A 144179-nucleotide genomic window follows, 5' to 3' on the forward strand; every position below is an offset into this window, starting at 1 on the left:
TTTTTTGGCCTCGCCGCTTGGCATGCGGGATCTTAGTTCCCGGACCAGGGATCGAACCCATGCCCCCTGCAGTGGAAGCACGGAGTCCTAACCATTGGACCACCAGGGAAGTCCCCCAAATCACATCTTAATATTACCATGAAAATACTTTTAACCTCATGGACCCCCTGAACAGGTCTCTGGGATCTTAGGGGTCCCCAGATCACATTTTGAGAACTACTGCTCTAAGAATTCAATTCAATAAAAATATTGACAATCTACTGGATGCCCACAACAAGATTAATGTAGACGTGTCCCTGCTTCCAGGGAACTCACAGTGTCTCTTTCCACACACACCTCCTCATTTCCAATCCAATCTCACTGAGATTTCAAGACTCATTGTCATTCTACTTCCTCCTTATCATCTCTGATTTCCCCATTAGATGACTAGATCTCTATCTTTTTAAAATGTCTGTAGCAGTTAATTGTCTGTGCAATTCATCTGGGATTTTTAATCATACACTGTGGTATGAGACTTGTTTACTGTAGGTCAAAATGCGACTTAATTATTATGCTGTGGTTGTATTTTGTCCTTGCTACTGATGGTAGGCTCTTTGAAAGCAATGATTTATTTTGCTAATGGTGCCCAACATAGGCAGGCAGCAGGGACTGTGGACCTTAAATACGTATTTAATAATTTGATTTGCAGCTTAATTAAAGAGTGTGGTAGAGATAAGGCGTGTTCACCAATCCTGTTTCCTTTTCCTATTCTTGAGCACTCCAAAAGACTGTATTTTCCAATCTTGTCTTCAGTTGGGTTGAGACCATGTGACTGGGATTTGGTCAAACGGATTCAAGTAGAAATTATGTAAGCCACCATCAAACCTGGCCCTTCAAAACATCCAGGGCAGCCCTCCTGCCCTGCCTTGCTTTGGTAGTGGCTGTGGTGGTCATGTGTTGAGCTGGCAGAACCACAGGATGAAAGCAGCTGGATCCCTGAGTCACCACGTGGAGGACAGCCCTGTAGGGTAGCTCAACCGCACATATGGTCAGCTGATGAGATTTCAGGCATTACTTATTACCACAGCAAAGCCTAGCTTATCCTGATATGTTAGAGGAAAGAGGATGTTCACAGATGAGATAGGAAACAATGTAAGACACAACACCATGTGTTAGAAGTCAAGGAGTGCTATGGAAGGTGAGGGCAGGCAGGAGCCAGTCTGGGCTCATGTGTTGGGAGAGATTCCTGGAGAAGAGGAGGAAGAGGGAATACATAGGATATGAATTGGCAGAAGACTCTTTCCTTTGTGAAGGATAGGAACTTAGCCCAAAACATCTTAGGGCAAAAGGATCATTTGTTGGCTCGTGGAATTAAAGGACAGGTTTACCAACCAAACTGTAGAGAGAGGGATTTAGCTGTACTCAAAACCCACTGAAACCAGGGACTAAATCTGCTCCTCTCATTGCAGACTGGCAGTAAGTCCCATTCTTATCTTTTGGCTTTCAACCATTTGGGCGGGATTGCCTCACCATCATTACGGCTTGAAGTTCAAACATGCTGGGCAAGGACTCTCAATGGCCAAGCTTGCTTCGCTAGCCATCCCTGTACCAAATGCCTACGGCGTGTGTTCCTATAAGATACTTACGCAGGGAAGCCAGATATTCAGGAGGGGCTGTTTCTAGGAGAAATGAAGGCCTTCACCACAGATAGAATTCCCGGTAATAGTTTTGGTTGTCCTTAGGTAAAATATGGGCTCACCATTTCTCTAATTTCCACACCAGCAGTTTAAACAAAGTGCCATCAGAACACAGAGGAGGGGGCATGAATACTGCATGCCAGGTAGCAGGGGGAAATGCTTTCACAGAGGCCTCCTGAGGTGAGTCTTTAGGATTGAGTGTGATTTATCAAGCCAAGAGGGGATTCCAGGGAGACAGACTTCCAGCCTTGAGCAAATGGACATAAATAACTCCCCTTCCACACCTTCCTTTTTATATGTTGAAAAAAAATGTATTTGAAGCCATCAGAAAACAAAGGACAAAAGTATTCTGTTAGTGCAAGCACAGAGGATTAAATGATCTTTACTTGGACTGAAACACAAGCTGTGTGAATAAGCAAGCTACTTAACCCCTCTACAACCTGGCCTTCTCATCTGTTACGTGAAGACGATAAAAGCACCCTCAGAACTCCCAAGTGACGATCAAATTTGAGAATCCCTTAGCCAATGCTTTAGCACATTGTAAACGCTCAATTAAATGCTGGAGAGTGATACCAGTAATTATTTTATATTCATAAATGTAGCTGGATGCTTGAATTAGATGCTGAAGGGTACATTCCATTTTATAACTATTTAAAGTGAGTTACTTATGCAAACCAGCCATCATTAGTGCAAAATACTTTTAAAAAATACGGTTACTGGTCCAGATACGTACTGTGGCATAAAATCGGGAGAAAGCGGGAAGCAGAAATAACGAGTGCGTTGTAGATGCTTATATTCTACGTGAATCAAGATGGGTAGGAAAGAGGAGATCAGACCGGCCAAGGCTCCCCGGGGGCCTGCGGAGCGCAGGAATCCCGCCCGAGGGACGCCCGCGGCAATGGAGGCTCCGCGACAGGTACCGCCGAGGACGCGCGCCTAGCCACGCCAGCTGCTGCCCTCGCCGCCCGCTCCATTGGCCAGCCCCGCCCCCGACCAGACCCGCTCCGCCCAGCAGGGCCAGAGCTTCCTTCCCGGCTTCCCCGGCGGCGGCGCCGTCACCTCACTTCCTGTCGCCGGGTGCACGTGGGAGGAAGTGCCAGTGCCCGCGGCCCGAAGCTGCCTGTCTCTCTGGTTACGTCCGTCCGCGGGCCGGGCAGCCGCCTACAGCTGCGCCGCCGCTATGGGAGTCCCGGCTTTCTTTCGCTGGCTCAGCCGCAAGTACCCGTCCATCATTGTCAACTGCGTGGAAGAGAAGGTGAGGAGGCGACCGGAGGCCGCCACGCCAGCGCTCGGAGCCCCGGCGCGTGCAGGCCGCGGTCCTTGGGGCCCGCCGCCCGCCCGGGGGGCGCCGTGGGGGCGCCCGCGCTGCATTCGCCCCCGGCAGCCCGCGGCCCGCCGGGCGCCGGGCGCGGGCGCTCGGACTCGGGCTCCGGGGGTGGCTTGGGCGGGGCGAGGGCCTAGTGGCGGAGCTTGCGGAGGGATGCTCCTCCCCGACCCGCAGATTCCCCGGTGGAAGGCCCCGCCCACGGCTTTGTTTCTTTCCTGCTCGCCGGGTTTGGGTTTCGGAAGCGGCTCCTCGGCCGTCGGGCAACGCGCGGCTGGTCAGCTGAGTTAGCTGGTTAGGGACGCGCGGGTGCCCCTGCCAGCCTCTAACCACTTTGTGAAGTAATGCTGGCGGGGGGTGGGGGAGGCAGCTTTTTGCCGTTTCCTGTCCCAGCCTGAAAGGTTTTCTGTTAGGGGAGAGGCCATTTGTTGCTGTTGTCAGGTCCTACGGAGAGAGCAGCACCTCGGAAATGTCTAGGACAGGACAGAAGTCCCTTAAGTGCCCCCTTGTCTAGGTGCCCGACTGCCGGGCAGCATGCCTTTGACATTTTCAGAATTCCTGGATGCACTTGGACAAAACACTTTTTGTTGTTGGTTTGTTAGTGTTACGTAGACTGTTGGCCGTTCTTGAGTTTTGTATTTGTCGTTTCCTTGCTTCCGTCCCAGTTCGATTTTGTACTCTTAATGAGAATTTCCGGATTGGGAAGTTCAGGGGCACATTATGCTCCCCACTCCTTCGTTTTTGAAGGAAGTGCCCAGTCGACACTGGGAACTTTTTGCTTAGGCTAGTGAGATTTGTTTGTTCGTTTGTTTGTTTTTTGGACAGGTAGATGGATCTCCAGGGCTCATTCGATGTGAGATCTTGATTTTGCTTAGTTTCTATTCTAGGAGGAACCGAAACTCTTGTTCTGATGAATTTTCAGTATTCCCTGTGTTTTTCTCAAAGAGAAACTGTTAAACTGAATGCTCATGTCCTTTGCTTTTAAAACTCTTATCAAACTTTATTAAGTTTAGTTACCTCTTATCCCATTTCTACTCTCCAGTGATAACTGCTTTAAACTATTTTTGGTTTTATCTCTAAATGTCCTGCTTACGTGTGATTTATTGATTTTGGGTGTATCTGTTGAATTCTAGCTATGATAGAAGAGGATGTAGTCACTTATCAGCGCCCTTCCCCACACGCCCCCATCCTCCTAATCATTATTTTTATTTGTTCTATAGGTAAACTTGATAAATTTAAGTAATATTCCTTTATTGTTTTATTCCATCTCCTCCACAAAGTATCCCATGATTCTTCACATTCTGAGGTTAGGTATTCGCTTTTCTACTGCTGTTTCCTTACTCTTCATCCCAGGCTTCTCAGCTGTGCTCTTGCTTCGTTGGCATCCAGAATTAAATTGTCAGGGCTTTGGCTATACAGGTTTGTTTCAAAACATGAAAAATCAAATAGTATTGGTGATTATTGTCACTGTGTAGATTCAGGTTATGTACTGTGACTCTGTTTCTTCTCTTGTGCTACTTCTGTCTTTTTCTATGTGTTGCCTGTTTTCCATTATACATGGTTCCCCATCTAGACTCTTCCTTCATCAGTTATTCTATCGAGTCCTCTTTCTAGTTGGAGACTGCTTGAAATCTTTATTTCTGTTGCTGTCATACCTGGTTATTTAGACTTGCTGGAAAGCCTCTTCCTTAGATTTTTAAAAATTTCTTCAGTTGGAGATACTGTTTTCTAATCATTATTTCTCTTGGCTTAAACCCTTCCTTGGTTTTTGTTCTTACTTGAGTTCTTAAGAAGTGCTGTGTGGTATGTGAGTTTTCTAAGTCCATTCTACCCTTGTATACGTGAATAATCATTAGCTAGGCAGAGTTTGAAAATTACTTTCCCTCAAAATTTTGAAGGCATTGTTCTTTTGACTTCTGTCATCCAGAATTGTTGATGAGAAGTTGAATGTTAATGTGATTTATTTATTTAGCTAACACTTAGGTAGTGTTTAACATGTACTAGGCACTTCACAGTTGAATTTATTAAATCCTCATAATAACCACATAACTATTTCTCCTTCTCCTCTCCCCCCCTTCTCCTTCTTCTTATTACAGATGAGAAAAGTGAAGCACACAGGGGTTAAGTAAGGTACTCAAGGTCTTGTGGCTAATACATGTCAGAGCCAGCATCAAAACTAGGAAGCCCATGCTCTTGGTTTCTGTGTTCTTTTGCTTTCATTCTTTTGTAGTTGATCTGTTTTTCTTTCTGAATTTTTAAAAGATCTTTATCCTTGGTGGTATAAGCTTTTGTAATTATGTACTTAGGTACAGATTTTTTAAAAAAAATTTCAATTCATTTTGATCAGTGCTTGGCTGACTGAGTCTGGAGGCTTGTGTTCTTTAGTTCTATGGAATGCTCTTTGATTTTTTTCTTGTTTTCCGTTTACTCTGCCTTCTCTGAACTCTGAATACTGGTCCTCCTAGATTGATTTATTTTTCTTTTCTCTGTTCTCTCCTCCCTCCTCCACCGAGGTGTAATTGACCTAGAACAAACTGCACATATTTAAAGTGTACAATTTAATACATTTTGACATATTTGTATGTTCATGAACACATCACCACAATCAAGATAATGCACATCCTCTCTGAAACGTTCCTTCTGCCCCTTTGTTGTACCTCCCCATAACCCCTCCCCACTGCCCATCTTTAGTCAACCACTGATTTATTTCTGACTCTATAGATAAGTTTTCATTTCCTACAATTTTATATAAATAGAATTATACAATATGTACTCTTTTTTTTAACCTGACTTGGTTACTTTCATTCAGAATATTTATTTTGAAAGTCATCCATGTCAGTACTTGTATCAGTAGTTTATTTCTTATTAATTTTGAATAGTATTCAGTGTTGTGCATATATCACGTTTATTCATTCACCTGATTGGTGAACGTTTGGATTGTTTCCAGTATTCAGCTATTAAAAAAAGTCTATGAACATTGGCATACAAATCTTTGTGTGAATGTATGCTTTCATTTCTTTAGAGAAAATACCTAGGAATGAATTGGTTGCATTGTATGGTAGGTGTTTGATTATTTAAAAAGAAAAACTTGCCAGACTGTTTTCCAAAGAGGTTGTACCATTTCATTGCCACCAGCGGTGTGTGATAGGTCTGGTTGTTCCACTTCCTTGTCAACACTTAGTATGGTTAGTTTTTCTAGTTTTAGCCATTCTAGTGTAGTGTTATCTCAGTGTGGTTTTAATTTGCATTTCCCTAATGAGAAATGATGTTGAGCATCTCTTTGGGTGCTTATTTGCTTTCCATATGTCTTCTTGAGTGAGGTGTCTGTTCATATCTTTTGCCCATTTTTAAGTTAGGTTGTTTGTCTTACTGAATTGTAGAGTTTCTTACATATTGATTTTTTTTTTGCAAATATTTTCCCTTAATCTGTGGCTTGTCTTTTTACTTAGTGCAAAGAAGAGGAAAAGTTTTTAATTTTAGTAGTCTGCTTTCTTTCTTTTTCCTCAGTATTCCTGCTTTTTATGTTATATTTAAGAAATCTTTGCCAAGGTCACCAAGATTTTTTCTTGTGTTTTCTTAGAGATATCTTATTATGCTTTTAGTTCATACTGTGCTTTCTGTTTCTTAGGGTTTTTTTCATGGTGAATTACATTGATTTTTAAATGTTAAACATACCTTGCATTTCAGGTGGATAAATCCCACCTGGTCATGGTGTATTATTTTTATATACTGTTGGAGTCAGTCTGCTAACATTTTCTTGAGAATTTTTACATTTATGTTCAAAAAGGATGTTTGTCTATAGTGTTCTTATAATGTTTTTGTCCAGTTTTGGTATCAGAGTAATCTCGGCCTCATATTGAGTTGAGAGGTACATACCCTCTTTAGTTTTCTGGAAGAATCTCTGTAGAATTGGTATTATTTCTTCCTTCAGTATTTGGTAGCATTCATCAGTGAAGCCATCTGGACCTGAAGTTTTTGGGGAAGGTTTAAGATAAAAATATAGTTTTTTTAGTAGACATAGAGGTATTCAGATTATCTATTTTTTTAATGAGCTTTTGTAGTTTGTATCTTACACAGATTTTGTTAGTCTAAGTTGTCCAATTTGTTGCTATAAGGTTTGTTCATAGCTTATTTTTAATATCAATAGAAAATGTAGTGATGTCACTTCTCTCATTCCTGATACTAATTTTGTCCTTTCTCTTTTATTCCATTATCAGTCTGGCTAGAATGATCTCAGAGAACTAGCTTTTGGTTTCATTGATTTCTCTATATTGTTTTTTCTGTTTTCTACTTCATCAATTTCTGTTCTTATTTTTATTGTTTATTTCTTTTGCTCATTTTGAGTTTAGCTTGTGTTTCTTGTCCTCTTAAGGTAGAAGCTGAGGTCATTGTATTGATGCTGCTTCTTTGAGTTGCTTCTGTTGAGTGCCATAAGCTGCCTGCTAGGTGCTGTTCCAGTGGCACACCACAAACATTGACATGTTGTCTTTTCATTTTCATTCAGTAAAAAATACTTTCTCATATCCCCTTGACTTCTTTGGCTCATTGGTTATTCAGAAGAGTGTTCCTTAATTTTCAAATATTTGGGGGATTTTCAAGGCATTCTTTTTCTGTTATTGATTTCTAATTTAGTTCCCTTGTCAGAGAACATAACTTTCCATAATTTGAATTACATATTTTAAAGCTTAACTGATTTGTTTTATGACCCAGAATATGGTCTTGGTAAATGTTTCATTTTGACTTGAAAAAGACACAAGTTTTGCTATTGCTCGATTGAGTGTTCTATAAATGTTATCATGCTGGTTGATAGGATATGGAAGACTTGAACAGCACATTGATTTTCTGTCTCCTGTTCTATCAATACTTAATAGGGGTATGGAAATCTTCTATAATTTTTTTGTATTTGTCTGTTTCTTCTTTCAGTTCTGTTGGTTTTTGCTCCTTGCATTTTAAAACTCTTTTATTAGTGCATAAATGCTTAAGATTGTTAGGTCATCTTGATGAATGTGTTTCTTTTTTTTTTTTGAAGATTTGATACTTTTTAAAAAAATGTATTTATTTTTGGCCGCATTGGGTCTTTGTTGCTGCGCATGGGCTTTCTTCAGTTGCGGTGAGCAGGGGCTACTCTTCATTGCGGTGTGCAGGCTTCTCATGGTGGTGGCTTCTCTTGTTGTGGAGCATGGGCTCTAGGCATGTGGGCTTCATTAGTTGTGACATGCGGGCTGAATAGCTGTGGCATACAGGCTCAGTAGTTGTGGCTCGTGGACCCTAGAGAGCAGGCTCAGTAGTTGTGGCTCGTGGGCTTAGTTGCTCTGCAGCATGTGGGATCCTCCCAGACGAAGGGTCGAACCCATGTCCCCTGCATTGGCAGGTGGATTCCTAACCATTGCACCACCAGGGAAGTACCTGAATGTGCTCCTTTATCATTATAAAATGACCTTTATCCTTGGTAATATTCTTTGCTCTGAAATCTGTTTTGTCCAATATTAATATAACCGGATCTTTTGACTAGTGTTAATATGGTCTATTCCCCCACTAAATTTGCCTATTCTAGGAGCTCATATAAGTGGAATTATATAATATTTGTCATTTTGTGTCTGGTTTATTTCACTTTTTCATTTCACATAGTGTTTTTAATATTCATTCATGTTTAGCATGTATCAATTTCTCTTTATTTTCAGATTTTGGAAACCTTTTAATTGAAGTATATATACACAAATACATATATGCATGTATAGTCACTTAAATGTTTAAACACTTCATATATTGAAGTTATATAACTATGTGTATAGCTTGTTAATTTTCACAAAATAAAAATGTATGACTTGCATCCAGATTATGAAACAGAATATCATAGTAGTATTCGTACCCCAGAAGTTCCCCTTTGCTCCCTTCTAGACAGTGGCCACCTCACAATCCTGTCTTCTAATAGCAAAGAGTAGTTTTGGTAATGCTTATATTATTAAAAATGGTACTGTAACCTCTACTTTCTCTTGTATCTGTGTTTATGAGATTTCATGTTTCTTTGATTTATCTCAGTTTGTTTCGTTACTATGTAGTATTTCACTGTGGAACCTATTGTATGAAAATGCAATTAATTTTATTGGAAAACAGTTTGGGAGCATCTGTAAAACCTGAAGATACATATATTCTATAACTGTTAATTTTTAAGTCTGTATAATGAAATCCCAACACAAGTTATTTTTACTTTTTGACTATTGTGAATAATGCTGCTGTGAACACTGGTGCACAGGTATTTTGTACAATAGATCAATACTTTGGGTATATACCTATGAGTGGTCCCTGCTTTTGACTCTTTCGGGTATATATACCTATGAGTGGAATTGCTGGGTCTTATGGTAATTCCATGTTTACCTTTTTGTGGAATTGCCAAACTGTTTTCCCAATCTCTGCCTTGTAAATCGGGCATTTAGAACACTTACATTTAATGTGATTATTGGTATGGTTGGATTTAAATTTGTAATCTAATTATCTGTTTGCTGTCTGTCTCATCTGTGCTTTGTTTCCATTTTACAATTGTTCTTTTTTATGATTCCATTTTGTTTCTTTTTGGCGTTTTAACTACTCTTAATTCATTCAACCATCAGTTTCTTTACTTTGTGTCCTTGGCTTATACAGTCCTCCACTCATTAGCTTTCTGGTCTTGGGAAAATGACTTAAACTCTCCTAAACAGTGAAGAACTGGAGTTTCTTGCATTTCACCACCCTGTTCCTACAGTCTCTATGCTCTGGTCATCTCTGTATGAGAGCTGAAATAGGGCAGAATGTTGCCTTGTTTAACATCAGTTGGGAATGTGTGTGTCAGTGGACTCAAATTTTTCACCCTTCTGCTTGTGTCTGTGAATGACCTTGAGAGTGCAAAAATATTGATGGGGGGGGGTGACAAAAAATGTTAGTGAGTGGGTGAATTAGCAAATATGGAATTTGTGAATAAAGAAGATCAGCTGTGTATGTGCCACATGGTTGTGTGGATTAAGTCAGTTAATCCAAGTTAAGTGCATGAAACAGTGCCTAGCACTGATATTTCAGAATTTTATTTGGTAAGTTTATTTTTGGTAGTTTATATGTCTAAGTAAAATTGGGGATATTTTTGTGTCTAACTCTTGGTAACATTGCGTAGTATAGAATTGTGCTGTTTGCATGTAGTGAAATCTAGTTTTCCCACCTTGCTTTTTTTGTTTCTTGGTCAGACTTGACAAAGGTCTGTCAGTTTTGTTGATCTTCTTTGGTTTCATGGATTTTTAAAAATTGTTCTTTTTATTCTCTGTCATTAAATTTTTCTCTAAGACTTGTTGTTTTCTTCTTTCTGCTTGCTTTGGGTTCAGGTTGCTCTTCTAGTGTCTTAAAGTGGAAGGTTAGGTTTTGTTTTGTTTTGTTTTTAAAGCTTAAATGATATTATGTGAAAAGATTTATGGGTATATAGGGCTCTTAATTTCATAAAATAATAATTCAAGCCATATCAATACATGTTAAAAAGAAGCTTCTAATTTTCCAAATATTTTGATACAAAAAAATTTTAAACAAATATTTTATAGACCTTTTGTGAGAAGAATATAAGGATAGTTACAAGAAACATGCTGTTCAAGTGATCTTATTCAGTTCACTTGGCCTTCTTCAAATCAGTTATAATCAACATGATTCCAATGAAGGTTAGGTTGTTGATTTGAGATCTTTCTTAGTATAGACACTTACAGCTATAAATTTCCCTCTGAACTCTGCTTTTGGGCTCTACACTGTAAGTTTTCATATGTTGTGTCTTCATTTTTATTCCTCTCAAATTATTTCCTGATTCACTTTTGATATCTTCTTCAATTTATTGGTTATTCATTAGTGTGTTGTTAAATTTCCATGTTTATGAATTTGCCAACTTTTCTCCCATTATTGAGCTCATTGCTTTGTTGTGGTTGAAGAACATACTTGGCATCACTTTTATGCTTTTATTGAGTTTGTTTTGTGGCCCAGCGATTGGTCTTTCCCAGGGAATGTTTCACATGCAGTTGAGAATGTATATTCTGTTGAGTGGAGTGTTCTGTAAAAGTCTGTTAGGTCTGGTTGGTTTATAGTGTTGTTGCAGTTATCTGTTTCCTTGTTGATCTTCTGTCCATTATTGAAAATGGAGTATTGAAGTCTCCAACTATTATTGTTCAATTGTCTGTTTCTTTTTTTTTTGTCATTTATTAAAAGTTGCACGTATTTTGATGCTGTTATAGGTGCATGTGTTTCTAATTGTTATGTCTTCTTGATGGATTGACCTTTTTATCATTATCAAATGTCATTATTTCCAGTAAGTCTTTTTTAAAGTCTAGGTATTTTGTCGGGTACTAGTACAGCCACTACAGTTTTCTTGTGGTTGTTGTTTGAGTCTCTTTCCCCATCCATTTACTTTCACTCTGTATCTTTTTTTTTTTTTTTTTGCGGTACGCGGGCTTCTCACTGTTGTGGTCTCTCCCATTGAGGAGCACAGGCTCCGGACGCGCAGGCTCAGTGGCCATGGCTCACGGGCCTAGCTGCTCCACGGCATGTGGGATCCTCCCAGACCGGGGCACGAACCCATGTCCCCTGCATCAGCAGGCGGACTCTCAACCACTGCGCCACCAGGGAAGCCCCACTCTGTATCTTTGAATCTCAGGTGTGTCTCCTGTAGACAGCATATAATTAGATATATTTTTAAATGCAGTCTGACAACTTTTGTCTTTTGATTGGATTGTTTAATCTATTCACATTTAATGTTACTGATATCACAGAATTTATATTTGCCCTTTTACTTTCTGTTTTCTATATGTATTTTTAATGTAGCATTTAGATTTCATTAGTGATCTTTTTAAAAAATATATCTTAAGGGCTTACTATACACATCTTACCAGCTTTAGTTTTTTTTTTTTTTGTCTTTTGGCCACACCACGCTTACAGATCTTAGTTCCCCGACCAGGGATTGAACCCAGGTCCCCGGCAGAGAAAGCCCAGAGTTAGCTTTAGATTTATACCAGCTGAATTCCAGTAATATATAGAACCTTCACTGCTGTATGGCTTGATTACCATTTTCTTTTTGTTTTTAATTTTATTTTTGGCTGCGTCAGGTCTTTAGTTGCGACATGCAGGATCTTTTGTTGCAGCGTGCAGGCTTCTCTCTAGTTGTGGCACATGGGCTCTGTAGTTTGTGGCACACGGGGCTCTCTAGTTGAGGCACGAGGGCTCAGTAGTCGTCGCATGTGGGCTTAGTTGCCCTGCAGCATGTGGGATCTTAGGTCCCCAACCGGGGTTTTGAACCCACATCCCCTGCTTTTCAGGATGGATTCTTTACCACTGGACCACCAGGGAAGTCCCCCCATTTTCCTTTTTTATATGGTATTGTCATTATATGTATTATATCTATTAATGTTACAAACCCAACAGTGCATTTCTGTAATTATTACTTTACCATCTGTGGTTACTTCCATAGCACATTGCTATTTTGCTTCTACCCACCTCTTTTTGGGCTGTTACTAGGAAATATATTACATTTATATTAAAGTGTGTGTTGTAAGCCATAGCATTTTACAAAATATCATTTCATCCAATTGTTTTTTTGCAATAGCAGTTAAGAAAAGAAAGGATTAAAAAATGTATTATTATCTTTAGTGGGGTCACTTAACTTTCAGTCTGAAGAACTTCCCTTTAGTATTTCTTGTTAAGTCCAGTCAGCTAGCAACAAATGCAATTTTTGTTTATCTGGCAAAGTCTTTATTTCACCTTCATTTTTGAACAGTGGCCTTCCTGGTTATATGATTCTTGGTTAACATTTTTTTTTCTGTTTCGGCACTTTATATATGTTATCCCACTGCTTTCTGGCCTCAATTATTTCTTTTAAAAAAAAAAATTTCCTGTGGAGATTTTATTGAAATCATATCAGATTTATAGATTACTTGAGGGAAGGCTGACAATTTTGCAATACAGTTTAAGGGGTTACTCTTTGTTGCGGTGTGCGGGCTTCTTATTGTGGTGGCTTCTCTTGTTGCAGAGCATGGGCTCTAGGTGCGTGGGCTTCAGTAGGTGCAGTGTGTGGGCTCAGTAGTTGTGGTGCACGGGCTCTAGAGCGCAGGCTCAGCAGATGTGGCACACGGGCTTAGTTGCTCCGTAGCATGTAGGATCTTCCCAGACCAAGGCTTGAACACATGTCCCCTGCATTGGCAGGAAGATTCTTAACTGCTGTGCCACCAGGGAAGTCCCTGGCCTCCATTATTTCTGCTAGAAGCCAGCTGTTAAATTTATTCGGTTTATCTTGTAAGTGACTCGTCATTTTTCCTATGGATTCTTTGAAGGTTTTCTCCTTGTCTTATACCTTCATCATTTTAACTCTGATATATCTGTCTGTGGGTCTCATTGTGCTTATCTTACTTGGAGTTGTTAGAGCTGCCTGCATGTGTAGGTTATTGTTTTTCAATACATTTGGGAACTTTTTTTTATTGTTTCCTTGAATATTTGTTCTGCTCCTTGCTCCCCTCTCCTTCCAGTACTCCAGTTGTATGTTCATGTATTTATTTGTGTCTCATATTTCTCTCAGGCTTTGTTTGTTTTTCTTCATCCTTTTTTCTCTCTGCTCCTCAGCTTGCATAATCTCTATTAACCTAAGTTTAAGAATTATTATTATTATTTTTTTTGCTGCTTGCAGGCTTTCTCTAGTTGTGGTCAGTGGGGGCTACTCTTCATTCCGGTGCACAGGCTTTTCGTTGCGGTGGCTTCTCTTGCTGCGGAGCACAGGCTCTAGGTGTGAGGGCTTCAGTAGTTGCAGTACGCGGACTCAGTGGTTGTGGCACGTGGGCTTAGTTGTTCCGCAGCATGTGGGATCTTCCCAGACCAGGGATCAAACCCATGTCCCCTGCATTGGCAGGTGGATTCTTAACCATTCCACCACCAGGGAAGTCCCAAGGATTCTTTTTTTATTTGGGGGTTTTTTTTGTCTGTGTTCAGTCTTTGTTGCTGCACGCGGGCTTTGTCTAATTGTGGCAAGCAGGGCTACTCTTCTCTGCTGTGTGCAGGCTTCTCACTGCAGTGGCTTCTCGTAGCACGAGCTCTAGAGCTCACGGGCTCTAGGTGTGTGGGCTTCAGTAGTTGTGGCACATGGGCTCAGTAGTTGTGGCTCACGGGCTCTAGAGTGTAGGCTTCAGTAGTTGTGGTGCACGGGCTGAGTTGCTCCGCAGTATGTGGGACCAGGGCTTGAACCTGTGTCTCCTGCATTGGCAGGCAGATCTTAAGCACTGCGCCACCTGGGAAGTCCCAACAATTCCTTTTTTTGCCAGTTCAAATCTATTGTTGAGCCCCTGTAGTGAATTTTTGATCTCAGTTATTGTATTTTTCAATTCTGGAGTATCCATTTGTTTGTTTTTTATAATTCTTATTTTTGGTACTATCTCTATTTGATAAAAGTTGTCATCATACCTTTCTTTAATTCTTTAACCATATGTCTCTTTAATTCTGTGAACATATTTATAATAGCTGCTTTAAACTCTATTCTGTTAAATCTGACATCTGGACAATATCACAGGTAGTTTCTTTTGCCAGACTTTTTTCCAGCATGTGGGTCATACTTCTCTGTTTTTCTGCATGCCTGGAATTTTTTTTTTTTCCTGCGAACAGGATATTTTAGGTGCTGGTCCCCCCAAACCCTTCCCAGATATGTTATTGTTATTTATGTAGCTACTGGCTGGATTATTTTAACGAGGAGAGTGTCTTCCTCAACGTGTTGTTATGCCTCTGATACTGATCCTCAGGGCGGTGCAGTTTGGATGTGCCCACAGTCACCCTGCGATGACAGTGGCACACGTAGGGCTGTCTCCTACTCTCACCCACTTAACTGCTGGGTGTGATCACCCAGCAGTTAAATTCCATGGATTTTTGTGCATTGTGCCATTGTTTTCAACAGTGCTCAGGGAATAAATTCCTCTACAGACTAATGCAGTGAAATTGTGGCACCTTCCAAGGATTAGCTTCTGCGATTAATGTTTGGTATCTGTTCTAACCCCAGGAGGGTTCCTCCCAGCTGTCTTATTCCCCAGTTCTCTCCTGCAGACCAGCTGGTCTGTGGTCTAGGCTGTATCTTCATTAGATCCCCGATTTACCTACTCAGTTCGTTTCACCACACCTTTTGCCATTCTTGAGATTGAATGCCCTTGGGTGTAAACTTCTCCATGCTCTGTTGCAAATGAAGTCATTTCTGACTTTTCAAAGCTTTTCTTGACTAGATTGCTGTTTGCTCCTTGGACTGTTTCCAAAGGCTTTAAATGTTTTGGTTTTTAAAAAAATTTTCTCTAGTTCAGCTGGGGAGCAGGTGGGCAGAAGTCCTCATGCAGTCATGCTGGTAGCCGAGCTCTCCAATATGATCTCTGTCTTGGAGAGTGAAGATCAGATTCACACATCTTGCATTTTATGGGTCCCCCATAGTTCTGGCTGTAGTCCTTGACACACATTATAGGTGTTCAATAAGTTTATGCTGAATCTAGTGAAATTGCAATTAATCAGTCTGACATACCGCTTAAGATTACCAGCTCTGAATTCAGATGACTGGGTTCAATCCTGGTCTCTGAACTTGGCAGAAGTGGGACTTTGGAAAGCCACTTACCCCCTCTAAGCATTTGTGTTCTCATCTGTAAGTGGGATACTCTGTACCTCACAGGGTTGTTGTGAGGAGAGAGGGAAATAATCCATGAGTAAAAACCCTTAGAACAGTTTCTATCCCATTTTAAGTGTTCCGTAAACGTTAGTGATAATTAGTAGTCATTGTTGACGAACACTGTATAAAAATGGAGAGCTGGTATACATGCAACTTAAAAAAACACTAATCACTAAAAATCCTAAGTTTTTTGTTTGAAAACTATATCAAAATTTACGGCCCGAATTTTTAACGTGAATACTGTAATTTAAATTTTTCAGTAGGCTTTTGACCCTTTCTCCCCAAAATGTCACCTGTGTTTTGCAGTTCTTTTCTGGAGTTCTAAGCTGCTTTAAGGGAAGTCTAAAACCAACTTCTACAGTATGTTATCTACCGTCCAACAGTGGGAGCTCTTGTTACAGTGGAACCTCAGACACGAGTCCTGATATTTATAGTGCTGCTGTTAAATACTGTGCAGACTTACACAAAAATGCATTTAGTTAGGTATTACTGATAGTAGTGGTTTCCGCCTTACGTTTGAAGAGCCAGAAAACCGTATAAGGTTGACTGGAACAGTAGGTTGGTGTGAAGTTCGTTCTGGGGGTTTACCTCAAAACCTGTGGAGTGTATTTTTATACAGATTCACTGTTTGTATATGTGTACCATCTTTACTTCTTCAGATACCTTCTTTATCTTGATTCCTTGGCATATTTGTGCACAACCAGGGTAATTTCTCAACTGCTTGTTCGGGATACATATATCCCTTCCTTTTTCCATGCAGTGGGCTTTCTGCAGGGCAGAACTGCCTTGACAGCCAGCCTTTGGGTGGGTGTGCTCCCTGCCCCTGCGGGGAACTGCTGCTCAGCCAGGGTACTGACTGCCCTTCCTCCGCAAGCACTCGTGTTTTCTGGGAATAACTGTCTCAAGTTGACTGGTCCACATGGGGCCTGAGAGGGCCAGGGGAGAGGAGAGTGCAGGGCTTGACCCGCTGGGCTGTTCCTGCTGCTGCTGCGGGGTCATCCAGACGTTGTCCTGTGGGCCCCCTCTGGGCCCAGAGCCCTCTTGTGTTCTCCCACTTCTGCATGTTTGAGGCTGTGTGTTCCATCTGATCAGATCTACTAGTTTTCCACATTTGGGGCATCCCCTGTGATTTATCAGTCACAGAAGGATCTCCTTTTGGTTTTTCAGCACAGTTATGCAATTGTGGTTATTTGTTTGTTTTTAGTCTTTTTTTTTTTTTTTTTTTTGCGGTACGCAGGCCTCTCACTGTTGTGGCCTCTCCTGTTGCACAGCACAGGCTCCCAGGCTCCAGACACGCAGGCTCAGCGGCCATGGCTCACGGGCCTACCCGCTCCATGGCATGTGGGATCTTCCTGGACTGGGGCACGAACCCGCGCCCCCTGCATCGGCAGGCGGACTTGCAACCACTGCACCACCAGGGAAGCCCTGTTTTTAGTCTTTTAAAAAAAAATTTATTTATTTATTTGGTTGCGCTGGGTCTCAGTTGCAGCACGTGGGATCTTTGTTGCTGCGTGCGGCATCTTTAGTTGCGGCAAACGGGCTCTTAGTTGCAGGATGCAGTTAGTTCCCTGACCAGGGATCGAACCCAGGCCCCCTGCATCGGGAGCATGGAGTCTTAATCACTGGACCACCGGGGAAGTCCCTGTTTCTAGTCTTTTATGTGGTCTGGGGATAGAAAAGGAAGGCTGCAATGTGTGCTCAGTTTATCATCTGGAAAACTGGAAAGATAATGAGAAGCTATTTGAAATGAATTGGTTTTAGGGTTCAGAGTAGCTCTCCTTTTATCTACTCTCTAATTAAGAATCTCTCTGGAACCTAGCAGGAGATAACTGGCATTGTATTTAATGGCAAGGCTCTTGAAGAGTGAGTTCCTTTGTTGAGTATCAGAATCTTCTCTTGAAGAAAGAAACTGTAAATTTATATAATTAATGTGTTGAAGATATCCTCAGAACTCTGGAGAGAAAAATATGTTCCATTTTCTTACTGGGAATGCCTGGAGCTCTTTTCTCAAAATTAGGACCCACCTATACCTCCTTCCCCAGGCTATACTTTCTAGGTAGTGGAAGTAGAAATTCTCATGCAGCTGCACTCAGCATTCATTGAAGAGCTGCAATATAGCAAACCAGTGGTTTCCTGTTTTTGTAAAGTTTTATTGGAATGCAGCCATACTCATTCATGTCCATCTTGTTTAGGGCTGCTTTTACTTTATAAAGGCAGATATGAGTCATTGCAACGGAGATCATTCGGTCAACAAGTCTAAAATACTTACCGTCTGGCTTCTTGCGGAGCATAAAGAAAGTGGGTTTGGATTCTCCTGAGTGTGGTGTCTGCTTGGCTCAGGAGAAAGGAAAATGTGGACTTTGAATGTAGAGGTGAGGTGGAGAGGCACAGAGCCTCCTGCCTTCATAGAGCTTGTTTTTGTTTTGGACTCATCAGATTATCTTCTTTGATAGACCTCCTAAATTGACCTGCTTTCCTTCCCACTTATCCCATTCACTGCTTCTGATCAAGCCCCTCTTTCCTGATTTACAGGGTGTCTGCACAGATCACTGATAGCTTCTTCCCTGTTTTGATATCTGTTTCTTCCCATTATAAATACAAACTGAAGCCCAGTCTCATTCCGTCCCTCTCTCGAAGATCACCACTTGTCCTGAAATTGGTGTTCATCATTCCCCTGCTCTTTCCTGTGCTTTCACTGCATCCGTATTCATCCCTGAACAATGCCTAATACTGTTTTGTGTATTTTATAATTTCCTGTAAGTGGTATACTATGTTTATTCTTCTTCACCTTGCTTTTTTGGCTTAAGATATTTATGACCTTCCAGCCCTATTTCTTTGAATCTTACTTTTGTCTGGCGTTCCAGTGTATGGACGCACCACAGTTCATCAGTCCTTTCTACAGGCTCTTTTTTTTCCTAGTTAAGTTGACCTTTTGTTTTTCTTTTTTAAATAGCTTTATTGAGATATAATTTATATACCATAAAATTCACCTGTTAAAACTATGCAGTTCAGTGGTTTTTAGTATATATGCAGTGGTACAGCAACCACTGTTATATAATTTAGGACATTTTCATCATTCCCCAAAGAAATGTTGTAACCGTTTTTAGTCACTTCCTATCTCCCTCACCCTTCCCCCAACCGCAGATTGAAGGTAATCTCTTTCTGTCTAAAGATTTGTCTGTTCTGGATCTTGTAAATGGGATCTTTTGTGGTCTTTTGTGACTGGCTTTTACTTAGCAGAATGTTTTTGAGGTTCATCCATGACGTAGCATGTACCTGATGGGCTTTTAAGTTGTTCACAATTTTTTGTTATTACAAATGATAATTTTTATGTTACTTTTTAAGTGACTTTGCTATTAGTAAGAGTAAAAACCAGTCTCATTGTTATCATTTGCTGAAGCTCTGGCAGAAAAAGAGAAAGATAATGCTTACCACAGAAATACAACTGAGTGCCTCCAGGAGTGAGTATGGCACGGTCCTTGCCTTTGGAAGAACTCACAGTGTAGCTGGGGGTTAGAATGACAAACTAATTATAAGACCACAAAAGTGCTACAAGTGAATAAGCAAAATTGGGAGGAAATGCAGGCGGAGCAGTTAATTTCTTGAGGGATGTGTACAAAGTGTTATAAAGTGAGTGGCATTTGATCTGAGTCTAGACCTTGGAAAGTTAATAAGGTTTCAGGAAGTGGGTGTTGGTTGGGAGGAAGAAGGAGGAGCAGAGGTGTTGAGAGATGGAAGGGCATCTTCCAGGAACTGGGGAGATCTGGCGGCCTGAGCAGTGTTTGGCAGGACAGGGTGGGTAAGGGCTGGTCTCATTGGTCTGTACCTGCTGTATCATTGGAAATATTAGGGAAGATGAAGACACAGCCACATTTGTATTTAAGAAAGAAAACTGACAGCATAGAGTGTGGGCTGGAGACAGGAGAGTCTGGAGGTGGGGCAGCCCATATGAAGGCTGTTCCAATCTTTTGGTGAGAGGTGATGCCTGATGTTGGTAGTGGGAATGAGAGGAGATGGCGTGGAGAGGCATTTTTCAGGTTAAATTGACAGGAGTTACTGGTAATGGGCGGTAAGGGAGAGAATTCTAAGATGACTCCCATGGTCTCTGTCTTTGACAACTGAGTGATTTGGGAATTTGGTAACTATCCCCCACATAGTCAAGAGTAACTTGTTGCGATGGAATCTTTAAGTACTAAAATAGCTTATCTTATAATTTAAAGATTACTAAAAGTATTTTATTTCCAATTCAGAAATGAAGCAGGTTCATACTGAGCCTGCGATGTGTCAATTTCAGACTTGAACGGTCAAACTACTATTAATTATCACTTCCTTATAGCCAAAAGAATGCAGTGGTGTAAAGATTCCTGTCGATGCCAGTAAACCTAATCCAAATGATGTGGAGTTTGATAATCTGTATTTGGATATGAATGGAATCATCCATCCCTGTACTCATCCTGAAGACAAGTACGTAACCCATTTTTATTACTGATGTCACAAATTACAGAGGAGTACTATATGATATTACATTGTTTGCTTGTCATTGTAGACCAGCACCGAAAAATGAGGATGAAATGATGGTTGCAATCTTTGAGTACATTGACAGGCTTTTCAATATTGTAAGACCAAGACGACTTCTCTACATGGCAATAGACGGAGTGGTAAGTGCTAAATGACTTCGAATCCCCCATTTTTGTTTTTGCTGTGTTCCCAGTGTCTAGAATGAAAGTAAGCTAAATTGTGAAAAATGTTGACTGTAGTGAATTTGAGAAAGAAAGCCTCATGTTTCAGTTACTCATTCAAATGTATTTTGTGTATGTGCCTGTTTTGTGCCGCATCCTGTGAGGGGCTAGGGATGTCAGTGACTGCCCTTGCTTTGAAGGGCTCGCCACTCAAGGGACAGAGGCAGAGGTAGATGTGCAAGGTTAGTTACCCAGGGCCTTCCTCAGGCGTTAGACGGCACTTGCGGGGGCCTTGAGGGAGGGGGAGTCAATGCTACAGGGGAGTGAGGAAATAGAGAGGAGGGGGCTTTTGTCCCATTTTTTGAAGAGTTAAGAATAATTGGAGATTGGGAGGGCAGGGGCAGAGGAGGGAGGTGGATGTGACAGATGTGGGGAAGGAGGACCTTCCAGATGTCTCAAATGTGCCAGGTCACACACTTTCTGTGTCTTTGGCCACACTGACATGCTGGGGCAACTGCAGGTGTTTAGAGTGGAAAGAGAAGTAAAGAGAGGGGCTTGAGAAGGCCTTTCCTGTCACACTCAGTTTGGCTTTTATCCTGTAGGCAGTGAGTAGTTATCAAAATAACTTCGGAGGGGACTAGCTTATAATTATACCAAGTGGTTTCAGTTATAAATGACCAGCAAACTATATATCAGGGTTCAAGGAAAATTAGGGTAAATCATAACCCTAAATTTATTTAGCCATATGCACATTGATTCCCTTTCTTTTAGATATAATAATTTTGGTGGCTAATGAAATAATTTTGAAAATCTGGAAAACTTAGGTCCAAGAAGCTTAACTTTTCTGTGAGATACTATTTACTCAAAGAAAAATCTTAGCTACCTGAAAACTTAAGTTGCAGTTAAAGTGTAGTGAGGAATAAAGGGAACAGGAATATGACCTATTTGGAGCAGATTGCAGTTCACATTAGCTAAGTTTCCTGAAGAAGCTCTTTCACTGTACTCCGTTGTGTGCTTCTGCTGAATCAGGTCAAAGTTATGTGCACATTCGTATGTGTATGTACGTGCTCTTGTCTATAACTCATGTTTTGTTGAAATATACATGTAGATCATAGAACCTGAAAGAGTTAGATTAGGTGGTCTCATTTTACAGGAAAGGGAACTGTTTAAAGAGAATATGAAATAACTTATTTCATGTAGGCAGGATACTTGAGAGTTCCTTCCAGCCCCAAACCCAGTTCAGTAACTGCAAAACCTTGCAGTTCAGTTCACTGCATTCAGGCTTACCAAGTGATTGAAGTTACATTTGGCTTGAGTGATTTAAGAGTACTTTTGATTAAAACCTTTTCTACCTGCTGTGCCTTATTATAGACACAGAGTGAAAATTATGAACCTTATTGTGGGAAATACAAAAAGGCTTTTTTAAGGTCTTGTGAAACCCATTTGGAGACCATCCTTCCTTTTAGTCGTGGACAAAGGGAAGGTCTTCCTGATCCTGGTTCTGTAGAAACCACTCACTTGCTGTGTGCTGAGTCTGAGTAAAGTGAGCTTTCCATCTGAGGTGCCTGAAAGCGTCGTAACCCAGTGGAACTGGCCTTGGGGCATGGACCCTGCAGTATTAAGTGCTGTGGCCTCATAGGATGTTTGTCCTTTTGACATGTCACTCACTCACCTAAGTTCAGCGTTCGAGGTTCTTGGTCCAAACTTAAGCTCCCAGGATCTACTGTCTGTCATGAAAGGATTGTTTGGACATATTACTTAACTTTTCCATTTTAGCATACTATTTTTGTAAGACTAACTGATTCAAAATAATGTACAGATTTAGTTACGAATGTTTGGAACAGTATTATGTCACTATGAAATACCTGTTTTCAGGCGCCACGCGCTAAAATGAACCAGCAGCGTTCAAGGAGGTTCCGAGCATCCAAAGAAGGAATGGAAGCAGCAGTAGAGAAGCAGCGAGTCAAGGAAGAAATACTGGCAAAAGGTAAAGAACATGCACCTTGAGGTTGGACTTGTTATCAGATGTATGCAGACGGGGGGTAGGGGTGGAGACTTCCTTACAAATAAGTATGGTTTTAATTTAATCAGGACCCCAGGATAGCCAAGGGAAATTGACATTCACTGTTGAGGAAAAGTAGTAATAGAATCGTTTATTCCATTAATAAGCTTGTTCATTTCCAAACTCTATAGTAAACGGGAAACTTGGGAATAAAAGGAGGGAATTCTGGTAGGGAGAGCAAATTGTCAACTTCTGTCAGGGCGAGTGCAGCCCTTCAGCTCACTTTTACATATCTGTAAACTAGAAACACATGAAGAGTGCTTCTTACTTCCTTTTTCCATGGGGGCTGTTAGGAAGCTACAGTTCTGTAAGCATTTTCCTCAAGTCAGTCTTGGTGGCATGCTTGCTGCTTCTCCCTAGAACTCAGGTCTGGATAAGGAGGCCTGGGACGATGGGACCATGTTTCCAGGCTTTCCCCAAGTCATACACACTCTCACTTTGGGTTGAGGCGGCAGGCACGGAGGTAGTGAGGTGCCCAGGGCTCCCTTAGTTCAGGGAGGGGGTTGTGGGGTGGAAAATGGTCATGTTGGCAGTTCCTCAAAACCCTGATGGGTCCAGAGGTGGGAGTTGGCTGAGTGTCAGAGAGGAGGACGACTAGGGCCCTGACACCCTGGGACCGCTTCTTCCAAGACGTCTGTGGGTGTGGCGCGGTGTAGGGCGGTGCTGGCAGGGTGGCTTGTTTGGTGTTTTGTTACATGAGGCAAAATGATAGACCAGGAAAGCCACGATTTTTGGTTTAGGATGTTGCATTTGGCAAGTGGAAAAAGAGACATAGTGTAGTTGGCTGAGGCTTATAATTACACTGCCTTTAATGTTATTTTAATTTGCTGGAAGTGTGCAAGTATGTGAGTATTTTAGCTGCAGATTGTAATTAATACTCTAAAACCTGTTTATATTTATAACAGGTTGTCTTTGCTTTTAGAGATGTCTTCTTTCTTGAAGATGTTATAAAATATATTTGTGTCTTGAGAAAAAGCTAATCAGTGATAAAGAGGAAAAAATAGGATTTCTAAATCCCTCTAGGTGATATAAAGCTGTGATAAATTCAGCATTTTAACTTTGTTTTTCTAAGGCCCCTTCATTTTAAGAACTGTTAGTAGGATCAGAGCCCCTAACCTCTGTGTGTGTGTGTGTGTGTGTGTGTGTGTGTGTGTGTGTGTGTGTGTGTGTTCGTTCTGCCAGGGGCATTAGGAAGAATGTCATAATGTTACATTTTTATGTAACAATATAGTATCTTTTGTGTACCATGTATTGTTTGACAGTCATGTTAAAACTTACTTTAAATTTGAGGGGAGGAATCTTATTTTCTTCGGAAAGGGGGATCATTGTTCCTCACTTCTCCTTCTTTTGTATTTCAACTTATTGTTTTTGTTGTTCTGGCCTAATATCGAATAGTTAGCTCACTGTTTATGGGGAGAACAAAGCATTGCCCCTTTTTCTCTAGGTGGCTTTCTTCCTCCAGAAGAAATAAAGGAAAGATTTGACAGCAACTGCATTACACCAGTAAGTAGTCTCATACTTTGCTAGTTATTGCTAACTCTTAAATGATAGGTTAATTTATTTCCTTCTGTCATTTTAGGGAACTGAGTTCATGGACAATCTTGCTAAATGCCTTCGCTATTACATAGCTGATCGTTTAAATAATGACCCAGGGTGGAAAAATTTGACAGTAAGTTTCATATTTTCGTACTTCAAAAAGATTAGGGTGACAGTTTGAGGCTGTCCTTTGATACGACTGATATTATTTGTCCTTTTCCCCCCATAAAATACTGGTTGGGTGTTAGAGGAAAGAGAAGCATCCAGGGTTATTAGAGATGGGGTGCCTTGCACGGTCCAGTTAGAGACAGCTGATTTTCTCTCAGTGTCAATTTTATACTCTTACCATCACTGCGAAGCCATAAGATGGAACTCGTGGTTTAAAATACATATATAGGGCTTCCCTGGTGGCGCAGTGGTTGAGAGTCCGCCTGCCAATGCAGGGGACACGGGTTCATGACCCGGTCCGGGAGGATCCCACATGCCGCGGAGCAGCTGGGCCCATGAGCCGTGGCCGGTGGGCCTGCGCGTCCGGAGCCTGTGCTCCGCAACGGGAGAGGCAGCAACAGTGAGAGGCCCGTGTACCGCAAAAAATAAAATAAAGTAAAATACATATATATGAAAGTCATTTCTGTTATTAGAAATCAAAATACAGCAAGATTAAAGTCATGGGACTGCCTCTAAAGAATGGCTGTGTTCTCCTGAGAATTTAAGCATAACTTTTATATAATAAAAATTTATACTAAGCTTGTTTCCCTATTAGATATGGTATATTATATTTAATGTATATCTCTTACTGGTTACTCTCAGGGCTTATATCGTTCGGTGCTGTATACTTGAGTAGCAGTGAGAAGAGTAGAAACTTGTGAACTGAATCTGTTTTTCTAATGGCTAAGTTTGACACAAACATTTCATTTTTTTCTATTCCAAGTAGTAAGTTAACCAATGAAATAATTTTGATGTCTAACACATGCACACCTAATTAAGAAAAATTTCCAATTAGTAACACTATCTTAATAGAATTATCCCAGTTTATTTTAAGACATTCAATTCTGTTGATTTTTGTGCTAGAAAACTGTGGGTGAGCTACAAATGTTAAAAACTGTTTTTTATAGGTTATTTTATCTGATGCTAGTGCTCCTGGTGAAGGGGAACATAAAATCATGGATTACATTAGAAGACAAAGAGGTAAAATTCACTTATAAATATTTGATTATATGTTCCATTTTAAAAAAGACAAGCCATTGTATAGACAATATTTGGTAAAATGAGATATTCCTATAGTATAAAATATATTTATTTAAATATGATATATATGTCCCTTCTCTCTAGCCCAGCCTAACCACGACCCAAACACTCATCATTGCTTATGTGGAGCAGACGGTAAGTTTCTTCTTTGGGATCTGAGTCTCTTGGATTAAACCATAGCAAGTCTATGGGTTGGTGTATAGTAATGGATTATTTGTGGTTGCCTGGAAATTCTAAAATGCCTTGCTTATTTTATGTGAGGGGGAACTAGTATAGAGTTGTTGTTCAATCTGTGATTAACATTCACCTATCTTGAATTTTTGTTGTTGTTACATTTTTTCAGCTTTTTAATATGGCTGCACATATCTTTAAAATGGAATGTTTCCAAGTGTTGACTCCTGACTGTTAGTTAGATTCTAGGCCCACGTTTCTGTAGATCTTGTTGGCCTCTAGGAATTTTTAGGCTTTTTGGCTTTGCTGCCTCTGTGTGCTCATTTGGGCTTTTCTTTGTGTTGGTGTCTTGTGTTATGATAATGTCTTGCCTTTGGTTATGGGGTAAGGGTCTTGTAGAGGGCTCACTGTTTCCTGTTTTGTTGTTGTTGATTGATAGCTGATCTCATTATGCTCGGCCTTGCTACACATGAGCCCAACTTTACCATTATCAGAGAAGAATTCAAACCAAACAAACCCAAACCCTGTGGTCTTTGTAATCAGTTTGGACATGAGGTCAAAGACTGTGAAGGTTTGCCGAGAGAAAAGAAGGGAAAGGTAAGAACTTCGAGATGGTAGTAGCCTCATTTAAAATTTCTTAATTTTATTTTTTATTGTGATAAAATATCGATATATATCAATACAACAGAAAATACACCTTTTTAACCACGTTTAAATATACAATTCGATAGCATTAAGTATATTTAGGTTGCCTCATTTTTTAAATGGATAAAGAGAAGACTGGTTGATTAGATTTTTACCTACTTGCTCCATTACCCCTCATAGAGATGTATCTTTCAAAGCTCTTTAAAGTTAACACAAGTTCACAACCATGCATGAACTCATCCTTTCTACTCCCCACTTTCCTAACACAGCTTATATCTACATGAGGCTGAGGTCATATAGGTAATAATGCCCATTGCACTTGATTTGTTTGTAGAAGTTATTTGTCTCAAATGGTTATTCTTCTTAAAAGGAACTATAAATCAGGTATGTTAAACTTCTTGGTATTTTTTTAACGGCATATGTGTTTTATTTTATTTATTTAGTTTTATAAAATTAAGTTAAATTAATTAATTAATTAATTAATTAATTTTTTGGCTGTGTCGGGTCTTAGTTGCGGCACACGGGATTTTTCTGTTGTGGCGCGGGCTCTTGGTTGCAGCACTTGGGCTTCTCTGTAGTTGTGGCGTGTGGGCTCTGTGGTTTGCAGCATGCAGGCTCTCTAGTTGAGGCGCGCGAGCTCAGTTGCCCTGCGGCATGTGGGATCTTAGTTTCCTGCCGAGGGATTGAACCCGCATTCCCTACATTGGGAGGCAGATTCTTTACCACTGGACCACCAGGGAAGTACCCTTGGTACTTTTTAAGTTACTCCTAGTTTCTACATATTAAGGGTTCCCTTGATTATATCCATTCTCCTTTAAAGGGGTTTCTGTTTTAAGAATATGGTACCTCTTTAAAAGACATGTTGAGTGAAAAAAGCGTGTAAGAAGTATACGTATTCACAGAGAAGGATGAGGCATATACATTAAAATGTTAATATTGGTTGGGTGAAGGTCAGGGTTTGGCAAACTGCAGGTCTCCAGATTTGGCGTATGAGCTAAGAGGGTTTTTTCAGTTTTTCAAGAGTTGTAAAAACAAAACAAAACATGAAAGAATATGCAACAGAGACCATATACGTCCCACTCCCCAGGCTAAAATATTTAGTGTCTGGCCCTTCGCAAAAGACGTTGGCCAATCCCTGTTCTAGGTCTGATTGAGGTTATGGGTAATTTTTATTTTTAAAATGGTTTGGTGAGTTCTTTTTTATTTAATACGTGTAATATTAAAGTAGGTCTTGTTTTAGAAAAAGCCATAATGTTTGTGTGGGTGGAGAAAACTCCAGGGTTCAGAGTAGATGTGTTGAGTCTTCATCCCCTTTCTTGCAGCACGATGAACTGGCAGACAGTCTTCCTTGTGCAGAAGGAGAGTTTATCTTCCTTCGTCTCAGTGTTCTTCGTGAGGTATGTAGCAGTGACCCCTGGCATCGGTCCACTAAACCAGGGTGCCTTTTCATGGCTTTAATGGCAACGTTCCTTCTTGGTTGCAGTATTTGGAAAGGGAGCTCACCATGGCCAGCCTGCCATTCACATTTGATGTTGAGAGGAGCATTGATGACTGGGTCTTCATGTGCTTCTTTGTGGGAAATGACTTCCTTCCTCACCTGCCGTCCTTAGAGATTAGGTATGTGTGTTTGTGTCGGCCTTCAAACTGTTGTTTTAGCCTTCTTGCCTTTACAGTGCACGCTGGTCCTAATACATAATGTTTGTTTCCTGGTGGCAGGGAAGGTGCAATTGACCGTTTGGTTAACATATACAAAAATGTGGTACACAAAACTGGGGTAAGTTCACTCTTGAATAATTTCAAAACAGAAGTATTTGCTTTTATAAGAAGATCATTTTACATGTATTTTATCACTTACAGGGTTACCTTACAGAAAGTGGTTATGTCAATCTGCAGAGAGTACAGATGATCATGTTAGCAGTTGGTGAAGTTGAGGATAGCATTTTTAAAAAGAGAAAGGATGATGAGGTAAAGTGTTTCTATTGCAGTAGCTAAATTGCTCCTGTCTCTAATAGGCTGTGATGATCCTGTGATTGTCCTTTTAACCTCTTTGAGTGCGCTGTTAAATCATTGTAGTGTATCAAACACCAATGTAATCACGAGTGGTCAGTGCTTTGATGATTTTATAAAGGCTGTGATGCTTGCTGTGTGGAACCTGTGTGAGTTGCATTGTAATTTCTTCTCTCTTAATCTTAATTAAGGTATAAATCCAAACACCTGTCTAATCAATAGGACATGAAATGAGGGTTCCAAAGCTAGAAGAATGCTGGAATTGAACTAGTGTGTTTTATAGGCACTATTTATGCTCTGGACCTAGGAACTCTGTACTCTGGTGGCAGAGTATAGGGGGTCTGGGTGGGATTATATCATTCAAGGCAGGTGGTTGCAGCTCTGTGTAATAAATGTAGACGTAAAAAAAGGAAATAAAGTCACAAAGCACTCGGGAATTAGTTACCTGTGATAGGGTGAGTGCTTAGGTGAGAAGTCCAGGTTTCTGGCTGGGGTAGTTGGGAGTTTGCTGGTGCCATTCACCAAGGTAGCAAACCCCAGAGGTAGAGCAGGATGGGGTGGGGATAAGGTAGAAGTGAGTTTCGTCTTGGAGGTACTGAGTTTGAGGGGCCACAGGACACCTGAGAGGAGAAAAGTCCATGAACCAATTGGAGCGCAGGTCATAAGTCTTTTGAAAGGAGATTTGAAAACCATTGGCATGTGGGAGATACCTCCCATCATGAGTGTGAACTTGATGTCCCTGGAAGCTCATATAGAGTGAAAGTGCCTCCATCAGGAACCTTGAGGAGTGTGGATGTTTAAGGAGAAGGCGGGGCCAGGGGAGGAGGTCCCTAGAGAGAGGAGAAGCCGTTGGTACTGCCTGAGGTGTCAGAGAAGGCTGGACAGGCCCCTAGTCTTCAGCCAGGGCTTGAGATGCCCTCGGGAGCTGAGGGCTGGAGGGGCAGCAACCTGGAGGCAGAGTGGGCTGGAGGATGACTGCGGGGGGTTGCCAGGGAGGCCAGCAATAGGTAAAATGAGCAGAGAGAAAGTGGAGGAAATCCCTTAGAAGCTGATTTTCTGAAAGTCATATGGCTCTTGTGAGCAAATAGCAACATAATATCACTACCTTGCTTCACGATTTCCTAACAGATTAAAACATGTCATTGTCTCCGACAAGATTTTATGTTTTCTTCAATTTTGAGTACTGTAGCTAGTGGCCTCTTCTTTAGAACTTTGTGTACCATTTTGTGTAACAGTGAGTGGACTGTAGGCATTCTTTCAAAGCCTTTCGTATTTGATAATCTTCACATGTAAAATTCAGGTAACTAACTGGGATATCAAATGTCTACCAGAACAGCCATTTTTAACTAAGTCTTCCACAATTACAGTGGCTCCACTTGAACTGCTGCCATTTTGTTTAAGAAATAAACTATATATACTGTGTACTACTTGGTATAAAAATCTCATGTTAGACAAGTCCTTTTGTGCGGCTTTAGCAGACTCTGATGGTATTTGGCCTTAGAATGGGATGTATAGGATTTGATAGATTCCGAAGTGCTTCAGATTTAAGTATGTCATGTGGTTTCTAGCTGGCCTGTCAGAGAGGGCATTTTACAGCTTTGGATCTTTTGTGGTGTCCTTGACATCGTAGGATGTCTGTTAGCATGGTTGGGCATTGGGGAAATTAATGAACCCTCAGAAATTCAATATAAAAGTATCTGGCTCACTTGGTGGGGAAGTATCTGGGAAATTCAATATAAAAGTATCTAGGGAAGTGTGTCCACGGCTTTTGACAGATTTCCAAAGGAATTCATAGCACACAAAAAGATTAAAGATCAGTAAGGTCCGTCCAGGTGGACTTGTTCTGCTTACGTAGCCACCTCCCTTAAAAATAGCAAAATAGATAGTAGAATAGGAATACATCAATATTTGTTATTAAAATTGAACAGTTAGGTCAGAAATGTATAGTTTTTATTTAATGAGTTTTGATGTTTGCCTTTCATCTTGCAAATGTTCATTTATTCAGCAAATATTTCTTGTTTACCGTGTGCCAGGTAGTATTCTTAGTGTTACTGATACAACAAAAAATGAAACAAAACAGACGAAATTTCTGACCTCATGGAGCTAACATTCTTCCGGGGGAAATAGACAATCAACACAAAAACAAAGTGTAGTGTGCAGGGTGTTAGAGAGTGCTAAGTGCCATGAAGGAAACTAAAGCAGGGGAGGAAGTGTCTGGGGAGGTTGCAACCCTAGAAAAGGTGGCTGGAGAAGGCCTCGTTGACGGATGGCTTTGAGGAAAGACCTGAAGGATGTGAGGGAGTGAGCCATGCAGATGTGTGCGGAAAGAGCATTTCAGACGGAATAGCCCATGCGAAGGCTCTAGGGCAGGAGCATACACAGGATGTTTAGAACCGCGAGGAGCCAGGGGCCACTGTGGTGGGAGCAGGGGAAGCAAAGGGAAGCGAGTAGGAAAGAGGTCAGAAAGATGATGGGTCTGGTAGAGCCCTCTCTAAGTCATTACCAGGACTTCAGCTTTCAGTCTGCATCATTTAAGCATAAAAGTGACAAAGATCTGACGCATACTGTAAACCATCACTCTAGCTGCTGTATGGAGGTAAAGGCAGAAGCAGTGAGCCCAGTTTAGAGGCTCCTTTGCAATAATTCAGGGGAGCTAGCACGGTGGCAGTGAAGGTGAGAACAGGTGGCTGGATTCTGAACGTATGTTGAAGCAGGAACCAATGGGAGATGAAATCCTAGGTGTGAGAGAAGAAAAGGTGTCAAAAATGACTCTAAGGCATTTTTTCTGAGCAGATGAAAGACGGTCTGGTCTGAGCAGCTGTGATGAAAAGACTGGGAGGTGCAGGGCTGGGGGTGGGGTTCTGTTTTGGACACGTCAAGCTTGAGACGTGAGGGTGGGGGTGTTGAGTTGGGAGAGGCTCTGGATGGAGAGTCATGAGACGAGGGGAATCCTTCTGTGAGCGCAGGGAAGTGGGGAGGTCCAAGTATCGGGCCGGGAGGGGCGCCAGCGTTACAGGGACAGTGTGGGGGCTGAGAGGCTGTTGAGTGAAGGCAGCAGCAGGAGTGAAAGAACCAGGTGAGTGTGGTGTCCTGGCAGCCCAGTGCAGAGGGTACCATTCCAGAAGGAGGAGTCGCGGTCAGATAGGAGACATTTCCTTAACGACAGGGGCAAAGCTTCATCAGAGAAGTGGGTGGTGTTCATGTGTTAGGAGGTTTTCAGGAGTAGGTCCCCGTGTATCCAGCATTCAGCCCCTCCTGCAGAAAGCACAAAGCTCACATCTCCTTAGGTGTCCTGTTGCGGGGGGCAGTACTCCTTGGAGGGGTGGAAGTGCTGCGAGTAGGGTGACAGTCAGTATAGTACCTGCCGTGGTCACCTTAGCTGTCGTTTCAGTGCCTGGACATTCAACAGAAATGCAGGCCTGGGAGGAGTGCTTTCTTGGGAAAAGGGGGCCTTTGAATGGCTCACTTGGTGGGGAGCAAGGTCAACCCTAAATCCTGTCTAGTTGAAACCATGGCTACATTTTGAAAATGAGTGGAGGGAAGAATCAAGGCAGACTGGACACTTTCCTGTGAATTAAACTGGCCCAGAATAAGCAGTGTAGACATTGGAATTTTCTTCCTTCTTTCATTAGGTCGACTTGTTGCAATCTTGGTGGGTAGTGTTTGCATAGAGCCCCACTGCTCTCTTTACCCACTTGTGCCACACATGTGACAGGGTTAGAAACTGTCCAGCCCTTTTTAGGTAATAGAGGCCTGTTATTAAATTCTCGTGTTGATTTTTTAAAATTGTCATCTTCATTATTAACTATCTTCAGCTACAACTTTAAGAATTGTTTTCTTACTTATGTGTATCTTCTCCATTATTGGCAGCCTGTTCACTCCAGGGAAAAACCAAGGGTCCTTCTCATGACTCTTGCATTCTTTCCTGAAATGATGTTAAAAACTACCTGAAAAAAAAAATTGAGGAACATTTTAAATTGTATCTAAACTCAATTTAGAATGCTCTCTATCCATCTGCAGTTCTGATAAGCAGCACTTTGAACATATAGTCCATTGCCTGGTTTAATTATGTACCTAGGTTTCTGGGGTCTTCCTTTAAAACTTTAATTGTTTCCCGAATCATTCCTGGTAATGTTTAACTCTTACATTTTTGTGTAATTATTTGACAGAATATGTGGATTTTATACTTTTAGGACAGTTTTAGAAGACGACAGAAAGAAAAAAGAAAGAGAATGAAGGTGAGTTTTAGCTAATATCATAAGACTGGCAGTGGTATCAGTTTACGATTTGGGAGGAAGATGTTCATTACAATAGCTGTTTATTCCTTACCGGCTGGGAGTTGGTTAGGGATGTGGCGCCCACCCAGCTGCCTTCCTGCCTGGTATTGATTTTAAAGAAGTCCTTTCTAAGCTCTCTGGAGTCTGAAGGGAAACACTTGATGGGCAGGAGGGGGCAGGTTGCATTTAGCTGTTTAAGAGGTTTTTTTTTTTTTTTTACAATAATCAGATACTGTTTTTGTAATAAAAGCAGTCAACCCTTTGTTTCCTCTTACAAGTCACTATACTCTGTCTATATCTTTGTCAGGTTAATCTTCCTAGAACAGGATACCCATAGCTTTGTTGTTTCTGTGCTCGGAAATCACCAGTGACTCCTTAGTCCCCTCAGAATCCAATTCTCTCTCAGTCTGCCTTGCAGAACACACCATGGTCTGGTTGAATTCCAGCCGCCAGCTCTTCCCCTGCTGTCCTCTAAATACACCATGTCGCTCCTGACCCAGAGCCTTGCTCCCCTTTGGCTCCTCCAGAAGGTTCCTACTCCAAGCCCCGCACACCTTGCCTTCTCCACGGCCTCCCTTGCTGCCTCTGCTTGTGGTCGAGGTTGAGCAGTCCTTTCCTTTATCTCTGGTGAATCTTGTCTTCCTTCCTGGATTTTAAATTCATGGAGTTGAGGGACTGCCTCTTATTATCATATTTTATTGGATTTGAGCAATTTCAGGAACCTAGAAAGGAGAAGAGTAATTTATTGTTGCAGGTAGTTGCAAACCACTTAGATTGGGAGGAGCATATTTGGTTTCTACTTTATTTATTTTCCTTTTCTAAAATTAATTTTAAAAAATTGAGGTATATTTGATGTATAATATTATATAATCAGGTAATTAGAGTATATTATGTACCGTATAGTATATATAATAGTGATTCACAGTTTTTAAAGGTTATATTCTATTTACAGTTGTAGTAAAATATTGGCCATATTCCCTGTGTTGTACAATATATCCTTGTAGCTTATTTATTTTATATATAATAGTCTGTACCATATATTATTATTTCCTTTCAGTCAATGTCTGTTTTTAAAACATCTGTTTTATCAGTCAGCCACAACTGTCACCTAGTATAGCTATAGTCATAGCTGTAATTAATTGGCAATAAAGAGTTAAATTCTAGCAAGGTGAAGGGTAAATAAAAGCTGTATTTCCTGAGTAGAAATCCAACTCCTTTGACTTTTTACCATTAAGGTAAATGTTATAGTTATTTATTACTTTTATTTGCCTAAAATTATGTCTTGAATGTATTCAGAAATTGTAAGTAAACGTAGTAGAACAGCCTCATGAGACTTGAATAGTTCCACAGGGCGGAACTGCAAGTGACAGGCATTCTCAAACTCCACGTGTATATACCAGAACAGTGAATTATATGTACTTTTAGAGCAGAGTTACTATTACAAATGGTTGTTTACAGGGTAAGTTACCGTTATATCAAAGTGTAGACGACCCTGTAATGTTAACAGAAATCCATTTCGTCTTTTAAGTGCTTACAGTGGGGACTCTTTCTGTTGCCCTCTTTTCTTCCTGTTATCTTAACTGTGTTGTGAGTTAATTTTAATTTCTACATTCATTTATTTCCATGTATGTTAGAGAGATCAACCATCTTTCTCTCCTGGTGGAATATTAACCCCTCATGCCCTTGGTTCAAGAAACTCAGCAGGATCTCAAGTAGCCCATAATCCGAGACAAGCAGCCTATGAAATGAGGATGCAGAATAACTCTGTAAGTGACTCATTTTTATGTAGCTTTGAAGGGTGGTGACTTATCAGATGCCCCTGTAGTTGTGTGTGAATTTGATCATTTAGCCTGGGGTTGTTTTGTTTTATAGTTTTTCTCAATTTCTTTTGCCTTGAGGGATATTTTTCTATTAAATTCTTTATCGATATGGAAATATCTAAATGATGTGAAAGGAAAGAAAATGCATGTAAATACAGATGGCTAAGTGGCTGCAGTGTCTGTAATGCATATGGGCCACAGTGCTTCCCTCTTCCCCCAGAGGTGCAGTGGTGATGGTGCTAGAAGCATGAGGGGACATCCAAATGTCTCACATCTCCGGCCTGAGAGATGAGGGAGGGTTTTGCTGCCTAATTCCCCTTTCCTTCCAGGGATCAGTTATGGGCATTTTGTAGAATGGTATTCCTCAGTCTGTTAAATACAGGTAACTCCTTACTGCCTAAGCTTCACTCTCCAACTCAGTCATAGAATAGATCCGACTTTGTGTTTTAAGGTAGCTCTCACTACCAAATTCAGAATGGATTTGCCTCATGGTATCCCTCCTTATTTGAACTTTGTAATACAAACTGTGTGAGCACATCATTTCAGCCAGCAAGGCTTTACTCTGTCCATTAGCTTCCTGTTGTATTGACAAAAGACCAAGAGCTCAGAGCACATGGCAAGACAGCAAGCAGGGGTGAGGGAATAGACCATGAACTAACACACACGTACAGCAGATAAAGCTATTGCTTATTTCAGGCTAATAGGCATGAGAGAGAGAGAGTTTTGTAAAGGGAGAAAAGATACTATGTAAACTTTTACTATGATAGATGCAAGGAAATTGCATAAGTTTGGATATTTAAGTTTTATTTTTCTGTTATCCTGTTGATGATAAAATCCCTTATTATAGGGCAGTCCTATATGTGGAATTTTTGCCATATCAAGAGACTGATTGAATTTATATTCCCATAAATTCACAATAAGAAGTTTTAGGACCTTAGATTTGGAATTTGAGAAATGAGGTTTTGCATCTCCCAAGAGAAGAAGCCTGCCTGTCTGTTGTGTTCTTTCTGTTCTGTTTGATTTTTGTTTTCTTTTTCTTTTTTTAATTTTTATTTTATACTGGAGTATAGTTGATTAACAGTGTTCTGGGACTTCCCTGGTGGCACAGTGGTTAAGAATCCGCCTACCGATGCAGTGGACACAGGTTCAAGCCCTGGTCCAGGAAGATCCCATATGCCACGGAGCAGCTAAGCCCGTGTGCCAGAACGGCTGAGCCTGTGCTCTAGAGCCCCCGAGCCACAACTACAGAGCCCACGTGCTGCAACTACTGAAGCCCGCGCACCTAGAGCCCGTGCTCCACAACCAGAGAAGCCACCGCAATGAAAAGCCCGCGCACCGCAACAAAGAGTGGCCCCCGCTCGATGCAACCAGAGAAAACCCGCATGCAGCAACAAATACCCAATGCAGCCAAAATAAATTAATTAAAAAACAAAAAAGAAAACAAAACAAAAATACCAATGTTCTGTTAGTTTCAGGTGTATAGCAAAATGACTCACTTATATATAGTTGGCCAAAAAGTTTCTTTGGTTTTTAAGTAAAAATAAAAGCACATTTTAAATTTTCACCAAGAACTGTATTGAGCGACATATTCACCGTTTCGTTCCACTACTTTCTGCCATTTTTCAGGCAACTTTATAATTCCATCTTCCCAAAACTTTTTATCTTTTTGAGCAAAGAACTGTTTCAGGTGCCTTTTATAGCCTTCTGGGGAATTGAAATTTTTTCCATTAAGAGAATTTTGTAAAGACCAAAATAAATGGAAATCCACAGGTGTAATGTCTGGTGAAGAGAGCGGATGACTCAGAACTTCCCAGCCAAGTTGTAATAGTTTTTGCCTGGTCATCAAAGAAACATGCGGTCTTGCGTTATCCTGATGGAAGATTATGCATTTTCTGTCTGTTTTCTGGACGCTTTTCATTGAGTGCTGCTTTCATTTGGTCTAATTGGGAGCAGTATATGTTGGAATTAATCATTTGATTTTCTGGAAGGAGCTCATAATAGAGGACTCCCTTCCAATCCCACCACATACACAACATCACCTTCTTTGGATGAAGACTGGCCTTTGGTGTGGTTGGTGGTGGTTCATTTCACTTGTGCCACAATCTCTTCTGTTCCACATTATTGTACAGTGTCCACTTTTCATCGCCCATCACGGTTTGTTTTAAAAACGGAACGTTTTCCTCACGTTTGAGTAGAGAATCACATGTGGAAATACAGTCAAGAAGGTTTTCTTCACTTAATTTATGTGGAACCCAAACATCAAAGTGATTCACGTAACCAAGCTGGTGCAAATGATTTTCAATGCTTGATTTGGATATTTTGAGTATGTCGGCTATCTCCCATGTGGGATAACATTGATTGTTCTCAATTAATGTCTCGATTTGATTGCTAACAACTTCAACTGGTCTACCCGACTGTGGGGCATCATCCAGTGAGAAATCTCCAGCATGAAACTTCACAGACCGCTTTGGACACATTCGATCAGTCACGGCACCTTCTCCATACACTGCACAAATCTTTTTTTGCGTTTCAGTTGCGTTTTTACCTTTCTTGAAATAATAAAGCGTAATATGCCAAAAATGTTACTTTTTTCTTCCATCTTCAATATTAAAATGGCTACACAAAAATTCACCGATCTTGATTTTTTAAAAAAATGCACACTGATGTGACAACTGTCACAGTACAATCTAAGAAAATTGTTTCGGAGTTCACTGGTGGTCCAGTGGTTAAGAATCTGCTTGCCAGTGCAGGGGACACGGGTTCGATCCCTGGTCCAGGAAGATCCCACATGCTGCGGGGCAGCTAAGCCTGTGCGCCACAACTACTGATCCCACGCTCTAGAGCCCACAAGGTGCAACTACTGAGCTCACGTGCCACAACTGTTGAAGACCACATGCTCTAGGGCCCGCGTGCTGCAACTACTGAAGCCCGCGTGCCTGGAGCCTGTGCTCCGCAACGAGAAGCCACTGCAATGAGAAGCGCATGCACCACAAAGAAGCGTAGCCCCTGCTCACCTCAACTAGAGAAAGCTGCGTGCAGCAACAAAGACCCAATGTAGCCAAAAACAAGAAAAGAAAATTGTTTCAAATGAAGTTAAAGACAACTAAGCTCTACTAGAGCCATCTTAATGGAAAAAGATCAACAAATGTTTTGGCCAAACGTATACATGTACATGTATCTATTCTTTTTGATATTTTTTTTCTTATACAGAGATGTGGAGGGTCAGTGAAAGGAATTGCAGTGAGACACTTGATTAGAACAGAAAAAGCTGATGCCCATCATTTAAGATCATAGTGACTACAGTCCCCACAGAGTGGAACTGAAAGTGACTGGCATTCCCAAACACCATATTGATGATATGATAGAATGCTTTTTTCTTAATGTCAGGGAGGCAGTAGGTTTAAACTTTGTCACCTGTGATTGCCCTGAGAAGGATTGCAGTATTACAGTCAGGCTCCACAGAACCAGACCCACTGTTGATTAGTAACTCTCCCATGGGAGTGAGAGTGGGGAGGCTGGTGTTTACATTGCTTATTTGATCCTGTATTAATTCCTCTTAACACATTTATTTCTTTTGGAGTCTTTGCCAAGAGGGATTTTCATCTAGAATGTTCTGAATTTAAAGTAATCATGAAGCCATATTACCAGTTCATTTAAAGATGGCCTTTAAAGTTACGGATTTTTGCTCTTTTGGTGTGTTTTTGTTTATTGATTTTTTGAGCTGTTTGGGCATGTTAGTCTGCAGTTACTTGACCAGTGAATGTCTGCTGATGGTCAACATTGTCAGTGTTTTATCAGACGGCTTCTGTTTCTTCATAAATACGCGTTTTTAATCTTTGCATTCTGAAGTATGGTTTCATTGTATCTGCAGCCATTCTCAATTAACAGAATATGATTACAAAACAGCTTTTTAAAAAAAATTTTATGACTTGTTATGAATCTGGTATGTTTAGGAAGGAATCCTTTTGTTGGTAGAGGGAGAAGAGAAAAGAGCAGTGGGGCAGTTAGCATTAAAGAGCAGACACCCACCTTTCGTGTTTTCCTTGAAGGTATATTATTTTTGTTATCTAAAGATGGAATTTATACTTTGTCAATTTGGGAAAGTTTGCTTTTTACCCAACATCGTCTCATAATTTAATCCAAATGTATTAGCATGGGGTTTAAAAATAAAAGTGATGACTTAGTGAGTCAGGTGTGCTGTTGATCTTTCTCATGTGTTTCGTTTAATCCCTCAGTAATCTGTGAAGATAGAGAACAGTAGCATACCCATTTCAAGTTGAGGCTGAGAGGTTAAATAAATTGCCCAAGGCCGTACACCAAGAAAGTCTGGTTTGGTATTTCAGACTCAGGTGTGTCTGACTGAAAATACCCATCTCATTTTCCCAGTGCAACAGTGCCTTCCTGGATTTATTTTTTTACTGGGTTTTGTGAGGGGTTTTGGACAGTATTGGCCATAGAGTATCATGAGTAAAATTGATACTACACATTTTTAAAAGGAAAGTGTTATAAGCTCTATGTGAAATACAGTTTGGTTTGTTGTAACAAACTTTCTTAGCCTGTGGTATGAACTACCTTTATGGTAATTATAGTACAACAAAATAGCCTCCTGAGCTCTCAATTTTAAAAATTCAGTTTACTCAAAATACCTAATATATTATGAATAATAGAACAAAATCTTTACTATGAAAACCTTTTTTGCCACTTATGTTTTTGGTCATTTAACAAAACTAAAGTTGCAGAAGACTTTAATTTTTTAATTAAAATTAAAATACTGTAGGGTGTGCCTATCTTCATTGAGTTAAGTACAAAGGGAAGAGATAATACTGAATTTAAAGTGGTATCCAAGTCTTTGAAATACTAATAAGATGTGCATTTTTCTAAGATGACCAATAGATTTTTATTTGTACATTGAATTTTAAAATAGTGTAGGTAAAAGAATTTAACAGTTATCTGGCAGAGTCTTATTACTAAACTATTGCTTTCCAGAAGTGGTTATACTAGGTTGAACACATACCATTTAACTTCATTTTCACCAGCTTGACTATTTTATGTATTATTAATTCATTTATTTATCTTTTTCCCCCTTTACCATTTTGCTGTTTGATTGGTGGAAAGTGATCGTGAATTAATAAGATCAGCGAATCACCAAAGAAAAGAAATACTTAAGTATTAATTTTTAAAATTTATAAAATTAAATTTTTCTTTTTTCTTCTGAAGAAGTTTTTACCCTAAGAATGTTCTTTTGAGTTTAAGCATAGGAAGCTTGGTACCATATTACTCTTTTTTGGGGAAGTGCAATAGGCCAGGATCAGTCTTTGTGTTTTCTAAATACGTTTACCAGTATCTATTTAACAGCCTTAAAAAATGTATTACCGTGAAGCATGGTGGTAGTAGCAGTTGGATGTAACTTCTTATGTGAAATGAATAATTAAGTCTTTTCTCTCTAATGTCATAATTGTCTGCAGAGTCCTTCAGTGTCTCCTAATGCGAGTTTCACTTCTGATGGCTCCCCATCTCCGAGAGGAGGAATTAAGCGAAAAGTGGAAGACAGTGACAGTGAACCTGAGCCCGAGGATAACGTCAGGTGAAGCCATTTTTTGGTAGCACTTCGTTAGCAAATTGCCAAAATAGAGGCGGTCTAATTAATGCTATTAGCTCAGAGCAGCAGTGCCTTCAGATGCTTGCCTGTGATCTTTTTATCCACCAGTAATTAATGTGGAGGGTTAGAATAGTCAGTAAATTCCAGTGAGATGTGTAAGCTATAGCTGTTAAACCTAAGTATCTAGATTAGTATGCAGGTTTTCGTCCTCCAAGCCACTTTTCCCTCTGAGAGCAGGCGCTAGATGGGCTAGGCATAAGGTGTTTAGCTCTGACTGTGTGATCTGAAGGTCACTGTGTGGAGATTACATTTTCAAGCTGCTTAACCCAGAAAGTTCAGTTACACTTGGATACTTGATATAGTTTGCTTTAATCTTCTTAGTTGAAAAGTTTCTTTCTCAAGATGAAATATGTAGAACTTATTTGGTTAAGAAATAAATATGTATATTTTTTAAAACCACAGACTTGTATATGCATAGTTATATTTCATGACAGAGAAGTTTCCCTGTAGCTGTATACTTAACATTTATTTTATTTTTTTAAATAAATAAATGTATTTACTTATATAATTTTGACTGCATTGGGTCTTCGCTGCTGCACGCGGGCTTTCTCTAGTTGCAGTGAGCCAGGGCTACTCTTCGTTGTGGTGTGCAGGCTTCTCGTTGAAGTGGCTTCTCCTTTTTGCAGAGCACGGGCTGTAGGCCCATGGGCTTCAGTAGTTGTGGCACACGGCCTTCAGTAGTTGTGGCTCGTGGGCTCTAGAGCTCAGGATCAGTAGTTGTGGCACACGGGCTTAGTTGCTCCATGGCGTGTGGGATCTTCCCGGACCAGGGCTCGAACCTGAGTCCCCTGCATTGGCAAGTGGATTCTTAACCACTGTGCCACCAGGGAAGTCCCATACTTAACATTTATAATGGGAAGCTTTGATTCTTTAATTTGTCCAGCAGTTGGAGATCATCATATAATAAGATTAACAGCCTCTCCTGTGATTAAATCTAGGTTTAAATCCTGGGCTCCAAGTGCAAAAGGCCAACAGTCTTAATAAATGTAACTCATTAAGAATTTAGCAAAAATGATATATTTCAAAGTTAAGCAAACAATGGTGGTCCATATCTCGTGCTTCTTATATAGGATGTGGATGGTGTGTTTATATTTATAATTAGAAATGTTCTTTGATGTTAGATTCTAATATCTGTGATAACTGGTCATCGAACATTTACCTGACCTGAGTTTTTATCCTCTGCTTCTATAACAATGGATTTCCTCTTAGAGTATCTTTTGTTTTACTATGAGATTATCATGATCAATACTAGCTTAATAGTAAACTTGATTTATTTAGTACTTTATTATTTAATTCAGATGCTGGGGATAATCAAGGTAGAAATGCTTCTCAAGAAATGCTTGGGGGCTTTCCTGGTGGCACAGTGGTTGGGAGTCCACCTGCTGATGCAGGGGACCACGGGTTCGTGCCCCGGGCCGGGAAGATCCCACATGGCGGCTGGGCCCGTGAGCCATGGCCACTGAGCCTGCGCGCCCGGAGCCTGCGCTTCACAACGGGAGAGGCTGCAACAGTGAGAGGCCCGCGTACCGCAAAAAAAAAAAAAAAAAAAAAAAAATGCTTGGGATTCTTAGCATTTATTTTGTTTATGTTTTCTGTAAAATGGTGATAATCCATATTATGGATAGAGGATGGTTCTCCTGATTGATGTTCTGTGAATCCTTTGTGTATGCGGGAAATTAAAATTGGTAATGTGTGCGGGTTTCCCCCCAGCATCCGAAAGTGGAGGGGGCCTATGAAACCTTTCAGAGCCGAAATGGTGTAAAGAAGCAGTTACCTTAGGTCACATCTTGCTGCACAGAATAAATGGAGATAAAGCCCAGATGCTCACAGACACAGCTCACAGCTCTGGCGGCAGATGCTAAGACGCTTGAGTGTGATTCCTGGGGAAGGGGCTGGCGGGGCCACTCCTGCCCCTGGGGTGCACGCTGAAAACAAAAGTGCTAAATGAGATTTCCACTTTCTGCCTTTTTTTTTTTTTTTAAGCGAAATCTCTGCATTTCTTTCGATTAGAGAAAACAGGTATTAATGGGGGTCTTTTTTAAAAGCAAAGTGGTGTAAAGTGAACTTTTGAAAAGCAGAGCATACCTGTATTCTGAAACATGACTGCAGTTAATTTGTAAGATCTGGCACATGGTAGAAAATGGCCTTACTGTAGAATCATCTTGATGTTCTTGATCTGTCCTGATTAAAAAAAATTTTTTTTGGCTTCTTTGTGTTCCTTCAAGAAAATGTTTTAATCTCTTGGAGAATGAGAAATGAGTACTTTGTGGTTCTTCACATTGTATTTTCAGTGATTAATGATAACTTAGTGAATTAATTGACCTGCTTCTAAGTTTTACCAGAACATACATACATACGTGTGTACATGTGCATGCGTGTCCTTACCTTCAGCTCTTAGCTCAAAGAGGCCCAAACATAGGGAGAGTAGGTTAGGTATACACATAATTTCTGCCTGGTTTCTAGATTATTCTTTTATAAATCACTTTTTACCTTTAAAAGAATTACCCATGCAAATCTTTTTTTTAAGTAATTTAATTGACTTTCTCTGTATAGTTTAAATATATTTTAACAAACTGAGGAACTTGAACTATATAAAAATATCTTCAGCAAATTTTAAAGTATAGTTTTAGGGACTTCCCTGGTGGCGCAGTGGTTAAGAATCCACCTGCCAATGCAGGGGACACGGGTTCAATCCCTGGTTTGGGAAGATCCCACATGCCGCGGAGCAGCTAATCCTGTGCACCACAACTACTGAGCCTGCGCTCTAGAGCCTGTGAGCCACAACTACTGAGCCCACGTGCCACAACTACAGAAGCCTGCGAGCTCTAGAGCCTGTGCTCCGCAACAAGAGAAGCTACCACAATGAGAAGCCTCATGTACCGCAACGAAGAGTAGCCCCCACTCGCCGCAACTAGAGAAAGCTCGCGCGCAGCACCGAAGACCCAATTCAGCCAAAAAGTTAATTAAAAAAAACAACAACATAGTTTTAGAATTATTCCGCAATCAAAAAGCATGTAAAACAGTATGAAAATTTGAGCAAACAAGTGTTCTGTATCTACTTTATTAGCATAAGTGATTATTCTTTTTTTAAATGTAGTTTTATAATGATCTTACTGGAATCATTGTTTGAGTTTTTGATGTTTAACTGTCTTTAAGTTGGTAATAAATCCTGTGAAAGTGGACTTTTTAGAAATAGTTAAATGAAACCGTGTTTGTTACCATTACTGTTTAACTCATTTACATTTCACCTGGACATTAAATATAAATTGATTTGGTGATAAACAGGTAGACAGTTACCATATTAATTCAGCATACACTGGCTTTGCCTGGTTTGTAGGTTATGGGAAGCTGGTTGGAAACAGCGGTACTACAAGAACAAATTTGATGTTGACGCAGCTGATGAGAAATTCCGACGTAAAGTTGTGCAGTCTTACGTTGAAGGACTCTGCTGGGTTCTTCGATATTATTACCAGGTACAGAGAGAATATTTTCCTCTAAACCTTTAGTTAGTCATTTTACGAACATAATTTCTATAATAATGTGTATTATTGAGCTATATTCTGAGTTTAAACCTAGACTTTTTTTAAAGCTTCCTATTTAGAAATTCATTACTTTGAATAATATTTGTTTCTAAAGCTACTTAGGTGTTAATATATAAACAAAGCTATTTTTTTGTTGTGTCAAAAGATTTCAACACCAGGGAGTATGGTTGAGTATACTTTGTCTTTCAAATGACTAAAGTGTAGTGGTTTTTAAATTGGAATTAAAAAAATAACTGAGAAACTGATAGTCACTAAATGACTGAACAAAGGACAAAGCCTGGAAAATACTAGTAAGAATTTGAAAGGAATTTGAATGATACCATTTCCTCTGTATATGGTAGTGACGTTACTTGAAGTGCTTTCTAATTGGAGTCATCTGTATCTGACTTAAAGCCTTTGATAATTGGGATGTCAGATTGATGAGGTTAGGTAGACATGGGGATTGTAACACAGTTAATATCTGGTTTTGTGCTCGGAGAGTGAAGCAAGTTCAATTTGGTGTGATCTGAAATTAGTAAGTAGAAAGTAATTTAATGTGCTGAGTATCAACTACAAAATATTTTAATTTCATGTTTTACTCCTACCAAGATTTTAATTCACCAGGCACAGAATCAAAACACATATCAGGAAGACTTCTTTTTTCTATGAGTATAATTTGTTTCCATTTTGATGGGCTTACTTAAATATTTTTATAATAAAGAGAAAGTTTTCACTGAAAATAGAGGGAATTGTAAGATGAAGCTTTTGCCTGTTTTACTCTCAATCACAGTGATGTCCCTTCCTCACCTGTAGCCTCAGTAAGTGTCAGCTGCAGCTGCTCTTCATTTTATTTGATGATGGCAGCTCTAAAGTTGAAAGAAATGCCACCAAACACATTATAAGGATAAAAATCTTCACCAAATTGTGTTTGTGAATATAAGGTTTGATATTAACTACTGATTATTAAAGGTGTTTTGCAGTATTTTTTAAATCAAGGGGCCATTGATATGAAGTAAAAAGTTCAGATTTAATCAAAATAACTTAGGACTCATGGAAAAACTTAATGCATGGAATATATACTAGAAGTCGTATTTTATAAACAATATATAGGTTAATAGTCTAATTTTTATTTCTTTTTTTCTGTGTATATCATTAACATAGATTTTTGGGTTTGCTGTTTTTAATGATTCCAGGGTTGTGCGTCATGGAAGTGGTATTATCCATTCCATTATGCACCGTTCGCTTCAGACTTTGAAGGTATTGCAGATATGGCTTCTGATTTTGAGAAGGGTACCAAACCGGTAAGCTTAACTATTTAGAGCCATAAAATTTATAGAATTTTGGCTTAGATAAAAATTGTGTGTTGTATGTTAAAGCTTTTTTTTCTTTTTTACAGTTTAAACCACTGGAACAACTTATGGGAGTTTTTCCAGCTGCAAGTGGTAACTTTCTACCTCCATCATGGCGGAAGCTCATGAGTGATCCCGTGAGTCTTTTAGTGTTTTGAGTGTGTGTTGGTAACTGGGTTTTTGTCGTACATTTTACCAACATTAGCCACAATTCGTTTTGCATCTCATAGTTAAAAGCGAAGTGCAGAAAAAAAAAAGTAAAAGTATTTGAGTTCCGTATATTTTTCACCACTTTATTTTTTTTCTGCTTTCCTTGGCCATCAGGACCCAACTTAGTAAAAAAAAAAAAAATCATTTGTGTTTGGAAGAAATTCTTAGACCAGTTTTTTTATTCTCAGCCTACCTGTAAGCCATTAATTTTTGGTTGTTCCAGCCTATGTGGTAGCTGCTAGAGCTAAGGCTGGCCCGCTTGAAATCCCCTCCCAGCTGGTTTTGTGGGCGAGGAGTGAGACCCAGCTGGGAGGTGGGGTTGTCAGTAAGCTCTTCACTCTACACTGGGTCCACAGCTGTCTGCTTTAAAATTCCTCTATAGGGCTTCCCTGGTGGCGCAGTGGTTGAGAGTCCGCCTGCCGATGCAGGGGTCACGGGTTCGTGCCCTGGTCCGGGAGGATCCCACATGCCGCGGAGCAGCTAGGCCCGTGAGCCATGGCCGCTGGGCCTGCGCGTCCGGAGCCTGTGCTCCGCAGCGGGAGAGGCCACAGCAGTGAGAGGCCCGCATACCGCAAAAAAAAAAAAAAATTAAAAAAAATTAAAAAAATAAAAAATAAAATAAAATTCCTCTATAATAATGCTCTTTTTTTTCATCTTTTAAAATATGATTGTTGAGGCTTCCCTGGTGGCACTGTGGTTAAGAATTCGCCTGCCAATGCAGGGGACATAGGTTCGAGCCCTGGTCCGGGAAGATCCCACATGCTGTGGAGCAACTAAGCCCGTGTGCCACAACTACCGAGCCTGTGCTCTAGAGCCCGTGCTCCGCAACACGAGGAGCCACCGCAATGAGTAGCCTGTGCACCGCAATGAAGAGTAGCCCCCGCTAGCCGCAACTAGAGAAAGCCCGTGTGCAGCAACGAAGACCCAACACAGCCAAAAATAAATATATTTTTTAAAAAAATGTATATAATAGTTAATTTTGTTTCACTAGACCTGCAATTTAAAGAATACCATTTTTGAAAGGAAAGGACGCTCATTTTCTTATCAGGCATGATAACGTGATCAAATGTTATATCAAATTCTTTGTAACAGAAATATGTGACTTCACTTTTTGAATCTTTACTTGTCTTCCTGGTATAGGATTCTAGTATAATTGACTTCTACCCAGAAGATTTTGCTGTTGATTTGAATGGGAAGAAGTATGCATGGCAAGGTAAAATTTGACATTATTCCTTTTCGTTAAAATAATTTTCTCTTGGTAAAACTGTGCACAAACATGATTTATGGGATGAAAGAATTTCTATATTTTGCCATCCAAACTGGGATTAGCAATGATTGATATTTTAATAGTCACACTATGGTAAACAATAAATGGGTTGAAATACATTAATCATATTTTTTAATCTCCTTTGTGATTAATTAATGGGACTTGCTCCTTTCAGTCACTGACGCCTTGTGAAGTTGCTGAGCAATGTAGAAACATGGGAGTGTCCATGTGGAGATTTACTTACACTCTGTGGAAACTTTTGAAAAATGAATTAGAAATTCAGTTTACATACTTAACACTAATCATACTTAAAGTTTATTTCTTATTTATCTGTATATTCTCATTCCATTCTGTTCACAGACTTTGTAGAAAGAATGGCAATAAAAATTAGTACTAAATGTAAGGTGATATTTCCCACTCAAAAAATGTTTGATGACGGTAATACACAAGAAAGCCTCTCACACAGTAAGCCAATTGTTGTTTCACACCAAAGTCCCTTTCAGCAAATCATTTTAACCTCTTCTTCCACCATATATTTTTCTAGAATGATAAGCATGTTTGGTAATACCATGCTTTCATTCTTTTTCCCTGATTATTCTCTGGGGTACAGAGACCAATAAAATAACTTCAAGAGAACTGTGGAGGGAAAGGGGAATAAATAATAATTTACCAACTGAAATAATTACTTTATGAGATTTTAGGGTTGACTTTTGATTTATGTAGTAACAGGAATTTCGTATTACTTTAACAGATTGATAGTGGGAAATGCAACCCGTTGATTGGGGCTGTGCAAGTGTTGTACTCTGTAAGCATATTGTGTTATAGGTAAAAAGATTGGGGTCTTAGGTTGCTTTTGAAGATGCTTTGTAGAGTAGTAACATAGAGGGAGAGGAGGCATAGGAGAACAGGAAGTAGTAAAGTAAAAATAAGTAAAGTTATTTATGTAAGTGTTTGTTAAATGAATAAATAAATATATAAACATGCAGATGACTTGCTGACTGTCATTGTAGTATAAATTGTGCAGAGGAAAAGTAAGGCAGTGCACATCAGTTAGTTTCTCCACACCCTTGCCAGTATTTATTTTGTTTTTTGATAATAGCCATCTGGATGGGTGTGAAGTGGTATCTCACTGTGGTTTTGATTTTTCATTTCCCTAATGATTAATTATGTTGATCATTTCTTTTTTCATGTGCTTATTAGCTATTTGTGTATCTTTTTTTGGAAAATTGTCTTTTCAGGTCCTTTGCCCATTTTTGAATTGGGGTTTTGTTGTTTTATTATATAGGTGTACTTTATATATTATTAATTTTGATGAAGTCCAATTTTTGTTGGACTGTTTTTGTTGTTGTTGCTTTTGCTTTTGGTGTCTAAGAAATCACTGCCAAATCCAGTGTCATGAAGCTTGCTCCCTATATTTTCTTCTAAGAGTTTTATAGTTCTGGCTCTTACATTTAGGACATACAGCCATTTTGAGTTAATTTTTGTATATGGTGTAATGTAAGGGTCCAACTTCATTCTTTTGCGTGTGGATATCCATTTTCCCACCACCGGTTGTTGGAGAGACTGCCCTTTCCCCACTGAGTGGTCTTGGCACCCTTGTTGAAAATCATTTGAGTGTGTATGAGGGTTTATTTCTGGGCTGTTTATTCCATTGGTCAGAATGTCTGTCTTATGCCAGCACCGTACTATTTTAATTACTGTAGCTTTGTAGGCAGTTTTGAAATCAGGAGATATGAGTCCTCCAACTTTATTTTTCTTTTTAAAGATTGTTTTGGCTGTCTGGGGTCCCTTAAGATTCCAGATGAATTTTAGCATGGGTTTAAACTCAGACCTTTAATATTTTTATATTTTATATAAATATTTTCATTTATTAGACTCTGTAGCAAAAACACACCTTTCTTGAGGTAAAATTTACTACTGTTAGGAGATGTAGTTTTTTCTCCATACATATCTTTAAATCTTATGGAAACTAATGATAATACTTAGTTAAGTTCTTGCCTAAGTTGAGTACATCTTAAAATGATAGATGATAAAATGTATCTGGGTATTTTTCCAACATTTATTGACTATGTGTACTTACAATTATTATATATAATAATATAGCATAGATATTTTGAATGCTATGTATTTTATATATGAACAGAGAATTTTAGTAATTTGATCAGAGTCACACAGTGTCAGAACTAAGATCTGAACCCAGAGTCTGACCACTGTTGTGTGTTTAACTAAATATTACCACCATTTGGGCTGCCTCTGGGCTGTTGAGAGGTTTAAATGAACCAAAGCATGTAACATAGGAAATAGGTGCTCAGAAAACAGTAGCTGCTGCTGCTGTCATTTTTACTATCAGCTCATTCCTCAAGCACTACCACTGTCACACCTGGGTGTAAGGCGTTCCTTCCTCCCTTGGCCATTAGGGCTCGTTTGTTACTTGTTAACCATATTGCTGTCATTAGCACTGCAAGTTGCTTACTGTTTGGAATTAGCTTCTGGAGTTGATATTGCAGGAAAGTCTTTCTGATAATTTTTTAGATCCTAAATCTAGTAGGTAGAAAACGAAAGCTAGATAATGTTGTAGTTTTTCATGTTATAATTTTTGTTAAGTGAATGACTAATTACCACTTGAACAACTTTCTAGGTTTTTTCCATCTAAGTGTTTACCAGATTTTTAGGCCCCATAAAATTCACACTAGAAGTTAGTATTCCCCTTAACTAGGTATTCTCCTTACTTGTAGTACAATTGAAGATGTTTCCTAACTTTGAAAATATGGTAGCTAAATAATTAATGACAACTTTGGAAACCTTTCATTTCTCATCATTTTAAAGGGAAAAAATCACAAATACAGCAGTTTTGAGTGGCAGTAGTTTCAAAATTATTTAGCTTTATTTAACATTTCTCTTTGCTATTTATCTTAAAATTTTTATTGGCCAAAATACTATTTGTACTGTATACAGCAGCACTTATTATGCTTCAATAACTTCGTATATTTTTCTAGTAATAGATATTGTATTACTGGTGTGTTTCTTTGAAGATTATGCACATGGGTCCAGATAAAGCAATGATCTCAATTCTAGCACACTCCAGGGGACAGTTTTCAGCCTGAAAATAATCATCTATTCTACCCGCCCCTAAAGTTAATTTAAGCAAACAAGTGTCTAAAATTTTTTGTGTATGTAAGTTAATTATTAGGTCTTAAAATATAACAGAATATTATGCAATTTTAGAGCTGCAAGAGTCATTTCAAGTATTCTAGTTAAACAGAACTTCTGAGTATTTTTGTTGAATGATCTCTGTACAAAAGAAGAAACCAAGGTCCTAAAAAGATGAAAGGATGAACCCAAGCCTTTGGGAGATTGACTGGTTTGCCTGAGGGCATCTAGTAAGGAGGGCGAGAACAGAGAGAGGCTGGTGTCTAGGTGGCCACTTGTTCATTTAATTTAAAAACTTTATTATCACAGAGTTTAAGATCAAACATGGTTTTCCATATGAGCCATTTTAAGGGTGGGAAATTTGGAATTTTTTCTCCTACATTTGAATTTTCGCTAAAGATTAGAGTTCAGTTCCCAAATATTTTTATATTAGCAGGGAGATTCTAGTAGAAATGTTCATTTGGACCAGTTGGAATTTAGGTGACCCTAATAGCTGGGCGGTTGGTGTGCGTTTATGTCCCCAGGTGTGGCTCTGTTGCCGTTCGTGGATGAGCGAAGACTGCGAGCTGCCCTGGAAGAGGTGTACCCGGACCTCACCCCCGAAGAGAGTAAGGCCAACACCCCACTCAGGCAGCATTGAGTCTGTGGGACACAGACTTCACGTTTCCTTATAAAATTAGATCTTGTTTTTCATTTGTGAATTTTTCACAAAGGGAGCAGAAATCATTGATTTTACTTCTTTGTAACAAAAGTTAAATTTGTTTCTTAAAATTTATTATCTGTAAATTGAACAGTAATTAAATGAAACTTTTAAGTTATAAGTATTAGATTTCCTCCATCTCCCTTCTTCACTTCCTCCTCCCCTACCCCCCAAATAACAATAACTTTGCTTGAAGGGTAAGTTGAGTCAAAAGCATTTGCTCTCAGAGTGTTAACTTGAAATGTTATTTTTCACAAAAAGTGGGATTTTGTCATTAATACTGACAGTTAAAATATTGGGAGATTGCAAGGCTGGGCTCAATTGGAAAATTTATTTAATGCCAGTGTAACAAACCTATAGAAATAATATCTCCATCAGCCATTCTTAGGATAATTTTTGTTCTCAGATGATACAATTTGTGTTTCCTCAGGGAATGTTTATTTCTTATAATAAGAAATTGAGTTCTGTATAAATAAGAAAACTCTGACCCTTATCTTGCAATCCCATAATAATTCAGGTATATTTTAGTAATTTTTTTTTTGATAGTCATTGATTTTTGAAGCCTTATTGTCGAAAAGGTTTTTTTCTTCTGCAGAGACATATCACCTCTTTAGACCTATTATTGTTAAATTATTTTTCACAAACTTGTTTTTAAAATTTAGATGTATTTTTTTTTTTTTTTTTTTTGCGGTATGCGGGCCTCTCACTGTTGTGGCCTCTCCCGTTGCGGAGCACAGGCTCCGGACGCGCAGGCCCAGCGGCCATGGCTCACGGGCTTAGTCGCTCCGCGGCATGTGGGATCTTCCCGGACCAGGGCACGAACCCGTGTCTCCTGCATCGCCAGGCGGACTCTCAACCACTGCGCCACCAGGGAAGCCCTAGATGTATCTTTTAATTTTGTTGTCATAAAAATTGGTCTTGCAGATATAATTGTTTGATCTTTATTCTTTTCCTACTTTCCCCCCAGCTAGAAGAAACAGTCTTGGAGGCGATGTCTTATTTGTGGGGAAACATCACCCACTGCACGACTTCCTTTTAGAGCTGTACAAGACAGGTTCCACAGAGGTACGGTCTCCCTTCCATCATGAAGTGTTTTTAAACAGTATATTTATTTGGTTAATTAATCAGGAATACCTAGTTAATTAATCAGGAATACCTTTTTTAAATTTGGTAAAATATAAACATGATTTACCATTTTAAGCATTTTTAAGTGTATAATTCTGTGGCATTAAGACCATCTGCAAAGTTGTGCAACTACCACCAACTGTCCGTTTCCAGAACTTCTTCATCTTCCCAGTCAGAAACTCTGTACCCATTAAACAACATGAAACACTGCCTCTCCATCCTCCCCTCCTCCCAGCCTCTGGTAACGTCTCTTCTTTCTGACTCTGTGAATTTGCCTAATCTTGATACCTCACATAAGTCGCATCATATAGTAGTATTTGTCCTCTTGTATCTGGCTCACTTCACTTAGCATTTTTCAAGGTTCAGCCATCTTGTGTCAGAATTTCCTTCCTTTTATGGTTGAATAATATTCCATTGTGTGTATACACTACATTTTGTTTATCCACTCATCTGTTGATGGGAACTTCAGTGGTTTCCACCTTTTAGCTGTTAGGAATGTTATTCCTGTGAACGCTGACGAACAAGCATATGTTTTAGTCCCTGCTTTCCATTCTTTTGGGTGTATAATCAGGGCTGTGTTTTTCCACAGTCAGTGGATGTACCACCTGAACTATGTCATGGGATTCAAGGAAAGTTTTCTTTGGATGAAGAAGCCATTCTTCCAGATCAGTAAGCATTCATTGTATATAATTGAAACGATTGGGAAGATGTATAGTTAGCATTTTTACTTTGTTGCCTAAATGTTTCATTTTCTAGTAATAATGAGAAAGTAGTGAGAAAACAAAACAACAACAGAATACCCCTGGACTAAAAAAAGACTTGGGGTCAAAGCCCAGCTCTTGGGGCAATCTGCAAGATCAGAATTATTTTCATAATAATACTAAGGTGTTATGATGCTGTTTGCCTTTCTCACTCTTTTCCTCCCTTTGAGCGTATGGTGGAGTTTTCCAGAGGCTAAATGTAGTGTGATATCTCAAGAGATTGAATCAGAAGCAGATAACAGAATCCAGCTATTAAGATAGATACTAAGCCATGTATTAAAGAAAGTTAAAACAGTAACATTCCTCTCATTTGTTTTTGTTTTGCTTTGTAAAATATAGTGGTTTTTTTCATAAAAATGTTATATAAATTAATGGTAGGTTTATTACTAAATTATCTTATTAGGTTTTCAATAATAGGTTTATTAGTATTATCTTTAAATTAGTGTTTAAAAATTTTCTTAGTTTTAATTTTTAATAGGTAAATATTGACAGATATAACCAACATAATAAACAAAAGTTATTTGGGGTCCTCAATTGTTGAGAGTATAAAGAAGGGGCTCTGAGATCAGAGTTTGAGAACTGCTGCTCAAGGGTATATAGATCGAGGACTAGAATTGCAGGTCATAAAATATGTGTATCTTCATCTTTTCTAGATAGTATCAGGGGGTTTTCCAAAGTGATTACACTATTTTATAATCTGTATCAGTTTGTGAGAGATCCCATTGCTCTATGTTCTTGTAAACTCTTGGGATTGTCACGACCTTAATTTTTGTCAATTTGGTGTATGCTTGTTCTTAACTATTTGGTTTTCCTCATTTATGAAATACCTGTTCTGTTTTTCTGTTATCTGTCCCCCCACTTCCCCCTTGTTGGTTTGTAGGTATTCTTTACAAATTCTGATAAAAGCCCGTTGCCCATAATTGTTTTCTGTTAGTGAGATTATAAGCAAGGAAGACAAAGCCCTTTTTAAAAGATATATACAATTATATTGTTTTGCTGATGCAGTTTAATGATTCCTCAGAAACATAGCAACATCTTGCTTCCACTATCCAAAAGGTTACAATTCACAAATATATGGTTCTTCTCTTGTTTCTTTTTAGTATAGTGTGTTCTCCTGTTCCCATGTTAAGGGATCTGACACAAAACGCTGCGATCAGGTATGTTTCCCCAAACTGCTGACATTTGCCCAGAATGCAGCTCTGAACTTGCAGATAAGTTTAAGAAGACTGGTTCACTGGGAAATGGTAGCTGTTATTCCAGCAGTGCTTTGAGATCGGAGAGTCCCTGTGTTGCAGACCTCCGAGTAGAGCCTCTTGACTTTAAATTATGTATATTGTTAAGGTTACTGATTTAACAAGCTTGCTTCTCTGCTTTCTGGTTTCCCCTAACAACCTCTAATTCTTCCTGGATTAGAAAAGTGGGAGGTAGAAAGTAGGAGTTTCCAGGAGTAGTTTGCTGTGTATGTGCAAACAGACTTCTTCACCCCAGAGGCCCACACAGCTTCACCATATTGTAAGACTATTTATTACATTTATAGTCGTGGCCCTGCGGAGTTTAAAAACAAAACTGTTAATATACTTTATTTTGGTTAAGATGAGATAGAGTGAATTTGTGGCATTTTTTTATCAACATTTATAAACAAGGGGCTAATTTCTACTATCTGGAAAACTTACACTTCGTTTCTTCAATGGTGATAGCATTTTTTACTGAGTATGTAAAATATAATATAGCTATTTAGATAAAAAATCAACAAACTTACTACTCATTTATGTAACTGTTGTATGTAATTACTAATCTTGATGGCAGGGTTTATGTTGTTGTTTTCTTCAGTCTTTAGATGAGAGTAGGGCAAATATTCTAGTAATTCAAGGATTTTGTAAAAGCTGTTCCTGAATACTCCTTTCCCACACATTATTATTTCTCTCATTCTCAGGGAATATTTTGGATTTTACTTAGATTTCTCATTGTGACATATAAGTATGTTTATTTTCCTGTCTTTCATGGATTTAGATAGCAACTGCCATTCTAGAAAGGCTTTTACTTAAAGAAAACCGTTGTGAATTTGGAAAATCTTCCTAAATTAGTTGCCTTTATTTATCTCTACCCACAATTTTTGTTTATCTTTGCACATAATTTGTCCTGGCTCTTTGTCTGTGGGCTCTTTTGTTAAGGGTGGGATTCAGAACCGTAAGCCAAGCTGCTGTGCCCACCACAAACAGTCTGGCTGAAGCAGAGCCAGTGTGGACTCTGTGTATTAACCCCTGGGGTCTTTGGCTCCCAGCCGAGCTTCAGGCCAGTTACTCCCACCTGTCCTCTCTGTTTGCTGTGCTCCTCAATTTCTCAACATGTTCTCAAGGGTCTTCCTTCACAGCCCTCTAAAAATAGTTATTTCTTCTTAACTATCTAATTAGGATAGAGACTTGCCCAAAGGAAGAGTTACAAACTTGACAGATCCTGGAGTTTTTGTTTGTATGGTGATATGGTGGTGGTGATTTCTGAGTCTGAAATGGCCTTTGATGTTGTTTGGTATCCACTATTTTCACAAGATTTATTAATTTATAAAAGAAATCTCAGATTCAGCTGTATATTCAGGTATATATTGAATATAACTTCATAATAAAATTGACTTAATTGAGTTGATTTCCTAGAGATTCGTGAAAGACCAAAGTGTTAACTCTTACCGTATGAGGTGATTTTCAGTGTTTTCTCTGAGGGGTCATGTTGAGGCTGAGATGCAGTTTACTGTAGTTTTGCGTGTGTTTGTTTCAGGGTTTCTTGTGTATCCTAGTGGGTTTTTTTTGCTTTATAAACAAAAAATCTGAAAAGGTAGCCTCCAGAGTGAACTGCCAGTTATTTTTGTCTGTTTTGACTCTTGATATTTTCCCCCTTCTCTGTTTGCATGCATCTGGTATTGCATTCCATGTTTGAGAAGTTGTTTCCTCACAATGACTTTAGGTAGGTTCTTCCCATCGTGTTAGGTCTGATCTGTAGTATTGAGAAAGTATATTTTAGAAGTTATTGAAGTATCTTAAGTTCATAGAAGGATTCTTAGAGAATACAATCAGCTGTTCGCTAGGATTTTTTTTTTCCAATTCTGATTCCATAAATCGTTCAACATAGTAACAGTTTAACTTTGAACAGGACTGAGCTATCTCCCTGAATTTTCCTCATTCTGCTCTTCCTCCACCATTGTAATTTGCTTAGCATAATTCTTTGTCAAATTTAAATATATAAAACCTGTATGTGATTTTTAAATTACAAAAAGGTTATCTTCCTGGTGTAGCAGCACAATTTTCTATCCATCTGGGGGAGTAGATGCACACACACCCCCTTGGTCTCACCTCGGACTCTGTGTCCACACTGGCTGCTTTGTTCTGCGTCCCTCACACACCTCCTTTCCCATTTCTCCGTTCTGTCCCTTGACCTCCTGTTCCCCCAGATGCCCAGACTTAGGAGCTTTGGCTTCGCACTTTACACGACTCCTTGTACCTATACCTTGTACCTATACCACTGCTCTGGAATATTTTTTTCTTCCCCATTATTTTTCATATCTGGCTTTTCCCAGTGAGCCTGTTCTGTACTCTCTCCTCCTGGATTACCGTAGTGCTCTCCTAGCTGATTTTATTTTATGCCACCTTCCTTCCCACTGAATCTGTTGTCTCATCTCTCTTAAACACTGCCACCCCTCGGCGATCTTTGGTTCCTGCCATAATTTGGTGGAGCCGTGCTCTGTGCCTGAGTCCCCACAGCTCCTCAGGGACGCCTCCTCCTTGCTCTCCAGGCTGGTCCCTTCTGTGTCCCACTCATCTCTGTGCCTTTCTCCCAGTGCTTGGAATGCTCTTCCCTTTGCCTACCCTTCATTGCTTTTCTTCTCTTCTCAAAGGTAATCTGGTTTATGTAATCTTTAGAGATGTTTTCATTAGTAGCATTGTCAGATTTCTGTTTTTCTCTCATGGCACCTGGCATCCTTCTAAACCCATGTAAAAGCTTGGCTGTTCATAGTGTTGGAACCCGTGTTTGCCAGAGTCTTCTAAGAGCCCAGACTTACTTCTTCAGAGGACTGCTTCTCAAACGTTCTGTGTTCACTTTTGGCTGGATCAGGCAAGGGATAGAATGTTTTCTGTCTACAAGGAAATGTTTTTAAAATGTGGATGTACGTGAAGATAGATTTTTAATGTAATGACCAGTACTGCCATGTTTGTAAGACTCATGGTTGGCAAGCAGGTAACTTGAGATCCAAAACCTGAAGAAGTGGAGGACACAAAATCAGTAACAGACTTGATGGTTGGGAACACTTGGGAGGGTTTAACTTTCACTGCCTGTAATACTTCATAGGACACAACTGGTTAACCTCTTCTGATAGGATGTCAGAAAAGACATTGTTATGTCCTATAAACTCTTTAAGTGCTTTAAAATGTCAAGCATATGAATCGTGAACAGTTTGCAGTGGTTTGCTGATTGAGCATTAATAATGGAATGTATCAGGGAAAGGTAAAAATGAAAAGATTTCTGGAGTTTTCTGCTTTCTTTGTGATGTGTGCTAGCACTCTCAAACAATAGTAGTACTTAAATAGCGTTTCTCAGGATAATTCTTAAAGTGAATGGAATTGGAAAGGTGTGCATTCTGTTTTTTTTTTCTATTTAGACTTTGCTGCAATATTTTCTTCTTACATCTAGTGTCTAAAGTGCTACTTGTGATAAAAATAAAAGCACTGTTCAGTTTCCTTACTTTACAACTATGCTTAGGTTTAAAATTTTTAATTTATATTGTCCTTAATGTGTTTATGAAGACAATTAAATGATTAAAATAATAGGGAGGTTACCTACCAAGGAGGGGATCTACTGTACAAGCCCTCGTCGGAGCTGGTCTGGAGGGTAGAAGCTTATGCTGGCTGAGTTGGCACTATTCCACCTTGAGGGAGTGGTTAAACCCCCTCCCCTGTTCACCAGTTAGATGAAACAATATGAATCTATGCACCACTCTCTGACCTTAGCCGCCTGTTGGGTCCAGAGGTTGTTCTGTTAACTCGTCTCCTCCCTGAGGGTGCTTCTGACTTTTATCTCTGTGTTACTGCTTTCCCTCCCCAGTTAACTCTCCACAATTAATGCCTCTTGTTTCTAATGGTGGGAATTTCTCAGTAATCTATATTTTTCCCCATTATTTTTATTCATATATTTTAGTATAATGAAATTTTTTTCCATTATTTTTAATGCTCTACCTATAAAAATTTGAATTACATTAACCTGAAAAATAAAAGGCACTTTGAAAGTTTGGATCCAAATAAAAAGTTACCCTTTGGGCCTTTGCCTAATGGGTCCCTGCCTAAGTCTGTTTTACCTTTAGGAAGTTTAAGTTGTGGCTGATGTTATCACACTGGAAAAAAGTACAGTAGAGTTGTGCTTTAGCTTCTGTTGCTACTTTAATTTCTAGAAACATAATAGTTCTTAGTATATATTTTGGGGAACAAATTAACATACAGAAAAATCTCACAACCAGTAAAAGCTTAACTCTTTCTAGGAGAGAATAAATCTTCAAATTGTTCTCAAAGATCCAAGTGGAAAGAACGCTTTAATCTTTCAGATCATAAGTAGTGTCCCTTGTTCAGTGGGGGACCTCCAAATTTATTTTTAAATACTCCTTTTCTATCTCCCAGTGGCTTGAACCATATTAAGTATAAGATCACGCTGTTGAGTGCGGTTCTGAGGGGAAGTGGGAGAGATCTTGGAGATTGTTTTCTTATCAGCGTGGAAATTTTTTCCCTTTCAGAGCATGAACACGAATAATGGAATTTTTAAGACAGTTTTATTGAGGAATAACTGACATATAATAAACTATACATATTTGATGAATAAATGGATTTGTTTCTTCAAACATTAGCTTCAGCTCTCTTATTAAACCTCTTGTAACCGTTGTCTTTTGAGAGAGATTATCCCTGTGACCTGGGATTCTCTTCTCCGTGGGAGCTTGTTACTTGGCTGTTTCTTTCACTTCTTAGTTTCAGCTCTTTCTGTGCGTGCCTTGCAGGTGTTCCCCTAGAGCTCTCACCTAAGCACGATCTTCCTTCCAGCTCCAGCCCTGCCATTTCTTTAGCTCGCCCAGCATTCCCTAGGCTAGGACTGTGACCTCCTTTTGGTTCTCGCCCCATCTTTCTAATGCAGTGTGGCTGAATTGCATCTTGGATTACTTTTACTCTCTTGACAACTTGAAGTGGCCTTACGTTGTGGTCAGAACAAGCCCTTCATGGCAACATTCCAGTTCAACTAGGCCGCCTTACTGCCCACTTCTGTTCACATACTTTTTCATTCCAGTCCAGCCCTTCTCAACTGGGGTTCCACCTGAGAATTAAGTCTTGAGAATTTAAAGCATTTGCTGCATGTAATGAACCAGTTTGTATCCTGTGCCTTTAGAATGGCACTGGTTATGTATCTTCCTTGGGAGAACTGAGAAGGTATGTAGTCTCTCAAGTCATTTTTTGTAGGGCTTGTTACTTCTCTCCCAGATCCCCATTGAGAAGGCTGCTCCAATTAAACGGAGCTACCCCTTTCCATGTCTGTTCCATCCTGCAGCCAGTCCTGTCCCACCTTCAACCATAGCCTGTTGGGTGCTGTTTTCCTTGGTCCCAGGTGAAAGGCCCCCCTGCCCCATACATACATGCATTTAGCCCACACTCACAAGGGCGTGTGTGTGGAAGGCATGTGCACTCACATGCTTTGATTCAGCATCTTTCCTGTGCCTGTTGTTGCCTTTTCCACTTTCTTCCTTATTAAACTGTTATTAAACCTTTTCTATCTATTTCCCTTGTTAGAAGGGGAGGCAGGCTCCGTGCTTGTGCTCGTGTTTGTGCCCCTGCTCCCACTGTGAGACTGTGTGTGCAGTGGGCACTCTGAAAATTTGTTTGGTAAGCTGCCAAAAAGGCCTGCTGACACTAAGAGAAATATTTTGATATACTTTAGTTGCAAGTCTTGCTTTATCACCAGATTTCTCTCTCTCTCCCCCCCTTTTTTTTTGCCACGCCACGTGGCTTGTGAGATCTTAGTTCCCCGACCAGGGATCGAACCTGTGCCCCCTGCAGTAGAAGCTCGGAGTGCTAACCACTGGATCGCCAGTGAAGTCCCAAGTTTTCTCTCTTTACTATGTATCTGCAAAGCCCTAACAGACCCAGATACCTACCTATCTCTTTCTCTCTCACCCTCTTAAACCTTTCATATTGCCTGTCGTGCCTGGCCCTGCCCTAAGCCATCTGGAATAGAGAACATCTGAGATAAAGACAGTTGTGGTGAAGAGTGAGTCTGTAAGAGGAACAGATTGAATAAATGAAGTGTTGTTCAGCTCTTCTTGAGCTTATAGCATCTTTATTATAAATGAAACTATTTTTGTGTACTTAAAATATACAGTTAAATCCTACTGCAACGAAAATTTCTCTATAACAGATGGGCCCTAATTATTGTAAGTGGCAGTATTTGAAGAGGAAAAAAAAGTTAGCTATCTAAAATGTCAGCCAGTTCAATAAAACCTTTTTTCACTGATTGCAACTGTAATCTGTAATCTTTGGAGGATCTTTGGAGACTATAAAAAAGCACAAAAAAGAAAAGGAAATGGTTGAGTATACAAATAACTTTTTGGTGAATGTGTGTCTAGTCTATTGCATGTGTACTTTTCCCATGTCCTTAAGTATTTTGTTACTACATTTTAAAAAATATCAATTGATGTTTCTGATGTTGTTTGCATCTTTCTTGTAACAAGAGCTGATCTCTAAGATGCCAGAGGGAGGGTCTTTGCCATGGACTGAACAAAATGAAAGGTGTTTTTTATTTTTTGTTGTTGCAAACCTCTTGGACCTGTCTCTTATATTATACTGGAATTTCTCAAGAGTTGGGCAGGCAATATCTGTTATTTCTCTGTGATTACTCACAATTAGCTTGAACATGACTCTTGCACAGAAAGTTACATGAGGGCCATCCTGGAAATTAGTGGCAGTTTGGTGAGGAAGATGTTTAGTCATTTGGCAATTTGGCAAAATCCAGTGACTAAGATCATTTTTGGAGAACACTTTTGAATTTTAGTTATTCTGTTTAAAGGTCAAAAATACCTAGTTCCCTGGTGGCCTAGTGGTTACGATTCCAGGCTTCCATTGCTGGGGCCCAGGTTCAATCCCTGGTGGGGTAACTGAGATCCTGCAAGCCACGCAGCATGGCCAAAAAAAAAAAACCTTAAAAAAAATTAAATAAAATAAAGGTGAAAAGTACCTGAGTTTACATGATAGTAGTTAAGCGAGGCTAATCCAGTATAATCATTAAATTGTGTATTGTTCTCTTCTAGTATTAATTTTAAAGACCCACAGTTTGCTGAAGATTACATTTTTAAAGCCGTAATGCTTCCGGGAGCAAGGTAAACAACAATGCATTTATAAAACTCTCTAGGTTTATTTTGTATAAACGAAGTTCATCCCTATAACTAAATTTTTGTATTTTCAAATGATTAGAAAACCTGCACCAGTACTGAAACCTGGTGACTGGGAGAAATCCAGCAACGGGCGGCAGTGGAAGCCCCAGCTCAGCTTTAACCGGGACCGGCGGCCCGTCCACCTGGATCCAGCGGCCTTCAGGGCTTTGGGGTGAGTGGTAGGTTTTTCTGTGTGTGTATTTAGGTTTTTCTTTGTGTGTATTTTGCTTTTTCTGAGTCTTCCACAAAGCATTAAGTCAGCATTTATGTCACAAATATTTAAGACCATTAAATACAACTATTTTGCAGATATTTTAATGACTTTGATACTTTTCTGCTTTTCTTCATTTTTAAAAATTCACTTCTGTTTCTTTGGTTTATATATTGCTTTACGTGTTGCTTGAGAATTCCGTTATTTTCTCTTAAGAGATTTTGCTGTCTAGAAGACTGTTATTTCAAAAGAATAAAACGTGCTCTTTACCCTCAAGAAAGTTCTGGCCGAGTTCATGTCTGGGTGTCGCCAGTACCTCTGAACAGAGCCATCACCTCTGGGGCTTGTACCCAAGCACTGATGTCTCTGTGCTGCCTTAATGTGTTTCCTGGCCTGTTAGTCAGGTTGAGTCTCTTTTAAGATGTCTGCTGGCCGTTTGTATCTCCTCTGCTGTGAATTTCTGATTTTTATCTTTTGCCCTTATTAGCTATCAAATTGTCTTTTTCCTAGTTATGGAGACAACCGTATATAAAAGAGAGGGCTTTGAAACAGTAACATGTAAAGCTGGGATAAAAAGAGCAATGTGCTGGGGTAAATATTAATGAGTTATCATCTATGAATTAATGATGATAACTCATAAATAGATATTTCCAATTCATAGGAAAACCTTAAGATTCAAAATGGGAGTTAGGCAGTAGGTTACCATCAGCAGCATGTACTTTATACAGTGGCTAGTAAGGGACAGTGGGATCACGGGCTTTGGATCCTAAACGTCTAGATCAGATGCCTTGTCTACCCCTTGATATGTTTGTTCACGTTACTGAACCGCCCTGTGCCTCCATTTCCTGTGTGTAAAATGGGAATCATAATCACACCTACTTAACTCATGAAGTTATTGTGGGGATTAACTGCTTAGGATAGTTTCTATTGTGGTTCTTTGGTCATCTTCATTCTTAATAGTAAAAGAAATGCAAATCTAAAATATTCTTAAAAGATTTCTTTTTTGCTTTATTTCAGCCATTTTGGAAAGCAACATAGAAATACCTCTAAATAGAGTTTTAAGTTCTGAAGGTACTCTGAACTTTTGATCCAGAGTCCTGCTTATTGGAATTTATCCTGAGAAGATATTTTAGAGGAGCCTAGTTATATGCTCAGATCTCTCTATGCATTGTTGTCTATACTACTGGTACTAAATGGTGGACTGGTTTAGTAAAATATGAGATATCAACATGTAAATAAATATTCTATAGGTACAGATGTCAACACCTAGGAAGACTATGAAAGATATAGGGAAATGTTTGATAGATCAATAGTAAACTGAAAATAGTAAGATATAGAGTAGTAGTATATACAGTTGACCCTTGAACATCTCTGGGGTTAGGGGCACTGACCCTCTGAGCAGTCGAAAATCCTCAACCGTGGATTGTATAGGACTCTATTGAAAACAATCCACCTATAAGTCGACCTGCGCAGTTCAAACCCATGTTGTTCAAGGGTCAACTGCATAGTGATAGCAACAGCATGGGTCTTTGAGGATAAAACTAAATATAATGCAAAAAAAGAAATAGACTCAAATTATTTTTTGCATAAAGTAATTAATAAATATTTACATGATGGTTAAAAATCTTTGGTGTGATAAGTGAATATTTGCTGTCACCATTATCAGGTACTGTTTTGAACTTTGTCCATTATAAATCTTTTAAATTTCCATTGTCTTAATCAGATTCAGTAGTAAAAGGACGGCTCCCAGCATTTATTTATTATGTGTTGGATATATGTCTATATAATTGTTTTGCTGGCTGGGGGGTCCTTTTATAGCCATGTTATGCCCAGAGGCTCTGGAACTGGCGTTTACAGCAATGCTGCACCACCACCTGCGACTTACCAGGGAAACTTGTACCGGCCACTGTTGAGAGGACAAGCCCAGATTCCAAAGCTTATGTCAAGTAAGTTTTCAGTAATGGATTATTTTACCTGTTAAATTAAGTACTGCAACAAAGGGTGGCTTCTGATCTTCATTGCTAAAAAGATTTATTATGTCAATGCAGACATAGTGGACTTAAAAACATAATGTTTAGAAGAATTATAAGAGAATACTTCATACAGACTTTCAGATATTTTTATCTTATCTGTATATAGTTAATTGAATAACATGAATTGGATTTCTTATTTTCATTTCTAAATCTGCTTCTGGGTGAACATATGCAGAAAAAGGTATGGGAAGCAAGCTCCTGTTTATTCTGTTAATACAGGTAATGGGGCAATTAAATCAGGTGCAATAGACATGGAATTGGAATTACTTGAAAGACAACAGTATCTGTTTCTTAATTCAAATTGTATCTTAGTAACTGCCTAACATAAAGATAGGTGTTGCCTTAGGTAGAAATATGCCTTTAAGCTTGTGGTTCTGTGAAGACTGTGACCTTTCCTTCACCCCTTATAACTTGTGGACAGAAGTGAATCAGAAATGTTAACTGTGAAAGTGATTATATGGCATTTGGACTGCAGTGGAAATGGGAGAAAATAGTTGAGTGTTGGGCTTCGGATTTTGTATTAATTTTAAACTGTATCCCCAGTAACTGTGGTGTCTGAGCTCTGTGGCCGGGCTCATTTTCAGGGAAGTGTAGGTCACGTGCCAAGTTCTCAGAGCCACTTTCTTTGTGAAGCCTGTGCTTCTGTGTTCCGGGTTGTCTGGTTGCTGCCCCACCAGTCAGCCCCTGCGTGGGGAGGAGGGAGACAATGCGGCAAGTTGCTAACATTTGTTAAATCCAAGTGTCGTAGCATTTAAGTTTTTTTCTGAATGTTTCAAATAGTTCATAAAAATTAAATTTAGAAAAAACAGGAAGGGCTACTCTATTGCGGAGAACCCTTAGAACTCCTTTTAAACCAAAGTTACACCTGTCAAAGAACCAGATTAAAGTGAGGCTTGTTGGGAAATATTTATGCTGTGTACTTAGTATTGTTTTCATGCTGATTTAGTTACAAAACCATTTTTAACCTGAAGCCCTGTAAGAAAGGAGTTCTGATGGTCTCCTTTTCTTAGGGTCCTGTTTTCACTGTGTTCTGTCTGTCTGTGTGTCTCTTTGTGTGGCTTAATGACACTGAATGGCACATTGTTAGACTCCACCATGAAATATGTGGACTTCAGCGGTTTTATTCTGTTTAGTGCAGGAAGCACAGAAGGGGCACAGGGTTTAGTGGGCTTCTTGGAGATCTGCTTGGTACAGTAGTTCCCTCAACTGTTTTCCCCCCAAAATTTAGCAAATAGCGTTTCTGAGTATTTCCATTTGTAATGCATCCGGATTATGTATCAACATGTACCACATACGACAGAAAAGTCTGATCACTTTGAAAGAGTTATCTGTGCCCTGAGATCTCACCAGTGAGCGGTGAGAGCATCTCCAGCTAATTGTTAAAGCCAACTGTTTACTCACACGTTCCTTATCAGTTCCTTTTTCCTTGTGGCTCTTTGCCATTTATTTCTATCTCTACTGGTATCACAGCTTCCAACTACGGGGACAAAATGAGATGCAAGTGCTAGGACCAGGTGTAATCTCTGTGGCTTAGTTTAGCCAGTATTTCTCAAGACCATGGTTATGGGGAATTTCTGAGGTTGTTGCATTGAGTAGACTTTCCGAGGTGTGGCAAGAGGTTTGAGTAGCAGAGGTGAAAGCACGTGCTCTGTGTTAAGTGGCTTCCTTCCACCTCCTGTTTCTTAAGGCCCAGTTGCTGGCCTGCTGCCACCATAGTTTATCCATATGGCACCTGGACATCTTACTTAAAACTTTGAAGTCTTTCTTTTTCACTAACTTAAATTGACTTATTTTTAATTTGTAAAGTGTATCAATACATTATGGGTTTGATGTGCTTGCTGTATTTTTTCAAATATACATCAGAACGAATACAACCACGAAGAGAACAAGCTTGTTCATGGACCCCCGGAAAATCATCTTCTGTACCATCTGTGATATGTCCCACACTTTGGGAAATATTGCCTAGATCAGTGGTGCTTAATCAGGGAATCATAGGCCATATGAGAATCTGTAAAAGTCATGGAGTCCCTTGCCAGAAAATCACTCAGTGTGGGATTCATATAAATCCAAGTACTGCATCCAAGGTCCCCTTCCATCCTGCAGGATCCTGCCCCAACAGTAAGAGAAAGAAGTCAGAAGTTTCTTTTGTTTATCAAGGTCATACCAGAGGTAAAGAATTTCATACCCTTTGGGGCCTGCAATTCTAGAGTTCTTAGTTGCCTTTTTTGGAAACAGACAACTCTTGTCAGCATCTGGGCATGTTTTTTTAAATAGTGGGGTCCCCTCTTCCCTTTGATTACTTTGACTAACTCGTCATTTGCTGTTTTATAGCACTTAATTAGATAAAATCTGTTTATACTTACAAAGAAGCTTTGATTAGAAACTTTGATTAGAATCTGTTCCACTTAGAATCTCTTTAATTACATCATTAAAAAATAGGAAATATGCTTTGTAAAGTAGGGATTCACTTTGAGCAAGAAACAAGTGGCCCTCTGCCTGGTGACTTGTAAACATTGAGTCACCTGAGGCTCAGATCAGTGCTGGGACTCTCATTGTATTTAACATATCTTTTCAAAGGGGGTGGGGATGGGAGGAGTGAAAAAGTTTATGGAAAAAAAATCAACCAGGATGCGACATTTAAATTGAGCCAACAAGGGGGAATTTGGAATACTCCAGGCTGAGAGAAAATGATGAGCTTGAAGTACATTGCAAGTAGTCAGGTGGTATTAAGCTTAGAATATAAAATTAGAGAGTATGCATTGGAACTGATTATGAAGGTAGGGAGGCTGATTTTTTTTTTAACTGATGTTTTAGATGTATGTTAACTGTAATACATGTTAATTAAATAAAATATGGTATATAATAGTAAAACATTTTTAAAAAACAATAAATCCATGATCCTGAAATAAGCAGTGTGTTTCTTCTGTTAATTCTTCATATATGCAATTTTTGAAAATTAGGTTATTATACATGTGTTTTCACATATACTTTTTATTAAAATGTAACATACATAAAGTGCCAAATCATAAATGTACAGTTTAATTTTTATGAAATGATCACAGTCATGTAACCACCACTCAGATCAAGAAACAGAAAGTTGGGACTTCCCTGGTGGCGCAGTGGTTAAGACTCTGCACTCCCAATGCAGGGGACCTGGGTTCGATCCGTGGTCCAGGAACTAGATCCCACATGCATGCCACAACTGGGGAGCGGGTGAGCTGCAACTAAGGAGCCGGCTTGCCTCAACTAGGGAGCCTGCCTGCTGCAACTAAGACCCAACGCAACCAAATTAATTAATTTAAAAGTTACTGGTGCCCAAGAAGCCCCCCATTGTGTCCTCCCCCAGGCACTGCCCCTGCCCATTAAAGGCAACCTGACTTCCATAGGTTAGTTTTGTCTTTTTTTTTTTTTAACATAGTATCTAACAGTCTCTTAACACTGTTACCCCCCCCTTTTTTTTTTTTTCCTCCCTTGTGGTACGCGGGCCTCTCACTGTTGTGGCCTCTCCCATTGCGGAGCACAGGCTCCGGACACGCAGGCCCAGCGGCCATGGCTCAGGGCCCAGCCGCTCCGCGGCATGTGGGATCCCCCCGGACCGGGGCACGAACCCGCGTCCCCCGCATCGGCAGGCGGACTCCCAACCACTGCGCCACCAGGGAAGCCCCAACACCGTTACCCTTTTTAAATTTGCCCTTTTTAAATTTGCCCTTTTTAAAGTTGGATGTTTTGCTTGAGATTTATCCGCCTGTCGCTGTAGTGCGCGTTCATTTGTTCTCATTGCTTCCTGTGTCCCATTATGTGACTGGCTGTCATTTATCTGTACAGTTGGGGTAGTGTGGAGTTGGTCCCCAGCTTGGGGGTGCTTGGAACGGACCACTGTGAGGCTCTCACGTCCTGGTGCGTGTTGTAAACGCTTCTGGTGGGTCCGTTTCCAGAACTGCAGGGTCAGGGCTGTGTGCGCGGTCATCTTTCGTGAGAAGTGCCAGACATGGCCCGGTTTACATCCCCGCAGCAGTGTGGGGGAGGTCTAGCTGCTCCCTGCTGTAACTAGCCCCTGGTGTTGTCAGTCTGTTCGCTTTTACCCACTCTGTTGGACGGGTAGTGGAAGCTCACTCACGTTGAATTAGCCTCTTCTTGGTGACTTGGAGCAATTTTTCATGTTTATTGACTGCTTGGATATCTTTTTTGGTGATGTGCTTGTTTGGTTCTTTTGTCCATTTTTCTAAAGGGTTGTCTTTTTCTTTTTACTTTGTAGGAGTTCTTTTATAGTCTGGTTATGAGTTTGTTTGGGGGTTTTTTGTATTGGAAGTATCTTTTTCCACTTGAAAGCTTGCCTTTTCCTTTTAGTGTCATCTGATGAGCCAGCATTTGGGGAAAGTGGGTGAGGAGCATGTGGGAACTCCTTGTGCTCTTGTAGCTTTTCTCTGGGTCTTGAATCATCACAATAAAAAATCGAGGACCAAAGAAATTTGTAGATATTTCAAATATTTTGATGTTTTTGTAAGTAATGTATTTTAAATGTCGTTTTCCAGTTGCTTGCTTGTATATATAGAGTTGATTTTTGAATATTGACTTTATCCGACAACTTCACTAAAATTCGTGTATTCTGAAAATTTGTCTGTATGTTCTTTTGGATTTTTTTCCCTACTCAGTCATGTCATCTGTGAGTTGTGACAGTTCTATATATTCATTTTCTAATATTGAGGTCTTTTGGTCTTTTTGTTTTATTGCATTGCCTGGGACCTCTAGTGTGAGTCAGTGTAAGTGGTGATGTTGGGCATCCTTGTTTCATTCCCAGTCTTAAGGGGAAAACTTGTAATATTTCACCATTAAATATGATATTTGCTATAGTTTTTTCATTTATAGAAGGAGTTTCCTTCTACTCCTTGTTTCCAGTGGGTATTGAATTTTATCAAACGCTTTTTCTCCATTTCTTGAGATGGTAATGTTTGTTTGTTTCCTTCTGTTACATGGTGAATGTACACAGATTTATTTTTGACTGTTAAACTAACCTGGCATTACTGGAATAAGCCTAATTGTTTGTGATGTATCAATTTTGTGTGTGTGTGTCAGTATAGTGTGGATTATTTTTTCATCTCTGTGTTATGAAAGATTAGTTTATAGCTTTCTTCACACGTCTGGCCTCATAAAACAAGTTATAAAGTGTTTCCTACATTTTTGTTCTCTAGTAAGGGTTACTGTGAGATTGTTATCATGTCTTAATCCTTAGACTCACACAAACCACTGAACTCTTCTATCTCTTTTTTGGCAAGGTTTTTAAAAACTTTTTAAAGCAAAAAAGTGTGCAGTTACATCTCGTTTCTAGAACCACAACTTGGTTGTGGAAAGACTTGGTGGTGGTTCTGTTTAGGGAGAGATGGTGAAAGTCTGGACTGATCTGGGGCAAAGTGGATTCCAAGTGGAGAAGGTGGGAATGGAGGTACTAAAGGGCTGCGTAGTTGAACGTGCGAAGTGCAGGAGGGCACTTGGGGGACTAGAGAGTTTGGAAGCACAGGAGGATGGAGGAAGATGGAAGAACAAGATAGTTCTGATTTGTGTGGAGGTTGAAATGCCTGAAGACATTGATGCCATCTGCCTGGAGGTAGCAATAAGGATCTGATACCTGCTCAGGAGAGAGGAAATTGGGAATCATATCCGTATAAGCCAGAAGTGTAGAAGTTTAAGCAGGATTGGGATAGGTTAAAGATTTTTAATTGCCCTTGGTTATACGAGAACCTAGAAAAGCCTGGGGTTGTGAGATTGGACTTCCTAGAAGGCAACCATGTCATTTCACACAGTATTCCCTGATACCTTTGTAAGAGATGTGTTGGAGAAATAATCAGCCTAATCTAGAACAGTTGTTGCATGGTAGTAAACTGGTCACAGTTGTATGATAAGCACAGACAAATGCTGCCAGCTGTCAAGAAAGGAAATTCCATGTTCTGGGATGTTTTCCCCAATGCTCTTTATGATTTGGTTTTTCTTTTCTTTTCTTTTCTTTTTTTAGTTTACTGTCATTAATATTTTTCTGGCATATTTATTTCATGGTCTCTTGTGACCTCTAGATTTCATATTTATGCAGACAGACCTAATCCTTGTGTATATGCCAACCAGTCCATCCATCCATCCGTTGATCAATCTGTCTATCCATTCATCTCTCTCTATGTATTTTCTGTTCTAATTTGTATCTGATCCCTTATGTTTACATTTATATTTACATATCTTTTTTGAATACAAAGTGTTTTAAGGTAGTATTATCCTTTTAAGAAGAGCAGTGATTCCGGGGTGGGGGGTTGTGGTGGGATGAATTGGGAGATTGGGATTGACATATTTATACTAATATGTATAAAATAGATAACTAATAAGAACCTGTTGTATTAAAAAAATAAAATGAAATTTAAAAAAAAATTTTAAAAATGGATACAAATGAACTAACTTACAAAACAGAAAAAAAGTAATTATGGACTTTCAAAAAAAATGTCAGATGTCAAAAAGAATTATTTTCTAATGTTTAACTGTTTCCACATTCAGTTACTAATAAAGTGAATGTAAAAATTGTATTTAAAAAAAAAGAGCAGTGATTCCAGATGTTTTACCCAAGATTTTTTCTTATTTTCTACCCATGAATCTGTGTTTGTCAAGATGCTTACTCCCAAAGTGCATGTGTTAATAATAAGTATGTTTATTTTACTTTCCTGTCTTAATTGGGTGTGTGTAGTCATGTGAATTCTAAACTTTGGAAATATTGAAAGTAGTTTGCAGATCCCTGGTCTTACCTTCTTGAGACCCTGAGCTTCTGAGCCTCCTGGTTGAGGAGGCAGCTCTCCTGGTCCTTCTGACATAAAATAATACGAAGAGTCACCTCAGCTGATAGCACAAGTGCACGTGAATCATGGAGCAGCATAGTGTGTTGGGGGGGGGGGTGGTCCTGGCTTTCCCTCCACCCCTTAATAGCCTTGTGACCTCAGGCAGGCTTTTGTCAGTACTCCCTTTCCTCACGTCTAAAATGGTACAGAGAACACCCATCTCACAAAAATATCCACAGTAAGTGAGTTTAAGTTATTAAGTACTTGAAACAGTGCCTGGCACATAGTAGATACTGTGAAAGTATTCAGTGATAAAAGATCAGCATTCCTCTTTATAGAATATTGAACTTTAAAATTTGTTTAGAAATAGTTTTAGTAAAATTGAGATCTAAGCTGTTTAGTCAGTCTTTTAAAATACGTGTAGTATCAGTATCATAGCTGGTTTTTCATGTGGTGCAGAGTTACATCAAGGAGAGCCATTGGTCATACTGCCAGCTCTGTCGAGTGTCTGCTGCAGGCATTTCTCACTGTCAGTCTTTGATTTGTCTTTGATTTGTCAGTTTTTGCCTGACGGGTGATTGTCCGGGTACCTGGGAACTTGTCAGAGTCAAGTGCAGCCCCAAGTGCTCAGCATGAATAAAGCGTTCGCTTCTGCAACCTGGAGAACGTGACATGTCACTTCTCTTCATTTCAGTCGGTAAACTTGTCAATTAGCTGCATTTGAAAAGTGATTTTTGATTAGTGCAATCAGTAAACATGGAATCTTTTCCATGATTGCTGCACTGATTAGGTAAATTGTCACTTGAGGAGCTATTGGTGAAGCCTTGGTTTCTGTGGCTGTAGAGCTCTAGAAAAGGGATACGTTTTTAAAGACCACAGGAAAAAATTAGCTGTCATTTTTTTTTTCTCTCTTGCTTGTACCTTTGTGAAGTGCAATTCACTATCTCAGATTGTTTTTTCTCCCTCTCAAATGGATCTTCTTTTAGAGCCATACAAATGAATGATAATAAGTTTGTTTTACATTCTACTTCATTACTTCCCAGCCAGGAAATATTTCTGCTTTATGAACACTTAAGGGCCATATATATTGCTCAGAGCCACATGAAGAGATTTGTTTAAAGGTAGCCTTGAAGTTTGTCTTCAACCCTTTTTATTTTTCTTCTTGGGTTGAAAGCAAGAGATATTGTAAAGTCTTAACACAATTTGCTTAGGTTTTTAACAAAAAAACTATAGTTTTTGCATGTGCTGAGTTTGTGTGGAAAAAAAAAAAAAGTGGTCCTGGAGGTGAGAAATAGTGAAAGCAACACAGAGTGGGCAGCACCTGGCATACCAGAATTGGTGGGGTAGGAGCTCTGGCTGTTTTTCTAGACACTTAACAGGTATACAGTTAGACTACTGAGAAGGGCTCCCCCTCTCCAAAAAAAGCATTTACACTTAGTGAGCATTACATTCTAATTCTACTTAGAAATACCGGTGTGCTTAATCTAACACGCAGCGTATTTGGATCTAGTGAACATGTATTCCTGATGGTGAGGACTTTCCCTCCACTTAATATTGTTCCTGGGAGGAAATATGCCAGCTTTTTCCCTGACTTTATTTTTCATAAAACATTAGGATAAACATTTCTGAAGGCTTTTCTTAATGTAAATGTGTTTTTTTATTACCTTCATTCAATTTTACATTTATTAGGGATCCTGTGTGGAAGCTTTTATTAATACCATGGAGAGTGTGTTCTGTGATGACATCATGTATAAAGAGACACCATGCAACCAGAATCACGGAATTAAGATTTTATGTTAAAAAGAGGCATGTTTCCAGGGTGACCACAGTGATTCTGGGACATGTGAAGTACAGAGCTAGACAGGGGTCCAAATGAAATTTACTGTATTTCTTTTGACCTTTGCTATATTAGTTAATTTTGTATAATAAGACATTAAAATATAATACTTCTGGGGACATTTTAACCAATTTTCACTGACCTAAGTTTTGTGCAGTATCTGAATGGTTATGGACTACAAGTTTAACAAAGTAATCATCAGGAAAAGTGGCCAAAATGTTGGTTTTACTTTCGGTAGATTGCTTTCTCGTAACTCATTGAAAATCATATAGTATATTTTAAGTTTCTCTATAGAAGTAAACTGCACAGGTGGTTTGCTGTCTTGTAAGAATTTCTGGTTTTACCTCCTCTGATTTAGATTTTCTGGTGGTGTACAGTCTGCATAGTGATTCAGAAGTTATTCTGGGCCTAGACTAGGTATCTTAGCCCTGTTTCCTGTGGATTGTGTGGCAATGAGCTTCCTGAGTTTCCATTCAGGTTCTGAATATCTAATGACCACCGAGAAACCTCCTCAGCGTTGTTCTCAGTTTGACCGCTACTAACTTGGTTTTTAAGAGATAAAAGAGGGACTTAATGCAGATTGACTAGGGATGCCACCTTTCTTTCAGTTCAGAATGGAATTCTGCTTGGAAGTGATGGTGGTGAAGGCCTCGCGCGTGCACTGATCGTTGGGCCAGGGGCTGGGGTGGCTCCCCTGGGGTGGTTTGTCCATCTAGGAGGCTTTCTTTGGGCCAGTACCTCGACTGTGCTGCTTCCAGAGCAGCAGCAGCTGGGTGTTTCATGCTGGAACCCTTATGAGCAGTCAGGTGCCTGCCTTGTTCCAGATTCTCCTTTGCAGGGGGTTTTAAAGCACAATTCTACTTTTCTTTCTTCTTTTCTCCCCCCCTCCCACCCCCAAGTAAACCCAGATTGCATTTTTTTGGTTGGTAACCAGAGATAAGCTTTCATTTCTTCTTTCCTTTAAGAAAGTAATTTCGAAAAGCATGTTTCTAGTTTATGTTTCCATTAAAATGTGAGCCTGAATACATTATGGTAAGCCTTGTTGTCCTTGGGCCTTGGGAGTCTGGAGGAGGTTACTGTCCTCATGCGGAGACCTCATTAGACAACTCGTGGAACAGCTGTTTTAATTAGGTCACACTCAGACCCTGCCGGAAGGTGGCTGAGATGACTGAGACTGGGGACTGGAATGGTGGTTGGTTGATACCAACCTGCCGACTGTGCTGGGGGTGCCCTTCATCCCATTTACACAGAGGACCAGCAGCCACTTAACTATTCCTTGTAATTCGTTCGATGTTCCCAGCTTAGCTTCTGTTAGGGCAAGAGGTTTGACTCTCAGATAACAATAGGGAAGTGGGCAGTCCCTTTATGAACATGTCTTCTGACCTGTGTTGGAGAGATTGTGTACTGTCTGCTTCATGTTAGCACAGCTAGGCAAGTCAGCGTTCTTTCCAGTTTACACGTTTCGGGGGCAAATTTTAGGATTTCTATTAAAGTTACTATTCGTTCAGTTTGTATTTACGGATAAAACCAAAATATCATCGTTTTGCACAGCGTTTAAAATATAAATGTAAAATACATGTATACCTTTACATACGTACGTACACAGATAGTGAGGGAGAGAGAAACGTGAGTTTAATGACCAAGGCTTCTAAAACTGTTCTGTTATCAAAGGAGAAATAATTTAACAGACAGATTTACTGACCCTGTTGGTTTCATATCTTTTTATATTTCCAGGATGTGTAATTATGCTAGTTATTTAATTTATATTCAGTCTCAACTTTTTTCAAGAATTTTTAATTATAATATATGTGGGTAGCTGAATAGCGATTACTTTTCAAAAAAAAGAAAATCTCCTGTTCAACCCTTTCCTGTTTATCTTCCAGATATGAGGCCCCAGGATTCCTGGCGAGGTCCTCCTCCCCTTTTCCAGCAGCAAAGATTTGACAGGTAATATTAAAGCAAATATGACTTTTCAGTAACTTTTCACATCAGCATTTGAAGTTTGGGCTTTTCTGTGGTATGAAGTATACTTTCTTCCCTCTAAATAGTTTCTCTTGTGCCCTTTCTTTAGGAAAATAGATGGTTAACACGTAGAAGTAAAAGAATCATGCCTGTATACTTTCCTCCTTTTCTTGGTTCTTGGCCTTTATTTTATTGATGCTTTTGAGGTGCCCTGAAAAATGCAACACAGAGAGCTTAAAATTGTATTAGGTTTTGGTCAGGCTAAACAAATTTCTTTTTAGAAGTGTTGTGCAGCTTAATGAGGCATAACTAATGGGGTTCCACTTTTATCATTTCTGTGCCTGCAGCGCAGCGTCGGTACAGACCAACCATTGATTCTTGCTGCAAACCTCTTGAAGTCCTAATCAGCTTCTTTGGTACAACTTTTTCAGGGCTGACAGGCCTATTGTAGTGCAGTGTCACTGTAGGTCAGTAGTTATTAGTTGCCACTGAAAACAGTTTCTTTAACTACTTAAGACTGAACTGAATTAAATGCAGAAGGGACTCAGAAGAGGATTATGGGATCTGCAGTCTAATAAGTACCACGGACGAGGAAGAATGTGACATGGTTTAATAACAAGGGATGTTTGACATGTGTTCTTTCATTGATAAGTTGTGCTCTCCGAAGTCAGGTGGTCTCTGCACGACAAGGCAGCCAGGCGTGTTATGAATAATTATATTAACATCTGAAGAATAATTTTTTAAGGGCAGCTTTAAAGTCTGTCGTCTCATGCTGGTCTTGCCAGCACCAGTAAATGCTAAGACGAGTTTAAGCCCCCTCATAGCACGGCTTCCTTCTTTGCCTTCCCAGTTCTGATCTGTTTTGTTTGCCTCTCCTCTGCCGTTTTAGCAGTCTGAGCTGTTAACATCTGAAATGAATGAAGTGTTGTTATTTGAACAGGGTTATAACCTCTACCCCCTTTAAGAAAGGTCTTTCTTTAGAGACTCCAAAACCTGATTTCATTATTTTCTTCAAGAAGATAAAAGAAATTATGTTATTCAATTGTTTATTAATAGTATCAGCTACTTAGTGCAAGCTGCATTTTAATTTAAAATAACTGCTACTGCTTGTGTTTATGTTTTGTTTTCAGTATAAGTGCTCAAGGCACACGGTATGTACCACTTCAGCATCCTCAGAGTAGCACCATTGTCAAACAGATTAAATGAGTGAGGGGTAAATTTTTTCTAAATTACATATTATCACATTCACACTGATCTCATTTTAATAACTGTCTTTCTCCATTATGTTTGTCAAGCTTGATTTTAAGATTTGGTTTCTCCACTTTGTTGCTTGCTTTTTTCCCATATTATTAATAATCACCAGTATTGGGCTTCCCTGGTGGCGCAGTGGTTGAGAATATGCCTGCTAATGCAGGGGACACGGGTTCGAGCCCTGGTCTGGGCGGATCCCACATGCCACGGAGCAGCTAGGCCCGTGAGCTACAACTACTGAGCCTGCGCATCTAAAGCCTGTGCTCCGCAACAAGAGAGGCCGCGATAGTGAGAGGCCCACGCACTGTGATGAAGAGTGGCCCCCGCTTGCCACAACTAGAGAAAGCCCTCGCAAAGAAACGAAGATGCAACACAGCAAAAATAAATAAATTAACTAATAAACTCCTACCCCCAACATCTTCTTTAAAAAAATAATAATAATAATCACCAGTATTATCATCTGCTTATGAAGTGCCAGCACTGTGCTAACATGCTTTTATTTTTATTTTTTTTAAATTAATTAATTAACTAATTTTTGGCTGTGTTGGGTCTTCTTTTCTGTGCAAGGGCTTTCTCTAGTTGTGGCAAGCAGGGGCCACTCTTCATCGCGGTGCACAGGCCTCTCACTATCGTGACCTCTCGTTGCAGAGCACAGGCTCCAGACGCGCAGGCTCAGTAGTTGTGGCTCACGGGCCTAGTTGCTCTGGGGCATGTGGGATCTTCCCAGACCAGGGCTTGAACCCGTGTCCCCTGCATTAGCAGGCAGATTCTCAACCACTGCACCACCAGGGAAGCCCCTAACATGCTTTTAGAAACATGAATTCACTTATTCCTCTTAGCGACCCTTTGAAGTGGATGCTGTTATTTTTACAGATGAGGAAACTGAGGCACACAGTTCAGTAGCTTATCTGAGGTCTCTCTTCCTCACCATCCTTTACTAAGAAACTTTTCACTCAAGTGAAAGTCATCAGAAAACTGACTCTAAGTGTCATATTCCATAATGCCACAGGGACTTCGTAGAAGAAAAGGAGCCCCTTCTACTTCCAAGGCACCCTTTCTTCAGTCCTAAAGCTTTTCTCCCCTCTACACGTTGTTTCCCTAAGATTATCACCTTGTGTCCTGACATCCATCGTTTTTTTTTTTGTTCTGCCCTAGCCACGTTGGTATCTTCTGGACTGACTCCGTGAACCCAACAGATCTGGGACATATTTTCTGGATGTTTTTGGTTTAGTTTTAGTCAGAAACTAAAATCGTGCTATAAAGCAGAAGTTATGTGTGAGTGTAATAGAATTCGTTCTTATGTCTTAATTCATGGTCATTTAAGAAACACACCATTTATTCATAAAGAAAACAAAGTTTAAATTCAGCCTCCTGGACTTCTCTATTAGCCAGCCTCTTAGCAAATACAGTACTTCACTCGTTTCTATAGCACGTGTCAGTCTAACCTTTCTGACCTTACAAGACATAGAGGAGAAAATACAAACTCATAGTCACTTTGACTTTGCTGAGATGTCACAACTGGTAAGTAGAATTCTTCCTAGAACCAGGTTTTACTGATCATTATTTAGTTCAATACTTTTCCACTACACAGTTTTGAGTGTTTGGTTGAAAACCCTATTAGAGAAGAAAATTTTGAGTGTACTTTTTTTAAAAATAAACTACACTGTTTCTTGAATTAATTCCTACTTTGAAATAGTATATATAATTCATATATTCATTTCACTTAAAAATACATTGGGCGCATCCCTGCCCCCACCTTCTTCTCCCCACACAGAGACAACCTAGCGATCCTTGTGTTGATGGCAAGTGAGGTCCAGCCTCACTTGCCATCGAGTGCCTCCTTCTCACCTGAGTTTCTTCCCTATTGTCTGTGTCTTTGCCAGCAGAGCATTCTCTTTTCTGGCCGCATCCAAGGTGACCATTTAGTTTTTAACTTAAATGGGTGCTAAGCTCAGTTGCAGAAAATTTTAAAAATATGTCACATTACCAGCTACTTTCCAGGGCAGTAATTTAGAAACTTAAGAATATTGTTGCCATCCATGATGCCAAATGCCTCAAATAAGTTGCCTCAATCGATGGCTACTGATTTTAACAAGTTAAAATGTGTCAGCCTCAGAGCTTCCATCCCAGATTTAAAATGTATTTTCCAGGGCAAATTTCAGTTTGTAAGTATTTGCAAACTAATATAATTAATATAATTAGTACAGTGTAGAAAAATGATAAACTTGTGTAAAATAAAGGCCTTTCTGCCACTAACAAGCAAAAGAGGTACATGTCCCTCTTACTTGCTCTTTCCATTTAATTTTAATTAAATTATTTTTATATATTATTTTTGTCAAAAGCATTTCAAGTAATCATTTCAAACAAAAAGGAGAACTTTGTGCTTTTAAATTGTGGCTTTGTTACTAACCTATTTTTAAATCATAAAATAATGTAAAATTGCATTTATAATGTATTTTATCCATACCAGCACATTTTCCTGAAACTCAGTTGTGTGAGTTTTAGCATTATAAAACTGGAAAGAAAAAATGATCACAGTTAATACAATGTGTGAGTTGCACTTAATGCAAGTGGGTTTTGCATGCCCAGTTTTGATGAGCCTCCTTGTTCACAGCACAAACCTTAACCCCTCAGTCCTGCAGAGAGTGGAAGAGACCATATGTTCTCTGCATATGGAGCTGTTTTTGCTAAATAGATGAGGCCTTCTCACTAAAATATATTTGTATTAATGAATCCAAAAAATAATTAAAAGCCCTGAATATATGCATATTCTTTCTGAGGTACAGATTTTTCATTTTATTTTGACTCACAGCAAATTATATTATTAGAGTCCTGGTTTCACCACAAACTGTGAAGAATAGCATTGGCCTTTCTAGAGTTCTTAAAAGAGCTGTTCTTAGAGCCATCACACAAAAATAATTATCTTTGGTGTTTGGAAAAAAAAAAAAAGGGGGCAAGCTCCAAGTGAAGGGAGGAGAGTGGGGGGTAGAGAGGATGGATTCAAGCTTGAATAGCTGTGAGAAGAATGTGAGCCCAGCTTTGGGCTTTTCCCCCTAAGACCTAGGAAGTGAAATTCATATGCTGATCGGTTATAGCTAATACCAGCTAGTCAGTGCTTTAGCAAATTTAAAGTTTGCTTATAATTCCTCCCAACATCTGTAATGGCCCCAGAGCTTCTAATGCTCAAGTATACTGGAGAATTTTGCTGCTGTTCATTCTTTGTAGTGACTGTTCTATAAAATGGAAGTTGAGGAAGATGCCTCAAGAAAGTTATGTCATACATGGTGATTGCTTTTAGAGGGTAAATCTTTGCTACATTGTTTATGTGACAGTTTTAAATTGTTATGATTTAATACATCATACCTGTTGTTTTGTATCTGCAAAGTTAAAATAGGCACTTGAAGACAATTAAAACATTTCTTTTGACCATAATCTGGGCCAGCAAACTGGGTTATAATAGCTGTTGAATCTGTGTTCCCATGTAAACTGTACACCAAATGCCAGTCAGCCCATGCCAATTAGTGCTCATGTTGCTAGGTCACCGTGGTCAATTGAAAGCTGCATCAATAGAACTTGAAAAGGTTTCCTCCTGATCAGACCTTCTGACATATTGAGCAGAATAATGGATGGGAAAAAACAGCCAAGTCCCCTACCCTAGATTCAAAATACTCAGCAGTAGGAATTCATTTGCAATGTGCAATTAACTAGAAAGAATGGACTCCAAGAACCAGCCTGGACATTTTTAAAAATAAAGCCTCATTCTCCTGTCTTGTACATGTTTACTCTTTGGATAGCATCTTTAAATGTAGCCAACTTGGTGATCTTGGGTCCAAAACTTTAAGTGACTAAAAAGGAAACTTGACAGTTGAAGGTGAACAAAATTTTTTTTAAGTCAGACCTTTCTGATTCAATTGAGTTTAAACATCCTTTTAAATAAATGCTGATACTTCCTGAAACATGTTAAACTACACTCGCTGTGAGGGACATAAAGGCCACTCTGATACTACATATCCCCTATGACAAATCCAGGCAAATTGGATTGTCCTCAGATTTGGAGATGATGACAACCTGCCAGATTTTAGGCTTCTGACTTTTAATGCAAACATGATGCTTTTCCACAGAGGCGTTGGGGCCGAACCTCTGCTGCCATGGAACCGGATGCTCCAATCCCCAAACGCAGCCTTCCAGCCAAACCAGTACCAGATGCTCGCCGGGCCGGGCGGGTATGCACCCAGACGTGACGATCGCGGTGGGAGACAGGTGATGCAGTGGGGGCTGTGGCATGGAAAGCTTACTGCTCACTTTGAATGGAACTGTGCCTCTTGGGACTCCATGGTTTGGTTTGGTTTTGGTTTTCTTAAATATCTGTAGATAAGTTACAAGTAGCTCAATCGAACTTGGATCCCTCATTAAAAATGTATATGGGGTGAGTATCTGCCTCACTAAATAGGTTATCCTTTGATGATGCTGAAGAATTTTCAGGCCAAAAGCCCCTTTAATCACAGCAATCTGATATTTAGCACAAATATGGTCCATCACCAAAACATGTTGTTTATCCTTAGGGTATTGCTTTTTAGTTTCATAGAAACTAGTAAATAAAATAAATAGTAATGTTCTAGAAGCTGAAAGTAATATGTCACCTTTTCAGCTGTTACCTTTATTCTTCTTGGGAGTTTTCTGTCTTGATTCATCTGTTCTCTATCTTCATGGAAAGAAATCTTTCCTATCTAATTTCCCACTTTTTTTTAAACTAAATTTAAACAGCTATACATTGAGTGAGTATAATAATTCCTAGACAAATTAAGTAAATGTAAGCTTTATTTCCTTCTCTTTATAGCATCCACTGTTAGCAGCATTTAAGCCTGAGGTCTGTTTGCCTCAGTCTGTTTGTCCCCCAGCCATTTGACACCCTGGCCAGTATTTACATGCTCTTTAATCAGATGCTTGCCAGACAACAGGATCTGAATGCAGTGATTCAGAGAGTGTGCTATTCCTGGAGTTGGCACCTGTGGTGATGTGAAGTGGTTTTTAAATTGCTTACCTGGTGTCGCCTACAGCCTTTTGCAGTGCTTCGGATATTAATTTTCTAACTCAGGTTCTTGCCTTGTGTCCCTTTGTTCTGACAGCTGAGAAGAATCTTCTGCCAGCTAAGAAAAATCTTTTTTTTCCACACTTTTTTGGTGTATTCTTACAAGTCTCAGTTCACTTTACAAGAAAGTAATCATCTTGTCTTTTGAGAGAATTTTGTTACAGTTCTTTAGAATCAATTTGTAGAATATGACTTTGCATATTCTCAGCCCGAGATCTCTACAGATGCTATCGGTAGGTTCAGTAGATTGAGACTGTTTATGCTGCTAGTGTCGAGAGGACACTGGGCAACCTAAATGATGAATATTTTTGAAAGGAAGGTACACTTGCAACTAGAAGTAGTTCTGGAGGAAGTTTAGTCCAGTCACCTCATTTTCCAAGTCAGGAGTCGAAAGCTTAACCCTCCTGCCTTTGGGTTGGGCAGCAGAGCTGGGGACGCCTGTCAGTTCAGTGCCCAGTTCAGTGCCTCCCCTGCCTCCTTTAGGGGAGCGCGCGCGTCCCTTTAAAGGAGCTTTCTGCTGTTACACGAGGTAAAATTCTTATTCACTTAGGAAATGCAAACCGGTTGTACATTATAATTATTTTAGGACCTTTTGGAAATACATTTCTTTCTTAGTCTTTTTTCTGCGGAGATTTTTTAAAAAAATTAAATCAGAATTTTGAAGCGCTATTATAGAAGTTTATTGTTAAAAGCAGTAAAATTATGACTTCATTATATTTTTAGTGGAGTTTATATGACTAAACAAGTCCTTAGCCTACATTATGACCTTGAAGGACTACACATATTCATGTTGTAATTTAAACTAGTGAAGCGCTCTGAGTGGCAACATGGGGAAGGGGGTCCATTTCAGAATCCTCCGTAGAAAGGGAATTGTGATGGGAGACACATCACATTTACCTTCAGGTTGTACAGAAATGTTATTTGCAAGCATATTAGGAACTGTTATGAATATTGCCAGTAATTGATTATGTAATAACCTAATGTGGTACACTTATTTATAGCTAAACAAAAAACCCTAAAATTAATAGTTCATTAGGCCTCAACTGATGCAGCAAGCTCCTGCCTTTGTTAAGCGAAACGACTTTCCTAGTATAGTATGTGTGAAGATGATGTGGGCACCTTACCACAGTGTGGCTTGAATTATGAGCTGGGGAGGGGGTGGTAGGGAGAATTGAGAATGACAAGTGTTTTACACAAGACACTTAACTATCCTTCATTTGTGTGCATTTTAAGGAATTTCTCAAGCGCTTGTTAAGGCTTGATTGGTTAGTTGTCAGTGATAGCATTTTTGGTGATGTCCCACTTTGCATGCAGCTTTCTATAAAGCTGCAGACCAGAAGCACCCGTTTATGGAGACCTTCCATGTGATATACCTGTAAGACATATTCACCTTCTTTATAGTATGTTTTTCCACAGAGAAGTAAGATTAATTTCTTTGCAGGAGTGTTAATCCAGAAGATAAACTCTTTCTTTTGCTTTTTTTTCAGGGATATCCCAGAGAAGGAAGGAAATACCCTTTGCCACCACCTTCAGGAAGATACAGTTGGAATTAGGCTTTTGTAAAGCTTTTCCCAAATCCTTTCATCATTCTACAATTTTATGCTATTTGTGGAAAGATTTCTTTCTCAAGTAGTAGTTTTTAATAAAACTACAGTACTTTGTGTATTTCTTTTAACTGTGTATATTTCTACTGATCCGATCTCACTGTTTTATGTTGCTTTCCAAAGATGTGTGTTGCATAATACAGTGGATCTGAATTTATTATTGCTTGTAAAACACATTTGATGGAACAGGAATACTGGTTTTTCATTATGGTCAAAAATCAAACCAGCTGTGGATTTCAGAACACAGTGTATTCTAGATCATCTAAGATCCATGCTGATTTTTAATGCACAATTAGGTATGAACTCTTGAGCTGGAACTCTCAGCCAACTAGAGTGTATATTGTTCAGTATTTCTTTGGGAACATTTCATTAATGTACTTGTCATATGGAAATTTCTGGACTTTAGTAAAAAAAAAAACAAAACTTAAAACTCTGGTCTCTTGTTTTTCTTTTACAGTATTTAAACTTTGAAAATCTTGGCCAAACATGTGTGGTTTTTTGTTGTACTTTTTTTGTTTTTTAATCAGTATATCAGAAAACAATTTATTTCTACAATTAGATGTCGAAAGAAAATCAGTGAAGAAGTAGATCTTAAGAGGATGTGGTAAGCAAGACAACCCAACCAACCCATGTATGTGTCTGCTACTTATTTGGCAAATTATAAAATCTTCATGAGAATAAATTATTTACATTTCACAAATTTCATGTAGATTTATACTTCAGTTTTAAGGACTGGTTTTAAATCTCTAAGAAAAGTTGAAAAATTCCGGGGAATGGTGATGAGTGAAATAGGTGAGAGGGATTGAGGTACAAACTTCCAGTTACAAAATAAATGAGTCATGGGATGGAATGTACAACATGGGGAATATAATCAATAATATTACTTTTGTGTGGTGACAGATGGTAACTAGACTTACTGTGGTGATCATTTCGTAATGTATAGAAATATCAAATCATTATATGCACCTGGAAGTAACACACTGGTGTAGGTCAGTTGTACTTAAGTAGAAAAAACACTACACAGAACCCAATGGGAGGGCAGAAAGAAAGGAAAAAGAACGAAAACGTAAAAAGTTTAATTCCTAGCTAAATTGCCTATGCTCCTTGGCAAGTTTTTGCATTATTTCACAATAGATTCCAACTTGTACTTATTTTTTTCTTGCTACTAAGCACACTATAATTCCGTACATTTACGCTTGCAGTTCATGTGGAGAACTTCGATACGCATTTTCATTGCCACAACAAACCCAGACACGTGTGTATGAAGACTTGCTGCCTTGTTTCCACCTTTCCATTCTAGCCTCAGATTGTAAAGTAAGGTTCCTCTCTGACTTTCTGACCTAGGACATTTTTGCTTTAGTATTCCACAAAGGCACACTTGTTAATCTTAAATCTATTCAGAAAAAGTCCCACCTTAACCTTGGATAGGAAGGTATTTTGAAGCTATTGAGTTCATTGCTGATGATGGGTGAATAGAACAGGGTCCTTTATTGTTGAGATAAAGAGTCTCTCCGATGGGAATTAACACAACCATTATATATTATTTCACAGTACATTAAAGTGGGAATAATACCTTCTCTTAGATTTCTCTATCTTCCAAATACTGAAAACGTATAGCGCCTAAATCAGTATTGCATATTCCAAAGGAGCCCATATACATATCTTACTTAGTGTACAGAGCTTCGTAAGTACCCCATACCCACACTTCTGCAGAACCTATATTTTCTCAGATCTTTAATTTTGGTCTAGTTTTTAATTTTGTTTTAAGCTATCATGAACATGTCTAAAATAATCGTTTCTGATTTGGCTTTTTCACCATTACATGTAACGGATCAAAACAAGTTTGGAAATTAATGTTTAAAGTGTTCTGAAGACACCTAAGCAAAAAGCCTGATGGAAAAATTAAGCCGGCTAGAGTCCCAGTAGTGGGTGGTGAGACCTCGCTTCCTTCCCTCTCCTTACTCTGTATCTCTTTCTAACTTGTCCCCACGTTTGAATCTCCCAGAAAAATGCCTTGTTATTTCAACAAGTAAACGCTTTTTAGAACTTTAAATGGCATGTTTAAAGCTATAACTCTCCCCTCCATATTCGGGTGTAAAGTTAACGGGTCAATTTTATGTAATAACTCCATTGTACTGTTTACGTAGGGCCAAGTTTTTTCAGGGTCTTATTAAATATTTTTAAGAATCTTAGAACCTGGAAACAGCCCGACTTCATCGCGGCGCTAAGAGCCCGTGGTGAGCAGCTGTCTTCCCCGTAGGGTCCAGTGAGGCAAAGCCTTAGAGCCCACGGCCATCCATCTGGAAGCGCTGTCCGGCCGCCGTGCAGCGTCGGGGAGGCAGGCGGGGAGATGACCGGCAGGCTGAGCCCGAGCCAGGGCCGGTCGGGCGGGCTCGGGGGGCGCTCGGCGTGGGCGGGGACGCCCGCGGCCCCGAGGCTTGGGGGGCCCCGGCATCTTGGCCCGGATCCCCGGCCGGCCCCCGCGCCGCAGCTTCTCCGCCAGCCCAGCGTCGTCTCAGCTCTCCGCACGCGTTCGAATACCGGGACCTGGAAGGAAAGAGCGGAAAGGGTCTTCTCCCGAGGCTGGTGATTTAAGTTCCAAGCCTGAACGTAGGCGAATTTCGCTTTGCTTCGAAATTAGAATGTAGACATTCTCCGAAGTCACCTGGACGCCCGGTTCGCAGGTTCGCAGGCGGCTTGCGGCCCCAGCCGCATCGCGTTCGTCGGCTCCGCTTCCCGCCCACAGGGCGGCCTGGAGCCGAACCACCGTACGCGTGCCCGCGAGCGATGGCTCTGCTACTTCTAACCGGGAAAACAGTAAAACTAATGAAGTAGCAAACGCCCCACTCGGGGTGAAGTGAATGCCTGCGTTGCTTTTTGTCTGATACCGTATACATGCACGAGGGCCAAAGAGGAACATGCTTTAATTTGTGTGTGTGAAATGGGAATGGAGCTATTCACTACTCCAAAATAGCTTGCACAACTTAGACTTGGGCAAACTCGTGGTTAAACTTTTATTAGAAATCACTTAAGCAACTACTGAAATAAGAGGTTACATGGAATTTAGAAACTGAAATAAAAGGCATTTCATTCAACTGCAGGTAAACATTCTAAAGCAAAGACAAACGAAACCAAAACATCTTTCAGAAGCTTCCATTTAACCTTACCTCCAGGCTTAAAATAATAACATCAAAGTGATCTTAAAATCACAAAGTTATCTTAATACTTACTGGAGAGAGCGAATTCCTGACTTCAAGTCTTCTTTGAATCTTGTCCAGATGCTCACCAATTCTCACTAGCAGCAAAAGTCTATTTATTTAATTCATTTTTAATAAAATGTATCCTAGTGCCCTGTCTCATTGTATTTGGGCATGGCAAGTAGCAGTATTTTTAAAAACTGGACTCGAGTAATTAACATACAGGGGTTTATCCACATGTTAGTGTTATATTAAACAGTTCAAAGCATGAATGATTTGAACTACGTCTGAAATTTATACTGCCACTACACAGTGCACTACCTGATGCACAAATTCATAGCTAAAAATCCAATCGATGGGTCTTTACGTGACTATGGTTCACCAATTTATTCTAAAAGTTTATAAATCAGTATTCAATGCAGCTAACAAAGCAAGTCTTTGGAAGGTGCTTGCATTTAGTGAACAGGATTGCGTCTCTGATCTGCTTTAAATTGAAAGTAAACAGTCGATAGCAGAATGGAGTTTGAACACAACATCTGTGTTGATAAAAGTCTGATTGACTCGTTCCGACCATTAGGTTTTAGTTCTAAGCAAAGCCTTAAATAGAAGACAACTGGGTTACACACACCATCCCCCTTCCATATACAAAACACCCTTCCTGTATCCTTCAACATTGCACTCACACACACATAAACACACACACACCCCGCTTCAATTTACATCCCAACACAGATTTCAGAAAAGTACCTGCAATCCCTGCCGTTCCTCTCTGCAACTTTGATTCTGGATTTTGGTTTCTGTGCCTCAATTGGAAAAGATACGTTAGAATGCTGTAAAACTCCAAAACATTTAGGAAAGTGTCACATCTGCAGTTAGCATTTCTGAAACCGAGTTTTACTGTGGCCTCTGCTAAACTTTGGAGGGGCTTTGTTCCACTTAGACCCTGTGCCAGCCCTCCCTCTTGGTCGTGAAGACACTTATCCTCCTCTTCAGTTAATGAGTTCCACCTAGTCTGGCCGTTTGTGTCTTTATAAAAGATCTGCAAAGCACTAATTGCAAAAGAAGAAAAAAGCTCTTGTTTTGCATTAATCAGTGTGGAATTCTATAATAAAAACATTTTCTATTTTAATGTTTCAAAATCAAACCTTATCCTAATTTCAGGATGTGCACACATAAACTCAGTGAGTTTCTGGGTGTAAAATGTTAAGCCCTCTGCAGCAATTACTTCTGGCTTGGATCCTTTACTATTTAAAGGAACATTGAAAGGAAAAAGATATGCCTGTACCAAATACACTTTTGGAAAATATTGTATAAAGAAGGCTGTTTCTTCTTAATGGTCTTTTTGATAGAGTTCACTTAGTCTAAGGGATTTTTTGTTCCAGAAATTAGCAAGGAAAAAACTGTCCATGAAGATTTATTTTCTTTAAATGTTACTTGAAGCCCTTAGTCCATAAGCTATTCTTGCTTCTGTTAAGTATTGGGCTGTAAAAAAAAAAAAAAAAATTACAAACCATGTGAACTTTTAGAACATGTTTTCTAGAAGTGAAATTTCAGAATTTGAAGGAATCTGATCAATATAAACAAGCATTTTGAAATGTGGCACATCAGTAATAGTTTATGCTAGATTGGCTAATATTTTGAAAGTCAATGTTATTAGTATGCAAAAACCCAAATTGGGAAAATTTCCTTCAGGTGTATTGCACCATTGTCATACTATTTTTTCTGCTTAAATTATTTTTTTATGTAAAATGTTTTAAAAATCAGTTATCATTTTACAAAAATGCATTCACAGCCCCTTGATAAAGGCTGATCCCCTTGCTTCTTTAGTGTTTTTTTTCTCTTTGTGGAATGAACTGGAGTTTTAAATTACTATTATTATTATTTACTATATAAAATACATTTAGAGAAAGTGCAACTTTTAAAACACCTTAAAGAATGCACTTTGCACATTCAGAAAAACACCCAAACAATGAAGTTAAATAAAATGTTTTGCTTCAAACTATAATTCTAAAACTTCAAATGTAGAAGAGCTTTAAGGTCTCTGGTAGATGTTTTTTGGTCATTTATAAATCATGTTTTATCCATGTTTCGTCTTTAATTTTTCTTCATTTCATAAGCTCACATTCTTCAGCTTTTAGTATTTTTACTCCACTACCAGTTCTTTAAATCATGAGTCAACTGAGCTGTGTGTTGTCACATCATGCCAACTAGTGTTTAAAAAAAAAAACCTATACAACTTAGTGAAAAATAAATGACCATTTGACTCTTACCCCCCAAAAAGTACTTAAGGTTATTTTAAGTTATATTTAAACATCCTTTTGAAACACAGGAAATATAAATCATCATATTAAAGAGTAAATACATTATTTGTACAAGAAAACACCAACAAAATCGGTGTGTAACCCCTATTAAGTTCTAAATATGAGAAAATCATAAATATTTTAATTACTTATTCTTTACATACTGATTACAATTCAGTAAATCACCTTATTCTCTTCTTGATATGCTTTCAAACAGGTTAATTAATTGATGTCTAGCTTAGCAATTTTGCTTGTTCTAATGTTTTATCACGGTATTCAAATTAAGATAAGCAAATACCTTAGAAAGAGTAAATAACATGTCTACAGAAAGACAGGGTGTCATTTATTTTATCCATTCATTGGGGAGACCAGTTTCCATATAAAAAGTAGATTACAACCCTTCTTTCTTTTGATGAACTGCATATTAGGGGGAAAATCCTCTTTTAGAGTAATATACAAACACTCATTGCCAAATAATGATCAAAACATTTACAAAACAGCATTAAATTTAAAAAGCTATATCAATTCGTATAAGCAATATTTTGATTAAATTTATTCCATTTCTGTAAATGGCAATAACTCCTCTGCAATAATGTTGCTATGTGCATGATCCACCTTGAGCTACAATTAAATTTACTTTCCATCAAACATTAATAAAATTGCACTTAAGGGGAGGGGGATTCGAAAATTAATCTCCCAAGGTAAGTTCCAATCCAAGAAGAATTCATTGCTAAAGCTGGGTTGGTTTTTAGAGCAACAAACACCAACGAAGTCTCCAACGTTTAAAACTCTGAGAGCTTTGGTTAGGAACGTGGTGGATATGGACTCGGCCGGCTTTTCACATAATATAGGAACCTCTGGAAGGAGGAAATGACCACCTCAAAGCCCCCTGGCGCGATGCTCGTGATTCGATCCTGGGGCTGTCGCGTCCCCACCCCCAGTAGAGAGGTTCCGCGCCCGCCCGCCCGCCTCCACGACCCGTCAGTCCGTTTGCGAGCTCCGCGTCCGCCGTCGGTACAAGAAGACCCTCAGGCGTCAGGAGGGACCCCGCCCGGCCCGCGCCGTCACCACGTCCTGCCATAGAGCAGGTTGGCGCCCAGCGCGCCGCCGCCGTAGTCCCCCGCCGCCGCGTCCAGGGCCGTCAGGCCTCCCCCCGGGCCGTGCAGCGCGGGCGGGCTGGGCGACAGCTCCTCCAGCTCGGGCGCGGGCGTCGGCGCGGGCGGTTGCGGGGCGGCCTGGCCGGGCGTCGGTGTAGCCGCGCCGTTCTGGCAGGGCTTGCCGTCTTTGACCAGCACGGGCACGGCCACGCGGCGCGGGGACGGCGGCGGTGGGCCCAGGCCGACCTCCTGCTGCAGCTGCTGCGCCGCCTTGTCCTTGGCCTGCCGCTTCATCTTGTAGCGGTGGTTTTGGAACCAGATCTTGACCTGCGTGGGCGTCAGGTGGATCACGCTGGCCAGGTGCTCGCGCTCGGGCGCCGACAAGTACTTCTGCTGCTTGAAGCGCCGCTCCAGCTCGTAGACCTGCGCCTGCGAGAACAGCACGCGGCGCTTCCTCCGCGGCGCCGCCGCCACCGTATGCAGGGGCGCCAGCGACTTGGCGGCGTCCGCGATGCCCGGCAGCGACCCCATGCCGGCCACGTTGACTCCAGCTGACGGCCCCATGAACCTGGAGACTGGGGAAGGGCCCAAGGGGAATGCCGGTCAGCCGCCGCCCAGCTCTCTTCACACCGCTGCGGCCGCGACGCCGGCGTGGCCCCGGCGGGTCCCAGGACGCCCCGCGCGCCCAGGGGACCAGCACCCCCCGCGCGCGCAGGGTCCCAGGACGCCCCGCGCGACCCCGGCCGGGTCCCAGCGCCCCCCGCGCGCTCAGGGTCCCAGGACACCCCGCGCGCCCCAGGCCCGGTCCCAGCGCCCCCCGCGCCTCGGACTGTGGCGGGAAAAACCCGCGCGGTCTGCTGCCCTCCGTCCCGCGCTCCCGGCCTCGCTCACTTGACGAGTAGCGCGGGTCCGGGTTGGCGCCGTACCAGCCGGTGGCCGCGGCGGCCGTGCCGCCCCGCATGCTGTCCGTGTAGGCGGGCAGCTCGCCCATGTTGCCCAGGCCGCCGTTGCAGTAGCCGCCCATGGCGCTGTGCGGGAACTGCGGGACGCCGGGCGGCATGTGGTAGGTGGCGGCCGCCGCCGCCGCCGCCGCCGCGGCCGCCGCCGCCGCCGCCGCATTGTGGCCCGCCATGGCGTGCGGCGCTTGCATGCCCGCCACGGCCGCAGCTTGCGAGGAGGGCCCGGTCGGCGGTGCGCGGTAGGCGGCGGCCGCGGCCCCCAGAGGCGCCCCCAGGCCGGGCGGCGCACCGTCCATGGCGCCGCCGAACTTCTTGTAGGTCTCCTCGATGGGGCTCAGGATGTCGGACACGGAGAAGGGCGTCGTGTGCTTGGGGCTCAACGACATGGCTCGGCGGACGGCCAGGTAGGGGAGCCCGGGGCGGGCGCGGGCGGGACGCCGCGGGCGCGGGTCGCCGCCACCTGGGCCGGGGCGGCAGCGCCTGTGACCAGGCGTCGGTGGCGCGGCGAGCCCCCGGAGCTGCGGGATCTGGGGTTTATTTTAGTCCCGCGCCAGGTTTACGACAGACTCGGGGGGCGGAGCAACATCGCAAACGAGCAAACAATGGTCATTGACATCTTTTTCTCTCGGCTCCCCACCTCCCCATAGTGGAGACAAAAAAGGTAAAGGGGGCAGTTGGGTGTTTCTTGAAAAGATCACCCCCCTTTGCTTTCTCCATGCTTCCCGCCTCCATCCCGGCCGTTATTCCAACCCTGGAGCACCAGAAATAGAAACTCCGAGGCCGGCGTCGAGGCTTGAAGTGAAGGATTCCGCGCCTCTGCCCACCCAGACCCCAGTTTTCCTAAAACTACTGACTTCGTAGCAAAGTCCAGTGTAATTGGGGAGGGGGGGATGTGGTGCTAAGTTGAGGTGGGGGGATGGTGCAGGGCTCGCCTATTCGTCTCCAGCTACCAGCCTCTCACTCGCTCCATCATCTAAAGTGTTTAAAAAAAAAAAAGAAAGAAAGAAAGAGAAAAGGAAAGGCTCTTGGGTCCCACCATAAGAGCGCATAAAGAGTGAGGTACAATGACTGTCCTGTGCCTTTGTAGGGCTTCTAATTTATGCATCCTTAGACTCAAGCATCATTTTGTGGACAACCAAACGGGCACTTCCAAATTAGCTCAAGGTATCCAAATCCAAAGAAGAGAGAAAACACGTAGAGATACAAATACACAGATGCTAACTTGTAAGTATTCTGTTTCTCCTCTGTGGGGATGGAGATCGGGTAAGGGAAAGAGAGTACATTTTTATCTTTTCGAATGTTTCCTGTTCAGCTTGCACCGGCAAAGTTCTTTACAGGTTCCCCCCCCCCCCCAAGTACAAATATCCAACTTAGGGTTTACTGGCCTATCACTACAATGATCAAAAAGAAAAGAAAGAAAACACCCCGAAAATCCAAATATTTCTAGCTATTCGAAATGGGTCTTTTTATTGTTCTTTGAAAAATATAACCTGCTCAAGGATTATGAAATGGATGCACAGATCAGGTGAAAATGGTAGTTTTGTCTTGAAAAATACTGTAGATAAACTGATTCTTTAAAAACTTTTGTCATCCTTTGATTTGCATATTTACCTGCATAGCAAAGAACTTAGACATTGTGAACTTTCCTCTGAATGCTGAACACGACAAAGAATAAGACAAAAGAAGTGTGAGAGGCATACTGACTAAATTTTTAAAACAGCCCTGCAGTTTAAAAAACGAAACAACCAGGGAAATGAAGATGCAGTTTTTAAGTTTTCCTGGAGACTGGGGCACGAGAAAGAAAAACAAGGAGAGTGCTTTCTTAAGCAAGATTTTATTGTTTAAAAAAAATAACAGGATGTATGAAAACAATTCCAGTTTAACCTGATAGAACATAAAACCTAATACTACACAGTCTTGAAGGGAAGAACAGTTACCTTTTCCTTGTTTGCTTTCAGTGCTTTGTTTGAAATGTCTTCCATGGTTTTGCTCTTATTGTTTTAATCATTGTTTTGTTCATTTCAGTGAGTTTTGCAAAGAATCTGGGGGTTGGGGGTTCGGGGGGAGGCACCAGTATTCACCTGTGGGAAGAAAGTGTCAACCAGGGAAGTGCGTAGAGTATTAGTATTTTAAAATACTGAAAGACCCGAAAGACAAGGTATCATGATTGTTTCCAGATGTCAGTTGCTGACTTAGTAAGATTAGTATTGCTACAATTTTTACACCACACTACTTTTACAGGTCTTTCCTCAGCTTGAAACACTTGGGCTAGGTCTTCATCCTCACGTACACTGGAATTACCTACTTAATTTTTTAAAAATTAGTGATTTAATACAAAGAAGTATTCATGTATTGTATGTATTTAAGTAGTTGCTAGAATCTTAAAAACTGCAGTTTGGCTTTTAAGTTTTGGTTTAATTCAAATTGTATTGTTTACTTGATTCTCTTAAAAATAGTAAGAAGTCTTTCAGACTTTCCGCAGAGACAAGAGAGTAAGTAAAAGTAGTTTTTATAACATCTATGGATATAAAAGTCATTTGTGAACCGTTATATTTTATTTTTCAAGTCGAAACATGTTTTAGAAGTGAAACCTATTATCACAGTCTTCATTCGTGTTGTTGAGTTACCCAAAGTGCAAAAGTGTTTACAATTATAGGTTTTTTTAGACAACTATTATTTATTGTTTTCAGGCCATACATTTCATCTTGTGTAATATTTTTATAGAACTTTAGGATAGCAGTTCACATTGAGTGGTTAAACTACAATTTGTTGCTTATTTTGTTTTTCAACTGTAGTGGGTCCTGCTACAAGTTCATTTACACCTGGAAAGTTCCCATCTTTAAATAAAAAAGCACTTTATCATATCTGGGGGCTCTCTGCAGATAGTCACTTTCTGGCTGCTTGGGAACTTGATACCCTAATTAGTACTCCTTCACTGGAGGTGAACAGTTCTGGAAAAAAAAATCCACAATCTTCAACATTTTTCCCTATCAGTTGTTGGTGTCTCATTCCAAAAATTACATAGCTTTATGCTGGCAACACTGTTTGGATGTGTGCAGATGATTCTGAAAATAGGTGTAGTCTGGAGGATGTGTATGTACATTTATATACAGATACAAATTAGAATAATCCAATTGAATCTCCATTAAAGCTCTTTATCAAATTCGTTTCATCATATTGTTATCTGCCTAAATTATGTATGGAAATTTATACTCAGTAGATTCTTTAATATTATTGACTTGAACTTGGATTTCATAGGAAATATGTTTCTGGGAAATGTTTTCTTGTTGGTTATTTTCTTTCCTTAAAAACAATGCTGGCACTCAGAAAAAAAAACAACAACAACAAATACTACCAAAGAGAACACAGTGAAAAGAGATGTTCTTCCCCTTCCCATCCTCCAGCCTCCCACTTTCCCTCCTCAGAGGCACTATTACCTGTTTCTTCTGGCATAGTCTGTACATCTTGAAGCATACTACCATTTTACACACAGCGGGTAGCATATAGTTTGATACCTTGCTTTTTTCACAGTTTAGGTTTTTGTAATTTTATACATCATACCGCTGAAAACTTAATAAATGGGCTATGGCAGACATATAGAAACATTCCCTAGATAAAAAGATTCAGTGGAATCTCTTAGCTTTCTGACAAAAATATGGTAGTTAATGAAAATTTCTTATGTTTTTGTTAGCTTAGGGCCAAAATTATTTGGCAAAACAACTCTGAAGTAGGAGCCTTCCCCAGATAGAGGATTTGCTGTTGTCAGACAGAAGCTCAGAGAAAGGGGCCTGAGAGACTTTGAGAAACCAGTCAGTTACTTAAAGGGAAATGTTATTTTTCTAAGGTGGCAAGTAGATTTCTAATGTATCCTGAATTTCCTTATAAAAGAAAACTGTGTTTGAAAATATGACTTTCTGCTTGACACTCAAGAAGATAAGTGCCTTTTAGAAATGAGACACTTGCTACATTTGTGATTAGTTTAAAATAGTTGCGAAATAATTCGATTAATAAAATTCTCACTTTTGGGAAGTAGCTTTAAAATATTGTCTTTGCAGTTGGGAAGGAATAAAATGAAACAGGTCAGGATACTCGTATTTTGTAGCAAAACTTGAGATTATAAAGAGGAAACAAAACTGCTACAGAGATGAAACACAGAGTTAAAAAATTATTTTTAAAATGTTTGCCAATTTCTGAAATTTGGTTTCTTTTTAGTCCTTCTAAAAGACTGTGTTTTGAATGTTCATTTCAATTATTATGAGTCTCTTATCATAATTTTACACTTGTATTTATATGACTTTGTTATTTCTCCCTCCTCCTCCTGCAACGGGGGATGGCAGAGGGGAGGGTTTCCACAATACCCACATGCGTCCCCGCCAAGCCTCCATCTCTTAACCCTCAGGTCTTTCCCTGGTGTGCTGAAATGTAGCTAGGACCGAGGGGAGTGGGACTCTCTCTCCTTGGGAGGACAGGAGGAAGAGGCTAGAGAACTGGACACCCCCCACCTCATCCTTTCATAATTTCTTCACAAATGCAAATTCCTTGCAGTTTAACTCCTATTAAAAAAATCTTGATTCAGTCTTTCCTGATACTCAGATTTTTAGATTGAAAATAGTTTTCTGACCAATGAATACATTTTAAATTTAAATGATTATTAGTACAATGTGAGAATGAGTAGTAGGTGTTAAGACATGATTGTTGTTGGAATCATCATAATAATGAGGGCCAATTAAATGGTTCTTAAAAAACAAAAAGAAAAACTAGAAACCTCCCCTTCTAGTGGATAATAACGTTAGGCTACACCAAAGGGGTAAAAATATGAAAATTGACCAGTATGGCACAACTCTCTCACCCTAGGATTATGAGCTTAAGCTAGAAATTTAAATTTTTCTGTTTTAAAAATTATTTTTATTTTTATGTATTTATTTTTTTAATTAATTAATTTTTGGTTGTGTTGGGTCTTCATTGCTGCTGGCAGGCTTTCTCTGGTTGCAGCAAGCAGGGGCTACTCTGTTGCGGTGTGCCGGTTTCTCCTTGCAGTGGCTTCTCTTGTTGCAGAGCACGGGCTCTAGGTGCGCAGGCTTCAGTAGTCGTGGTACACGGGCTCGGTAGTTGTGGCTCGCGGGCTCTAGAGCACAGGCTCAGTAGTTGTGGTGCACAGGCTTAGTTGCTCCACGGCATGTGGGATCTTCCCAGACCAGGGCTCGAACCCATGTCCCCTGCATTGGCAGGCAGATTCTTAACCACTGTGCCACCAGGGAAGTCCATAAAAATTATTTTTAGAGTAATAAATACATGATATGGGAAACAAGGGCAATATTGAAATATATTCTTTATTGTGATAACAAGTTTACTTGTATATCTTGCTTACACAGAAAGTTTAAACATTTTAGAATATAATAGCATTTCCATTGAACAATATCTGACATTTTTTACATGTCTTGGAATGTAATTAAATGTTTCTTTTATAGGAAAAAAGAATGCTTTGAATTTTAAGCAAAATCGTATTTCTATTTATAATTTTGTGTGAGGAGCTAGACATTCTAAAGGTTGTACCATATCTCTACACATACCTGCATGAATACATATAGCTTTTAAAAATATATACTTTTATAACTTTTTTTCTCAAGTGCACTCAATTTTTCCAAATCTAAGGTTCATTGAATTTAAAGTCTCTTTCTCTCCTACACGTCACATTAAAGATGTATCACCTGGGCTTCCCTGGTGGTGCAGTGGTTGAGAGTCCACCTGCTGATGCAGGGGACGCTGGTTCGTGCCCCGATCCAGGAAGATCACATGCCGCGGAGCCGCTGGGGGAGAGGCCACAACAGTGAGAGGCCCGCGTACTGCAAAAAAAAAAAAAAGAAAAAAGATGTATCACCTTATGTTTACAAATTAATTTGTGATTATCAAGGAACGTATCAGTCTTTACACCTATCATTTACTTGAAGGAGAAACTTCAATTTGGGGCATTTTGATAAATTAATTGTTGCATTTATTAATAAAGTTTTATTATACACAGTTTAGAAGAAAGAACTATGAAATTAACTTAATTAGAGAATGTTGCTCAATGTTGCCCTTTTTTGTTCTGTGTAAGATGAATGTTGTGGAGCTATTTGTTATGTCTCTATCTGCATTCTAGGTTGAGAATTGTGCTTGATGCAGTAGGCTAGTGTTCACCTCATAAATCAATGTAAGTTTTGGTAGATTTTAAACAATTTAATTTTTGGTTCAATAATTCGCTTTACAAAGCTTGATATGAAATAATTTTATTAATCTACTTTATACAGACACTGAGTGCAGTGAGGAGAACTGATTGATGAAAGTTTCCTCATAAGATTTCCTTTAAAAAAACGAAAAAATTAAAAAAACCCCAAAAACAAACAAACAAAAAACCAAAAAATAAAAACCTAGTAAAATGAGTCTTGAATCACAACATACCTGTCAGATGGACTTGAAGGTTACTAAATATTGCCTCAAAATACCCAGTTAAGTGAACTAATAATGAGATGACTCTTCAGTAAACCTAGTGTTTATTAAGTATTTGAAAATTAGGTACTAAATTTGATCTTGTAACTGTGTAGGGAATTACATGAGGTAATACTGAAAAGATGATTCAAACAGTTTTTTGCTTTTAGAATTAGTGGAAATTTCTCGAGTGTCACAAGCTACTAGCTATTGGAATTTGGCCAAAAATGCCAAGTGAGAATTACTTGAGAAAATCAGTACCAGCTTGAATGAAAGCAATTTATCATTGGCATACAGCATGTCTTTAGAAATAAATATTATCTCACAGAAGAAATAGGTAAAATTTGGAGTAGGTCATCTCTTCTAAAATAAAAAGCATATATGTATATGCAAAATAGTTTAAAAAGCTAACAAAACTAACTGGAAGAATAAATGGCAAACTTCAGTGGGTGAAAGATTTTTTTTAAAATTACACAGTATAAAAGAAATTTAAAATAGAATTTATAATTGTTTAAAGTTCACCTTTTAATAGGATAAATAAATCTTGAACTGTGAAGGGTGTATTACGGTTGGATGTTGTGCATAAGTTGTTCTAGGAGTTAGATGATGGAATACAAAGTCATTGTTTTGATTTGTATTTTGTATGCTTACTGTTATAAACATATAAAATGATGGAATACAAAGTCATTGTTTTGATTTGTGTTTTGTATGCTTACTGTTATAAACATATAAAATACTCTGAAAGATCTGAAAGAAAACTATTTCACATATGAAGTTTTAGTTTTCTATAAATAGTCTGGTATGTGTGATGATTTCTTCTAGAGTTAATTCTTTTAAATGCAATATTTCTTTAGAATAATCAGTGGTAGTGCATATATGATTGATCTGTCATTATGAACATAATTGATGACAGACTGCCTTGCTGCAGCTCTTATGAACAATTTGCAGAGATTAAAAGGGTGATGGAAATGGTGGTTTAGGAATTGCTTTCTAAAGACAGGAGAGGATAGAAAAGAAACCTGGGGTTTCCAGTGCCCTCTGGAATCATTTTCACATAAAACCCAGGTTTAGTAGGTACAAGTGTTGTTTAAATGCTCTGCTCTTGAAAAAAAAATTTATGTGGCATAAAAAGTTGATTTGGTCACGGATCTTAAATGATCAAATCAGAGTGTTCTATACCCGTTTCAAAAGGAGAAATGAAGAATGTTCTGTCTTTTCAGTTTTCCATATGTGCCTGCATTTAACTACATAGGCAATAAATGAATATAGGTAAATACTCATGAAAATCAAACACTTTTCATACCCCAGAAAGTCTAACCACAATTGTCCTTAGCTTTCTATGTATGTATAGATTGCCACATTTCCATATATTCAAGCAGAAAGTTGTATCTCTCATGTAAATGTTTTGACATAGACTCAGGGGGAATTAGTTATATAATGCAAAAAAGAAAAGCTTAATTATATACTTCTTCTTCTGCCTTGATTCATAAAGGATATGAGGCAGCTTTTAAATAAATATGTTTGTGTACTTCAAACATTTAGTTAGAATCATGACCTCGTAAATAAGGATCTTGTAATAGTAAGAAGTTAGGATATGGCTGAAAAAAGCATCAAATCTATGGGCCATAAAGCCTACCAAGTTCCTGTAGTTGAACCTCAACCTTGGCTGTAACCTTCCTAGTGGTCACCTGAAAAAGCCAGTTAACACTTTCCTTATTTTTAGGGGAAAAAACAAAACAAAACCAAAAACAAGCACCACCCCCACCCCCACCTCAATTCTTCAGGAAAAGAAGCGCTGTAAAAGAAATTCCTCACAGGGGGCTTCATATAGGAAACACTGAATACTGTAACATTCTTAATAGTATTTTTTCTAGCAGAGTTATTTCCTAAAGTTAGCTTGTTTTAGTGGCCATTCCTCAAAAATTTGAGACCTCAACACCAAATCAGCTCAATTAAGGTAACTGAGGGGTGGGAGCAAAGTAAGTAATATGGTCCAGATGTGTAGCCTTCTGATGTTCCAGGACTGAACTCCACACTTTTCAAACAAGATTTCATAAAAACCACAACATTGTTACACTTTGGTTATTAGAAAGTTCTTATACTGAGGCTAACTGTGTCCCTCTCATTTGCAGATATCAGTCCCAATTCAACCCTTTGATGCCAAATTTATAAGTCTGGTCTCCCATAAAGCCCTCTAAATATAAGAAGATACTATATTAATCATATTATCATATTATTTTTTCTCCTTTTCATACAAAAAGTGCTCCCAAACAAAAAAAGTCTGTAGTGAACATACACAATTATTAACCAAGAATTTATCAAGTGATTGCTATTTATCAGGTGATTATCAGGAGTGTCCTGAGTGCTTTAGAAAATTGGGAAGGGAGCCCTTCTGGTACCAGAAAGAGGAAACTTATTCTTGGCATCCATATTCTGATCTTGAAATGGTACTTTTAAATTGTATGTACGTATGTGTGTATTACTTTATTATTTTAAATTATATGTACATGTGAATGATGCTTGTGTGTACATATATATGTGTATGTATATATATATACATGCCAGGTTCTAAACAATTGACTTACTAATGAACTTTTTAGAACATACCCCATTTATAAGGTGGAGATAAGGCTAAAATCCTGAAACCCACTAACAGTAATCTTTTACTAATGTGCTAGGTATGTTCGTGAACTTTAGGTGTTTATCTCATTTGATAGTCATAATAGAAGAGAACTTAAAGTGTGATTGACATTGACAGTGATTCAAGTGAAAAAATTTTCTTTTTTCTTCCAGGTGTATTGAGATATAGTTGGCATACAGCAATGTGTAAGTTTAAGGTATACGGCATAATGATTTTATTTACATACATCGTGAAGTGATTATAAGTTTAGTGAATTTCCATTATCTCATATAGGTACAAAATATGAGAAATAAAGAAATAGAAATAACTGTTTTTCTTGTGATGGGAACTCTTAGGATTTACTATCTTAACTTTCATATATAACATATATCAGTGTTAATTGTATTTATCATGTTGTACATTACATCCCTAGTGTTAATTTGTCTTATAACTGGAAGTTTGTACCTTTTGACCACCTTCATCCAGTTCTCCCTCCCCTCACCCCCCACCTCTGGTAACCAAAAGTCTGATCTCTTTTTCTATGAATTTGTTTGTTTGTTTGGTTGGTTTTGAAGTATAATTGACCTACAACGCTATGTTAGTTCCTGTTACACAACATAGTGATTTGATATTTCTGTACATTTCAAACTGATCACCACGATAAGTCTAGTTTTGATACATTACCATACGAAGACATTACATAGTTATTGACTATGTTCTCTACACTGTACCTTTCATACCCATGACTCATTTATTTTGCAGCTGAAAGTTTGTACCTCATAATCTTCCTCACCTATTTATTTTTCTCCCATTACTCCCCTTCACCCTGGCAAACACCTGTTTGTTCTCTGTATCTATAATTCTGTTTATGTTTTGTTATGTTTGTTCATTTTTTTAGATTCCACATGTAAATGAACTCATACAGTATTTGTCTTTCTTTGTATGACTTGTTTCACTTAGCATAATAGGCCTATCCATGTTATCACAAATGCCGAGATTTCATTCTTTTTTATGGTTGAGTAATATTCCACTGTATAAATACATCACATCTTCTTTATCCATTCATCTATTGATGAACACCTAGGTTGCTTTCATATCTTGGCTGTTGTAAGTAATTCTGCAGTGAACATAGGGGTGCATATATCTTTTCTAATGAAAAAATATTCTGAAAAGGAGTGGGAAAGAGATCACAAAGATACTTCTTTCCTTCCTCTCTACAAGGGTGATAGATTAGGATTTATGTGATATTTGAGTAGCTATTGTTAATGAAACTATTCTTACATTGTCAGACTATTCTGATGGCTATCTAGATAAAGTTTAAAAACTTACTATTCAACTGGATATTTGTTTTCTGTACATTTTCTTTATAAGGACAGCAGAAAGTTTGGAAGTTTCTAGTGACTATAAGCAGAGTTAATAGAGCAGTGATAAAAAGATTTTTTTCTGTAATTACTGCAGTAATAAAACAATCTCCTTAAAAATATTTACAATATAATTTCTCAAAATTATGTAAATATTTGATTTGTAGATTATAGGCATTATTGATATCTGCTCAATATTATTACAGTTACTGAAGTAATAGAATCTTGTTGAAAAACAATTCAAAATACTGTTGGAGTATTTTATTGTAGAACAATTCTGTCCAATACAAATACAATGTGAATCACATACATAATTTAAAATTTTCTAGTAGCTACATTAAACAAAGTAAAAAGAAACAGGTGAGATTAAATAAAAATGTATTTTATTTAACCCAATATATTAAAATTTTATCTGTAGCTCCAAAACTATAGCCCCCAGGCCAAATTCAACCAGGCAACTGTTCTTCTACAGCCCAGGAGCTAAGAATGGTTTCTACATTGAAATGGTTGAAAAATGAATAATAATATTTTGTGACATGTAAAAGTTATATGAAATTTAAATTTCAGTGCTCATAAATAACATTTTATTGAATATACCCACACACCTTTATCAGTGGCAGAGTTGAGTAGTTGCAACAGAGACCATATGGCCCACAAGCCTAAAATATTTACTTGCTGGTGCTTTTACAGAAAATGTTGGTCAAACTCAGCCAAGGTAAAAGTGAAAGTGAAAGTCACCTTTACAAATACCCAATCCCACGCCAATCTCCAGAAGCAATCACTATGAAGGTATGAAGGGTTTTCTGTGTGAGTTTTTCTAGATCTGTATGACTACACATTCTGTAGTTCTGTTTATGTATCTAGAACTTATATTCACACTTTAAAAATATAATGGCATCATTTCATATATATTCTGATTTCTTTTCTTCACTTAATGATATTTTATATCAGTTTCCAAATGAGTACTTTTTTTTTTTGCCGCGTTGTGTGGCATGTGGGATCTTAGTTCACGCACCAGGGATTGAACCTGTGCCCCCTGCATTGGGAGCATGGAATCTTAACCACTGGACTGCTGGGGAAGTCCCTCCAAATTAGTACTTATACATATGTTCCTTGTTAGTACAAATATGTGCTTTCATGGCAGTGCACATAGATGTTCTCATTCTAGAATCTACTTATTTATATCCATGATTCAGGTTTACTATATGTTATTTTTTCAGTCCCATGTTAATGAGTTTAGGCTCTTTCCTCTCCTTTCTTCCCCTCCCGTCTTTCTCTCTCTCTCCCCCTTTCCCTCTTTCCCTTTCTTTCTCTTTCTATTACAAACAGTGCTGCAGTGAACATTCATGCAGATCTGTGTGTACTGGTACAAATATTTCTGCAGGATAGATTTCTAGAAGTAAAATTGGATCAAATAGTAAGTTTATTATACATTTTGGTAGGAGTTGCCAAATTAGCCTCCAAAAAAACCAGTATCAGTTTACGTGTCTGTGGTGTGTGATGTAACCTTTTCTCCCTACATCTTTCACCAATACTGGATAATCATTAAAAAAATTTTTTTACCAGTCTAGTTCAGCTTTACATACATAACTTAGTATTTCCTTAATAGTCTTCTATTTGCTAAAGTACTATTATTGCTCATTTAAAAAATCAAAAAAGAAAAGAAAATTAACCAAGAAATATATAAAGTGTGAGGGGAAAGTCCTCTGAAATAACATTCAGAAGTAACCACTGTTAAATAAGTATTCAAGCTAGAAGATTTAGCTTAGGACTCTGATATATTTGTATTTTCATCCCGATTAGTTTTCTCTGAGAGGAATATGGCATAGTAAAAAGCAATCATGCTTTAGAATTAGACTTCAGTTGACTCCTAGTCTATCAAACTGTAAAATTTGATGGCAAATTTTACTTAATCTTTCTGAACTCAGTTTTCCCATCTGTAAAAATGTGAAGGTTAGATTAAGTAGGTTTAAATAATAGATGAAGTCACCGATCATAGCTGTTGCATAAAGTGTTTGCTTTATTTATTGCTTCCTTTCTTTTTCTCTCACTGCTTTCTTTCTGAGAACAAAAGACATGTTTCCTAAAATACAATGTTTTATTGCAGAGGTTGGCAACCCATGATATATCAAAGGAGATAGCTGAGAAGTAACGTTAGTATAGTAATGGATATGGACTTGTGGAGAGAAAGATTTATTCCTTTGAGGACTGAGTCTTCTCACCATCTCTTGACACCGCCCCTTCAGGTCATCTCCTCTTGTCCCGACATTCTACAGCCAAAATTTTTGTTTGTTTTTAAACCTCAATATTGAGTAGTGATTCCTTCCACTTTAATAAAAAATTTTATTTATTTATTTATTTTTGGCTGCGTTGGGTCTTCATGGCTGTGCATGGGCTTTCTCTAGTTGCTGCAAGTGGTGGCTACTCTTTGTTGTGGTGCATGGGCTTCTCATTGAGGTGGCTTCTCTTGTTGTGGAGCATGGGCTCTAATTGCACGGACTTCAGTAGTTGTGGCACGCAGGCTCAGTAGTTTGTGGTGCATGGGCTTAGTTGCTCCGCAGCACATGGGATCTTCCTGGACTAGGCTCGAACCTGTCTCCTGCATTGGCAGGTGGATTCTTAACCACTGCGCCACCAAGTAAGCCCCTCTACAGCCAAAATGTTGAATAACATTATCCTCCCTTTGGGGAAAACATGACTCTTCAGGCATAAAGGAAGTACCTTAACATTTTTTTAAATTGAAGTATACTTGATTTATAATGTGTTAGTTTCAGGAATACAGCAAAGTGATTCAGTTATACATATATAAATATCTATTTTTTTCAGATTCTTTTTCCTTATAGGTTATTACAAAATATTGAGTACAGTTCCCTGTGCTATACAGTAGGTTCTTGTTGGTTATCTGTGTTAAATATAGTAGTGTGATGTTAATCCCAAACTCCTAATTTATCCCTACCCCACCTTTCACCTTTGGTAACCATAAATTTGTTTTCTATGCTGGTGGGTCTATTTATGTTTTGTATATAAATTCATTTGTATCATTTTTTTAAAAGATTCTGCATATAAATGATATATGATGTTTGTCTTTGTCTGGCTTACTTCACTTAGCATGGTAATCTCTATGTCTATCCATGTTGTTGCTAATGGCATTATTTCATTCATTTTTATGGCTGAGTAATATTCAATTGTATAAATATACCACATCTTCTTTATCCATTCACCTGTCAATGGAAATTTAGGTTGCTTCCATGTCTTGGCTATTGTCAGTACTGCTGCAATGAACATTGGGGTGCACATATCTTTTTGAATAATGTTTATTCCAGATACATGCCCAGGAGTGGGACTGCAGGATCATATGGCAGCTATATTTTTAGTTTTCTAAGGAACCTCCGTACTGTTTCCCATACCCATAGTGGCTGTACCAATTTACATTCCCACCAGGAGTGTTCCTTTTGCTCCACACTCTCTCCAGCGTTTATTATTTGTAGAATTTTTGGTGATGGCTATTCTGACCAATGTGAGGTGATGCCTCATTGTAGTTTTGATTTGCATTTCTCTAATAATTAGCAGTGTTGAGCATCTTTTCATGTGCCTACAGTCATCTGTATGTCTTCTTTGGAGAAATGTCTTGTTAAGGTCTTCTGCCCTTTTTTTTTTTTTTGCGGTACGCGGGCCTCTCACTGCTGTGGCCTCTCCCGTTGTGGAGCACAGGCTCCGGACGCGCAGGCTCAGTGGCCATGGCTCATGGGCCCAGCCACTCCATGGCATGTGGGATCTTCCCGGACCAGGGCACAAATGCGTGTCCCCTGCATCGGCAGGCGGACTCTCAACCATTGCGCCACCAGGGAAGCCCCTTCTGCCCATTTTTGATTAGGTTGTTTGTTTTTTTGTTTGTTATTTTTTCAGTCCCATGTTAATGAGTTTAGGCTCTTTCCTCTCCTTTCTTCCCCTCCTGTCTTTATCTCTCTCTCCCCCTTTCCCTCTTTCCCTTTCTCTTTCTATTACAAACAGTGCTGCAGTGAACATTCATGCAGATCTGTGTGTACTGGTACAAATATTTCTGCAGGATAGGTTTCTAGAAGTAAAATTGGATCAAAGGGTAAGTTTATTATACATTTTGGTAGGAGTTGCCAAATTAGCCTCCAAAAAAAACGGTATCAGTTTATATGTCAGTGGTGTGTGATGTAACCTTTTCTCCCTACATCTTTCACCAATACTGGATAATCATTAAACATTTTTTTTTGAATATTTTTTGAATATTGAGCTGTATGAGCTGATGTATATTTTGGAGATTAACCCATTGTCAGTTGCATCATTTGCAAATACTTTCTCCTGTTCTCTACGTTGTCTTTTCATTTTGTTTATGGTTTCCTTTGCTGTGCAAAAGTTTTAAATTAGGTCCCATTTGTTTATTTTTGTTTTATTTCCATTATTCTAGCAGATGGATTCATAAAGATACTGCTGCAATTTATGTCAAAGAGTGTTCTGCCTATGTTTTCCTCTAGAAGTTATATAGTATCTGGTCTTACGTTTAGGTCTTTAATCCATTTTGAGTTTATTTTTGTGTGTGGTGTGAGAAATGTTCTAATTTCATTCTTTTACATGTAGCTGTCCAATTTTCCCAGCACCACTTATTGAAGAGACTTTATTTTCTCCATTGTATTTTCTTGCTTCCTCTATCAATTCTGTTCCATTGACCTATGTGTCTGTTTTTGTGCCAGTACCATCCTGTTTTGATTACTTAGCTTTGTAGCATAGTCTGAAGTCAGCATGATACCTCCAGCTCTGTTATTCTTTCTCAAGGTGGTTTCGTCTACTTGGTGTCTTTTGTGTTTCCATACAAATTCTTAAATTATTTGGTCTAGTTCTGTGAAAAATACCATTGGTATTTTTTGTTTGTTTGTTTGTTTGTTTGTTTTGCGGTATGGGGGCCTCTCACTGCTGTGGCCTCCCCATGGAGGAGCACAGGCTCCGGACGCGCAGGCTCAGCAGCCATGGTTCACGGGCCCAGCCGCTCCGCAGCATGTGGGATTTTCCCGGACCGGGGCATGAACCTGTGTCCCCTGCATCGGCAGGCAGACTCTCAACCACTGTGCCACCAGGGAAGCCCACCATTGGTATTTTGATAGGGATTGCATTGAATCTGTAGATTGCTTCAGGTAGTAAGGACATTTTAACAATATTAATTCTTCTAGTCTATAAACATGGTATATATCTTTCTATTTGTTTGTGTTGTCTTCAGTTCTTTCATCAGTGTCTTATAGTGTTCCAAGTACAGGTTTGCTTTTTTTTTTTACCTCCTTAGGTAAGTTTATTCCTAGGTATATTATTATTTTTGATGTGGTTGTAAATGGGATTGTTTCCTTAATTTCTTTTTCTGATAGTTCATTTATAGTGTATAGAAATGAAACAGATTTTTGTATCCTGAAACTTTATTGAATTCATTGATGAGCTCTAGTAGTTTTTAAATTTTGGGGGGTAGGATTTTCTATTTATAGTATTATGTTGTCGACAAACAGTGACAGTTTTACTTCTTTCTTTCCAATTTGGATTCCTCTTACTTCTTGTCTGATTGCTGTGGCTGGGACTGCCAATACTATGTTGAATAAAGGTGAGAGTGGGCATCCTTTCTCATTCCTGATCATAGAGGAAATGCTTTCAGCTTTTCACTGTTGAGTATGATGTTAGCTGTGGGCTTAAATATCGCCTTTATTATGTCTAGGTATGTTCCCTCTGTACCCAATTTCTGGAGAGCTTTTTATCATAAACCAATGTTGAATTTTGTCAAAAGCTTTTTCAGCATCTATTGAGGGGATTATATGGTTTTTCGTCTTCAGATTGTTGAGATGATGTATCACATTGATTGAATTGTGTATGCTGAACCATCCTGGCATCCCTGGGACAAATTCAACTTAATCATAGTTTATTATCTTTTAAATATATTGTTGGATTCAGTTTGTTAATATTTTGTTGAAGATTTTTGCAGCTATGTTCATCAGTGGTATTGGCTTGTAAATTTCTTTTTTGTGATATCTTTGTCTGGTTTTGGTGTCAGGGTGATGCTGGCCTCACAGGATTAGTTCAGAAGCATTCTTTCCTCTGCAATTTTGGGGAATAGTTTGAGAAGGAGAGGTGCTAACTCTTCTCTAAATGTTTGGTAGAATTCAACTGTGAAGCCATCATATCCTGGACTTTTGTTTGTTGGGAGGTTTTTGTTTTGTTTTGCTTTTTTTTTTTTTTAATTACTGATTCAGTTTCATTACTGGTAATTAATCTGTTCTTATTTTCAGTTTCTTCCTGGTTCAGTCTTGGGAGATTGTACATTTCTAGGAATTTGTCTACTTCTTCTAGGTTGTCCATTTGATTGGCATATGTTGTTTTTAGTAATCTCTGATGATCCTTTGTATTTCTGTGGTATTGGTTGTAACTTCTTTTTCATTTCTTTTTTTATTGACCTGAGCCCTCTGTCTTTTTTCTTGATGCATCTGGCTAAAGATTTATCAATTTTGTTTATCTTTTCAAAGACCCAGCTTTGTTTTACTGATATTTTCTATTATATTTTTAGTCTCTATTTCATTTATTTCTGCTTTGATCTTTCTGAGTTCTTTCCTTCTACTAACTTTGGATTTTGTTTGTTCTTCTTTTTCTAGTTCCTTTAGGTGTAAAGTTAGGTTGTTTATTTGAGATTTTTCTTATTTTCTGAGGTAAGCTTATGTCACTGTAAACTTATCTCTTAGAACCTCTTTTTGTGTGTACCATAGATTTTTTTTTTTCTTTTTAAATATTTATTTGGACATCCGTGGTGGTCCAGTGGTTAAGAATCCGCCTTCCAATGCAGGGGACGTGGGTTCGATCCCTGCAGGGAACTAAGATCCCACATGCCATGGGGCAACTAAGCCCATGTGCTACAGCTACTGAGCCCATGTGCTCTAGAGCCCACACGCCACAACTAGAGAGCCTGCACTCTGCAACTACGGAGCCCGCATGCTCTGGAGCCCATGCACCACAACTAGAGAGCCTGCACTCCTAAACTACTGAGCCCATATGCTCTGGAGCCCACGCGCCACAATTAGACAGAAGCCCGTGTGCTGCAATGAAGAGCCCACGTGCTTCAATGAAAGATCCCATGTGCTGCAACTAAGACCTAATGCAGCCAAGAATAAATAAATAAATAAATGAATAAATATAATTTTAAAAAAATTCTTATTTCTTATTTATTTATTTGGCTATGTTGGGTCTTAGTTGTGGAATGTGGGAGCTTCATTGCGATGCACAGGATCTTTGCTGTGGCATGTGGGTTTCTCTCTAGTTGTGGTGCGTGGGCTCCAGAGTGCACAGGCTCAGTAGTTGTGGTGTGTGGGCTCTCTAGTTGTGGCTCATGGGCTCCAGAGCACATGGGCTCTGTAGTTGTGGTTCCTGGGCTCCAGAGCATGTGGGCTCTGTAGTTGTGGCATATGGGCTCTCTAGTTGTGGGACATGGGCTCAGTAGTTGTGGCATGCGGACTTAGTTGCCCCATGGCATATGGGATTTTAGTTCCCCAACCAGGGATCGAACCTGCATCCCCTGCATTGGAAGGTGGATTCTTAACTGCTGGACCACCAGGGAAGTTCTCTGTACCATAGATTTTGGATCATTGTGTTTTCATTTTCATTTGTCTCAGGTATTTTTTTTTATTTCCTCTTTGATTTTTTTCGGTGATCCATTGGTTGTTTAATAGCCTATTGTTTAGCCTCCAAGTGTTTGTGTTTTTTACATTTTTTTTTCTTGTATTTGGTTTCTGGTCTCATAGTATTATGGTTCAGAAAATATTCTTGATATGATTTCAGTTTTCTTAAATTTACCAAGGCTTGTTTTGTGGTTTAGCATGTGATCTATCCTAGAGAATGTTCCACGTGCACTTGAAAAGAATTCATATTCTGCTGCTTTTGGATGGAATTTCTGTATATATCTATTAAGTCCATATGGTCTAATGTGTCATTTAAGGCCAGTGTTTCCTTATTGATTTTCTGTTTGGTTGATATGTCGATTGATGTAAGTGGGATGTTAAAGCCCTGTACTAATATTGTGTTACTGTCAGTTTCTCCCTTTATGTCTGTTAATATTTGCTTTATGTATTTAGGTGCTCCTATGTTGGGTGCATATATATTTACAATTGTTATATCTTCTTCTTAGATTGATCCCTTGATCTTTAGGTAATGTCTTTCTTTGTCTCTTGAATGGTCTTTGTCTTGAAGTCTATTTTTTCTGATACAAGTATTGCTACCCCAGCTTTTTTTTTCGATTTCCATTTTAATATTAATCTACTTAGGAGTTGTGCTGTGTTTAATGTTTTCTGTACTTGTAGGTGCCAGAGGCCTTCACATTTTTCTAGTGAAGTCCTTACTTTTGTCTCTCTTGTTGTTTTAGGGCTGCACTAAGGACTTCCTTAAATACAGTCTGTGTCTCAAAGCTCTTTCAGCTGCAATCCCACTGTTACTATACTGTAATACTAATGATATAGTGGTAAAGCATAGGGGAGGGGAAGTGATCTATAATCTTATAATTAAATCTCAGTCTTTTAGTGGGCCTATGTCACTGGATGTGACCTTCACAAGTGTATTTTAGCTCTCCCCAGCCTTCAGTGAGGCAGGAAAACTAGAGAGAGGGCTGGGGTTGGAGAAATGCCCTTCCTCCAGGTCAGATAAGTCTTCAGCAAAGTCCTTCCCCTTGAAGAATGGGCATTTGTAGGGCAATGCTCTGGGTATATTTCACAGTGATTACTTTTCCCCTCCCCCTGCCACAGCCCTGAGGGGACCTTTCTTGGCATTTTATCACAAGAACCTGGTGGGGCTCTTGGAGGTAAAACCCACAGAAGTGTGGATGCCCCCTAAGGCTGAACCCCCCAAGAGATTCTTACTCTTATGTTAGTTTACCCTCAGCCTCCAGCGATTCATCACATTTACCATTTATGTGCCCCTACCAGTTTATGGCTCTAGCACTTCTGCTCCAGTTAAGCAGATCTCAGCTGTGACTCTGAGAGTTCTCCCATCTTGCCAGATTTCAAGGTGGCCGATAGCCTTGCATCCTCAGTTCTCTAATGGGTCCAAGAAAAGCCACTGATATTTCAGTTTGTTCATCTTTTTGCTCGCTATAAAGAAGAGAATGATGACTTCTAAGCTCTTTACTTTTGGAAGTGAAATATGCTAATAAGCACTTAGTAGCCACTATATAAGCAGTTTATTAGACAGTAGAATTTTATGTATTTGTTTAATAACTTTATTTTTTTGCTGTTCTGGGAATTGCCAGCTTACATTAAAAAGTTTTTAATGCAAAATAAAAATAAATAAAATTTAAAAAAACTTTTATTTTATTAAAATAAAAGTGTTTCAAAATACTTAGAGTTAAAAAGGGAGATTAGATTTGTTATCAGTAGCATCAAAAGATCTATTGGTTAACACAACATTGTAAATCAACTATACTTCAGTTAAAATTTTTTTGAAAGATCTATTGGTGGAAATTTTATATATGTAGGCAGATCTTAATTCAACATAAGAAACTTCTGGGAGGGCTTCCCTGGTGGCGCACTGGTTGTGAGTCTGCCTGCCGATGCAGGGGACGTGGGTTCGTGCCCCGGTCTGGGAGGATCCCACATGCCGCGGAGCGGATAAGCCCATGAGCTGTGGCCGCTGGGCCTGTGCGTCTGGAGCCTGTGGCCCGCAACAGGAGAAGCCACAATGGTGAGAAGCCTGCGTATCACAAAAAAAAAAAAAAAGAAAAGAAACTTTTGGGAAAATTATTTAACAATGTTGGGCATATAGGTGGTAGTTTATGAATTTGAAAATCCATTCCTAATTGTGAATTGATTTGGGAATGCCACTAAGTTTTTCCTATTCCCCTAGGTGAGTATGTAAAAGCAGAAGCTAAGTGACAACTCTTCAGGTACTTAAAATAAAGTGTAACTATCTTGGATGAGAGCGGGAACTATATAACTTCCAATGTAGAGATTCTTTGATTCTCAGACACTGTGCCCTTTAAACCTCCCAAAGTGGAAAAGTCCACTTCTCTTCCAAATTTTTCTAAGTAGAGTTTAAATCCATTTATACACTTTTAATGGGATGGCCTAGAGGAAACTGATGTTAGTGTCCTAAATCCCATTCCAGCTTTGCAGCTAAGGGTTAGGCATGGAGCTTCTGTGCAGCAGGAGATTGTTATGAGTACCAGCCCAGCCTGGAGCCATGCATCTAAATGAGACCCCAGTGGGCAAGCTTGCATATGTGTGTAGTGCTGGGCTGCGGTGACATTGCTTACAATATGCCTGTGAGGCAGAGGACAGAGGATATGCATTGTGCCCAAGCTCCTGTGAAGTGAATTTCCCCCTTTGCAGGAGGTTATGTGCAGGGAAGAGACAGGCTCAGATGTCTTAAAATTTATCTCCATTGCTGGGAAACTGCTGTGTGTAGCAACCTTGCTGAAAATACAAAGCTTATGGTCAATATAGCTACTTTGTATTGCTTTTGTACTAAAAGCTTTATTTGTTAATGACAAAAGAGGGAAAGACCTTGGTTGGTTTTACATCTTACTGTTTTATTTTGAAGAAACAAGCATGTTCCCAAATGTTAAAAAATAAACCAAATCTTTTAAATGTTGTTTTCAAGGGCTGGGAAATATTTTGAAGTAATGATGTTTCTGAATTGTATATAATTCATGGTCTCTAAATTCTGTACAATTCATGTTTTCTTCTCCTCTAGTCAACCCCAGATATATTTATAAACATATTTATATGTTTCAGGAACCACTTACGTTGATTTAAATATACTTACTAAAGAGTTGAGCCCAGAAAGTTTAGGGTTTTGCCCAAGTCACTTTTGATGGTTAGTGGCAGAGTTGATAGGTTTTATGTAAAGTGATCCTTTCTTTACACTCATAATTTAAAAATTTTTTGAATTAAGATATAATTTACATACATTAAAATTCACACATTTTAGTGTTCAATTCTGTGAGTTTTGACAAATACATACAGTCATGTAATCACCACTACAATTAAAATACAGACTATTTCCATTAACAAAAAAATCAACTGTGCCCTTTTAAAGGTTTAGATTTTACTTTAAAGTCTGTGATACATTTTGTGTCAACTTTTGTGAGACTTTGAGGAAGCGTGGGTCTAGTTATTTCCTTCCTTCCTTCCATTCCTCCTTCCTTTCTCTCTTTCTTCTCTCCCCCTCCCTTCCTCCTTCCTTTCTTTCTTCCACAAATGGTTATCCAGTCATTCAAGGACCATTTGTTGAATTGCCTTTCTGTTTTTGTTGAAAATTAATTCACCATATATGGGTATATCTAAAGTTTCTGAGCTCTCACTTCTGTTTCACTGATCTCTATGAGTACAAATCTCAAAATTTTTAAATTCGTTAGTGTGGTTAAGTTATAAATGTCTTTGGTCCCATAATTATTTTTAGTTTCTAGAAAATCTGTTTCGATATTAAAAGTATTCAAGAGTAAAACATTACAAAGAAAGTAGAAATATTTTTTTTCTCTGAACTCCTAGTAAGGGTCTCTTTGTTTTTATCTAACTTCATCTTTTCTGGCCTGAGTTTGAATGGCAGAGTGTGCATTAAGTTGGAGGATGGAGCTTCTCCCCTGCCTACATTCAAAGCAAGATGTCTGTGGTTTCTTTGACAAGAGCTGTATTTCATCAGAGATTTTGTTTCTAGAGTACTGTCTCTCTGAGTCCATATTTAGCTGTAGGTGGATTTTGTCTCTATTTTGGGGGTGGTGGGGGTGAAGGGAGCAAGGGTTGGAGCACCAACCACTAAAAAACTATGCTCCATATACCTCTAGGGTTTGGGCTTCTAAATTAGTCACTCGCTCCTAGGGATCCCATGGCTATGGAAGAGAGAGGAATGAGAGGGAAAGTTTTTTGCTTTGACCAGAGATCCCTGATCTACTCTATTCTCTTCCTCAGTGATTCTTGTTCTCTAACTACCATTGGGTGGGCTTTCTGTAGCCTTGGAAGCGTTCACCTCTGCCTTGACACTGGATGAGCATGGTCACTCACAGACTGTGGGGACCTCCCACTCTGTTCCATGCACATGGCTGAGCACCAGATTCTAGAATGTTGCAGCTAGGCTTACAGATAGGGACATTCACTGCACCTGCTAAGGGTGGCACTAGGTTGCTTCCACTATACCGTGGTGTTTCTTGCTTGACAAAGCTTGTCTCTCTCTCTTCCAATCGACAGCTTGCAGAGTATGCCACTGAAGGGACTCTGCCTCAACGTGCTGCGACAGCTCCCAGAAGGCAAGCCATTGCCCTTTTCTTGATGTCGTTTCCCTCCCTCCCTGATAAAGTGAGTAGTCGTCCTTAGTCCTTATCCTCCCCTCTGCCTAGGTCAGAGCCAACTCACAAAGCCAGCCTTGGGCTGTTTACAGAGTTCCTCAGAACTTGTAGCACTCCCCAGCCCCCATCCCCATCCCACAGTATTACAACAGGCGCTTTCATCTCCCTTTTCCTGAGGGCAGTATAGCCAGGAATAACTGGCTGGGTGGTGTTAAATGAAAATGCATCTCAGCCACTTGATTCAGCCACTCACCCTTATTGAGCTCATGGTTCCTTATTTGTAGGGCTGCTGTCAGTGGAAGACATCTCCCTCTACCCTAGTGGCCCAATACTTGGAGCAGCAGCCATCTGGGGCCAGAGGAGAAGCTGATTTTACCTGTAGTCTTCATCACTCCATTTCGCTTTCCAAATTTCAGTCTTCTAGGAAGGCACCTGTGTGCAAATGATCCCAGGGCTTTCAGCCATGCTGCCTCTTGCCCTTTTCCAAGACATGATTTCAGAATCAGCCATTTAAAAATTTAGTATGGGGGCTTCCCTGGTGGCGCAGTGGTTGAGAGTCCGCCTGCCGATGCAGGGGACGCGGGTTTGTGCCCCGGTACGGGAAGATCCCACATGCGCGGAGCGGCTGGGCCCGTGAGCCATGGTCGCTGAGCCTGCGCGTCCGGAGCCTGAGCTCCGCAACGGGAGAGGCCACAACAGTGAGAGGCCCGTGTACCGCAAAAAAAAAAAAATATATATATATATATATATATAGATAAAAATTTAGTATGTAGTCTTCTATATTCCTTTATGCTTTAAAAAAAACATACATGGGGTGATACTACACAGACTGTAGTCTTCTTTATTCACTCATGTGTTGATGGCATTTTTCATTTTACAAGCTGTGTGAAATTCCATTGTATAGTTAGTTATAGCATGGGTTACTTCACCAGTGCCTCATTGACTGATGTTCACGTTGCTCCAATTTTCAGATATTGTGAACAGTACTCCCACAAACATCCCTGTAGGTACATATTAGTGCACCTGAACAATGATTGACTTAAGATGTATCCTTAGAGGCGGAAGAGATAAAATTTATATTTTGATACACACTACCCTTTAGAAAGACAGCACCATTTATGCTCTCACCAGCAATACATAAGGTTCCCTTTTTCCCTATGCTGGTCAGCACTGAGCTTTATCATTCTTTTTCATCTATCTTAGACCATACCCATACTAGGGCAAACAGAGTATTTTATTGTTTCAGTTTGTATCTCTTTGATTATTAATAGTGTTGAGCATCATTTCATATACTTAATAGTCAATTGCCTGTTCATATATTTTTTCTACTGTAATATTCATCTTTTCTGTTTTTGTAAATTATTTTTTTAAACTTTTTATTTTATATTGGAGTATAGTTGATGAACAATGTTGTGATAGTTTCAGGTATACAGCAAAGTGATTCAGTTATAGATATAGATACATATACATGTATCTATTCTTTTTCAAATTCTTTTCCCATTTAGGTTGTTACATAATATTGAGCAGAGTTCCTTGTGCTATGCAGTAGGTCCTTGTTGGTTATCCATTTAAAATATAACACTGTAAATGTCAATCCCAAACTCGGTAACATTTTTTCTGTTTTGATTTGTAAGAGTTTTTATGTGGTAAATATGTTAACTCTTTGTCTTGTGTATACATTGCAGATATTTCCCCCAGTTTGTTGTTTGTCTTTTAATTTTGATTCTAGTGTCTTTTGCCAAAAGGACTTTAAATTTTTGTACAGTCAAATGTGTTGTTATTTCCCTTTGTGGCTTCTAGTTTTTCACTCTTTTCCCACACAAAGATTATAAAATATTTAAGTGTATTTATTGCTACTGATGATTAAAAAAAATCTTCTTCTAGGCTCAGTGGAGGAGGGTAGTATGAAGTTACTTCTTGACAGGTCTGGTGAAATAGACTCTCATGAGCACCACAGAAGTTGAGTATAACCAAGAGCCAAGTTTGATGACATTGGTTGTGTCTACAGAGTTGTTAATACAGTTGTCCCAGATGTTTTATAAGTAAATGAAAGGTAGAACATATGATTGTCTTGTTATTAAGTTGAACAAATCTTTTGTTTCCAGCTTTGAACAAATATATACTAGCTTTATAATTTTTAAGCTACTAACCAGTTGGCCTAGGGTTTTCTGTATAAGGGGAAAGAAGCCTGGCTGAGCAATATGTTATTAATTACTGTTGCAACCACTCTGAGAAACAGAATGGACACCCTCTCAAAATTTGTTTCAGTTGTAGCACTGATGGTGCCACACACACACCAAGAGGGTATAAAAGTGTAATTATGTCCACAATAGGAAGTCTCTAGGGAGAGCAGGGCAGGCAGCCAAGGAGGTCCAGAATGGGTGAGAGAGTAAGGAAAGGAGATATGTGTGTTTCCTGTGGTTGGGGTGGGTTTGGGAACAGGGTTCCTGCATGCAGGCAGGGCCTTGCCTGGTTTGAATCTTCCTCTGACGTTAGCAGAGGGAGCACTAAGGTTTTCCCATCCACTTGCCCAGATGTGGGGCAGAGGGGCAGAGGGGCAGAGGGAAGGGTGTGGCTTAAAAGCTGATAGCAGTCAGATTTCTTATTGTAACCACCAATTCCTGAACAGTTACATTTACATATCCTTAGGTTCCTAGAAGTGCCGAAAGGCAGGAGCACCTTTGCATATTGAAGAGTCCATCCCCCACAAAATGCTAGTTCATACTCAAAAGTATTTCTGTAGTTGCTAATAACTGGAGACAACCAACAAACCAAACACCTTTATTTATTATGTTTTTAATTTTTTTAATTTTTATTTATTTATTTTTTGGCTGCATTGGGTCTTTGTTGCCGCACACGGGCTTTCTCTAGTTGCAGTGAGTGGGAGGCTACACTTCGTTGCGGTGTGCGGGCTTCTCATTGCAGTGGCTTCTCTTCTTGGGGAGCACAGGCTCTAGGCGCGTGGGCTTCAGTAGTTGCAACACACAGGCTTAGTAGTTGCAGCACATGGGCCCTAGAGCGCTCAGGCTTCAGTTGCAGCATGTGGGCTCTGGGGTGTGCAGGCTTCAGTAGTTGTGGTGTGCAGACTCAGTAGTTGTGGCTCGTGGGCTCTAGAGTGCAGGCTCAGTAGCTGTGGTGCTCGGGCTTAGTTGCCCCACGGCATGTGGGATCTTCCCAGACCAGGGATCCAACCCATGTCCCCTGCATTGGCAGATGGATTCTTAACCACTGCACCACTAGGGAAGTCCCCAGGCACCTTTAAAAAGCTAAAAATATATGTGTCAGGAACTCCAGGTACTAATGTAGGTATTCATCACACCTAACCTCAGGTTCCTTGATAGCCTAGACATTTATGTTGAAACAGATTTTAAATGACTTCCTCAGCCACACTGATGTACATGACCTTATACTCCTCTAATGATAATGCCTCAGTCCTCAGTATTTCCATTACTTGGTGATTTAATTACTAATGTCATATGAATCAGATGTCAGCAATGCATTTATTTCCAGAATGCTGAGTATCAAGGCTTGGATAAACTATTTTCTTTTGTAAAAATTCTATTTGTTGATATGTGATTTTCTCATTTCCTCCTGAAATCACTTCATCATTGTCAGTAATTTCATTCTCTCTCTTTAGACAGCAGTTACTGCCCTTGACTGCATGCTTTTTAGATTTTCTGCTTTCTCAGTAATCACTTTCAACAATACAAACTGACATCATGGAGTATTTATTTCGTAGATATTCTTGCTTTTGTTGAGAGTGTAAATGGCCATTTGATTTCAGTGGGTTCTTTTTTTTTTTTTTTTTTTTTTTGGTATGCGGGCCTCTCACTGCTGTGGCCTCTCCCGTTGCGGAGCACAGGCTCCGGACGCGCAGGCCTAGCGGCCATGGCTCACGGGCCCAGTCGCTCCGCGGCATGTGGGATCTTCCCGGACCAGGGCACGAACCCGTGTCCCCTGCATCGGCAGGTGGATTCTCAACCACTGCGCCACCAGGGAAGCCCTTCAGTGGGTTCTTTGACTTAGATTAGTTACATATATCTTTGTGAACATCTGTAGTTCTGAGATACATTGGACTTCATATCCAATACTAATTTTCAAGGCCTGAATGATTGGTTGGGAAAACTGAAGAATCGAATATTACTCATTTTTTTAACCACTTAATGCTATGTTATATAATTAATTTTTGCCTTTTGTAAAATCTTGTCATATACCAGGTTCTTGAGTCAAAATTCCTTTCGCAGTTATTTGTTTTTAAAGAGTTAGTATCCTCTTCTTTTGTTTTTATACTACTACATCTTCTTTAATCCTTTGATCCATGCTTCTAACGTAGGTTTTTATTGTATGTACAAATAGTTTGCTTTCTTTTTTGAGGTATTACTCAAGTGCCTTTCACTGCATAAATCCATTTTATTCCATGTTTCTGCTTGGAATTCTGGAGATTTCTGAGAGATCGACAGGAATTTCACAGATCAAGTTCATCGAGGTGAGAGATTTTTTTTACTAGACGTATTTGGCAAATATAGAAAGTGTTAATATAGAAACCTCAAAAATTAAAAATAGTAAAGTAATGGCTCTTGGTCCAGTTTTCCTGGAAAATGTTGAGTAAATTTTCACTTAACATGGGACAATAATCTTCCAGTCAAAAGAGTAATGTTGGCTGCCTGTAAACCAGAAACTTGATAGTAAAATACAAAGGGATTGTGCTATCAGCATTAACATGGATTAGATTTATTTCTTTAGTCAAATGGAATTAAATCACTAAGCTCTGAACTCAGAAAAATTTCAGCAAGTACAGTACAATCCTGACAGAATCTACACTACACCCTGACCAATGTAATCATTATAATCTTCCATGAAAATTATATTCAACATACCTACACATCCATTATTGAAAGGCAACTGTATCTTATTTCCTATTAAAATAAACATACCACTAATATGATGATGAAAGGTGTAATCAGAAATAGCTTCCAAGAAAAGGTGTCTAAAATGTTAAACTTTAATACAATATGATGATCCTCCAATATTACTATTTAATGTTCTAGTTTATGCCTAAAGTCATAAGGTACTATGGCAACATCAGATATTATCTCGTTCACCATTAGAATGTTTCTATTGCCTTTTAAGATGTCTTAATAAATCATAGAGCCTTGTTTTAGAGACTGCTATATTAGTAAATAATTAAATATTTCTCTTGGTCAGTGAATCAGATTCCAGTTTGTGATTGAATGGCATGTTAAAGCATTTGGAGAGGCTGGAATTAGGAGTACCATGATGTTTGTTTCTAGTGTGTAGAATCCATACTAATTCTATTTTCTTCTATTCTAATATTCTAAAACTCCACTGGTGTGATGGTTAATTTTATGTGTCAACTTGGCTAGGCCATGGTGCCCAATTGTTTGCTCAAACTCCAGTCAAATATCTTCAGAGAAGGTGTTATTTTAGATGTGATTAGCATTTAAATCAGTAGACTTTTAATTAAGCATTTAACCATCTGTAATGTGGATGAGACTCTTTCAATCAATTGAAGGCCTTCGGAGAAAAGACTGAGGTCCCCAGGAGAAGAAAAATTCTGCCTCCATTTTGCATTCAGGCTCAAGGGTGCAACATCAACTCTCCCCTGGATCTCTAGCTTGCCGCCTGCTCTACAGATTTCAGACTTGCCAGCCCCCACAGTTTTGTGAGCCATTACTTAGAATAAACCTTTCTCTCTCTCTCTGTCTCTCTCTCTCTCTGTCTCTCTCTGTGTGTGTGTGTGTATATATATATATATATATATATGTATATATATATATATATATATATATCATAATGGTTCTTTTCCTCTGGAGAACCCTGTTACAACTGGTAAATTAAAAATGAATAATCTAAAATATAAAAGACCCCTAGAAGAAAACATAGGCAGTAAGCTCCTTGACATTGGTCTTGGTGATAATATTTTGGATCTGACTCCAAAATCAAAGGCAACAACATAAAAAATAAACAAGTGGAACTACATCAAAATAAAACACTTTTGCACAGCAAAAGATATCATCAACAAAAAGAAAAGACAAACTTTTAAATGGAGAGAAAACTTGACTGACTTATGATGTTAAGTTTTCCAATTCATAAACATGGTATGTCTCTCCATTTGTTTAGGTTTCTCAATGTTTTATAGTTTACTTTGTAAAGATTTTGCACATATTTTGTTAGGTTTATTTCCAGGAAAGTGATTTTTTTTAAGTGTATTGTTTAAGGAGTATTCAAAAATTTTTATTTTCTAGTGATTGTTCATTATAGAAGTACAGTTGTATAGAAATACTTTAAATCCAGCAAATTTGCTAAATACATTAATTCTAATAATTTATTTGTAGATTATTTTGAACTTTTACATACCTAATCACACACTTTGTGAATAAGGCCAGTTTTAATTTTTCCTTTTCAATACTTATTGAAGGATAGTACCTCATTTACAAAGCAGTCCAGTTCAGTATTAAAAAATCAATCAGTGTAATTAACTTACCATATCAACATATGAAAGAAGAAAAAGAGTGTGATCACTTCAATATGTGCAGAAAGACCATGTGACAAAATTCAATATTCATTCATGATAGAAACTCTCCCAAAACTAGTAATAATAGGGAACTCCCACAACCTGATAAAGGGTATATACAAAAAACCTACAGCTAACATCAAACTTGCTAAGATCGTGTGCTTTCCCCTCTAATACTGGGAACGAGGCAAGGAAGTCCATTCTCACTAGTCCTATTCAACTTTCTACTGGAGATCCTAGCCAGTGCATTAAGGCAAGAAAAAGAAATATGCATATGTCTTGCAAAGGGATAAGAAACTGCCTTTATTTGAATGTGACATAATTGTCTATGTAGGAAATCTCAAAGTGTCTTTTAAAAAAAGCTGCCAGAAACCTATGGAAGGGGAAAAATCATATATATGATGAGGGATCTAAAATATATAAAGAACTCACACAACTTAATACAAAAAAAAAATCTGATTTAAAAATGGGAACAGGATTGGAATAGGTATTTTTCCAAAGAAGACATACAGATGGTTAACAGGTACATGGAAAAGTGCTCAACATCACTAATCATCAGGGAAATGGAAATCAAAACCATGAGATATCACCTCACACATATTAGGACAGCTATTATCAAAAAGACAAGCAATAAATATTGGCAAGGATGTGCAGGAAAGGGAACCCTTTTGCACTGTTGGTGGGAATGTAAATTGGTGCAGTCACTATGGGAGACAATGTGGAGAGTCCTTAAAAAATCTAAAAGGCATATGACCCAACATTTCCACTTCTGGGTACTTTACCAAAGGAAATAAAATCGCTATCTTAAAAAGACATCTGGGGCTTCCCTGGTGGCGCAGTGGTTGAGAATCCGCCTGCCGATGCAGGAGACACGGGTTCGTGCCCTGGTCCGGGAAGATCCCACATGCCGCGGAGCAACTAAGCCCGTGAGCCGTGGCCGCTGGGCCTGCGTGTCCGGAGCCTGTGCTCCGCAACGGGAGGGCCACAACAGTGAGAGGCCCGCATACCGCAAAAAAAAAAAAAAAAAAAAAGACATCTGGACACCCATGTTCACTGCAGTATTATTTACAGTAGCCAAGATATGGAAACAACCCCTAATTGTCCATCGATGGATGAATGGATAAAGAAAATTATTAATATTCAGCTATAAAAAAGGAAATCTTGCCCATTTGTGACAGTATGAATGGACCTTGAGGGCATTATTCTGTTAATGTGGTTAAATTACATTGATTATTTTTAAAAAATATTATGCCAACCTTGCCTGACTGGAATAAACCTCACTTAATTATAATATAGTATCCTTTTTATAAAATGATGGATTTCATAAATTTTTGTGGATTTTGCATCTGTGTTCCAATTCTCTACTTTTGAGCTATGAGTTTTTTCCCCCATCTCTTGGTTGACAGAAGTATACCTTTTTAACTTGCTACATGTACCAAATTCCACTCCAAAGGGGTTGTGCCATTTTTTATTTCCACCAGGAATGTATGAAAGTACCTGTTTGTTGACAGACTTGCCAACAGAGTGTGCCAAACAGTTGGTAATATTGCCAATCTGATGTGTGAAATGGTATTTCAGTATTGTTTTAATTTGTTTTTCTCTTGTGAGTGAGGTTGAGCATCTTTTCATATGGTTAAGAATCATTTGAATTTCTTTGTGTGGAATTGTCTGTACATATTCCTGGTCTATTTTTCTATAAGGGTTTTGGGTTTTTCTTTTCTATGTACAAAAGTGCTACATATGAAGGGTGTGAACCCTGTGCCTGTGATGATAATAGCAAATGTGTCTTCCCAGTTTGTCGTTTGTCTTTTTTTTTTTTTTTTTGCAGTATGTGGGCCTCTCACTGTTGTGGCCTCTCCCATTGCGGAGCACAGGCTCCGGAAGCACAGGCTCAGCGACTATGGCTCACGGGCCCAGCGGCTCAGCGGCATGTGGGATCTTCCCAGACCAAGGCACGAACCCGTGTCCCCTGCATCGGCAGGCGGACTCTCAACCACTGAGCCACCAGGGAAGCCCTGTCATTTGTCTTTTTACTTTGCTGATAGAATTTTTGACATGCAAAACTTCTTAATTTTTATTTTTTGGTAATTAGTACTTTTCCCTTATTCTTTCTGGATTTTTAAGTCATAACCTTACTCCCAGGTTACAGAGAAATTCATCTTGGGACTTCCCTGGTGGCGCAGTGGATGACTCTGCACTACCAATGCAGAGGGCCTGGGTTCGATCCCTGGTCAGGGTACTAGATCCCACATGCATGCTGCAACTAAGAGTTCACATGCCACAACTAAGGAACCCGTGTGCTGCAACTAAGGAGCCTGCAAGCCGCAACTAAGACCCAGCACAACTAACTAACTAAATAAATAAGAAATTCATCTTGTTTTGTCTAGTATTTGTATGTTTAATATTTTTACGTTGAAATCTTTGATCCATTTATTATTTTTAAAAGAAATTTATTTATTTATTTTTGGCTGTGTTGGGTCTTCGTTGCTGTACGTGGACTTCCTCCAGCTGCGGTGAGCAGGGGCTACTCTTCACTGTGGTGCGCAGCCTTCTCATTGCGGTGGCTTCATGTTGCAGAGCACGGGCTCTAGGTGTGCAGGCCTCAGTAGTTGCAGCACACGCTCAATAGTTGTGGTGCATGAGCTTAGTTGCTCCGCAGCACGTGGGATCCTCCCGGACCAGGGCTCGAACCCATGTCCCCTGCATTGGCATGTGGACTCTTAACCACTGCGCCATGAGGGAACTCCCCTTTGATCCATTTAGAATTTATTCTGATGCATGGTGTGAGAAATAGATCCAATTTTAACTTTTTTCATATGATTATCTAGTTGTCCTACCATCTAATACCTTCTCTTTTCTACTGAAGCAGTTAAGATGCTGTCTTTATCATATACTAAATTTCAGTGTGCAGTTGGCTCTATATTTGTGTTTTTATTTATGACCTTTTGCAGAAGGGTATGTGAATGGTACATTTGGGGTCTCTGTATGATAACTGTGTTACCTTCATACATCTTCACTTGTTACAAAGTTCTTGGTTCACAGCCTTTTGCCCTTAGTGTCTATGGATGTTTAGACTCTGGTATTAGCAGTGCAGAGAAATCTGAGGCCAGGCTGATTTTTGGTACTTCGTAGATAACCATTTTTTAGGACTGAAATCTAGGATTTTTTTTTGTCTTTATATTTATAGTTTAAAATTGCTCTTAGAGGGCTTCCCTGATGGCGCAGTGGTTGAGAGTCCGCCTGCCGATGCAGGGGACATGGGTTCGTGCCCCGTTCCGGGAAGATCCCACATGCCGCGTAGCGGCTGGGCCCGTGAGCCATGGCCGCTGAGCCTGCGCGTCCGGAGCCTGTGCTCCGCAACGGGAGAGGCCACAACAGTGAGAGGCCCGCGTACCGCGAAAAAAAAAAAAATTGCTCTTAGAAATTTTCTATCTAAGTGTGGTTTTCTTTTCATTGATTATTTTTTATCTATATTACCTTGATCTTTTTTCAGCTTTAGGAATTTATTTTTCAGTATCTTTGGCTTTTTTAGTTTAATTTGGTCTCATCTCTCAGTGGCACCAGTTTCCCATATGCTGACTTCCAGTCTCTTGCTTCCATTTGTGTTACCTTTTTCTCCTTCATTTATTTCACTCTTTCTTATCCTTTCACTTTGCGTAACAGGAGAGTTTCTTCAACTTGTCTATATATCCAGTTTTATTTCCCACATCATCAGTTCAACATCTGTACTCTATGCTTGTGAATTTTAATGATTGCCTTTTTAGTTTCCTTATAATTATCCTTTGGTTAACCTGTATATCATGGCATTAGAGTCAGACAGACAAATCTGATTCAGATCGCTACTCTGACGTTTACAGCTGCTTGACCTTGAGCAAGTTATTTCACTCTTTGAACTCTCAACTGTCTATTTTATAATAGAGATGATTTTTAGGAGTAGACAAATAATATATACCCAATAAATGATAGCTCTTAATAAAACTTTATTCCACTGTCTTTTTATCTCTTTCTATTGCCTTTTTATTTCAACCTGTTATTTCCTTACAGACTTCTGCTACCATAACTACAGGTAATATCTTCTTGCAGAGTAACAAAATATTACTAAAAACTTTTTTTCCTGTATACTGAATTATGTCATTTCCAGAGAAAGAATCTTCCTCTGGGTCATACAGAAAGAGTTTTCTTTCCCTTTCTTAGTGATATTTCTTCATAAGCTCTGTGTGGGTTTGTATATCTTTCACTTATGTTTGGACAAGGTAAAAACTATGTTCCAATTTGATGTTCTGAAGCAGACAGTGTGTGAAGCTTGCCTTAGCTTGGCCTCTGTTCTCCTCCTGAGACCCAGTGCAGAAGTGGCTGATGGGTGTGCACGGCTCTCAGACTGTGTCTGAGCTGCAGCAGCTTCCTCCAGTGCCCTGTGCTCCAGTGACGTAGCATTGCCTTCGTCCTGCAGTTCTTGGTCCTCTGTGACTCTGAATGGATGTATATGTACAAGAAGAGAAACCCCTGACTCCTGGAAGTCCTGTTATTGAGACTCCACCTGCATTCCCACCTGACACGTTAGGGGAGTTCACCCTCTGGTTGCCACCCACCACTGCCAGCCTCCCCCCATTACCCCTTTCCTCCAGCCACACTTTTTGAAGATGTTTTCTAAAAATTGCCTTCTATGTGGAAAAATAGTAAAGGTAAAATAGTGAAGAAAGAAATAATATTCTGGGAGCTCCACACTTCAGCATCTTCAGAAAGTTCATCAACTTTCTGACTGGTATAGGTTTTTTTAAAAACAGCTGTATTGAGATATAATTCACACACCATGACTCACCCAAAGTTTATGATTCAATAGTTTTTGGTATTGGCATAGGCTTTTATTTATTTATTTTTAAACAAATTGCCTGCAGATACAATTTTTAAAATTTATTTATTTATTTATTTTTGGCCGCGTTGGGTCCTCATTGTTGTGTGCGGGCTTTCTCTAGTTGTGGCGAGCTGGGACTACTCTTCATTGCGGTGTGGTGGCTTCTCGTTGCAGAGCATGGGCTCTAGGTGCGCAGGCTTCAGTAGTTGTGGCCCACGGCTCTAGAGCGCAGGTTCAGTAGTTGTGACGAATGGGCATAGTTGCTTCACAGCATGTGAGATCTTCCTGGACCCGGGCTCTAACCCATGTCCCCTTCATTGGCTGGCAGACTCCTAACCACTGCGCCACCAGGGAACTCCCTGGCATAGGCTTTTAAAAGGTACCTTCCTATTCCTTTTTAGATATTATCTTTCTTAGGTGGATTTTTTTCTAAGGTTTACTCCATCTGCCTCATAATAAATACAGATTCTGATATAAAGCATCTGTTAAATAGGAATTCATGAGTCCTTGCTGATAAAAGATAGATGAGTTAATAAATAGAGGAGATTGCAGCTTTCTTGCTTGGAGAAGGCTGACTGGGAAATGGGGAGGGAGTGCTAGAGTTAGAAAAGCATCATTTTTCAACTGTTACAGTAAAGATGGGGTCAGGCAAGAATCACCACAGGTTGCTAACTCTAGGGAGAATTTTGATGAGGAGTATGTTTGTATGATCTTAATCATACAAACATACTCACCGATTGTTCATTAATTAGAAGAAGAAAAATAAACCCCAGTTTATTTCAGTGGAGAAAAATAGAGAAATCAGGCAGTGCCTTAGCCAGGTGACCAAAATTAACAGCCCCAATGAGGGGCAGATAGACATTGTTTGCCCCCAGTGTGATACCCTGAGAAGGACGTGACCTCATCCATGCAGCATTCCAGCTGAGTAGTCTCATTCTAATCACACGCAAACATCAGACAAACATAAAAATGAGGAGAGTTCTATTTAAAGGTGGGGGCACCGTGTTCTTCAAAAATGCCAGCATCAAAAAAAAATGCCAGCATCATAGAGCACAAAGAAGGGGTGTGGAAATGATCAGGTAGAAGGAGGCTTAAAAGACATGATGACTAAATGCAATACCAAACCCTAGATTGCATTCTCTACTGGAAGTGGAAAAAGTCTATAAAGGACATTAATTTCCAAACCTAGAATATACATGGTGGGGTAGATAAAAGTATTATGCTAGTGTAAATTTACAAAGTGGACAACAGTTCTGTGGTAATGTAAAAGAACATTCCTATTAACCAACAAGGACCTACTGTATAGAACAGGGAACTCTGCTAAATGTTATGTGGCAGCCTGGATGAGAGGGGAGTTTGGGGGAGAATGGATACATGTATATGTATGGCTGAGTCTCTTTGCTGTGCACCTGAAACTATCACAACATAGTTAATCGACTATACACCAATATAAAATTAAAAAGTTAAAGAAAAAGAGTATTCATATTCATAGGAAATACATACTGTAGTATTTAGGGATAAAGGGCCATGATGTATGTTACCATCATGGTTCAGCAAAAAGTATGCAGGGAAAAGAGAGAGAGAAAGGGAAGACAATCTGGGTACAGGGTTGCCTTGTGCTATTTTTATTTTTGCTGCTTTTTGTAAGTTTTAAATGATTCCCAAATAAACGGGTTGTATCTTATTTTAAAGAATTTTCCTTATAAGCTTGTGGTATTTAGAAGTCAACACTTTGGAGTAAGGATGGAGGGGGTAGGTGGGGGATCCAAGAGGGAGGGGATATATGTATGCATAGAGCTGATTCAGTTTGTTGTACAGCAGAAACTAACATAACATTGTAAAGCAACTGTACCCCAATAAAAAAATGCACATGTATGGTTGAGAGAGATCATGCACATGTTCTTTCACCTGTTTGTATTCAGTGCTATTTGGCATGGCTGAACTTGGAACAGGAGGCGGCAGGGTTCCATAGGATATAGAACATGTACTTTTTCCTTTTTTTTTTTTTTTTTTTTTTTTTTGCGGTACGCAGGCCTCTCACTGTTGTGGCCTCTCCCGTTGCGGAGCACAGGCTCTGGACGCGCAGGCTCAGCGGCCGTGGCTCATGGGCCCAGCCGCTCTGCGGCATGTGGGATCTTCCCAGATCGGGGCATGAACCTGTGTTCCCTGCATCAGCAGGCAGACTCTCAACCACTGCGCCACCAGGGAACCCCAGAACATGTACGTTTTGATGAGGAGGAATTAGGGCTGACTAGGACGTGGTCATAGTCTTTATGGTGGGAAAGAGATTGATATTGAGTCTGTGTGTGAAGGCAGGGGCCTTGGTCAGGATGAGGGTATGGGAATTAGGAATAGAAGGGAAGAAATGTACAAACTGAGGAGTAATATCTTAAGAGTAATAACTCAAATTGAAGAGTTTTGCCTGGGCAGGTCTTAATTCCCCTCCTCAGAATCCCCTTCCATTACAGATGCATTAGTTCCAAGAGCTGATTTAAATCCTTTAAGGATCTGCTGGTCACGATGACAACCTCACCTCTCTCTAAATACAGTCTTGCCCATTTTTCCTGATCATCTGAAAAGTGAACTTTTTTCCCTTCCTTATGCTGTTTGCATTTCTTACCTCCACAAAGGCTTTTAGGAGGCTGCAAATGTACAGTAGAAAATATTGATACATAAAATAGAATAAAGGGACACATTAAGAACCAGCTTATCCATCAATGATTCAGTTTCATTGTGATGCTTAGATTGGTTATGGATTTAGAAGGGCAATTCCTTCCTTCCTTCCTTCCTTCCTTCCTCCCTCCCTCCCTCCCTCCCTCCCTTCCATCCACATTGAGCATCTACCACATGGCACACTCTCTGCTGCATGATGCAGTGGTGATCAAAAATGGGCATAGGGTAGATAAGCAATAAAGATTTACTATATAGCACAGGGAATTATACCCAGTGTCTTGTAATAACCTATAATGGAATATAATCTGCAAAACAAAAACAAAAGTGAATCACTATGCTATACACCTAAAACTAACACAAAATTGTAAATCAACTATACTTCAATAAAAACAAATGGTTAAGAAGGTAAAAAAGTTTAACCGTGTGTGTTACCTATTCAATAATAAACACATCCATTATTTTTTTAAATGGGCATAAACTTTTTCTTGGCTGCGTTGGGTCTTTGTTGCTGTGCGCAGGCTTTCTCTAGTTGTGGCGAGTGGGGGCTACTCTCTGTTGCGGTGCGTGGGCTTCTCACCGTGGTGGCTTCCCTTGTTGCGAAGCATGGGCTCTGGGCATGCGGGCTTCAGTAGTTGCAGCACGCGGGCTCAGTAGTTGTAGCTTGCGGGCTCTAGAGCACAGGCTCAGTAGTTGTGGCGCACGGGCTTAGTTCCGTGGCATGTGGGATCTTCCCGGACCAGGAGTCTAACCCACATCCCCTGCATCGGCAGGCAGATTCTTAACCACTGTGCTTCTTAACCAGGGAAGTCCCTAAATAGGCATAAACTATTAGAGCACAACTGTGGGTGCCCTGCCCAGATGTCCTTTGCACTCATCATTCCTGTGTATGTTGACACAACGGCTTCCAACCACCAGCACCTTGACTTCTTTGCTGAAGGTTTTATTTGGCCTCAGGCCAAAAAAACTGCAAAATGAATGCCTCCCCACCCCAGCTGTCCTTACACTATGCCAGATGGAGGTGGGTTGGTATTCCCAAGGAGGCAACAAGTCTGAGGCACGTTCCACATAGCATCCCAGAGGTCCCCAGCAGCCCTGAGCCCGATGGCCCATAGTGGTGACCTGCTCAGTAATACACCCTCTTTTTACTTCCTTCTTTTCTGTCTCACTTCCTCACTCCCAGAGGTGCTTCCAGCATTCACCTCCCAATAAACCACTTGCACTAAAATCCTCAGCTCAGGACCTGCTTATGGAGGAACCCAAACCAAAACATTTGTTAATACTTAGTGGCACTTACTGTAGAGTGAGGGAGACAAATCATCACACGAACGAACGGTTGTATAATTAAACTCATACTGGGCATCATTAAACTCCGTTTGTAACTGAATATACTTTAAGTGCTGGGGAAGACAGTTTATTTTGGAAATGGCTCATGCATTGTTTAGAAGATTTTTTTTTTTTTTTGTAAAAGCACTTAACACATGCCAAATATAAGAAGTAGAAAAGGCATTTACATAAGCTACAGGAAAGGTAGTATTAAGTAAAAGTGAATCTGAAAATAAATAGTTTCTGCCTTCTTTGATTTTTGAATTCTAAAGAAGGCAAAACAAATACAGACACAAGGAGGTTTGAATATAACATGTTTTGTGGATTTCTTCTTAATCACTGCTTTCTGTTTGCTGTACTTTTATGCTCAGAAAACACCTGAAAATTGTAGTTGCTTATACAATCAGACATAATCCCAGGAAAATTAGCCTTATCTTTCTTTTATAATGAATTCCAGCAACAATCAGGTCAATGGAGAATCTTAGGTGCTGCTGAGAACTACCAATTTTGTGACAGTCATTGAAATTGTGCTGCATTACAGCTTTTTTGAGGACATACAAACAGCAGGATGTAAATAACCCTTTTTATTTTTCTCATTTCAGCTTTTTTTTCCACGTTAATCAGATCCAATGTTATTGAAGACAATATGGCATAGGAAACTATATCTGATTTTTTTCCCCAGGTGGTTATTATTTTACAATTATCTGGCAAAATAAGGACCAATATTTAGTCAGTTCCCATCTGTGAGACATTGTCCATCTGCATTATTTACAATACATGAAAACCTACTTAGCAAACATAGAGAAATATAATATATTCAGCAATCAAATATTGGAACATGACTGGTACTAAATAAGATAAGAGGAGTCTGTTTCATAATCATGAGTGATGATATGTAAACCTCTCTTCACAGAGGCAAAATGGAAAAAGCAGTGCACTCAAAAGGCTGCTGCCAACTGCCAGATGACCTTAGATGAGTGTGTTTATCTGAGTCTCAATTCCCTTACCTGTGTGTTGAAGGGTTTCTACCAGATGCTCCATGAGGTCTCACTGGGAGCTTAAAGTCAATGTCTGTTTAACCCAGAGTGACCCGAGGTAGAGCACAGCTCACGTGGCGGGGGCTTGGTTATGGGGACAAAAGAATAGAATGGAAGTCTTTGGAGAGAATTGAATGGTTATTTCTACCCATTCTTCCAAGTCAAGGTATAACCCCACCTCTTCCAGAAGCTCAGGTTCCAGAGAAGAGGGCAGGAAAGAGGAAAATGGGCCATCAGGGCAGTGCAGGACATCAGCCTGACTGATACTCAGGGCAGAGGTAGGAGCCAAAGTGGAAGCCAAGGCTTATGCGTGGAGCCAGGACTGAGCAGCAGAGAAAGGAGTAAGGAACTGTAATTGGCCAATGGGCTCCCAACAAAGGCACTTCAGAGTAAGAGCCACAGATGTTGTCAGAACTGTCTCAGGGCAACTACCATAATCGCAGCAAGCAGACATGAAAGTCCACGTAAACACTTGCTGGGAGCCTACCATGTGCTTGGGAGTTACTGGAAATCAAAAGTGAATCACATGTAGCCCTGCCTCCTAGGAGTTTAAAATTTGGAGAGACAGGTATGTACACCACTAATTGGCTATACTTTGCAGATGGCTCTAAAACAAGAGTATAAATCAAGTGCTGTGGGAGTTCAGAGAATTAAATCTGGTTCAACTAAACTGGGAAGGATAAGGGAAGGCTTTGTAAATGCAAGTGATATTTAAACTGTACCTTCCTTGGGAGATGGGTAGGATCATCAGGTGGAGGATTAGGGAAGATTAGATAAAACAGCAGGTGAAGGAATGAGATGACGTGATGTGCCTGGTTCCAGTGAGAGGCCAAGTGTAGCTGGAGCAGGAGGAGGGCTGCAGAGGTGGGAGCAGATGAAGCCAGAAGAGAGGCTGCCCCTGGACTGGGAGGTGCTTTGACTCTCATGCTAAGGAATCTGGGCCACAACCCAGTAAGAGGCTGGATGGCGTCATTCAACCAGCCACTCCCACAGGTGTGTAGGCAGCCAAGCCCAGACGCTGTAAGTGTCCAAGAGGAGAGGAGAGAAGGAGGGGCAAAGAGAGGAAGGGAAAGAGGAGTTAACAGTAGTCTTGCAGTTCCAAGCTAGACTGAGTGGTTAGGAACTTTACTGATTGAGACATGGGCTACGGAAGAAAGTTTGAAGGGAGAGATGATAAATTTAATTTGGTAAAATTGGCAACATCCATGAGAAGCTCATCATTAGGCCATTCATAATGTAGTTCTGGAATTTGGGAGAGAGCCAGGGCTGGATTAACTGCTCAAGAGAAAGCATTGGGAGTAGATGAGATGCCTCAGGAGAGAATGGTGAACAGAAAGAAAAGAAAGTGAAGATATCTTGGGGGGAAAACCACCTGATGAGGAGTCAGTGAACATACCAGGAAAGATGAAGAAAGTAGGGTAAAGACAAGAGAGGGTTGTACTGTGGAACCCAAAGGAGGTTAAGATTTTACAGAAGAGTCGGGAATTTTTTAAAAAGCTCAAAGGAGGTCAAGGTGGATGAGAAAAAGAGGTAATGGAATTGGAACTTAAGTCAACACAAAATGAGGAGGTGAAGTCAGTGAGTATAAGAATGAGACCATAAGAGAGGAGACAAAAAAGTTGTTGGCTTTAGGTGAAGCTAGAGTCTAAGGAATGTTTGGTTCATTTGTTATTTCAAACTTGCAGAAAAGTTGCAAAAATAGTACAAAGAGCTCTCATGTGCCCAAATTCACCATTCACCATTTGTTTACATTTTGCCTCATTGTTTTATCATCCTCTCTCTCATTCTCTTTTCTTGAATTATATCAGTTGCAGATGTCATGCCCCTTTTACATTCAGATATTTCAGTGCAGGTTTCCAATGAATAAGGACATTACCTTCCATTACAACAGTACAGTTACCAGAATAAGACTTTCACACAGATATAATGCCATTATCTAATCTACATTCAGTAATTGTGTCTAAGAAGTCCTTTATAGCTATTTTTTCTCCATTCTGGATGCAAGCCAGGATTGTGAATTTCATTTAGTTGTCATGTCTCTTTGGTTTCCTTGAAATGGAACAGTTCTTAAGTCTTTCTTTATCTTTCATGACATTAACAATTTTTTGAGGAGTACAGACTGGTTATTTTATAGAATGTCCTTCACTGTGGATTTGATGATGCTTTCTCCAAATTTGATTACGGTTTCTAATTTTCCAGGACTGCCCCAGAAGTGATGTGTCTTTCTCAAGGCATCATATCAGGAGGCACATGATGTTGTTTTGTTCCCTTATTGGGGATATGATCTTAGATTACTTGGTGATGTGGGGTCTGCCATATTTCTCCATTGTAAAGTAGCTGTTTTCCTTCTATAATTAGTAATTTATGGAAAGATACTTTGAGACTATGTAAATATCCTGCTCCTCATTAGACAGTCACCTATTAATATTTAGTATTCATTGATGATTTTTGCCTAAATCAATTATTACTATGATGGTTATAAAATGTGGTGTTTTTTTTCCTAAAAAGATGTGTTCCTTCTGCATTTATTAGTTGGTTTATTACTATAAGGATGAGTAACTATTTATTTATTTATTTATGTCAGTGTGGATAAGTGTTTTTAAAAAGAATGTGGGAAGACTTGAATTTTCTTATAGATGGAATGAAAAGACCCAATGGGTAATGTAGGGAATATAGGGGATAATTAAAGCAGTCAAGTCTGAAGAAGGTGTGGGATTAAGAGTGCAAATTGAAGGAGTTGGTCCTGCACAGGTGTGGGAACTAAGCAAAGTGAAACCAGAATGGAAGAAAAGGCAGGGGACTGCAGCAGGAAGGTTAGGGGACTCATTCCTGATGCCCCTCATTGCTTACATAAAGTATGTGGTGACGTCAGCCACACATGTGCCTGGTTCTATTAAGACGAACCTTAGGTGGCTGGTGAGATGAATGATAAAACTACCTTTTATATCAAGTACTGTGGAGAGCACTAAGTATAGGTGTACAATCCATCATCCAGAATTACTGAGGCCAGAGGCACTGTGGAATTCAGAACGTAAGGTAATATGGTACATATACCATATTTTATGTAACACCCCTAGCAGAATCTGGGGCAGTATGTGGTAATCACATGCAGTTTTTATTTCTAAAGTGAAAGGCAAATTTTCACACTCACTATAAATGACAGTCTCACGTCAGTTTGGATTAGGTGAGGCCACCAAAAAAAGTTTGCATCAAAGTTATAAAAAGAAGTTATGGTTTTCACAGTATTTTACATTTCTGAACTGTGAATAAAGGAGTGTGGACCTATGTAAACAGTCCTCTGAGAGCAAGTACTCCCAAATAAGGAGTCAAGGAAGGCTATGCACCTGAGCAGGGTCTTGAAGAAGGTATAGGCTTTTGATTAGCAGAAACTGGGGATTAGAGCTAGGATAGAGGAAAGGACATTCCAAATATTGAGGGAAGAATTTGAGAAAAGTGACAGAGTCAGGAAAGTCCCTGGCTTGTCTGGGTGATTATTGGTAATTTCAGGTTACTGGATCTTAGGCTGGCAGGAGGGAGTGTCAGACCATCCAGCTGGAAAGGTGGCTTGGAACCTGAACGCAAGAACTTTGAATACCATCCTCAAGGTTTGAAACTATTCTATCATCACTGGGGAGTGACATGGTCACATCTCTGCTTTTGTTAAGTGGAACCCGGGCTGATGGGGTTCTCGCTTTGTGCCGGTGCAGAGGATTGACTGGTGTCGGGGGACAGTGAGGCAGGAGGCAGTCGCAGTCATGGAGGGGAGATCTGTTGAGAGCGGGTGTGAGCCCAGCCAAGGGGAGGATGGAGATTTGAGAGCCAAGTTAGATTCCATGGGACCTGAGTAATTGAATAGAGGGTATGGAGGAAAGGGAGATTCAAAGATTGGCTCCTGGCTGAACCTCAAGGACAGAAAGCAAGACAGTATACGAGTGATGAAGGTTGAGGGCTCAGGTATCCACCCAGTTGGGCTCATGCCTCAGCTCCATCTTCCCACCTGTGAGAAGTACAGCCGAGAGCTTAACCTTCTTCTCATCTGCAAATGGAAACAGTAATAGCATCTTCCTGAAAGGATAATAGTGTGGCTTAAATGAGTTAATCCATATAAATAAATACTAGTCAGGGCCTGACACATGGGAAACGTACCACAGATGTTTGTGAATATTGTTGGTGATTTTGATATGGTGACATTGAGTGAGAGATAGATCCCAAAAGATGTTGTAATTCTGGAATTGTATATAGATTGACTTGTAGTTATAAGGTCATTAGAGGAAAGTTTCTCATTTTTACCTCTTTGACTATTTACTATTCCTAGTTTCTTCAGAAAAACTTATGCAGAGTAAAACAAAAACCTGTTAACATTTTTCAGTATATAGAGAGGTGTCTCCTGGCCTTAAGATAACATACATACTCTATACCTCTATTATGTGTACTTTTAAAAATCAATGGGGCTTCCCTGTTGGTGCAGTGGTTAAGAATCCGCCTGCCGATGCAGAAGACACGGGTTCGTGCCCCGGTCCGGGAAGATCCCACATGCCGTGGAGCGGCTGGGCCCGTGAGCCATGGCCGCTGAGCCTGTGCGTCCGGAGCCTGTGCTCCGCAACGGGAGAGGCCACAACAGTGAGATGCCCGTGTAACGCAAAAAACCCCAAAAAACAAAACAAAACAAAACAAAAATCAGTAACTCACCAAAACACTGCTATTAACTGGAAAGAAAGCTTTCTAGAGGGGGTGGTTGCTGTAGGCTGTAGGTTGAAGGTGCAGCGGAAGAAAAAGAACTGCTCACCAATAGAATTTTATCAAGGTGAAATTCAGAAAACTAGTCACAGATATTCAAAATGGTATTGACAGTATGACCAATGTTGTAAGATACTTTGGAATTTCAGTCTGATTGGAGAGCTGCCTTCAGAAGAAAGCCCATGTGTCTTGGTCTCTTTAAAAATTCTTCAAAAGAATTGCTTAGCCTTCTGGATAAAAAATACATCATTGGACTTGTCCCTATCAAGCAGCGTCCAGCTCTCCTGAACTTAGGTCAGATGACCTTGATGTTCAACCCTCTGTGAAGCAGAGATGTGATCAAGCCTTGTGAACATCCTGCAGAAAACATTTGTTGCAGAGAAGTGGGGAGAGTTGATACAGACATCTATCGAGGTGTGTCTGAAGTGGAACTGTCAGAAAACTTCAAAAATCACTCACCACAATCAAGTACTTAAAGTGTTGCAATAGCTGAGACTCTAGGTAGAAAATTCAAGTGCAGAATAAGAGGCATGTGGGAAAATGTTTCTGTGGCAGTTAAGCTCCATATATACTGTTACGTAAACTTATAAACATTTGGAATGAAAAACTAGTGTTATCTATAAAACACTTTATCTTATGTGCCATCATCTTTAGCAAAGTGTTCTGCATTTGGAAGACTTAGTTTCTTCTAAGTGAAGAATGAAAACTTTCTGATATAAAAAACCATTATCATATTTTCTAGAGTTAAAAAATGTTTGAGAAGACAAGTTTTTTTAATTTTAGGATGTAATTAATGCACCTGTTCTATATAGAAGCCAGTGGTGACACTCATGTATTCAATATTAACAAATATGTGTGCCTGCAGTTCTCTAAGAACGAGATGACGAAATTACCAGTATGAAGTTCAAATCCCAGGGAAAATGAATCATCCTGAAACAAAACTATTTGGGGGGATTATGAATACAGTATAGTAATAACAAACATAATACAATGTTATATTTCCATATAGACCCCTGCATTTTGGAGGAAATGTATTCTTCAGTGGCTTTAATGTTAGAGAGTCAGGTTAACTCAAACCCAATGCTTTAGCTATGTTCAACAAGCACTTTGAGCATTTAATTTTGTACATGCTACACAGATGCATGGATATTAAGCTGGAATAATCATTACAAAGTTAAGTAGTATATCTTTTTTTTGGGGGGGGGCACATGAGCTTGCGGGATCTTAGTTCCCCCACCAGGGATTGAACCCGGGCCACGGCAGTGAAAGTGCTGAGTCCTAACCACTGGAGCACCAGGGAATTCCAGTAGTATATCTTTTAATAAGCTATGTGTTCTTATGGAAAGTTAAGACCTGTACCAATGATCCAGTTGAAATAAGCAGCACTTTCCTTTCTTTCCTTTTTATCTGAAATACCCATGTAAATTTTCTCTTGGTCTTCAATTTGTTTCTTTATTATATTTTGCCTGTATAGATAGAACCCCAAAGAGACAATTAGAGGTTTACATTATTGAAATTAATATGGAAGCACATACACACAAGCCAACCAGGAAAAAAATCAGTTCACCCTTTGAAGCTTCAAGACTATTTACATAACATCTAATTTGAAAATATTGCAGATAATGGGACTAGTATACTTAATTTAAAAAATAAATCTCTATTCTTAGCAAGAAATCTCAGTAATAAAAAAGAAATAAAAGAAGCTTCAAATAAATGAAGACACTTGTGTTTCTGGGAAGGATAGCTAGTGGCCATGAGTAATGAGACCTAATTCTTCTCAAATTAGATAATTTGTTTAAGGCAGTTTAAGGTCTGTTTTTGAGGACTTTGAGAAAATAATTCTAAAGTTAATCTGAAAGAGATAAAAAGACAGATATTGTCAAGCCAGTGATGGGAGATCCCCTATAAAAGCATGCTTTAAAGGTATGCTATTTAAAACACAGTGGGTTAAGGCTTAGAAATAGGTAAGTGCAGCAGAATAGCTAGCTACGTGATTGTAATTGTACATGAAAACAACATTTGATAAGAGAAGCATCACAAATCAATAGGTAAAAGATGGATAATTCAATAAATGTTTTGAAAAAGTTGGCAAGCTATTTGTGGGAAAAATATAGATTCTCCTTCTCTGCCTAAACCTAATGTATAAATTTCAGATAAACTTAGAATTAAATATAAGAAAATTAAGTAATAGTATTTGAAAAATATTTGATAAATATATAACTGATCTCTAGAAGAAAAGACCATTTTCTAAACACAATGAAAAATCACAAAGGAAAATATCAGTATTTTTGAGTTCATAAACTTTTATCTCTATGCTTAAGAAATGATAAAAGACTAAAAGTAAACAACTTATGAAAAAAATATGACTTTCAAATATAATGGCTTTAAATTATAAAAAGTTCATACATTAGAATCCCTATAGATGGGTAAAGAACAAGAATAGTAATTTTTTTTTTTTTTTTTTTTTTTTTGGTACGTGGGCCTCACACTGCTGTGGCCTGTCCCGTTGCGGAGCACAGGCTCCGGACGTGCAGGCTCAGCGGCCATGGCTCATGGGCCCAGCTGCTCCACGGCATGTGGGATCTTCCTGGACCAAGGCACGAACCCTTATCCCCTGAATCAGCAGGCAGATTCTCAACCACTGTGCCACCAGGGAAGCCCAAGAATAATAATATTGCAAAATAAATATAAATGAAAAATAAATTTGTGAAAAATTCAGACTCATCTATAAAGAAAGAAATGTCAATCAAAACAGCTATGAGATACCATTTTTCTGATGAAATTACAAAAGATTAAAAATAGATGATGCTACTGAGGCTGTGTTAAGACAAGGGCTTTCATAATGGCTGGTGGGAGTGTGAATTGGTACAACTAACCTGGAAAAGGACTTGGTACTGTGTACCAAGAGCAGGATTACTGAGAAATCATCCAAAATGCAGTGAGAAATACAGAGGTGTTCACTGCAGTATTATCATTATTGTTGTCATTATTTGGTTCATTAGAAATACAACATACTATATTTGTGTTTTACCAAATATCAAATATAAAAAAATTGAAATTATCATAAGGAAAATGAAATTTCAGTAGAATTATATGTACTTAATAACCAGAAGCAATTGGGGAAGTTTTTTTAAATTGAGATATAATTGACATAGAACATTGTATAAATTTAAGGTGCACAAAGTGTTGATTTCATACATTTATATATTGTAACATGATTGCCACTGTAGCTTCAGCTAAACACCTCTGTCACATCACATAATTATCTTTTCTTTTTTGATGAGAACATTTAAGATCTAGTTTGTTAGCTGCTTTGAAGAATATAATACAATATAGCTGACTATAATAATGCTTTGTATTAGGTCTCCAGAACTTATTCATCTTCTAAATGAAGGTTTGCGCCCTTTGAGCCACATCTCCTCAATTCCCCCATCACCTCCAGCTCCTGGTAACCACCATTCTACTCTGTTTCTACAAGTCTGGCTTTTTTAGATTCCACATAAAAGTGAGATCATACAATATTTGTTTTTCTGTGTCTGACTTAACTCACTTAACATAATGCCCTCAAGGTCCATCCATGTTTCTGCAAATGACAGCCTATTCTTTCTCATGGTTGAATAATATTCTTTTGTGTATATATGTATCACATCTTCTTTGTTCATTCATCTGTTGACAGACACTTCAGTCGTTTCCATATCTTGGCTATTGTGAACAATGCTGCAATAAACGTGGGAGTGCAGATATCTTTTCGATATCCTGTTATCATTTACTTTGGATATATACCCAGAGTGGGACTTTGGATCATATGGTAGTTCTACTTTTAATTTTTTTTTTTTTTTATGGTACGCGGGCCCCTCACTTCTGTGGCTTCTCCCGCCGCGGAGCACAGGCTCCGGACGCGCAGGCTCAGCGGCCATGGCTCATGGGCACAGCCGCTCCGCGGCACGTGGGATCCTCCCGGACCGGGGCACGAACCCATGTCCCCTGCATCGGCAGGCAGACGCTCAACCACTGCGCCACCAGGGAAGCCCCTACTTTTAATTTTTTGAGGAACCTTCATACTGTTTTCTATAGTGGCTGGACTAGGGAACTTTGTGATGGACCAAAGATGTTAAGGACCAGAATAGGGACATCTGATGCAACCTAGTTGGAAGCAGAGGCTGGAGAAAAAGAAAACAATTTCTGTCCATGGCCTACTAGTAGGGACTGCTTAACCATCAGTTACTCATGTATCATGCCCTTCCGCCAGATTTTAAGGTCCTTAAGGGCAGGGAATTATCCTAATGCTATTGAAGTAACCAGAGGCCAGCTCTGTGCTGGGCATAGAGTAGGACCTTCAGGACATGTGATGCTTGAGGAGGAATTCTCCACCTGGCTTCTGCCCCATTTCCTGAGTAGTATTTACTTTCTGCTTAGTCTGTTGGTGATGCAGTTGTTTGTTTGTGTTTGTTTTAAACTAGGGGCTTCTCTGGAGTGGGGGAGGTTATTATAAAATAAATACATCTCTGAGCTAAGTTATTTGCAATACCTGAGCAGTATGGCACTGGCAACAACAACAAAAAGTAAGCTACTTTACACTTTTAGAAGGTTATGTTTGACTCTGAGGCTGGTCATCTGTGAGTCCACAGATAGTCTCTGTCGCCAGCCCTTGGTGCTTCTTGGCAGCCAGTGATAACACTTAGGGCCTGTGGGTGTCAGGTGTTTCTGTACTGACCCTCAAAGTGTGAGAAGTCTTGCAGGTCTTTATTAATGTCTTAAGTCAACCAATCTCTCTGTATATAGAATGCTAAAAGGGATTCCAAGGTGGAAAGGTCCTTATTATTGAGTATATATTGCAATTACACACCTTGAAATCATTATGCTGAGGAATTAATTAGATGAAACATTGCAGGACAGTTTATTGCCTCAACTCTCTTGTATTGACCTTTGTTCTGAGACTCTTGGAATTTCCTTGGGAACATGATGGAGGGGCTTCTACATCCCTCCTCTAAGTCAAGAGGAGAAACAAGTGTGCTGTTTTTAATGCTGAAATGAGTGCTGATACAAACATTTACTCTTTCATATATACTGATGATCTAATGAACAGTCAGAAAATATGGCCACAGGGATGAGGGTTGCCAGGAATGATAAATGTATAATGAAGTAGTTTAATATGCAGAAAACTGTTTCTGATATATACTAGCTGGTGCTTACTGAGGAAAATAATTACTCTTAAGATTGCACCATGCCTCCTTTCTATATCTTTCTTGGTTTTACAAAAATATTTATCTTTATGGTATATTTCCCTAGAGTCTTTTTCATATTCATATTGTACAAAGATATAAATAATCATATATATACAATTTTTTATTTTTTAATTCATTTAACATCTAGCATAAATGTTTTCATGTTACCAGTTTTGATGACCATAATTCTAATTGCTGAAAAATATTTTGTTAAGTAATTTATAATAATTTATTAAATATAACCTAATGTAAGAATTTGGGCTTGCTTCCAATTTTATTATTACAAAAATTCCATTTTTGCTATTATAAAAATGTATTTCTGTGACATGTCTTTTTATTATTTTGAATTATTTTGAATTAGAGTAGATTCTCAGAAGTGAAGTTTGGGGGCACAATGTTTGAAGTCTTTTTGGTTCCTTTTTTACTGAAATATAGTGGCTTACAATATTATATTAGTTTCAGGTGTGCAACAGTGGTTCAGTATTTTTATAAATTGAAGTCTTTTTGGTTCTTGATAAAATTGCCAAATTTCTTTCCAAAGTGGTTATATCAATGTATAACTCTACCATCTACAGCCTTCTTTTTATGGTCTCGTGAAAGTCTCCTTTTATTTACTGAGAAAAAGGTGAAAGCAACTTGTTTGATGATATGCATGATACCTTCCCCAGAGATGCCCCAAAATAAGAATGGAATTCGCACATATTTGTAGAGAGAAAAAAAGGTGGAGAAGTGTGGTATAGGACTGTCGCAACAGTGTGTGTGTGTGTGTGTGTGCGTGGTAGGCAGTGTGGAGAATTGGGGCTTAATGTGCCTAACAGGAGATTACTCTTTTGCCTGAAAAATAGGCTGAGCTGACCAGATGGTGAGTGGGATGAAGTCACTTTCCTAACATTGTGTTCAAGATTTCTAGGTCTTTGTCATCACTCTGTCCTTAGCTAGTAAAGTCAATGGGGATGCCTCCTTGCAAATGGCAGGAGGCAAAACCCCATTTCCGCCCTAATTTGTCATCGTTTGCCCAGAATTCATTTAGACTTTTGTTTTTAATACATGTATTCTCCTTTGGCAATACCATAATGTCTTTTTCCTCCCGTTGGTCTCTCTTTGCCGTAATCATGATGAACACAAATGTAATGGGCGTAGTATTCCTTCATTTGAGTCCCGCTTTTATTCTTTTAATTCTCAACTGCTGCTCTTCCTGAAGGAGGACTGTGTTACAAAAGAATGGAATTTTCCAGACAATGTTTAGTACATAATAGTTTTAAGAGGCTCCATGTTTGCAAGAGACAAATTAAGCAGCCTCCTCTAATATGTAGACAACATCTGTTACACAAAGTCACCATTAATGATAACACCGGGATCTCCTTTGTGGCTGATTTTCATCCAGCTGCACCTACCCATAAAAGGCGCCAGCAAAGAGGGCTACGTATTTATCTCTCAGTTCAGAATGACTTTGGAAAATGGCACATAAACCCAAAGCAAATCTTTGTTAACCTCTGAAATCAGAACTTCCATAAATCACTGCTAAGAATAGCTTATAACCTCCTCACAGCCAACTCACCATTTCCATTTGGTGTTTTATAAGATGCTCCAAATTTCAAATTGGTAATACAGAAGAAACCCACACACCAAGAAACGGAGCCATATGGCACCCACCTGTAAAGGGACCAACATGCCCCTTGGTCTGTCAGTTACAAGTTCTTACCCCAAAGCTTTATTCAGACAACATTCCTATTTGTACCAACAGAGCTATCCCTCAATAATAAAAACCCTACAAAATCCTTGATAGGGCTAATTAGCTATGGTTAATAGTTTGATTTAATGAATGGTCCTTATTTACTTTGATATTAAACATTAAATTTCTTACAGGAAAGCCACCCAGAAGACTTGTAGAAGAGTTCCACTTTCTTTGCAAGAATGAGCTGTATAAATTCTCTCTCTTATTTGGTTGTGGAATGTATTCCAGTATTTCATCTCCTCTGTGGAGATGGTTTCTCTGTGGATGTATAACTTACAGTGTAACATGTCAAATTACTCATTTAATGCCTACTGAGCGCCTGCTGTTTCAGGCTTGTTGCTGGATGCCAAGGATGCACTGGGGAAAAAGATAAAGTCTTTGCCCTCTGGTCTTACCCCCAGATGGAGAGAGAAACAATAAATGACTAAAATTATAAACAAGGCAAGAGCGATTGAGTGGTGGCACTTTAAATGAGGTGTTCGGAGACAGACTCTATTTATACAGAATTTTAAATGAAGCAGGGGAGCAAGTAGTGTAAATATGCAGGAAACACAATTCCAGGCAGAGGGAACAGCAGCTGCACAGGCCTCAAACTTGGCAGGTTCAGGAAACAGAATGGAAGGCTGTGTGGCTGGCTGTAGGGAGGATGGGAGATGAAGGCAAGGCTGTGAAGGTAGGCAGGGGTCAGTTCTTGGAGGGCCCTGAAGGCCACAGGAAGGGTCAGGGATTTTACACTGTGTGAAGGAACGCCTCAAGAGGTTTTAAGGCAAATCCAACCAAACACATACATTTTACACCAGCTGAAAGACCTCTTTGAAGCATAAAGAAACCATAATGTAACTCAGTTTCCCCACCTGTCACAATGAGAAGTTTGCCTTAAAACGCAGTTTTAACCAGGGCTTATAGATGGTTTTCAGACAGTCCACAGGAGGCTTATAAAATGTTGTATGTCTATGCATGTGTGTAAGAAGAATCCAGACCTCAGGAATGCTAAGAACCACTGGTCTAGATGACCCTAAATTAATAGAGTTCCAGCCATATAGAACATGATCCTCTAGGTCCTAAACATAGCTGGCAGTCTTCCATTAGTAATTTTTTTTAAATGTGGGACTTCATTTTTCATTGACTTATTTCCTTTCTTCATCATTAATCAGGTGTATATTTTCAAGTCTCTTTGTTCCACCTGGTAGATTGCCTTACATTCTTTATCCCTTTCTACATCTGTGCTCTTCACCATGTAACTTTGTAGGGCAGGGCGTACTTCCATACACCTTGGCTCTGGCCAAATGACCTGCTTTGGCCAATGGGATGTCAGCAGACGTGACACAAGCAAACCTCTTGGACAGCACTTGTGAACTCTCGCTCTTTTGCTCTCGCAACCATCATGAGAAGGACCTGCCTAGGCTAACCTGCCAGTCCCAGGAGGGGAATGAGAATCCTGGGGGCAGCTGAGTCACCCGAGCCAGGCCCAGGCTAAATTGGTCAATGCCCAGACACACAGATTTGGGAGCTAAATGAGTGCTTATTATTGTATGCTGCTGAGACTCTTTAGAAAACATTTATAACACAGCAATAGTTAACTGATATTGCTGTCATACTTGTAGTCTCCTTTTAAAAACACCAAATTGGACATCCTGAAAGTTATGTTCATTTGTACCCATTTGGGGCTTTGATTCAAAACTGAATCCCCAATTTCAAATTTCATAACCGTGTTAATCAATCCTGGTTGTTTGCACTTCCCTACTGGCACCCTCTCAGGCTTTGCCTTCAAAAACTGGCGCAGCTGCTCCCGGAGGCTAAGTACTAGAGGGTTCCACCAGTGGCAGAAGGATGAAGTTTGCAGCCCTAATCTCATAATACTGTGACACAGCCTGACAGTGGCGTATGTACAGCATCCTAGCCTGATACAGGATGCTAATGAAGGCTACAAATCCTCCTTCAAAGCAGGGGTGTAAGCTGTAGAACCTTGCTAAACGTCTGTAATTAATGTAAACTGCAGCATACCAGCTGAACCTTGGGATACGCTTAATTGCCCAGGGTGGCTTAATCTTCAGCCCTGCCAGTTGCAGAAGGATTACTTGTCTTTGGTGAACTCAGTTGAGAGTTGAAAGTAAATTTGCTTAAATAGTAGAGTTTAGAATAGGCATAACAGCAGATTCATAAATAACTGCTACTGAAAAGTAAACGACAGCTAAATCTAAGCCTGTTCTTTGTCTAACCGAGGACTGCCACCTAGAAAAAAGAGGGCGCATCAGAATCTCTTGATTTAGACTTTTGTTAAACTACAATGTGAGTCATGAGGAGAACAGTGGGTTCTGTTTAAGGTCATAGTTATGACCAAAGCAACATTACCTTAATATCAAAACTACATTTCCTTTCATGAGCCTTCGAAAGTGGAGGGACGTAAGAATTTTGCTAATTCTTCACTGAGCTTCACAGTTTTTTAAAATTAATTAATTAATTAATTAATTTTGGCTGCATTGGGTCTTTGTTGCTGCTCGTGGGCTTTCTCTAGTTGAGGCGAGCCAGTACTACTCTTCGTTGCGGTGCGTGGGCTTCTCAGTGTAGTGGCTTCTCTTGTTGTGGAACATGGGCTCTAGGTGCTCGGGTTTCAGTAGTTGTGGCACACTGGCCTAGTTGCTCCATGGCATGGGGGATCTTTCCAGGCCTGGGATCGAACCCATGTCCCCTGCATTGGCAGGCAGATTCTTAACCACTGCACCACCAGGGAGGTCCTGAGCTTCACTGTTATCAATACCGTTATGAAGATAATTCCCTAGCCTCAACTCTATAGACTCAGTTCAAGTGAAAAACAATTATGAGCATCTTTTCCAAATATGGACTGCCATAAAGAGTTTTGAAAAAAATATAACTAACTCTATTAGTAGATAAAAATATGTGTTGAGAATAAAATATTGTAAACTCTTCATATACATTGGCTCCTGCAGAAGGCTGCTGTTTGCATACCACTAACCTCTCCTTTCCTTCCCCCTTTATAATAGCAGCTCAGTTTTATTTAGGATAAACATGTGATCCACTGAAAAGCAGCATTTTCCAACTTCCCAGATGGGTGTGGCCATATGACTAGGTTTGGGCCAATGAGTTGAAAGTAGAAGTGTTGTGTGATGTTCCTTAAAGAGAAGAGGCACATCTTTCTTTGTTCTTTACTTTAGCAGCTGGCCTAGAACATGGATGTAATGGGTGGGCCTCCAGCAGCCATCTTGGATCATGAGGATAAGGATCATTATAGGGGTAGTAGAGCAGAGAGCCTGAGTTCCTGAGTACTGTGCGGAGCATCCCTGCCATCCTGGACTGTCTGCCTCCAGATTTATTTTGTGGGAGAGAAAAAGAAATCTGTATCTGATATAAGCTACTTTCATTTGGAATTTCCTGTCATTCCCAGACGAACCTACTCCTTATTGTTATGCTTTCATATTGCTTCTGAGCCTCTGTAGCAGCGGCAGCAGCTGCAGATACTCTCAAGGCACCTCTTTCGGGCTCTGGCAAATGTGGGCTTGGGCAGCGTTAGAGAGCACCATCATGGCAGAGCCAATACCACTTACACTCAGTGACACCGAGGATGAATTTCAGATGGTGGGATAGGGAAAAAGAATGAAAATTCCTTTTTCTTTTTGACCTCTTGGTAAATGATATCCCTGTGTCGGCCCTGCCGTTACCATTGGAGGGATTTATGAGGCCAGTGCTTTCACAGTAGCTTTATCAGACTCCTGTCTTCAAAGTAGTCCGTTTTTCAACAGCTCACTCCATATTCAGGAAGTAGACAGCCACTCCAGAGGCTGAGCGAGGGCTTGCTTCTGGGTCTGGTTCTTTCTTTTTCCCTTTTGTCCTTTCTCCCTCCCCTAGTCCCTCCCTCTGACTCCCCCACCCCCATCCTGACCCCTCCCCCTTTCTCACTCTCTCTTCTTTCTCCATTCCTTCTTTCCTTCCTGGAGCAGTACTTGTTTGTGTAAAATGCAATCTTTTTTTTTTCAACATCTTTATTGGAGTGTAATTGCTTTACAATGGTGAGTTAGTTTCTGCTTTATAGCAAAGTGAATCAGTTATACATATACATATGTTCCCTTATCTCTTCCCTCTTGCATCTCCCTCCCTCCCACCCTCCCTATCCCACCCCTCTAGGTGGTCACAAAGCACCGAGCTGATCTCCCTGTGCTATGCAGCTGCTTCCCACTAGCTATCTATGTAAAATGCAATCTTATTGGAAAACTTTGGGACTTTATTTTCTTAACAGAAAATATCACCTACCTCATAAATATCACCCCTCATAAATCAAAGGGGATCATTTACCAAAAGGAATATTCAGTGAACATTCTGCACTCCTATCCCCTTTCCCAACCTCCACATTTTCCTCCCCATGGGCCATCGCTGTTATCCGTGTCTTGTGTGGACGCTTTATGTAAATTCAAATAAATATGATTATATTCCTTCTATGGTAGCACACTGGTGTACTTCAACTTGCATTTTTACACTTCATCATGTATCTTAGAGATTTTCCACAGTAGTTCAAAGGGAGAGCCTCTTCATTCTTTTTTTTAAGCAGCGTAATATTCCATTTTAAGGAGCTGCCATCAGTCACCTGACCAAGGTCCTGTTGGTGAGCACTGCAATCGTTCTTACCACCACTGCTGCTGAGAAC

The 144179-nt window shown here is 39.6% G+C and overlaps 3 protein-coding genes across 5 annotated transcripts in view; 1 reads left to right on the forward strand and 2 right to left on the reverse strand.

The window, feature by feature from the left end:
- The first annotated feature begins 2737 nt into the window (after positions 1-2737).
- Positions 2738-81520, forward strand: XRN2 (5'-3' exoribonuclease 2). 2 transcript variants are annotated; one of them, XM_059036308.2, is made up of 30 exons: positions 2752-2931; positions 20004-20131; positions 20214-20325; positions 22222-22333; positions 23853-23911; positions 23988-24077; positions 25060-25132; positions 25277-25327; positions 25803-25960; positions 27331-27405; positions 27492-27625; positions 27725-27782; positions 27866-27973; positions 32209-32253; positions 33927-34058; positions 39578-39696; positions 43109-43244; positions 44486-44593; positions 44689-44778; positions 45992-46064; positions 49793-49876; positions 50936-51033; positions 51683-51762; positions 52955-53011; positions 60175-60243; positions 60338-60469; positions 62327-62454; positions 73068-73131; positions 78519-78657; positions 80974-81520. In XM_059036308.2, the coding sequence occupies exons 1-30, from the start codon at positions 2857-2859 to the stop codon at positions 81037-81039; spliced, it is 2853 nt and encodes a 950-aa protein (XP_058892291.1). In that variant the 5' UTR covers positions 2752-2856; the 3' UTR covers positions 81040-81520. The 2 variants fall into 2 exon arrangements, with proteins under 2 accessions (XP_066869570.1, XP_058892291.1); XM_067013469.1 differs by lacking the exon at positions 27866-27973 and having other exon boundaries at positions 2738-2931.
- A 6131-nt stretch (positions 81521-87651) lies between these two features.
- Positions 87652-89029, reverse strand: NKX2-4 (NK2 homeobox 4). The gene is made up of 2 exons (XM_059036314.2): positions 88576-89029; positions 87652-88259 (listed from the first exon to the last, which is right to left on the reverse strand). Exons 1-2 carry the CDS (start codon positions 89027-89029, stop codon positions 87652-87654), a joined length of 1062 nt encoding a protein of 353 aa, XP_058892297.1.
- A 4603-nt stretch (positions 89030-93632) lies between these two features.
- Positions 93633-144179, reverse strand: part of NKX2-2 (NK2 homeobox 2) — an 82310-nt gene continuing 31763 nt past the window's right edge. The window contains exons 4-5 of one of the 2 annotated variants that reach the window (XM_067011782.1): positions 94352-94486; positions 93633-93859 (exon numbers count right to left, since the gene is read on the reverse strand). In XM_067011782.1, coding sequence (XP_066867883.1) covers positions 93804-93859; positions 94352-94486 — 191 coding nt within the window. In that variant the 3' untranslated portion in view covers positions 93633-93803. Of the gene's footprint in view, positions 93860-94268; positions 94487-144179 lie in introns of those variants that run through there. The other variant, XM_067011783.1, reaches the window with a different exon arrangement.

The sequence above is a fragment of the Kogia breviceps genome, chromosome 14 (assembly GCF_026419965.1).
Source record: "Kogia breviceps isolate mKogBre1 chromosome 14, mKogBre1 haplotype 1, whole genome shotgun sequence".
In the NCBI taxonomy this organism is placed as follows: domain Eukaryota; kingdom Metazoa; phylum Chordata; class Mammalia; order Artiodactyla; family Physeteridae; genus Kogia; species Kogia breviceps.

What these genes read in the sequence shown, in the direction of transcription:
- XRN2 (XM_059036308.2), top strand. Translation starts at nt 2,857, where the DNA reads ATGGGAGTCCCGGCTTTCTTTCGCTGGCTCAGCCGCAAGTACCCGTCC. An exon ending in TCAACTGCGTGGAAGAGAAG is followed by an intron (nt 2,932 to 20,003) that starts GTGAGGAGGCGA and finishes ACTTCCTTATAG; the next exon opens with CCAAAAGAATGCAGTGGTGT. An exon ending in ACACAAAACGCTGCGATCAG is followed by an intron (nt 53,012 to 60,174) that starts GTATGTTTCCCC and finishes GTTCTCTTCTAG; the next exon opens with TATTAATTTTAAAGACCCAC.
- NKX2-4 (XM_059036314.2), bottom strand. Translation starts at nt 89,029, where the DNA reads ATGTCGTTGAGCCCCAAGCACACGACGCCCTTCTCCGTGTCCGACATC. An exon ending in GGACCCGCGCTACTCGTCAA is followed by an intron (nt 88,260 to 88,575) that starts GTGAGCGAGGCC and finishes GCCCTTCCCCAG; the next exon opens with TCTCCAGGTTCATGGGGCCG.